Consider the following 144,179-nt stretch of genomic DNA (forward strand, 5'->3'; position numbering starts at 1 on the left):
AGCCATGGCCGCTGAGCCTGCACGTCTGGAGCCTGTGCTCCGCAACGGGAGAGGCCACAACAGTGAGAGGCCTGTGTACCGCAAAACAAAACAAAACAAAACAAAAAAACACACAAGGTGGTGTGCAGTCACAGAATGAATATATCTAAGTTTAAGGCAGCAAAAATCAAAATATCCCCTAGGCTATCTCTGGAAGTAGATGCCAGAAAGGCTGTGGGCTACGAATGGAGGAAAGCTGAATTCAAACCCCAAATCCACCATGTTCAAGCGCTGTGATCGTGAGCAATTTATCAGAACTGTTCAAGTCTCGGTTTCCACAAAGGACTGTTAATACTGACAAGCTGAGCGTAGGTAAGTATCCTGACAAGACGGCCCCACCTCTTTAACTTTTCTACGTGACTAGCATCTTCTGGAAGCAGCACCATCTCCACCCGCAGACATGCTCACTGGGCGCCAGCCCCTCCCTACGTGGTCCTGGGACCAGCAGCACCTGGGAGCTGGGAGCAGATGAAGAACCCGAGACCCAGACCCACTGAATCAGAATCTGCGTTTCAGTAAGAACCCCAAGTGATTCACGTGTTATTAAGGTTTAAAAAGCACTGCTCCAGCTGTCTCCGAAAAGGGGGTGAGGGGAGCACAGAAGGAAACCCAGAACTTAACACAGTGTATTTAACCAAGACGGACAAAATAAGCAATAAAGTACTAAAAATAAGTAGTTACGAATTCTTCTCTCTTTTTAAGAGATATTAACTTACAGAGACGAAACACCAGATGGTAAGAGGAAAAAGAAGCTACATGTTGATGTGTACCTTCTTACAAACAAGTCTGGCTATATCACACGCAGGCATTCAAGTCAGATTTGTTCCGCTTATGCTTTACTCCATCTTTTCAGGCTGCAGAAATGAAAACGGATGATTCTTGGATTTCAGAGCTTCACTGCTCATGGTTAGCTACTTTTTACATCCTGCTAAGTAGAGAGCAGGGTGACCCAGCATTCCACCAGTGTAGCTAAATGTGAAGTCCAAACATCTTCATAAATAACACGAGCTCCACTTTTCCTATCAAAATGAAAACAGAGAAATAAATATAACACATTCCAATGTAACTAAAATAAATAGCAGAAACATCACTTCGCTGTGAAAACAAAGTAGAAATTATTATGACCATCCCTGACAATAAACCAAATATTATGGCTACTAACAGCAATCTCTGTTGTTTGTTCTTTATGTGAATTTGAGTTATAAAGATTTTTTTCTTAAATGAGCATCAGGTCATCTTATCTTCATGAATTTTAATGAGAAACACATGAACTACATGGACACTTCTGTAATTTATAATGATGTATAGTATTTTTAAATGACATTTTTAGCTCATCAGAGGCAAGAATAAATTCCAAGATATTTAGAAGAAATAACACTATGTTTAGTCATCTACTCACACATTGATTCAACTAGAAAGTGCTATGTTCCACGTCCCATCCTGAGTCCTGGGCCACATAAGTAAAGACAGGCACAGCCTCTGCCCTCAAAGAGCTTCTAATCACTAAATAAATAACCAGTGTCTGCTAAAAAGGGGCTGCTTTAATGTTTCAAACCGTCTCTGTTTCACCCTCGTCCCTTGTGCTAAGGAGGGTATGGCTGTCTCTACGCAAGGTTTTCTTTTTGTTTTGTTTTTGGGGTTTTTTTGTTTTTTGTTCTACGTGAGTTTTACTACCAAAAAATACTGTCCACAGTTTAACAGTTGAAATAAGTGTTCTACTTCGATAGACATCCACAAATATTAGAAATGCCTAAAAGGAAAAAAGTCCTGTGCATAATATTAATGCTTGTATACTGGTCTTTCTTGTTTTGCTATCATCCAACAAAACCAAAATAAAAAAGAGTTATAGGGAACAAAGTTCAGTGGAGATGTGCTTCTCTATTCACTGAAGGACCCTCTCCAATGGTGTGCGATATGGCACATAGCAGGCAGCCTACAAGGAAGGCAGGATGGACCACGTGAAGGACGGAAGCACTTCATTCTGCCCCAGCGTCACGAGAGCCCACGACCAGAGATCACACAACTGCATTTATGTGTCAAGGCTGATGTCTCAAGTCTGTGAACTCCCTGAGAACCACCAGTGTTTGATAAATTATTAGGTTATGCAGAACTTTATTATTCAAGCACAGGATATTTGTTCTTGCAAAAGATCAAGGACCAATTTAAAAGAACTAAGAAGTAGATCTATCAGGCATCTAAGGCAAGCTGCTATTTCAGTTGACAAAATCACTTTTTTTCTTTTTTTAAAAAATAACTTTATTTTATTTATTTATTTTTTTGGCTGCACTGGGTGTTCGTTGCTGTGCACGGGCTTTCTCCAGTTGTGGTGAGCAGGGGCTACTCTTCGTTGAGGTGCGCGGGCTTCTCATCATGGTGGCTTCTCTTGTTGCGGAGCACGGGCTCTAGGAGTGCAGGCTTCAGTAGTTGTGGCTCACGGGCTCAGCAGTTGTGGCTCACGGACTCTAGAGCTCAGGCTCAGTAGTTGTGACTCACGGGCTTAGTTGCTCCACAGCATGTGGGATCTTCCCGGACCAGGGCTCGAACCCGTGTCCCCTGCATTCGCAGGCGGATTCTTAACCACTGCGCCACCAGGGAAGCCTGACAAAATCACTTTCAGTTACGTATTTCTTATTCTCCAGTTAAAAAAAAAGAGCCTAAAAGGTTTTCTGTAGAGAACCTTCCAGGGCAATGAATTTTAGGAGAAACACATCGTGTGGATCATACATAAAAAGTATCAGGTAGGGGCTTCCCTGGTGGCGCAGTGGTTGGGGGTCGGCCTGCCGATGCAGGGGACCGAGGTTTGTGCCCCGGTCCAGGAGGATCCCACATGCCGCGGAGCGGCTGGGCCTGCGAGTCCGAAGCCTGTGCTCCGCGACGGGAGAGGCCACGGCGGTGGGGGGTCCGCGTACAGCAAAAAAAAAAAAAAAAAAAAGTATCAGGTAGCAAAATGTTGTCAATTACAGTTTTGAAAAACATACAATAGTTTTTTAAAATCCAGTATTTCTTGCATCCTCTCTCTTCAAAAACCTAATATTTCCACTAAAGCCCAATTCACAGAGGGTACTTGTGCAGGGATGAACAGAGCTCAAGTATGATGTTCTGTGGCAATCTATTGTAACTCAGGAATAGAGCTTAGAAACCTAAAAGAATGCACAGTTAACAATGTCCCCAAGGTCACCGACAGATAATCTCAATGATGGAGAGCTGAACCTAATTTTCGAAAAGTTCCAGAGAATGAAATCATGGTTGCATTTTCTGATGTAAGATACTCTGTGCTGCTGTTTAAGGAGAGCACTGCTTCACTGGGATGCCAGAAACACAGGAGAAAGTTTAGGAATCCAACACAAAGTTGCAAATGTTAAATAATAAATATGTACCTTTAGGTATAACTGAAGTTTTTTTCTAAAAATGAACTTTGAATTTGCAATTCAATTCCACATGGACTAAGTTGAGGTCCTAGAATTCTCAAGCATAAAGCGAGGAAGAGATAATTTGAAGTTAAGAAAAGTTAAGAACTGGCATTTCTACTTAGCTGCCCCTAGTTAAACAAAACAAACCAGAAACAGTGAGACCCCTGAAGGTCGTAGTTTGAAAAGGATGGGCAGCAACAAGGCCCGCACGAAGGGAATCACTGGGTTTTCTCATGTGTAGCCTCGTGCATTTACACTGTTTGCCAAATACGGAAACTTCGGCTTTAACATACACAACCTTAATCTAGTATTTTTTTTCCCCTGCTAAAGCCAATAGATTCAGGTGCTTCACCAGACCAATTCCAATTCATCATAACAAAACCAAACTGTCAGGCCCCAGGAATGCTGTCTTTCAATGTGCCATGCTACGAGGCTTGAGTCACATTTCATGCTGCCCCGTCCAGACGCCAGGAGGTGCAGAGACAGTTCTACACTCACTGTTCCCACTGCTTTTCTCACTATTAACTCTTCAACCCTCCTTATCATTAAGCCTGATGCTTCTAAGGTCTCTGACCACATCCATCTGGTCAAACCTAATAATGGTCATTTCTCTGTCCTTGCCCTCTTCGCCTTTCAGTGGAATTCAGCACCGCTGAACGCGCTCTGCTTCCTGAGACGGTTCCTATTTTGCTGAGAATCAGTCCTCCTGGTGGTCCCCCTCTGCCACCACCTGATCCTTCTTGGTTTCACTTGCTGGCTCTTCTTCCTTCTCCCCAGCGGTTGGCACCGCCCAGGGCCCAGTCCTAAGCTCACTGCCCTCCTCACTCCGCAGGTGCCGCAGCTTAAATACCACCTATGTGCTAATGGTTCCCAACTGGATATTTACAGCCCTAACCTTTGCCCTGAATAAACAAACAAATAAATACTGAATTACAGAAAATATAATTTGATATTTATATTTTATACAATTTGATGTGATATCTCTATGTGGTTGTTTAATAGAAATCGCAAACCTAATACGTATAACCCAGAATTTTTTTATCGTACCCCAAGCCCTGCAAACATTTTTCTTCCCCAGTATTCCCCATCTCAGTAACTGGTACCACTGCCTACCCTACAGAATTCTCAATCATTTACAGCTGCTCAAGTCAAATATTTAGGCAGAAGGCACCCTGACTTCTCTGTTTCCACACACCTATGTTGTCCAACCCTGTCAGATCTTCCTAGAAAGTGCACCAAACTGATCCCGGTCACGGCCATCGTGCTTTCTCACCTGGACGATCGTTAACTGCCTGCTTCAGGTCCCTCTGCTCTTGCCTCCCTGCAATCCATTCTTTACACGAAGCCAGAGACAGAAAAGCCCGCCGTCCTCTCGTTAAAATACCCCGGTGGCTTCCCAAGCTCCTGGCCATGACCTATGAAGCCAAAGGCCTGTCCTCTGCATCCTAACTAAGCGCCCAGGGCTTTGTCTCCTGCAGTCTCAGCTGTGGGACCTATCCAGCACCTTCATACAGCGGAAGAACCAATTATCGATGTGAAGCTACGAATTCCAAAATGATGGTGGAACTTCACTCATAACACAGTCAATGGCTGCGTTCCAGGACTTCAGAGCCTCCTCCCCCTAAAGATGACTTTCACCCCTTAAACTCCAGCACGGGTCACTCCAAGGTGACACTCACAGTCCTGTCCACACAACTTTCCAAGTGTTCTCAAGAAGGGCAACACGCAAGCCCCGGACTTTCTAGGCAAATCACTTTTTCCTATCTGTCCTCAGTGCTGAGCCTATGGAGCTGGGAAAGCACAGCACCTCCCGGGTGGAAAGAGTACCCCAGGTCTGGCTGGGATGACAGGATGGCAGAGCAGGTGCAGGATCCCTACAGATCCACTACTTCCTGTGGCCCCAGGGTGCACAGAGAAGGGTCTTGGGCACCTTCCAGGAACCACCGCAAGTGAAAGGAGCAGAGGACGGCAGGCTCTGTGTCTGTCCACAAACAGAATCCGTCATTTTAATAATGAAAAATTTTAAATGAGGTGCACTTTGAGATGACTGTTATAGCCAGTGCCTAGGGCAATACCTTTATCAAGACTTTCAAAGATTCACATCCAAGTCAGGTGAGCTATTCTTCCCAGTGTCTCCACCACTAAACAGAACAATGTTTACTATCTCACAGGGTCCTGGAGACAGTGGATGTGAAAACGTTTTTTAAAGTATAAGTACTTCATCGAGGTATAATCTGCGGGAGAGTGAAAATAACTTGAATTAAGGCAATGAAGATACAAAGGCCCAGGCTGGAGATCTTATGTCATCAACGCCCAGCATGTGGTTGCAGCCAATAAATGTTTGCTGGAGAACTTAAGAAAACAGCTCACAAACCCTGGTGACAAGTGTGGTGTATAAAGTACATTCTGTCTCAAAATTATTCAAAGTTAATATGCCAACTTAAGGTTTTAAAAAAAAAAAAGAGAGAAAATAGTTTCAAGACGATTCCTTCTGAACAGTCCCAGGAGGGCAGGGATGTACCAGAACACCAGTGAAAACCCCAGATTCCAGTCTGGTTCTACCACTGGCTGTAATTTTAGGAGGGTGACTAAGCATTCTTCAGAGCAACACGACAGGCATGGGCTGCAGGAACTGTTTCATTCTAATTCGGTTGTTTTATTCCGTGCTCACACCAATAACATACAATACGTCTTATCAAACTCACTGCTTACTGAGTTCAGTGTGAGAAAGCCAAAACCGAATCACATTATTTCAAGACAATTGACCCACTATGACATCATGTTTTGATTTATGAAACACTTGATTATAAAGTGTTTTTCTGTTCTTCTGTTGAGTTCACTGCCTTGAAACGTGGCTGCAGAACTGAGTTAGCTTCTAAGCCCTGGACTTGCATTTACAGGTGATTTAGCTTTTAAGACCCTCTACCAAGCCTTCTTCAAAAGCGGTCAGAATCAACACTTTTAGACCTGAACACAGAGGCTGAGTCACTCCTCTGCGGGTCTCTGACAGGGGGACAGAGCTACATGTACTGGGAGCAGAGGGGAGAAGAGGTGACAGGGCCCCTCCCCTCCCTGCAGAGAGGTGGCAAGTAGGCAGAGCGGAATCACAGGTGAGTCAGCAGGAGTGTGGCAGACACCAAACAAGTGAAAGTGAGACAATTCTGCTAAAGAATTCGAAGAGCCCACGCTTGAACAAAAAATAACAAACACACTTCAGTCTAAAGGGACACTTTGGTCAAACCGATTTCTCTGTTTTTCTTCCTGTCTCCTGTGAACAGGACACAGGCCTAATTTCTGTTTCTGATAGACAACTCAGTCACGAAGCAGGAAGAGCACAAGTTATTCTCTTTGCTGAAAACAGCAGAGTTAACAATGGAAGTGGGAACTGTAAACAAGTAGAAATCGCCAACAGAGTCTTCACTCACACACACACACACACACACACACACACACACACACACACACACACACCCCAGATTAACTAAAAATTCAAACCGAATTGTGTTATAAAATCATCATGATTTTTTGGCTATGACTAACTGGACCACATACAACTAATTTTGAAGAGCTGCTAGAATTCTCCTTCACAAAATATTTCCAGAGAATACCACACAAACCCTGGAATAAAAGCATTCCCAGCAATGCTTTTCTTGGAGGCAAGTCCATGGCGCTCGCCAAGAGGAGTATTTTAAGAACCCCCCAAACTGCGCTGGGGACAAGGAAAAAGGAGGCAGACCACAGGGCGAGAGTCACTCCTTTTGCACAAAGGCAACATGACCCTTCAAGTAAGTGTGTGGAGTCTTCAAACCTTGACCCTAAAAGAAGCTGCCGCCTGTGAAGCTCCTGTCCAAAGTCGTGAACAAGCTGCAGATGAGTCCTAAACTGTGCACTAAGCTTTAGAAGCTAGCTGGTGTGGCTTTGTAAGCGGCAGGGGCAACTTCTGTCTCTCAAAATAGTTTATCATGTTTGTCCGATTGATTTTGTTTAGAAAACTAATGGAGGAGGCCATTCAAGAAGAGCGAGGATGTCTGTCTTATTTAAGATGGAGCTGAACAGGGAAAGGGATTCAGTTCATTTCTACAGGTTTTTTAAGGCAATAACCTATATTAGTATCAATGGACACGTCATGCCCACAAGAGGAAACCTTTGAGTCATCACAGTTACATGACCAGGCATTCTTCTTTAAGCCACAGTGCATCCTGTGCTTCTTGATTTCCCAGGGATCGGTGCTTTTCACGAATAGTGAGCGTTTGGGCATCATTGGTAAGCTGTTTTCATTGAGAGACACAAATCCCAAAAGTATCCTTAAACTCTGAGAGCTCTCACTTGGAGTACTAGGATCTATGGTTCTGGAGAAGCTTAAAATAACAATATATGAAAATCAGTACCACGGTGGCCGTAGGAGAAGCGGCAACTCAAATACACCGAAATCCTCAGGATCAGGAAAGAGTCTGTTCTTGGGTCCCCAAAGGCCAGACGCAGATGCTCCTCCCTTTGTCCACCCAGACCACCCCTGTTCCAGCCTTCTCTCACAACCCCTTCCTCAATAAAGGGGCCCCGGAGCCCCTTCTCCTATGAGCACCAACAGCGTTTACAAGCTTTTGTGGGTGTTCCCCAGGACCAGCCGTGCAATGAATGGACGGGTCCACGGCCAAGGGTTCACCGGTCCAGAGCAAGTGTCTTTTGTCAATTTTAGGGTTAATACGTTCTTTCCGTACCTAAGACCACGGGGACAGGATGTAAGAAGTGGTATTTACAGCTCTTGCAGGGGATTAGTAAGTTATTTCTGTTGTAAGGCTAACACACGTTAGGTTCTTACTTTTGCCCATCACCGGGAAGAGCACCACACACCCTTAACTCCTAGCTTTCACACAATCCTGTGAAGGACATCCTGTCTCTAGGTCCATTGCCCAGATGAGGAGCTGCGGCTCAGTGAGACGGAGCTTCTCACCTAAGGCTGCCCTGCGGGAAGGTGCCCGCCACCCGGGCAGCTCAGCGGAGTTTCTTCCCGTTTTACGTGGGGATGGATTAACTTTAAATCCCCCAATCCCGGGGCAGCCAGGTGGCTCACCATTTAACTGTCCCGTACTGAATTATTATTTTTTTTTATTGTAACCGATAAAACACTGGAGGCCTGGACATTGTGTTACAGTTCTATGCGTCTTCCTCTATTTCAAAATAAGGTAAACGCGCTGCCGATTTATACGTGGAAAATGATGACATAATGGGAATATACGGGAACCTCCACACAGAGCAAGCACGTATGCATTTACACGTGTGCGGATGTGTGCTTTCAGTGCGGTCATGTAAGGGCCTTGTCATCCCATTCTTTCTCTCTGAACAGCTACCTGCTGATTCCTGTCTTCTTAGTAGAAGGCATTGGATGTACAAGATACTAGACAGACAGAACATAGGACCTGTCAGAAGTCAGATCTTACAGAAGAGCCCGTGGCTTAATTAGTGCCCTAGCAAAGGGCACACCATTCTTAAGATCTTGAGGCAGCTGCTTTGCCACCGTCTGAAATCACTATACTGGGAAGGAGAACGCGGTGTTTAAAATCACCACTTGAATGCTTTCCGGCACTAGTGTTAAAACCCCCAGGAAGGCTCCTGGCTCAGCACTATGATAGCCCCGCCCCAGTCCTGCCCTTGCTCCTGTCCTGGGGGGTCCACACCCTCCCCTGCCACCCCCCCACCCCCCACCCCAACGGGTCAGCATCGCTCCGGGCCAGCACCGCCGGTGAGCACCGCGTCAGGAAGGATGTGAACAGACTGGGGACGGTTGGAGGCCCAGGGCAACCTACTCTATTCTTTTTTTTTTTTACATCTTTATTGGAGTATAATTGCTTTACAATGGTGTGTTATTTTCTGCTTTATAACAAAGTGAACAAGCTATACATATACATATATCCCCATATCGCCTCCCTGTTGCATCTCCCTGTCCCTCCCTATCCCATCCCTCTAGGTGGTCACGTGCTATGCGGCTGCTTCCCACTAGCTATCTACTTTACGTTTGGTAGTGTATGTATGTCCATGCCACTCTCTCACTTCGTCCCAGCTTACCCTTCCCCCTCCCCGTGTCCTCAAGTCCATTCTCTAGTAGGTCTGTGTCTTTATTCCTGTCTTACCCCTAGGTTCTGTAAACGTTTCCTTTTCAATTTTTCTCAACGTGCTCTGTTTCTGAACGGTCTGTCTCCTTACTTACAAGGACCTAAGCCCATTCTGAGGACTAGGAATTTTATGTGAAGGCATGGGCAGGGTCCCTGCTGGGGCGGGGGGTGCTCTGAGGGATAAGGTGGTGCAGGCCTCCTTCCTGGAGCTGCCAGGAATCTCAGGCTCCTTGGCTTGCAGACACGTCACACCAAGCTCTACTCTTCACACACCTTCCTCCTTCTGTGTCTTCCTAAACTTTTAGAAAGCCTGTCCTTACAGAACTCAAATCAATTAAAAGTCATCAGCCGGGGACACAATAAACAGTGTTACATGGCCTTTATAGAATTAATGCATTTGTGCATGGGGGAGAAGGCAGGATAACGGCGCCCACAGCTGTCCACAGGCGGGTCCCTAGGATCTGTGAATGTGTTTCCTTCCGCGGTGACAGGCACTTTACAGATGCGATGAAGTTAACGACCTTGAGATGGGAGATGCTCTGGGTTATCCAGGTGGGCTCCATGAGACCACGAGGGTCCCAATAAGTGGAAGACGAAAGCGGGAAATCACAGATTTGGCTACGGAAGCAGAGGTCATGACCTAATCGCTGGAAGGGGACACGAGCCCAGGGACATGGGTGGCCTCCAGAAGCTGGAAAGGGCAGGAAACAACTGTTCTCCTAGAGCCTCCAGAAACCTATTTCAGATTACTGACCTCTGAAACTGTAAGAAAATAGATTTGTGGGGTGTTTTCTTTTTTAGCCTCTGAAAAATTTGTTATAGCAGCCACAGAAAACTAATACAGTCCCATGGATTCTGAAGTAGAAGAAATTGTTCAAGGTGCTGCTACCTTGTGTTATTTAGGAAAACTGGCCAAGTGGGCGACTATCTGGCAAGGGTCCCATGGGTGACACGGTGGCTCCTGGGGCTACCGTCACTTGTACTCAGCTGCAGGGAGTCAGGGGGGAACAGGGGCAGCCGCCATGTCAAACTGCAGGGCCACTCATGCCAGATTTGCGGATCCGGTGATGCCTGGTGCTGGGTGGATGGCTCGTCCCTGCGCTGGTGCCTCTCACAGCTCCGTGACGTCTGCCTGGGTGCGTAGGAGGAACGAGAAGCCTCCACACGCACCCCTCTAAATCATTATGGATGTTTGCTAAGTCATCTTCTTACCAACTGTTATGTGGTCGTCCAAGTCAACAACCCCGGGATTATCTCACTCCTCTGCCCTTACAACCTGCAGCCCACCCATGAGAAAGCCTTTGACCTCGACCGTCACGAGAGCATCCAAATCAGAGCACGTCTTGCCACCGCTACCCCTCCTGCCACCCACTCCGAGCTGCAGTCTCTCCCACTGGAATACTGACTGCAGCAGCTGCCAGCGGGTTCCCTGATGCCATCCTGCTCCCCTGCAGGGAGCTCTCCACACAGCAGCCACGTCCGCTGAGAAACACAAGTCAGATCACGTCACTCCCAGGATAGAAACCTTCCCATGTCTTATCACGACACAAGGAATAGGACACAAGCACTTTACCACCGTTCCCGTCACGATCTGGCGGTCCCACCTCATCTTCTGCTACTTTTTCTCTTGGTGTGCCCCAATCCGACCTTCTTGCTATTCCTCAAAGACACCATTCCTCCTTAGGGATTCTGTCCTGGTATAACGTCTGGGGGCTCTAAGTCGGGGTCTGCAGTGCCAACCTTACAGGACCCGTCTGGGAACGCCAACAGCCCAACACCTGGAGGCCCAGGGTGCTGTGGAAATATACAGGAGTCCCTAAACAGAACCACCCTTTGTCTGGGTAGTTTGTGTTCTTATTTTTGAGTTGTGAGAGCTTATATATTCTGGATGTAAGTGCTTTGTCAGATGAGATTTGCGAGTATTTTCTCCTGGTCCTTTCATAATATTCTTCACAGAGTAACAATTTTTAATTCTGATGAAGTATAACATTAATCTTTTCTCTTACACATCATGCTTTTGGTGTTGTATCTAAGGACTTTTCGTGTAAACCAAGGTCATGAAGATTTTTATCCTATGGTTTACTTCTAAGAGTTTGATCATTTTACATTTTAGCCTGTGATCCAGTTTGACGTAAGTTCTGTGCAGAGCATAAGGTTATAGGTTAATTTTTTTGTATATAGATGTCCAGTTGCTCCAGCGCCATTTGTTGAAAAGACTGTCCCTTCTCCACTGAATGGCCTTTGCATGTTCATCAAAACCAGTGGCCGTTTGCCTGGGTGTATTTCTGGACTCTCCGTCTGTTCCATTATGTCTGTCCTTTTGCTGAGACCACATCGTCTTGATTACTGAAGTGTCAAAGGATACCTTAAGATCAGGTAGTGTTATACCTCCAACTACTTTTTTGTTTTCTTTTAAATTTTATTTATTATTCGAAAGCCATACACAAGTAATATAGAAAATTTGGAACTTACAGGAAAACCAAAGAGAAGAATTACAATTACTTTACTCCACCATCCACAGATAACCATTATTATTAACATTTTGGAATATATCCTCAGTCTTTTTATCGTTTTATGTATGCAAGTACGCACCTATATTAAAAGAAAAAACCAAAATTGAGATTACATAATACTCACTACTTTTATAACCTTTTTTAATGTTCAAAGAGCATTTTTCTTTCTAGTCAAATGTTCTTCTACGTGACTTTTAAGGGCTGTGCAGTACTCCGCCATCTAGATGGATACACAATAATTTACTTCAGCAATTCCCTATTGAAAATTTTCATTACAGCAGAAAAGAAACGAACCTCCAATCAGACAGTCGCTTTCCTTTTTTCCTCTATTGCAATGCTGGGATGAACATCCTATAAGTAAATCTTTAATGATCTTGTTAAGATAAATGACCGAATGTAGACTTATGAAGTCAAAGGCCATGGAAACTTTTAGGATGTTTGCCACTATCTCCAAACTGACATCAGGAAGCCTGGACCACCTGGTACCCCATATGCAATGTGCGGGGTGTTATTTCAGTACTACTTTGCCGATAACTGCGTCTTATTTCCCTGTTGCCGTTTGCTGCGGGAAAAGTGCTCTCCTTCCGTTAGTTACTAATGAAGCACACATTCCTCCCCGTGGTTCTATCCGTCTGGACGTCGGTTATGAGGCGGCAGGTAGGTCCTCTCACCGCCGGCCCCTGTTCCTTGAGGCTGTGTGTATAAAAATCCCAGGGTGGGGAAGAGGAAGCAGGATGAAGCCAAGGACACCTTCACGTGGCCCCATCTCTGGGCCGAGTGGGAAGACTGGAGACAATCGGAGAGGCGAGTAGATGGCTGGATGCTGGCCCTGGATTGCAGTGGCTGTCACCCTCCTCCTGGGGTGCTCCTGGTCTCTGTGGGCCCCTCTGCAGGACGCCCAGGTGGGCCTGTGCTCTCCGGGCCTGGTCCTTCCCGGGCCTTCCGCTTGCCGCTGTGCCCCCAGGCTGCTACTCCTCATTTCTGCCCCAGGACGGGTGAGGATGGCAGAGCTGCAGGGAGACCCTGCGGCCAGTGAAGCCAGGAGGGGGAGAAAGGACAGAGCGAGGTCCAGGGACAGAACGACCTTTGCAGCCTGCGAGTGGACTCAGACCGCCCACCCTCTGGACCGCAGTCCCGCACACATCCAGCTTAGCCTGCAGAAGCGTGGGTTCAGTGACCTGCGGGCCCCTAAATCTCTCTGTTTCTCATAAATGGAGACTAGGACCCGGCTCCCTACACACCTGCTGCCCCCAAACAGAGCAAACAGCTTCCTGCAGCCCCTGAACTTAGTCACCATCTCAGGCCGGGAGCCTGGGCCAAGGTCCAAGCACACCAGAGCGCAGGAGTGAGACTGGGTCAGGAGCTGGGGGTGGCAGGTTTACACCGCCTGATGCCCCAGAGGGGGTCACGTCCCACAGCCCACCTCTCCTGGATGATGGACGGGAGCATTTCCTGCCTGCACAGGCCTGAGCTGAGTCTCACACACTGTTCTGCAAAGTAAATTGAGGGAAGAAAGAGCAGGGGCCGCCGGAACGCCACGGGGCCTGCGACCTGCTCTAGGGGGTGTGCGTGGGGAGCCCGGGACCACCTTTGCCTGGTGGGAGGTCAATGCAGAGGCTGCGCTGCCACCAGCCCCTCCCCAGCTCCCCGGGCCAAAGTCAGAGGTGGGGAGGGCAGCAGCTTCTGCGAAAGCTGCTTTGTTCCCACTGCAGCCGGAGGAGCGCCCGGGCTCTGAGTCTGCACAGGAGGCTCCGATTCCCTCGGGCAGGCCCAGCTCTGTGACTCCCCACCTCGCGTGGAGAAGTGGAGATGCGGGCGGGTCTGAGGGTTCCATGCAGAGGTGAGTATCCCTGAATCCAGAGTCTGGGCCAGGCTGAGGAAATAAATACCGGGAAAGACAAGAGCGGGGGATGACTGCTCAGATGGGAGCCTCCGTGTGACCTTCTCCCTGAAGAGGAGCTTACTTTAGGGTGTCGCCTGGAGAGGCCACTAGGAAAGGATGGGCACAAGGAACAAGGGTGGGGGGACACCTGGGTAGAGGGGTGGATGGGGTTTCCTGTGTTCCACACAAAGACCAGCCGACCCTGCTAGTCAGAGCCTCTCCCCAACCCCGTTCAGCTGGGCTCTCTAGTCTGAAACTCTTCTCTCTGGCTGGTCAGGCTGGCTGAAGGCTCTCCAAGGGGACAGGGTCCCCTTCCAGAAGGGGTCATCACTCCCAGCTCCGTCACCTTCCAGATGAGGGGAGGCAGCTCCTGTCCCTGGAAGCCAGGGGCAGGGGGCATATGCCTCCAGCTCTGTCCTTCTCTTTCAAAACTGTTTCATCTAGTCTGTTCCTTTTTCTCCATATACACATCTTAGAGTCAGCTTGTCTATATCATCAAAGAATTCTCCTGTGAGTGTGAGTGGGAATGTATTAAATCTGCAAATCATTTTGGGGAGGAATGGCATTTTAACCATACCGAGTCTTCCAATCCATGCGCACGGTATGTCTCTCTGTTGTTTAAAATCAGTGTTTTGTTGTTTCCAGCACACAGATCCTGCACATCTTTTGATGTTAGATTTGTGTATAAATACCTCATTGTTGACCTTGTATTACTGTATCCTTGTTTCCTGACAATTTGCTGAACTCACTTATTAGTTCTGAGAGCTTTTTGGTATAGATTTCTTGCAACTGTCTACATTAGCAATCATACTGTCTAAGAACAGAGGTAGTCTCACCTCTTCCCCTCTAACCTAAATGCCTTTTATTTCGTTTTCTTGCCTTATTGCACTTAATCCATTCACTTACGTCATGTGGGCAAGGCTCCTCCCTCAGGGCAGGAAGGCCCAGGCGGGGAGTCTTGTCTGAGCACTGGAATTTTATCAAATAACATGTTTTACTTCCTGCTTTGCTCACAGATAGTGGTTAATACCACAGAGAGTGGTTAATTCCACATATGGTTACCAGAAGTTAAATGTGCACCTGGCTCCATTTCTATGTGTGATTAGTGGGAGAACATTGGCAGGACACGGAGCAGAAACACAGGGGGCACCCAGGCAGCGGCCTCCACGCCTGGCAGCAGTAAACGCTGGCCCTCGTGTCTGACCTCCCTGCTGGCTCTACATTCCAGGAGAACAGGCTGGGCACAGAATCAAGTACAGCTGCCTGGCCTCATAAAATATAAAGAACATCTCTCCCTCTGAGACACCAGGGAAGGAAGAGGTGACTGATAAACAGACAGAGACACTGTGAACTGGAGAGAAAGCAAACAGGATACTTATTCACGGAAGCTGGAGTTATTAATGACAGTTCATACAAATAAATGTGGATCGGTACTCAGACTCAATTAGGTAAGGTAATTCCAATTGCCGCCAATGCAAATAGGACTTCTGGGGGGAACTGCAGCCTTCTCCACTTCATGACTCTAAGCACTAATGTCCTAAACCTCTTGTACTGACCGATGCAGGGTTAAATCATGATAAGGGAAAAAGACCACCGCTGTTCTTGAAAATATATCTACAGTTTGTTTGTGTATTATAATTCTACCAGTTTAAATTAACACAGTATTAATATAACACCATGCTTAGGGGAAGGAGAAGGGAGGGTGGGTACTTAGCAGATGCAAAATGGAAACACAAGTAACAAATGATGCTACCCTCAGACAGCAATGCTTTGGAGTGACCACAGGTTGGGTATCAAAGTAAAAACAGAAAGAGTAACAATTTCAAGAATAATGAAAACAATGATTACCCCCCCACCCCCCACAGGGCTTCCCTGGTGGCACAGTGGTTGAGAGTCTGCCTGCCGATGCAGGGGACACGGGTTCGTGCCCCGGTCCGGGAGGATCCCACATGCCGCGGAGCGGCTGGGCCCGTGAGCCATGGCCGCTGAGCCTGCGCGTCCGGAGCCTGTGCTCCGCAACGGGAGAGGCTGCAGCGGTGAGAGGCCCACGTACCACAAAAAAAAAAAAAAAAAAAAACCCAAAACCCCAAAACCCTACATTTAATGCAGAGAAATAAGGGCAAGTAATGTTAAAGATAGATATGCATAAGATAAAACATATCCAAACAGGATTAAATGAACATGTTTCACCCTAAGTAAATCCATCTGTGAAAACAATCATTGAATTCTTTTGGCTTTTTAAACCATCATTAACATAGGTCACATTATTTCTTGGTCAAAAACGGAAGAAAGTGCATTTGACTGTGAGAACACGCACTGGGCGTTTTCAGGCCAAGTCTGCCCTATCTTATTTCTGCCCGTGGCTGCCAGGTCTATATCTGGAAGGCTACCTGCCCGTCCTCCTGGGGACCAGCAGTGGCTGGAGGTGAGGAGAGCCAGAGGGGCCAGAGCAGGAGGACAGAAGGCGTGATAACACAGATGCAGGGCCACCACTCGGCCTGACCAAAGCCATGGGACGCCCTGTTTCAGGACACTAACCCAAAAGCGTACTTCGCTGACGCAGCGGCTTACCCGTTCGAAGGAGAGAATCCAGCAGCCGCTTGCGATGCCCCGCAGCACGTTCTGGGTGCGGCGGGGCTTCCTGGCGAGCACGTGCGTGGGGCAGCCACACGCCTCCCCGGCCAAGGAGAAGCCCTTCAGTTTATCCACAACCTGGTTGACCACGTTCTGCTTTCTGCCAAATAGGAAGAAAAACCAACGCAATGGATGTGCTTCCTGAGCAGAAACATCGAGGTGATGGCAATGAATTAAAATGTAAAAAACCGGAAGAATTCTACATTGATGTCGGCTATGGTGCTCATGTCAATTTCTTTGCCGTCGATGACTTGAAATGTGGGGGAATAAAAAATTTCAGATCTCAACTCCAACCACCTATTCTAATGGCTGAGGAAACGGTGGCCCCAAGGCTACCAGGGGTTTCCCCAAGTGCCTGGGGTGGGGCAGGCCAGTATCCCACACCAGACCTCCTGACACCTGCCCAGACACCACAGCAATTATTTACTTCTGTGTCCCGTTTGAACCAATTTGTGCATGGTCAGGACCAAGCTTCCCACTCATTTTATTTCGAAAATATAACATTTGCCGAGAGTCAAACACATCGCTTTTCTACTAAGAGGGGGAAAAAGGGGTCCTTTTTATTAAGTCATCGGATCAAATCTCAGGGCAAATTTCACAAAGCTCACCCGTGTTTATCTTCTGGTCTTTCATTCCACTAATGCCTTAAGAACGCTTTTTTTCTCTTTAAATATTCTTCCTCTCTAACTTCCTTCCCAAATAACCCTCTACTTTTCCTCTCCCTCGGTCTCCAGGCAAGTTTTGGAAATCCCCGATGAAACACAAACAATATGTAGGCTTTCTGAGCCACACTATGACGTGCACAGCGAGTTAAGAAATAAACTTCTCTCTTCTCCAAAAATTATACTCCAAAGGGAAGGAGGCAGGTTTGTCCATGCTTGTGCAGACCGTCTCTGACAATCCCCCATCCCCCCGCATTTCTTATTTTTAACACCAATGAACTTGGGTTTGCCAATCACAAGGACCCGTTTCTCCACTTGTGAAATGAAAGGCTTGACCTCTACTCTGGTGAGAAGTTCTCAGGGATCCCCAGGGTACAGAAGATGGATGGGTCAAGGCTGGGTCCCATCACCACTCCAACCAGAGGATCTGTGCTTCTTGGGGTTGTGGAAAATATTAAACTGGGGGGACAAAAGGCAAAGAAAAAAACAAAAAGAAGTGAAAACCTCTAACCCAGATGCTCTTCAGAAGCCTCGCTCGTTGCTGCACATCTATGATTTTCTCATTCCAAGTCTGGGAGCTGCTGGCTGTTTGTGGATGTGCTAATCAATAACAAGGATCTTTTCAAGACACGGCTGATCAATATGGCCTCAGAACGTGTCTAGGTCTTGTTCTTACCTTCAGACAAGAAGTATATGTGGGGCAAGAAAGAATAAAAAAGAGGAGATGGCCTAAATGAAGAGTTTGATTTTCAAACCTTCAACTGGGAAAATAACTAGTTATCACTGTTTTTAATTTGGGGCAAAAATATAGACTTTTAAAAATGCTAGACCCAGGGCTTCCCTGGTGGTGCAGTGGTTGAGAGTCTGCCTGCCGATGCAGGGGACACCGGGGTTCATGCCCCGGTCCGGGAAGATCCCACATGCCGCGGAGCGGCTGGGCCCGTGAGCCATGGCCGCTGAGCCTGCGCATCCGGAGCCTGTGCTCCGCAACGGGAGAGGCCACAGCAGTGAGAGGCCCGCGTACTGCAAAAAAAAAAAAAAAAAAAAAAAAAGCTAGACCTGTATTCAATATTCATTTCTGTACTGGACTAGTTAGGATGACCAATATATTTCACAAGACATTAACAGAAATTGTGAGTGTGCTCCTTTTTCACCAGATAATGTGGTTTGAACAACCAGCCCTTTTAACTTCATGCCACAGGTGGAAAGGGATCCCACTACAGAAAGTGTTGGAAGCATGCACTCTTTTTGCAGCCTGTTTTTCACTGAGATGCCCCAATGTTTTGATAAATGTCTTAAAGCCCTAAAACCTCAGATAGATATAAAAAACACAGTTTTCCCATTTGAACAAGAATTCAAAAATCTGTTGCAAAGAATATGGCACTGTATTTTTGTTGGATGTGCTATATCGTGCTAAAAGTTTAAGGATGGTGATAAGAGCACGCCAGCAAGCTGTGAACGCTCCCACAAGATGTGCACACAGCTGCTTTAACGCAGCGGCAGAAAGCTTACCACCAAAGCGTTTCTTTAAGACCTTTAAGGGAAATGCTTCCACCAGTGAGGCTCCACTTACGGGGCCTTCATGGGGTGGGGATGGTGGACAGGCAGAGCCAATAGGTACGAGACAACAAGAGGAACAGCAAATACTATAACGCCTCTAAATGCTGTCCAAACCACTCAAGAGGTCTTCAGTGCTGAACTGTTCACAGTCATTTAACTCTTTTATTTCCAGTGATCTTCTAACTCCAATACTAATTATATAGAGTAACAGCAATACAGCACAGAGGTATGAGCTGCCCAAGAGCACAGCAGCACAGTATATGAACAAAAACTCTAAAATTTTATATTGAGTAGAAAGTTATCAAAACAATGAGTACTTACTCAGATGGCATGCTTGTCATGACTAATGTTCTTGTTGGCTAGAGATGTCAAAAGAGAAGGAACAAAAAACAGTCAAAAATATAAAAAATATTTTTCCCACAGAAATAAACTTTAATATGTTTTCTGAAAAGTTACATCACTTAAAAGTAAACATTTAAGCATATATCAAAAGAAAAAAACTTTATATTCCTGGAAAAAAAATAGCCCAAGAGATAGAAACTCAGACACTATCCCCAAACCAACCCAAAATAATCCAGGATGTGAGGTGGAAGAGAAAAAAAGTTTCCCTCCTGAAGTTCGTTCTACCAGTTGGCTAGCAGACCTCCAAAAGTGCCCAACTGTGAATAAACTTCCAAGGAAGGAGAGGGTAAGAAAGGCATTTTTCTTGCAGGCTTAGAAACCATTTTTCCTGAGGCTTCTAGGCAACCATTTTCTTGTCTTGGACATAGGTACACAGTAATGTGTGTACCTGAGTCAAGGAAATTCTTTAACTCCTTCCACACAAAAGCACAGATAATGGGACTGCTTATTTATGTGTTGGCATCTCCTATTAACTGGAAATGTAAATTTTTAAAAATAAAAGTTTAAACGTACTTTTTACTTATATAAGAAATGCATGCTGATGGCAAAGAATTAAATGCTTTAAAAATATGTAATTAGATATATAAATTCCCCCCTAGTTCCACCAGCCAGAAATGACAATCATTTAATAGCAATAATTTGGTATATATTAAGCCAAATGTTGTTTATTTAAAAAACAAATGTGAACACACATTATTCATACACTCTTTCAGCTCATACAATGTACTTCGAATGCATCCAGCTGCTTGGTATAACCACGAACCCACCACGGCACACGCGTCGGTGCCCTGAATGGTCCTGTGCATGAATGAAGAGGAACCAAAGAGACCCAGAGGACCTGGGGACACGTGGGACTGAAGGGCCTGTGAGCCCCATGGGTGTATTGAGGGAGCGTGGAGGAAGAGGTAAGACGAATGAAAAAGATACTCAGAGGAAGCCCTCTCACAAGTGGCACACGAGCCACCCAACAATGGATGACGCTGCCCTATCCCTAGGTAACCCTCTGGATCATCCTGTGTCCGCGCTCCTCTGTTTCGGGGCCGAGCGGAACATGAGCACAGCTCCCTGGGTTGAGTCTGGAGACAAAACCTTCACGGAGGAGTCTCATCACTGAGTACGAGTCTGGCTTCAGTGTCACCCTGGAACAATGACTACACAGGCCCAGTGGTGTGGCCACATCCAAGTAAAACCCAGAAGGAGGCCATTCCAGGGCACTTACTTTCTTCTGGGGAACCATCCAAGGACACCTGTAAGGTTTCATCCGTGGGGAACACTCATTTCTAGAGCGAAGGGATGAAGGGGAATGGGAAGAGGAAGTTCTCCTGACTTGGGCATCACTAGGCTTCGTCTCTGTGACTGACCCTCAGGCTGCTTCTCTTCTTTACCTACACTCACTCCCCACGTGGCCTCTCACACAACCTCTGGGCTTTATACAGCAGCAACACGCCGAGCAGTCCCAGTTCCACATCTCCAGCTCAGAGTTACTCCTTGGTGCCCTGACTCAAAAAGACTCTACTGTCTATCTGACTCCTCTGTCAGGAGGGCCAATAAGGATCTCAAATGGGACGTGTCCAAACCCAAGCCACTGCTCTAGTCAGGCAATCAAGCAAGAAAAAGAAAGAAAAGCCATGCAAATGGGAAAGGAAGAAATAAAACTACCTCTGGTCACAGATGAGAAGATCTTACATGCAGAAAACTCTAAAGAATCCAGAAAAACTGTTAGAACGAATGAATTTAGGAAAGTTGCAGGAAACCAAAAAAAGGCACAAAACTTAGTTGTATTTCTATAATTAGTCATGACAAATCTGAAAAGGAAACTAAGAAACCAATTCCATTTGTATAGCATCAAAAAGAATAAAATACTTAGGAATAATTTAATAAAGAAGATGCAAGCCTTGTACACTGAAAATTTTTTTGAAAATTGCTGAAAAAATTAAAGATGACCTAAATAAATGGAAAGACAGCCTGTGTTCATGAATTGGAAGACTTAATATTATTTAGATGACAATACTTGCCAAAGCAGATTCAATATAATCTCTATAAAAATTCCAATGGTAATTTTTGTAGAAATGGAAAAATCCATCCTAAAATTCACATGGAATTCCAAGGAAACCCAAGTAGTCAAAACAATCTTGAAAGGGAACCACAAAGATGGAGGTCTCACACTTTCTAATTTCAAAACTTACTTACAGGGACTTCCCTGGTGGCATAGTGCTTAAGAATCCTCCTGCCAGTGCAGGGGACGCGAGTTCCAGCCCTGGTGGGGAAAGATCCCACATGCCGCAGAGCAACTAAGCCTGTGTGCCACAACCACTGAGCCTGCGCTCTAGAGCCCACGAGCCACAACTACTGAGCCCACACGCCTACAGCCCGTGCTCCGCAACAAGAGGAGCCACCGCGATAAGAAGCCCACATACCGCAACGAAGAGTAGCCCCCACTCGCCGCAAATAGAGAGAGCCTGCACGCAGCAACGAAGACCCAACGCAGCCAAAAATAAATAAAAATAAATCAATCCATACAAACAAAACTTACGACAAAACTACAGTATATTCAAAGTGTATGGTACTGTCATAAGGATAGAAATGAAAACAGAATTGAAACTCTGGAAATAAACCCTCACATCCATGGTCAACTGATTTTTTACAAGGTTGCCAAGACTATTAATGGATAAAGAATAGTCTCTTTGACAAATGATGCTGAGAGAACTAGATATCCACATACAAAAGAATAAAACTGGATCTTTGCCTTACACTATATACAAATTTAACTTGAATAGACATTTCTCCAAAGAAGATAAGCAAATGGCCCACAGCACATGAAAACCAGTAGTCATTAGGGAAATTCAAACCTAAACCTAATGGGATACCACTTTCTAGCTACCAGGATGGTTCCAACAACAAAAACAACAACCAAAAAAGAAAGCCTCCCAAAACAACAAGTGTTGATGATGGTGTGAAGCTGGAAGCCTCATAAGCTGCAGGCTGGAATATAAAATGCTGCAGCCACTGTAGAAAACATTTGGTGCTTCCTCAAAAAGTTAAACACAGAATTACGATACGACCAGCAAATTTACTCCTGGAATACATCAAAAAGAATTGAAAACAAGGACTCGTATACTTGTATGTGAATTTTCACAAGAGCATTACTCACAGGAGCTAAAAGGTGAAAACAACCCAAGTGTCCATCAAGAGGTAAATGGATAAACTAAATTTGGCACATACATACAATGAAATATTACTCAGCCATAAAAACGAATGAAGTTCTGATATATACAACATGGATGACGCTTGAAAACATTACGCCTAAGAGAAAAAAGCCAGACATAAAAGGACAAATATTGTGTAATTCTACTTCTAAAATATCTAGAATAAGTAAGTTCATGGAGACAGGAAGTAGATCAGAAGCGACCAGGGTCTGGGGGTGGGGTGGGAACCCGGAGTTATTGCTTAATGAGTACAGAGTTTTAGTTTGGATTGAGGAAACTGTTTTGGAAATAGCAGCGATAGTTGTACAACACTGAACACTGCCACAAAACTGAACACTTGAACATGGTTAAAATGGCAAATTTTTCTTACATATATTTTACCATGATAAAAGAAAACAACTAAACTACTGATCTTCTCTCCCAAACCTATTTCTTCCACAGCTTCATTTGTTAATGGCAATTCTGTACTTGCTCAGGTCAAAAGCATTTTCATCATTTTTGACTCTCTAATTTTTTCTCATGCCCCACACATCCAACTGTGACCTGAAACAAGAAGGCTGCCAGATACTTCTCCAGCAAAGAGGGGTTTATTCAGGATCAGCAGAAAATTGCAATTCCACGTGGGCAACCACAGCGGGTCACGTGCAAGTCCCCTCGGGGCAAACAAGGGAGAATGGCTTTTACAGAGGGAAAGCGGAATTGGGAGGGCTCTCTCAACAGAGTCCATGGCTTGTCCCTGGCTGAGTCCCTGCCAGGAAAGAAAAGGAGTCCCTCTTCTTCCTGTTGGGCTCTGCTATCACTGCAGGGCGTCATGGGGTTTCTGTTTATTAATTTCGTGTACAATCCATTGACACATCCTATCAACTCAACCTTCCACATGTATCCAAAGTCTGACCCCTTCTCATCACCTCCACCCCTAACATCCCACGTCTCACACGGATGAAGTGATGTTACTGTCAAAGCCCCTTAGATCATCTCCTTGCTGAAATCCTGAGCCTGCAATTTCAATACTCAACATAGAAGCCAGAGTCGTACTATTTAGACTTAAATTAGATCATTTCACTCCAATGGCGTCACATCTCACTCTGAGTACAAGGCCCTTTACAAGAGTAAATGTATCTGCTTATCTGATCTTATTTTTTTAATTTATTTATTTTATTTATTTATTTTTGGCTGCATTGGGTCTTTGGTGCTGCACAGCACCTGGGCTTTCTCTAGTTGTGACGAGCGGGGGCTACTCTTCGTTGCGGTGCGTCGGCTTCTCATCGCGGTGGCTTCTCTTCTCGCGGAGCACGGGCTCTAGGCACGCAGGCTTCAGTAGTTGTGGCACACGGGCTCAGTAGTTGTGTCTCGCGGGCTCTAGAGTGCAGGCTCAGTAGTTGTGACGCACGGACTTAGTTGCTCTGCGGCATGTGGGATCTTCCCGGACCAGGGCTCAAGCCCATGTCCCCTGCATTGGCAGGCGGATTCTTAACCACTATGCCACCAGGGAAGCCCCTTATCTGATCTTATAAATTAGAAACTGGAAAGTATATCCAGTATAATTCTCTTGATTAATCAAGGAAGCTCCTTAAAAAGTGACATGTACTGACTGATATTAGAAATGAACAATAAAATAAGATGGTTGATGGAGAAATGGATAGATATATGATAAAGTCAATATAAGAAAGAGCTGGGAATTCCCTGGCAGTCTAGTGGTTGGCTCTCCACACACTCACTGCCAAGGGCCCGGGTTTGATCCCTGGTTGGGGAACTGGAATCCCACAAGCCTAGTGGCACGGTCAGAAAAAAAAAAAGAAAAAGAACGAAAAAAAAAAGAAAGAGAGTTGGTTGTAGAAGCAAGGCTGGAGGAAAAAAATGAGAAATACTTTTAAATGGAACAAAAGATTGTCGGGTGTCTTCAGTGGAAAACTGCACTGTTTGTCACACTTACCCTTCAGGGTCACCCGATTGTATGGGGTTTGTGCCTTTCGTTGTTTTTGAGCCACTTTACAACTCTGTTTATTGTAGAAAACTGAAAGTAATGCAAGTAATTCTTATCTATAGAAATGCAAAGTCTGTCCCAAGGAAGTTTAACTGACTTTTGGGGAAAAAAGCCAGCTCTGGATGTGTTAACAAGGCTATTTCAGAACTCCTGTGGTCCATCAATGCGTCTGCTCTGTGGATTCTCCTCTGAACAGGACAAAACAGCTTTCTGGTTCCATCACCAATCAATGAGTTAAGTAATGCATTCACTTTGTTATTAAGAGAGTTAGGATGTGTCTTTAGAAAAACTTATCTTTTAACGGCCTTGAAGGTCTCCCACTGAGACGCCCAGCAGATTCATCTGAAGAGGTCGATAAACGTCATCACCAGTGAAGGACACTCCATGGGCAGCTTACATCCAGGCACACCTTTCACTGGCTCCAGAGGTGAATTCAGTGGCAACAGAACATTGCTGACTCTCTGTTTTTCTATTTTAATTGTCCTCTCTAATAGTTTTTTGTTTGTTTTGTTTCATTAATAGCTAAATTATTCTCTATCAGTGGAAACAACGGAAACTGAGCAGGACCCTGCAGGGCCCTCCTGCATACAAAATCCCTTCTGTGTGTCCCCTGTTTCCTGTTTGTAGAAAAAGGCTTTAGTCTCCTAGGCCTTCCCTGAGCTCCAAAGAGCAGACTCCAGCAGTTATTCATTACAGAAGTGAGGGAATGCAGAAACAAAGTTAAATCAGTCAAGAAACAATAAAACTGGGTCCTAGTTCCTCCTCGAGGGATACACACAATAACCTGACACGTATCTTTGAGCTGTTCTGCAAGAACTAAGACCCCTCCCACCTCCACCCAGGTGGAGGATGGTGACCACTTGCTGAGCACAAGCACTTAGACCCCAGACTGGCTGGAACCAGAAGGCTGGTGATTAAGACTCCTAAACTACCACCCTGTTACCTCACTACCAACCAATCAAAAGAAGGTCATGCATCCTGCAGCCCTCCTCCCAAATGCTGCCTTTAAAAGCCCTTCTCTGAAAGCCATCGGGGAGCTCGGGTTCTCCGAGCATGTTCTCTTTGCTGGGCCCTGCAACAGGTGCTGGACTTTCCCTCACCACAGCCTAGTGTCAGTAAATTGGCTTTGCTACGTGGTGGGTGAGTGGACCCAAGTTTGGTTCGATAACAAGTGTACAATCTATCCCTTTATTTCTGTTTGAAAATTTTTATAAGAAAAAAGTTTAAACTATTATTCAGGTGAATATTTTGTTAACTGGCAAGGCATGACAACTATTGCAAAAACAACTCAAAAGGTCAAGTATCACATTATCCCTTATAGTACTTGAAGTGTAGCAAGCATTCAGCATGCTCTGTTGAGTGGAATAAAATTTCTATACACAAAAGTCAAGGTATTTTTCCTCCTCTTAGAATGCTATCACTACTGGAAAATACCTTATAACAGTCAATTATACAAAAAGAATATATGAAGCATAAGAAATACAATCAGATGCTAGTAGACCCAGAATAAGACTGTAATTCAGGACAACTTTTTGCAGCTCACTTGTTAGCAATTTCGTATTTGACAGGCCACTTGGCCTTTCCTTACCTCACATGTCTCATCTAAGAAACGAGACAATGAATTACCCCTAGGGTGCTACGTGATTAATAATTGTGTTGAGAGCAAATATTAATCCTAGCAGTTTTGCAAATTATAACCTTCACAGTGTGTAATTTCATGAGAATACAAGCCATTTCGTTTTTTAAATAATAAATTTATTTATTTTATTTATTTATTTTTGGCTGCATTGGGTCTTCGTTGCGATGCGTGGGCTTCTCATTGAGGTGGCTTCTCTTGTTGCAGAGCACAGGCTCTAGGCGCGCAGGCTTCAGTAGTTATGGCTCGTGGGCTCTAGAGCGCAGGCTCAGTAGTTGTGGCGCACGGGCTTAGTTGATCCACGGCATGTGGGATCTTCCCGGACCCATGTCCCCTGCATTGGCAGGCGGATTCTTAACCGCTGTGCCACAGCGGAAATCCCAAGCCACTTCTTAAGTTAGTCCTTGATCTATGTAACCTTTGCTACATGTCACATTTCAATGAAGGTAATAAAAATGGGGAGAAAGTTCAGCCACTTTTTTCTCTGTTAATGATGATAACCTGACCCTCCTCCACCCCAGCCATGAAATCTGTATGTAAGGTGATATTCATAGCATACAAATCTAATAAAAGTATATCTTATTTAAAATTATTGGAAAAGACCAAGAAAGACCAGCTAACATTTATTAGAACCAACCATATTCAGTGTTGAAAAATTAAATAGTTCTTTAAGACTGAGATCTGGATCTACCTGTCCTATAAGATGCATTCCCAGTCTGTTCAAAGTTGATTCTCCATAACAAACTTGAACTTTATCTGATCCCTGTGCCCCAGAACCTAGAACACTGGTAAAGAGCTCTTCCCACCCTGTTATGTTCTTAGAAAAGCATAATTGAAAGGACCACACTGCACTCTCCTTACTCCGAGACAGGACCCACCAACACTCTTCCTCAGTGACTCAGAAAAGCCCTCCTCCATCCTCCCCATTATTCCCATGAGACTTGCTGATGACCCCCTGGTTTACCTGTCTCTGTAGAGCCCCAGGCCCCCTGCCTTTTCTTTGCAATGTTCTTCATTAGTGAACATGCTCCCTATTACATGAGTCTGAATAGAATGATCTTCATCGTCTTGTGCATTCCCATTTTCATGGCTCTGGTGCTGTGACTTGGAAGGGACTGGCCCCATCTCCCCACCCAGGTAACCAGGGCTGAAGGTGTCCTTGTGCACCTTTCCTGAGTGTTTACCCAGGGTCCCAGTGTTAAGTCCAGATCCTGTCCTGAAGTCCAGATTCTTGTCCATTGATACCGTGGTAAGAATTTGATTTTTATTCTTTCTGAGTGTTCACTCTGGTGCCAGCTTCTTTTGGTTTCATGGTCTGATCACCATAAACTGGTTGATGGTTCACAGAGATCTTGTCTTTGTTGCCTGATAGATGACAGAGAATCTGCCTTCTTAGTTTTTTCTGTTTATTTTTCTACTTTCAGCTCAAAACTATTAAGAATTTCATGCCACGAGGAAGGAGATATCTGGACTGAATTTTGTATTTCTGTGTTTATGCCATGAGAGAAATTTTGAGCTATGAGTGAAATTTTAAAATTGAAATTACAAGCTCTGTGTGTGTGTGTGTGTGTGTGTGTGCGCGCGCACGCACGTGCCTATAATTCAGAAAGGCCATTCTCCCTCATCCTGAGAAAAGCATCCTGAGATGTTACCAACTGAGATTATAAAATCTCTTAAAGAAGCTCTTGACTTAGAAATAAGTTGCCTATAAACTGAATATTCCTAAAGTTCTCAAATGTTAAGGAAATTGAACTCTCAGTATTTTAAACAGTGCTAAAAAAAAGTATTCTTTAAAAAAATTTGTTTTGATTTCCTTATTTTTTTTTAAATTGGGGTATAGTTGATCTACAATATTATATTAGTTTCAGGTTACAAAATAGTGATTCAAAATTTTTATAGATTATACTCCACTTAAAGTTATTATAAAACATTGGCCATATTCCCTGTGCTGTACAATATATCCTTGTAGCTTATTTATGACGAGCCTGGTCCCTGGCTTACTGGGATCTCAGAGTAAGGGAGTAACTTTGCAGCAGGCCCAAGAACGATAGGCCACAGTGGGGACCTCAGAAGAAAGCAATTCACCCAAATTTACAGGCACTGCAGGTGAAATCTGACAAGCAGCCCTTGGCTTGGCTTCCTTGCCCCAAGAGGCTTTTAAATGTTACAATCTAAGATTCCTTAGGAAAACATCCTGCAAATCAAACCTAAAGTCTAGATGGTAAATTCCCATTCTTGCTGCACCTACGTAAACACAGCTAATGAGACCAGCCTTATTCTGTGATCATAAATAATCTTTCTTTGATTATTGGGGGAGGGACTATAGGAAAAAATGTTGTTTCTATGGGAAACTCTGCGCTGTTTACAGCACCCCATTCCAGGACTTCAGATTCTAGCCGTGTTCGCTGAGTTATTCTGTACCTCTCTGTAGACTGCAGGGACCTGACGCAGGTGAAAACTGTTTCGTCTGGTAGAGATTTACTTGACTTCCTCTTCCTCTGGCCCTATCTGCATACTGGCCCAGATCTTGTTCCCCTGCCCAAATAGCCAGTTCTGCGGGTTTCCTTCACTATCTCGCTACAGGCCCTCCAACTAATGTCTCGGCACCAGCAGGAGCTGGCACCAGTCTGCCCAGACCCCCGACCTGGACTCCAGTTATCCTGCAGCTGGCGCTTCTCCCCAGGACCTGAAGGAGCCCTGGGCACTGCAGCCCAGCAACATGACCTCAGGTGGGCAGGGTCCTCTCTGGACAGGCCACAGGATGGTCTGGCACATGCCTTTGTGCGAGAGGTAACCACGTCTGTGGGCAGCCTCGCTCGAGACCCTCAGGACACTTGACAAGCTGTCCTGCAAAACCAACAGATGCTCCTCCAGTAACCCTGAGACCCCCTAGAGCAGGCCCCTCGGGGCTCAGCTCCTGAGTCTTCACTATAATACAACCTTCTACATCAATTTGTTTTGCTCCTTTTCACTTTAGGAATCCCTCTTTTACAACGTCTGCTATCCAGGACCCTAAAGCAACCAACATTTGCCATCAACAGAGGGAACCAACACCAGCAGGAATCCCCTGGAGACCATGAGACCCAGCTTTGCCTCACTCAGAAGGTTTACGATCACTTCCAAGTTCTTTGCTGAGGAACCACATCCTTTGCTCTGGGACTGAGAACGTGGAACCCGAGCCCTGAGCTCCTGGGAAATAGTGCTGGCTAGAAACACACCACCCTCGTGTCTGAAAAGGCTAACCCCAAAGGACCACTCTGCTCTCCACGACCTGCACCACCTCTCTTCCTCCACTGACTCAGATGAGACCATCTTCATTCTTGTCTTTGTTCCCAAAGACCCCTAGCGACGCCCTTGTTTACCCAGCTCTGTGAGACCCCAGCCCTCTCCTTCCCTTGAGTGTTCCCCATTAAAGAATGGCAGTCTGAATACAACCAGCTCCCTAATTTCCGGTGCATTTTGTCTCTCACAACTGCTACACTTTCGTTTTAACTGCCTGGGAACAGAGTTCTGAGAAAGGCTGTGAATACCCAAGACGCAATTGTCTCATTAGCTCTTCTACTGAAGTGTTTTAATTTCAAATGTCAAGTTTGTCCTCTTTGGTCAGTTTTGAATATAAACCCATGAAAACATGAGGAAATCCTTGAATAATTAATGGAAACAGAATGATCCTATCCTTAAGAAGGAATATAGTCAGATACCAAATATTCATTTAGTCAATAAATACTAAATAAGCCAGAATAATCTATCAAGCACAAAACCAGACACCAGAGATACAAAGAACAATGATTCCCGCCCTTAAGAGGGTGACAAGCTTTTTGATATAAATTATAATCCAGTCAAATTACAGGTATCATCAGATACACGTATAGTTGAGAGTACAAAGGGAAGAAAACTGTCTGCCTGAAGGGGGAAAGGAGTCAGGAAATCCTGAAGGAAAATGTGACCACGGTAAGGCTTGGAGGCGGAGAAGGAGTTTGGCAGGTGGGGTAGGACAGGATGGCCTAGACAGGAGGATAAGTACGCAAGGAAATGGATGGGACAGAAAATGGCTCCTTTGGGAATCTGAGAGTAGTCTGTACGGATGCACCAGATGTCACTTGGGAGACCAACATTCAGAATAAGACAAATCACTTGGAAATGGTATGAGTTCACAGAGGGAAGACTTTTCCTAGTTCTTAATAGGACGGTGGAAATGATACCCCTCAGTTTATATGTCTTGTGGGAGGTACCACCGATTTTCTCCTTATTTTTGAGACGATATAAGAACTCTTTCATCATCTGCTATAGCTTATGATGGTAAGTTAACAAAACAACCAGACAATTCAAGGTGCAACCTCTGATGTCTTCCAGCACTGCCACTAGCGGGACATGGCTTGGATGTCCAGGAATTTTACTTGTATTCATGGGTTATCCATGGGTTTAGCTGCATTCATCAGACATGAGAAGAAACAGAAGCATAATGCATGTATCTTAACATTTTGGTTATAAGCATGAAGACCTCACCAATGAAAAAAATACAATGAAACTGTATTATATGGACGACCTCAAGAAAAGTGGAAAACTTTATCTTATCATTTGCAGTATATTAATATAAAATGTAACCTTCCCACTCTTACTCTGCTCACATCTACTCACGGTTAAGCACGGCTAAGCATTTCAGGGTTTCTATTATAGAATGCCCATTACAAAGAAGAAAAACAACCCTTTTATGTTTTTAACATTGTTGTTTGTTCGTGAAAAAAGAAAACATAGCACCCTGTCCCTTAAAAGGAAAACACTTGTCCAAATACAGCTATGCAGTAACAAAAGGTAATCAAAGCAAACACTGAGAGGTAATCATGTGAAATAATCCACTAACCAGTGAGGAACAACTCACAAATATGAAACGCTGTACTTAATTTTAGCAAAAGCATTTTCTGGAAGTTCTAAAGTGGTGAGTGGAGGGGGGGGTGTTGAAGATGAATATTTGGGAAATAACCTAGTTGATTCTGTTTTAATAAGATCAAAGGGAGGTCAAATTAAACAAACGTACTTGTTTTATTAGTGATAAAAAAGAAACTTTAAAAATAAAACATTCTTTGAAATATTTTGGCTTTAGGTACCATTTCATAAGTAAACAGTAGACATGCTTCTCCTAAAAAAAGAAATGAAGAGATAATCCACACATTTGCCGAAATTACTGATGTCGTTCACTACTAATATAAGCCCATCTAGATACAGGGGCGCTGCCAGAATAACATGTTTGCATAAATTTTGACTATAGAGAAAAGTAAAAATGAGCAAATCAAATAGAACAAAACAAATTCTAGAAAGTCTTCGAATCACATCCTGAGGATATTCTATTATCTAGATCCCTGGCAGCTACATCATTTAAGTGTCTTCAGAAAGACTCAATCCATGGATACAAGAGATCCCAGCTTTGGGCCTCTCACTGTTGTGGCCTCTCCCGTCGCGGAGCACAGGCTCCGGACGCGCAGGCTCAGCGGCCATGGCTCATGGGCCCAGCCGCTCCACGGCATGTGGTAATTTCCCGGACCGGCGCACGAACCCGTGTCCCCTGCATCGGCAGGCAGACTCTCAACCACTGCACCACCAGGGAAGCCCGAGATCTCAGCTTTTTAAAATAAGCAGCTCACTAGATGTGTCGTTCATATTGTTGATATCCCTCCCCCCCCTTTTTAATTTGATGATAAAGTCTACGCTCTGAAGCTGGGTTCACTGCAGGATGTTGGGGCAGAAATCTTTAACGTTCTTATGTGAATCTATTTGTAACTTAATTGTCCCTTCCTTATATCTTTTTTTCCAGAGAATTATAGAGACTTTTAATATCCAGGGTATTTTTCTAAAAAATGTAATACCTCTCTAAATGTTCTCGAACAATGCAATAATACAACTGATCGGTAAAGCGTCAGTATCAGTTTTGAATACTCGTATGTTGGATAAAGATGAATGTTTATAGTACAAAAAACAAGCATAGAGAAAATGTATATGTGAGCTATGCATCAATACCCAATCTGTTAAAAAATACACATATATCACCTCACTTATTAAGATCTTTATCTAACAAACTTAACATCTAACACTGAAACTCCCAGGGGTCTACACGTCTACCCATCTCCTGGCCCTGAACGTATGGGGGACTAGAGGCAATGAAGCCCTAATATCAAGGAGCACACTGTTATGGACGGAATGTCTGTGCCCCCCAAGTTCCTATGTTGGAATCCTAACCCCAAGGTGATGGTGTTTGGAGGTGGGGCCTTTGGGAGGTGATTAGTTTCTGAGGGTGAAGCCCTCATGAGTGGGATTAATGCTCTCATTAAAGGGACCCCTGAGAGCTCCCTCGTCCTTTCTGTTGTATGAGGACCCAAGCCTGGGCCTTGATCTTGGACTTCAGCCTCCAGAAGTGTTGTTTATAAACCATCCAGTCTGTGGAATTCCATTACAGCAGCCTGAGCAGACCAAGACACCGAGAGTGCCCCGTCTTGTTTTCATGCAATCCATTTTCCACTCAAGGGAACCAGTTTCATGGAGAAACGGTGCCAGAGCAAAGAAAGGAAGCAGGAGCCCAGGTCATCTTAGTGTTCTAGAAGGGAAGGAAGAGCATGAAGGGGAAAGGGGCTGGGGAGAGGGCAGCTCCAAGGGGCTCACACAGGCTCAACCTGGGACCACCTACCTGAACAAATGACAACCCGCCGAATGACGTGCGAATCTGAGTCCATGGGGCGCGTGGAGGGAGAAGGGACATACAGAGTGTCCAGGAGGGCAGGGGCAGATGGCTGGCCTGAGCCTGGCTCTCATCCCCTGCCCGTCACCAGTAGGCAGACAAGGACTGGCTTCAGGGATCGACCCCTGCCATGTGGCCTTTGAAAGAAACTTGCTCTAATTGCTCAGGTCCGGTGAAGGGCAGAAGTTCCTTCACCATATACTCTCAATATACCCTAAACTCACCAAGTCTGGCCCTTAGGAAACAAGAGGGGTAGATTTGGGGGAAAATATGCAACTTCATGGGATGTCCAGGCTAGACCTTTTACTTTGAGACAAAGACACACTTTGCTGTACACCTGAAACTAACACAACATTGCTAATCAACGATGCTCCAATATAAAAATAGAAAGAAAGAAAGAAAGAAAGAAAGAAAGAAAGAAAGAAAGAAAGAAAGAAAGAAAGAAAGAGAGAGAGAGAGAAAGGAAAGAAAGAAAGAAAAGAAGAGGAAAGAAGAGGAAAAAAAGAAAGGAAAGAAGGAAAGAAAAAGAAAGAAAGAAAAGACAAAAAGACACACCCCTCTCCCCTCCGGCCCTGGTGCTTTGGGCTCCCACCACAGCCGCACCCTCCTCCGCAGTTTTTGATTCCTAGTTTCCCATCTTTTGCCCCACCTTTGTGTTCAAACTTCACCCGAGGAGCTGGAGGGACATGGTAAAAAATACCAGAAACAAAGAAAAAAGCTGCAATGTGATCAACGCTGAGAAAGATTTCAGAGCCTTTTTTAAAATGAACAGAATTGGATTTTAACTCGTGAATTTATTCAGAAGTGAAGAGCAGAAGACGTTTCTGCAGAAAAATAAGATAGCATAAGTTCAAAAGGGGCAGTTTTTGAGACTAAAGTCACTGATGATGAAGACCAGAGTAAGGACCCCTCCAGGCCAGGCTGCCCCGTTTCACAGCCATTGTACGCTACACCGACTCACCATTGACAGATGAACTAAATCTGAACTCATATCCAAAAGCCACAAAAGCATATGACAAAATCTATTTGAAATGCGTCCTATTTTATTTTCTAACAGTCTATAATAATGCCTCATTGATTTTGAGTTGTGGTTTCATCTGTCATTCTTCCATTTAACTCCTTTCCATCTGAATAATGCTGTTTTTATTTCTTTTTTTAACTGCTAATATCCAATAATTCATATTCTTAAGTATTATTTGGAAAGCAATAACTTTGAACCCGAGTCGAGAGAGTTGAAGAGACTTAAGGAAAGAAGTAATAAATATCTTGTGATTGGAGAGGCCAGCGCCGCTCCTCCAGAGCAGACATGAAAAGCCTGCTTGGGAAAACCATCCACGTTTAAAGTGAGCTCCAGCTCTGTGGACACATGGGTGCAGCACTGCGTCTCCGTATGTGTGCGTCCTGGCGTAGCCTAGCAACATCACAGACGCAGGGCTGGGTCCCTTGTCGCAACATCCCTCTGACGTCAGTGGGAAGAAGCCGTGAGATCGGAGGGCCCCCTCCTGCCTCCTCCCCGGGGCCCGCTCTTTGGCCCGGTCCTCGGGCTGCGCGGTTCCTTCCCCCGGGCGCGTCCAGCCATAACAAAGCTCGGAGGGCTTTCTTCCCAGGGCTGGCTCAAGTGAGAGGAGGCTTTTTTCCAGAAACCTCCCAGCAAGACTTCCCTTCGCATCTCATTGGGCCGAAGTGAGTCATATTCCCAAACCAGCTGCTGCTAAGAGAAGCAGAGCGACCACGGTTAGCGTGGACGGGCGGTCTGAGAAGGGAGCCGGTGTGAGCCGGGGAGCCGGGCGGGGCCGGGGACCTGGAATCGACTCGCAGGCAGGAACGGCCCGCGCCGCGGCTGTCGGTGAAGAATGAGTATTTACACCGGGAGGGCGGCAGGGGCCGAGGTGGACCCGGGGCTGCACCCGTGTCTTTCTCTTCCTTCTCTTTAGTTCCTTTACTCCCAAAGAAGCCGTTCTGATGGGTTTTTTAAAGTTTCACGCTTGCTACTTCGGCAAGTTACTGTTTTGCTTATGTTTTTTAAAGATTATTTTGGACGTGGACCCTTTTTGAAGTCTTTATTGACTTTGTTACAATGTCGCTCCTGTTGTATGTTTTCGGGTTTTTGGCCGCCAGGCAGGTGGGATCTCAGCTCCCCGACCGGGAATGGGACCGGCATCCCCTGCATTGGAAGGCGAAGTCTTAACCGCTGGACCTCCAGGGAAGTCCCCATAGGTTTTGCATATTTTACAGAGATGAATTTGATATTTCTAAGCTAGGTTACTTACTATCGCTTGGCTAACATCCCCCAAAGGTCCTACTTAGCAAGCTAGACCTTAGGAACCGGCAGCTGTGACTGTTCACACTTGGAAGGTGCATCTCAAATTGGCCCAGCCTGCCCAGTGCCCACCGGCAGATGGTAACAGGATTTCTGGCAGTTTCCTCTCTCGGCCTCGTGACCTCCGCAGGGGGTGGGGGGCTCTACCCTGGCCCCTACCTTGACGTGGCCCAAGATGACTGCGGGCGCTCAGGAGAATGGCCTCAGCGCCAGCCCAGCGGCTCTCACACCAAGCACCTCCCGTACGGGACACACCTGAGGGTTTCTGAAGCACACACCTTAGAACACGCACAACGGCAGCCACGGGGCGCGGAAAATACAGTAAAGAAAAGGTGCTGCCGCTTGAAGATGCTCTTTGAATGTTTTCTCTATAAATATTTTCTTCTCATACACAACAAGAAAAAAAACAACACGCTAACAAAGCCAAAAGCAGTTGCTACACCACCGAGAGGCCGCGGGTTTCCGGGGCTTCGGAGTCACATCTGGGGGCGGGCGCGACACCTGGCATAACCAACACACTCCCGCGCCCCCAGTGCCAGCTTTGGGCGCGCTCTGCCAGAAACGGTTCATCGAAGGGATGGCGGATCCTTGAAACACCCGTGCTCGAAATCTAGGGTGCCTGCAGTCTCTGCCAGCTCATCTCTCTAATTATCTGTCTTCAAAGGCCCCCCCCCCAGGAGACAGGCCCCATCGGTGGAGGGCAGGAGGTGTCTGAACAATGGAGTTATTTACGTGGAATTTACAGAGGGTGTCATCCTCCAGGAAGTGTGCCAATTCCCCTGAGTAGTAACAACATGCTCGTGCGGAACTGTCAAGAAACAAAATAAATATCACCTGTCATGTGGATGAGTCACTGCTATTTCAACTTGAAAAGTTAAACTTAAAAACAAAGCGGCCCACCAGATTATACGCTTGCAGCCAAGCACACTATCTCATGGCAAAGAGCCAAGTCCTGGAATTACTGCAAACTGTAAAAGCACACTCATGAAACAGCGGAGTCTCCAGCAGGGCTGTGAAGGGCTCATTCAGGGACCTTTCCGAGGAGAGGAGACGCCAGGGAAAGGAACACGAAACGTGGCTCAGACACCCGACTTCTTTATTCCGGAGGCTTCCGTCTCCCCAGCCCTCCTGGCCCCTGCCCCGGACAGCCCACCCACCCAGGCTGGACCTGCGCTTGAGCCCCCATGGCCGCCCCACGGCCCAGCGTATCTTCTCATGCCCCTGTGGCCTCCCTTCTACCTTCTCTCGGCTGCAAGCTTCCTTCTTCGGAGAAGCCCGACCCGGACAAGCTGTGATTCCAAACCTACTGCCCTCCGAACAAGGGCTCGCTGTGAGTTCTCTGCAGCACCTCCGCGTGATGGCGAGATGGAAAGCTCTTTCTGGAAGAGGTCTCGGTGCTTGAGGAATGGCCACGATGAGCAGCGACAGTGAGCACGTTACGTACACCTCACGCAGGTCTCCTAGGAGAGCCCAGGTATTTTCAGGCAGTTGTAATGGTATGAGAAGAGAGAGGGAAGCAAATCACCAGAGCAGGGATCCGGGACTGGGAAACACACACCACCTGCCTCCGGGTAAGGCGACGGGGGTTGATTTCACGCTAGAGACCTGAAGAGACGAGGCTCCATCTAACCCTGCAACACAGGCTCTCACCTGGGGGGATGATCGTCACGTCTGAACCATGTGGGGGCTTCTCAAAAATGCACCCCAGCTCTCCCTCCCCCCCATGCCCTGAGGTGCCGTTCTGGCCCAGGCATGACTGTGGTCAATGAATCCAGGAAGAGACATAGTTTGGGCCATACTGGAACCTTGAGGGCCATTTTCATTACAGACACGTGCCAGTCTCTGGGGGGGGCGAGGGAAGCGGGTGGCAGAGTGACCCCCCCAGTCTGCTTTGAGTCCATATGTGGATGTCATCTGCACCCACATTTGTGCTGGAAAACAGAGCTAACTTTTGTTGAGTGCCCATGAATATCAGGGATCTATCATCCTCAACTCTTTGCAGGTTTCGACTCATTTAATTAGCACAAACCCTTTGAGATTGGCGCTATTATTATGCCTGTTTAATATAAAAGGAAGCAGAGGCACAGAAATACTAATTTACTTGTTCAGTGTGACAGAACCACCACACAGTGGAGTCTGGCTCAGGAATCAACGCTTGTGGCAACAATGTCCTGCAATGGAAACCTTCCTTCTTTCACTAATACGAGGCCATTTCACAAGTTTAGGAAGAATATTCAAAAAGAAATGAGGTATACTATGATGATTACAACATCACTGTGTGATGGTTAGAAGCACCAGAAATGGTGTAAGATATAAACTCAAAAAGCAGAAGGGAAATTCGTGCAGCCTTTATTCACTCAGCAAAAATTTACTAAACACCAATTTTGTGTGTCATACTGTATTACGATGAGTATTAAAAGATTAAAGCTCGTGTCCTAGAGGGCTCATATCCTAGTAAAAATGTGAGAACAAGCAATTTTTGGAACATATGTAAACCGTTATTCATTTGCTTTCTGCTCTGTTTAAGAAACTTGGACATTTAAGCACTTGATCTAGTGTGTAGTGTCTTTTTTTTTTTAAACCACAGTCAAAATAAGTGTACTTGTACAATTTGAAGTATTTGGCCCTTCGTGTCTGTCTAAGCCTCCAAGCTTGTGAGAGCTACCTGGACACTTCCTGTGCTCTGACCCAGAGTTCACCCTCCGACGGGCAATCCTGCTAGGCAGAGAGGGCCCCAAAGCAAGATTTAAAACCACAGCCACTAAGGAAAGCTGGGTTTTCTTGTCCAGTGGATGACTTACCTTAAAAGAAAAACTGGGGGGCTTCCCTGGTGGCGCAGTGGTTAAGAACCTGCCTGCCAATGCAGGGGACATGGGTTCGAGCCCTGGTCCGGGAAGATCCCACATGCCGCGGAGCAACTAAGCCCGTGCGCCACACTACTGAGCCTGCGCTCTAGAGCCCACAAGCCACAACTACTGAGCTCATGTGCCACAACTACTGAGCCCGCGAGCCACAACTGCTGAAGCCTGCGCGCCTAGAGCCCGCGCTCCACAGCAAGAGAAGCCACTGCAGTGAGAAGCCCGCGCACCGCAATGAAGAGCAGCCCCCGCTCGCCGCAACTAGAGAAAGCCCGCGCACAGCAACAAGACCCAATGCAGCCAAAAATTAATTAATTAATTTTTTTAAAAAAGAAAAATTTTGTTAAGGATAATAATATTTGAACAAAAATAACAAGAATAACAGAAGTAGTAGAATAAACACTTTGGAGGAAAAACCCCACATTTTCATATGCGTTCACCATATCACTAGCATTAACGTTATATTTACCTTCTTCAGGTTCTATGTCTGACAATATTAAACAAGCAACTAACAAGACAGGCTACGATCTGTCAACATTTTATATTTCTCCCTGTGAAAAGATGGCAGAAATAGATTTCCTTGTCAATGACCCATGTATTGTAAGCTAAGATTATGGAGGTGATGATATTGCTTAACTGGAGTCTCAAAATATAAAAGGTTCAATGAATTTATAAGCATATGTTAAAAGTAATAAGTCTTGGGCTTCCCTGGTGGCGCAGTGGTTGAGAGTCCGCCTGCCGATGCAGGGGACGCGGGTTTGTGCCCCGGTCCGGGAGGATCCCACATGCCGCGGAGCGGCTGGGCCCGTGAGCCATGGCCGCTGAGCCTGCGCGTCCGGAGCCTGTGCTCCGCAACGGGAGAGGGCACGGCAGTGAGAGGCCCGCGTACCGGAAAAAAAAAAAAAAAAGTAATAAGTCTAAAAAAGATAGTTTCCCACTGATGTACAAAATGACTCTTCCCACTAAAAGAGGGTACTAAACCAAATAATCACTAATGGAAATTATAGCTCTGAGATTTTGTAATTCTTTACTGAATTATATGTTTTCCCTCTTTAAGAGATGGTTAGTGTGTCTTTTGCAACCAATGACTTGCACGTTCATCTGAAAAATTCTGCTGACTTGGTCTCTCATTGTTCTTTTCTCAGAGAAGGATTTTTCCCATCTCTAATTAGAGAAAAAAAAACTGTTTTAATGGCCATTAAAATTCACCCATTATTTCCAGGAAGGATCATCTAAGTAGTTCGGAACAACCTCCCCATCGTGAACAGTTAGTAAAGCTGGACGGACACAAACCCACGATTCGGAGACACTGCTGAGCTGATAAGACAGTGAATCACAGGAGGAAGAGAAACCCTCAGGTGAGCAAGGGGAGAGCTGGCCTCACAGAGAGAGAGGCTCAGCCTCAGATCATCTCAACTCCTGGTAGGAAGACATGCCCAAAATAATAAAGCATATCAGAGGAACGTACGACAGAAAACTAAGAGAAACAACAGATAATAAAGACAGAAACTAAGGGAGCCAGAAAACGGAGTCACCCGGTTTAGATTTCAAAATAAATATGCTAATTATGCATAAAGAAATAAAAGACAAAATTAATAATTTTGGCAGAAAGCTGGAAATTTTTAAAAATCCAAATAGAATAACAAAAACTGAAAAATACAATAATGAAGTTTTCAAATGCAATATATAGGTTTATCATAAGAGTACACCTATAATATAAAGAGGGAGAGGTGAAAGGGAAATCAGTAGAAAATACCCAGAATGAAATAAGGAGATAAAAAAGAAGAGAAATATAGAAATATAGAAAAATCACGAGGCATGGGATACACAAGGCTCAGGTAACACATGTGAGTGAATTTCCAGAAGTGGAAGAAAGAGAAATGAGACTTCTCCAAAGCAGATGGAAGACCCGAAGACCTGCGACCCTGCAGCAGGCTGGTGACAAAAAGCAACACTCGGGCAGAGTTGCAGCAAAACTACAGAAAACCAAGAATGAGAAGAGTTCACCCAGAACCTGCTGGGGCTGATTTCAGCATCTTTTTTGGATGCACCAGCATCCTTCCCAGGCCATACCTCCTACCCAGGCTGTGGTCCCTACCCACAGGCTGCCCACTTTCCACACTGCACTGTCACACAGCACAGAACTTAGGATTCACAGCTTCACAGGCCTGCTCTGCAGGGCTGCCCAGAAGGGACATTACCCGTAGGTGCTACGTCAAGTTTAAGATTAAAAAGATCACTAGGGTCCTGGGACACATCCGCTTCAAACCGTTTTCATATTGACGGAAACAGCATGGACGCTAGCTCCCATGTGAAAATGTAAAAATGCAATCCTATACTCTAGACCCAACAGTTCTCCATTTCAGTAGAGGCACGTGCTTTAATTATTAGCTGATGAAAGATATTTCCTGTAAAGTTGCTTTACTCAACATTAAAATCCAATTACAAGATATTTTTTAGGAAATGTCAACAATTGTTGTGCTCGATGGAATCTAATCCCTTATATATACTTATACATAAAAACGTGACTATGTTAAAAAGTCTGAAATTTCAGTTTAACACAGGTTGTCTTGAAATCTAATAAGGAACAAAAGCAAGCAGGTAAGACCTCAGTTTTGGTAGGGAAAAAAGGGAATGACTGGATACTATCATAACCCTCAAGACTAACATTATATTTGTAAGTTACAGATCAGAGACCTGTATTTAATTCACCAATTCACAATCCTTGTGCAGCTCCATGGTAGACTTTTAATACCAGTCAACTAAACTTAGTGTTTTTGCTGACTTGCTATAACATAACAATATAAACTCCACTCCCCACACCCATACTCCAAGATCTCAAACTGCCAGGAAGCTGTATCTTTAAACTTTTAAATTGCATTTTAAGAAATTTCTATTGTCCTTTGTTTTAACCTGTGCAATGATAGACCATGACCATTCATCTCTATATTGGTATCTAAATTTAAAAACGCTTATCCCATAAGCAAACAAATCAGGATTTTAAGTTTTTGTCTTTGTTTTTTACAAGTCTAAACAATAAAATCAGTTTATATGAGACGTGTTTAGAAACAAACAGAACTTCTTCCAGGATAAATTACTTGTTTGAACTATGCTAGACAAAGTCCCTAAGGCACAAAAGTGGTTTCCAAACTTTGCTTCATGTTAGAATTAGCTCAGGAGTTTTAAAAAATCCTAGTGCCCAAGAGGCACCCCATAGTAATGACATCAGGCTGTCTGGGGGTGTGAGCCAGGAATCTTAACAAAATTCAGATCCCCAGGTGATTGCAATGTGGGGCAACGCTGGGGGCCACTGCCCTCAGGCGTGGCGAGTTCTCGATACATCAGAGAAAAGGCTGTGCAGTGAATGGGGATAAGAAATGGATTAGGAAGAAGGCCACATGGAAGACAGTAGATCCAGGTTCTGTTCCTTCTGCCCTGAGGGAGACGTGGTACCCACGGTGAATTTTCTGCCCTGAGTACCGGTTTCTTTCTTGTGAAGAAGGAGATTCTACTCCATGTGGGGCTTTCACAGCTCATTGCTGTGATGTAAACATCACCTGGGAAATGCCAACTCAGAGGGTCTCAAGTAGGACCAGAGAATCTGCACATTTAAAAAGTCCTCCAGGGGCAGAAGACCTAAATACACATTTCTCCAAAGAAGACACACAGACGGCCAACAGGCACATGAAAAGATGCGCAACATCGCTAGTTATTAGAGAAATGCAGATCAAAACTACAATGAGGTATCGCCTCATACTGGTCAGAATGGCCATTATCAAAAAGTCCACAAGTAATAAATGCCGGAGAGGGTGTGGAGTAAAGGGAACCCTCCTATACCGTTGGTAGGAATGTAAACTGGTGCAGTTATTATGGAAAACAGTATGGAGGTTCCTCAAAAACTAAAAATAGAGTTACCATTCCTGGGCATATATCCAGAGAAAACTCTAATTCGAAAAGATGCATGCACCCCAATGTTCATAGCAGCACTATTTACAATAGCCAAGACGTGGAAGCAACCTGAATGTCCATCAATAGATGAATGGATAAAGAAGATGCGGTGCATATATATAATGGAATATTACTCAGCCATAAAAAAGAATGAAATAATGCCATTTGCAGCAACACAGATGGACCTAGAGATTGTCATACTAAATGAAGTCAGACAGAGACAGACAAATATCATACGATACCGCTTATATGTGGAATCTAAAACATGACACAAATGAATTTATTTACAAAATGCAGACTCACAGACGTAGAAAACACACTTATGTTTACCGAAGGGGAAGAGGGGGTGGTGAGAAGCACATTAGGAGTTTGGGGAAAAAAAGTCCTCCAGGCGATTCTTTCACACCGAACCAGCAGTGATCACTCCCTTCAGCACTGACGGAACGCATCCGGAGGAGCAGGACATAGATAGCACCGCACACTTCATAAGTATCAGTGGAATGAATGCCAAACAGGTTTTTTTCTTAATTTTTCCAAAGGAAAAACATTAAGTGGCCATGCTGCAACTAGGAAGAAGACTGGAACACAGGGCAACAAAACCTAAATGCAGCCGCAGGGCACCAGCTCTCTACCGGGGTCACCCACGGGGCAGGTACAAAAGCTGTACCAAGATAATGAGTGGCTAATTCAAAAGTTCAGCAATGAGAGTAGATGCTGAAGCATCAACAAATGTAAAGCCCTCCCCACATTATCCGAGTAAGCCTCCAGTGCAATGAGAGCGCCACACAGCCTCAGAGAAAGAGCCGGGTTCCGAGGCTGCAGCCACGGAGAAGTGGGTGCCCGGGCCTCAGTACAAAAACCTTTCCCTCCGATGGCTTCGGGTCAAACCATGATTAGCTCACAAATGGAAGATGGTTGGGTTCTTCACCTCCTACCTAGTGACTGTTTATTCAGATTACAGAACAACAGCAGTTGCTGGCACGACCAACCTTCCCTGCTCGAGGGAAGCTGGCGGCATTTTTACAAGCGAGAAATGCGCTGGCAAAGGGGCAAGAGGAGGCCTGCTCCACCAACAGTAACTCTCTGCCCTGAATGTGACCAACGTTCTTGGTTTTATTGTCAGAGTTTCCCAACATCCACCCATAATTAATTTTTAAAAATCAAATACAAGCTGGGCAAAGGAGTTTATGTTTCATTAGCCCAGAGCAGAACATCATGATGCCTCAGCATCGGAAAATTTCAAACAATATTTTCACACACCAACCTTCTGGCCTTTCTCTTCCTTGATTCCTCATGAGGTCTGACGAGATCCGTGAAGCCGTCCCATGAGCCATCCAAAACATCATGCCTTGCTGGTCCTCTTTTAACACCTAAAACCCAAGTGGGTTGAAGATTAGTTAGAACTCTACATGGACTGAATACTAACGCAACTTAAGCGGAAGAAAAAACTTTTAATTAATTTACTTATGCATTGTGGTAATAAGAAAGTATAGCCTTTTAAAATAAACATTGCATACTCCTTGCTTGTTGAGATCTAGTTAGAACATTCAGTTTATTCCACTCCAATATCCCAAGCAATTCACTATCTCAAGGGTCAGAAACAACTGTGCCTGTCACATGAAAATGTACTAGTTCGAAGGAATCCCATGCATCCCGTGATGATGCAAAATGATGCCTATACCTTATGCACTATTCAAACTCCAATTCTTAGGTTTTTACATACTGACCAAAACCCAGCTTCTCAGAGAAGGCAGTTCTGTATTAGAGGAAATAAGTAACCTTAGCTTTGGGGTGAGTCTGAGTTACTCCAGCCAACAGTCTTCAGTACAAAGTTTCAGGTTACAATCTACAAATGACAGGTGGTGATTTTACTCCCCACAGACTTCCACCTGAGACCAACCTCATGTCATGAAGACACACAAACCAAAAAGAAGATATTCATCACGTGAAATCCAGTCTCGTCAGATGCTAAACGGTGTAGAAACCCTAAGTAGCCAACAATGGAGTGTGAAATGTTTGATTCATCACTGCTACGACTTTACGTTGTGCTCCCTACGCTCATTCTTTCCTCCCCAAATAGTCTGCCTGATGTCTGACTTTGTTGATACTTTGAAGAAGGACTAAGCGTACCAGCCACCACTTACACGGTCTCAGTAGGAGAATTCTCACCTTGACACGAAGGGCACACAGCGGCCTCAGGGATGCTCAGGTCCCGGCCACTGCCGTGCCACACACCCACCTTCCATGTCATCCCCCTCTGTCACTGACGGGCTTATCAACAAATATCTAGTGCTCAGGGGCCGCCCACCAGAGATGCGAAGATACACAAATACTGTCTCTGCCCTTAGGGAGCTCACAACCCAACACAAAATGTAGACATAGAGAAATGAACATGATACAAGGCTAAAATGATTTAAGAGCCATCGGGAATTAAAAATCATATAACATAAGAGTGACTGTTGCGCAGATATTTCCATAAAATAGGATGCTCTGATAAAACAGATCTAATTAAGTTTGGAGGATCTGATTTGAAACTTTTAACTCTTCTTTCAAAAATGGGGTTTTAGCTCAGTGAAAACAAAATGCAGAACAACAATGCTTAAGTATTTCACTGAATTCAAACTAGTTATCTTCAACTTGGGCCCCCAAAATCTTTTAAGGTCAGGTCCTGACCCACCTATACACCCCAATACTGGATTCCTTCGGAGGCTCGAACCAGTCACATGCTGATCCCACCATCTCCCCAGCAAGCTTATATTTCTCCCTGTGTTTCACTTCTCTCCCAGTCCTATTTCAGTCCCAGGTGACTGCCCAGCCCCGGCGATGGCTGCAGCTAGCTAAATAGAGACCTTACTTGGAGTGGATGGGTTAGTAGGGCACGTGAAAGGACATTCTGCATACAACAGTTCGTGCTAAGATCTAGCTATGCTACGTTTCCCACTTGTACTCATTTTGCCTCAGTTCTAGCTGAGAACAACGAAACAGGCTTTAAAGCACCTTGTAGACATAAAGATCCAGGTTACGTATTACAGCCATTTAAAACTTAAGACAGACTGACATTGCTAATGACATGTTTTCACAATCATGCAGTCACAAAATGATACAAGCAAATGATTTCTTATGTGGTTACATTAAAAGAGCATTTCACAACAGCTACAGTCATTGACTAATATGTTCTCTTTAAGGGTGTCATCAGTAAACCCAAAGCAGCCGAGAGTGCCAAGGAAGGTGAGAACAGGCAGATCAGTGAGCAAACATTGGCCCCATCTTCCTGGCTCTCTACCTCTTGGAGACTCTTTGCTACGGTTGCTCCTTAAGTGGGCTGTCATTGCCTCAAAGGTGATTTCACCATAGCCCATGAAGTCAGCCTTTACTGAAGGGTCCTAGCTCAATGTCCCTTGCTAAGACCTCCCACCTGAGGTGCAACTTGATACACCCAACCCCCTAACGGACACCTATCATGAACGCCCCCGAGACATTTCGGCTGACGTGCCACGGTCCACCCTGTAGCTGTTCTTCCTTCGACATATCCCAGGGTGATGGGTGTTATCAATCGTCCAGGACCAGTCATAGATCCTAGACTCTTTTCTCTCCCCTCATTTTCATTCTTCATTATATAAGTGATTCACTGCCTCGATTTTCAAAAAAGGATCAAATACAGAGAAAAAGAACTTCACAACCCCAGGCTGTTTATTATTGTTATGTTGCCTGAATTTTCCCCATTCAGAAATTTGTCTGGGTCATCAATATCATCAAATACTGATACATCAAGGTGAGAAAGTGAACTCACTCGCCTCTCAGAGTCAATTAGTTAAATCACTACCTTCCCTCACCCCATGGAAATGAGCAGGATTAAGAGATACTTTTGATACTAAGGGAAGATCTCTCTGGAGGCAGAACCAGGCGAAGGCAGCATGAGAACATACAGTTCAGAAAACCATTAAATTTATTAAGAGAAACTTGGTCCATGAAGACTAGGGGACATGGCTTCCAGATGGCGGAGGAGTAAGACGTGGAGATCATCTTCCTCCCCATAAATACATCAAAAATACATCTACACAAGGAAAAGCTCCTGAAAAACACCTACTGAATTCTGGCAGAAGACCTCAGACTTCCCAAAAGCCATGTGGCTGACAGGGTCTTCATGCTCCAGCGGGGTGTCAGGCCTGAGCCTCTGAGGTGGGAGAGCCGAGTTCAGGACATAGGTCCACCAAAGATCTCCCAGCCCCACATAATATCAATCGGCGAGAGCTCGCCCAGAGATCTCCATCTCAACGCTAAGACCCAGCTCCACTCAACGACCAGCAAGCCCCAGTGCTAGACACCCTATGCCAAACAACTAGCAAGCCAGGAACACAACCCCATCCATTAGCAGAGAGGCCACGTAAAATCAAAATAAGTTCCAAGACACCCCAAAACACGTCACCAGACACAGTCCTGCCCACCAGAAAGACAAGATCCAGCCTCATCCACCAGAACACAGGCACTAGTCCCCTCCACCAGGAAGCCTACACAACCCACTGAACCAACCTTAGCCACTGGGGAAAGACACCAAAAACAACAAGAACTACGAACTTGCAGCCTGTGAAAAGGAGACCCCAAACACAGTAAGGTAAGCAAAATGAGAAGACAGAGAAACACACAACAGATGAAGGAGCAAGGTAAAAACGCACCAGACCTAACAAATGAAGAGGAAACAGGCAGTCTACCTGAAAAAGAATTCAGAATAATGATAGTAAAGATGATCCAAAATCTTGGAAATAAAATTGAGAAAATACAAGAAACTTTTAACAAGGACCTAGAAGAACTACAGAGCAAACAAACAATGATGAACAACACAATAAGTGAAATTTAAAATTCTCTAGAAGGAATCAAAAGCAGAATAACTGAGGGAGAAGAATGGATAAGTGACCTGGAAGATAAAATAGTGGAAACAGGGCTTCCCTGGTGGCGCAGTGGTTGACAGTCCGCCTGCCTATGCAGGGGACACGGGTTCGTGCCCCGGTCTGGGAAGATCCCACATGCCGTGGAGCAGCTGGGCCCGTGAGCCATGGCCGCTGAGCCTGCACGTCCAGAGCCTGTGCTCTGCAACGGGAGAGGCCACAACAGTGAGAGGCCCGCGTACCGCTAAAAAAAAAAAAAAAATAGTGGAAATAACTACCACAGAGCAGAATAAAGAAAAAAGAATGAAAGGAATTGAGGACAGTCTCAGAGACTTCTGGGACTACATTAAATGCACCAACATTAGAATTATAGGGGTCTCACAACAAGAAGAGGAAAAAAAAGGGACTGAGAAAATATTTGGAGAGATTATAGTTGAAAACTTCCCTAAAATGGGAAAGGAAATAGTCAAGTCCAGGAAACACAGAGAGTCCCATACAGGATAAATCCAAGGAGAAACACTCCGAGACACATATTAATCAAACTGTCAAAAATTAAATACAAAGAAAATATATTAAAAGCAGTAAGGGAAAAACAACAAATAACACACAAGGGAATCCCCATAAGGTTAAGAGCTGATCTTTCAGCAGAAACTCTGCAAGCCAGAAGGCACTGGCAGGACATATTTAAAGTGATGAAGGAGAAAAACCTGCAACCAACATTACTCTACCCAGCAAGGATCTCATTCAGATTTGATGGAGAAATTAAAACCTTTACAGACAAGCAAAAGCTGAGAGAGTTCAGCACCACCAAACCAGCTCTACAACAACTGCTAAAGGAACTTCTCTAGGCAAGAAACACGAGGGAAGGAAAAGACCTACAATAACGAACCCAAAACAATTAAGAAAATGGGAATAGGAACATACATATCGATAATCACCTTAAATGTAAATGGACTAAATGCTCCCACCAAAAGACACAGATTGGCTGAATGGATACAAAAACAAGACCCATATATTTGCTGTCTACAAGAGACCCACTTCAGACCTAGAGACACGTACAGACTGAAATTAAGGGGATGGAAAAAGATATTTCATGCAAATGGAAACCAAAAGAAAGCTCGAGTAGCAATTCTCATATCAGACAAAATAGACTTTAAAATAAAGACTATTACAAGAGACAAAGAAGGACACTACATAATGATCAAGGGATCAATCCAAGAAGAAGACATAACAATTGTAAATATTTATGCACCCAACATAGGAGCACCTCAATACATAAGGCAAATACTAACAGCCATAAAAGGGGAAATCGACAGTAACACAATCATAGTAGGGGACTTTAACACCCCACTTTCACCAATGGACAGATCATCCAAAATGAAAATAAATAAGGAAACACAAGCTTTAAATGATACATTAAACAAGATGGACTTAATTGATATTTATAGGACATTCCATCCAAAAACAACAGAACACACATTTTTCTCTAGTGCTAATGGAACATTCTCCAGGATAGATCATATCTTGGGTCACAAATCAAGCCTTGGTAAATTTAAGAAAATTGAAATTGTATCAAGTATCTTTTCCGACCACAACGCTATGAGACTAGATATCAATTACAGGAAAAGATCTGTAAAAAATACAAACACATGGAAGCTAAACAATACACTACTTAATAACGAAGTGATCACTGAAGAAATCAAAGAGGAAATAAAAAAATACCTAGAAACAAATGACAATGGAGACACGAGGACCCAAAACCTATGGGATGCAGCAAAAGCAGTTCTAAGAGGGAAGTTTATAGCAATACAATCCTACCTTAAGAAACAGGAAACATCTCAAATAAACAACCTAACCTTGCACCTAAAGCAATTAGAGAAAGAAGAACAAAAACACCCCAAAGTTAGCAGAAGGAAAGAAATCATAAAAATCAGATCAGAAATAAATGAAAAAGAAATGAAGGAAACGATAGCAAAGATCAATAAAACTAAAAGCTGGTTCTTTGAGAAGATAAACAAAACTGATAAACCATTAGCCAGACTCATCAAGAAAAAAAGGGAGAAAACTCAAATCAATAGAATTAGAAATGAAAAAGAAGAAGTAACAACTGACACTGCAGAAATACAAAGGATCATGAGAGATTACTACAAGCTACTCTATGCCAATAAAATGGACAACCTGGAAGAAATGGACAAATTCTTAGAAAGGCACAACCTGAAAAGACTGAACCAGGAAGAAATAGAAAATATGAACAGACCAATCACAAGCACTGAAATTGAAACTGTGATTAAAAATCTTCCAACAAACAAAAGCCCAGGACCAGACTGCTTCACAGGCGAATTCTATCAAACATTTAGAGAAGAGCTAACACCTATCCTTCTCAAACTCTTCCAAAATATAGCAGAGGGAGGAACACTCCCAAACTCATTCTACGAGGCCACCATCACCCTGATACCAAAACCAGACAAAGATGTCACAAAGAAAGAAAACTACAGGCCAATATCACTGATGAACATAGATGCAAAAATCCTCAACAAAATACTAGCAAACAGAATCCAACAGCACATTAAACGGATCATACACCATGATCAAGTGGGGTTTATTCCAGGAATGCAAGGATTCTTCAATATACGCAAATCAATCAACGTGATACATCATATTAACAAACTGAAGGAGAAAAACGATATGATCATCTCAATAGATGCAGAGAAAGCTTTCGACAAAATTCAACGCCCATGTATGATAAAAACCCTGCAGAAAGTAGGCATAGAGGGCACTTTCCTCAACATAATAAAGGCCATATATGACAAACCCACAGCCAACATCGTCCTCAATGGTGAAAAACTGAAAGCATTTCCACTAAGATCAGGAACAAGACAAGGTTGCCCACTCTCACCACTCTTATTCAACATAGTTTTGGAAGTTTTACCCACAGCAATCAGAGAAGAAAAGGAAATAAAAGGAATCCAAATCGGAAAAGAAGAAGTAAAGCTGTCACTATTTGCAGATGACATGATACTATACATAGAGAATCCTAAAGATGCTACCAGAAAACTACTAGAGCTAATCAATGAATTTGGTAAAGTAGCAGGATATAAAATTAATGCACAGAAACCTCTTACATTCCTATACACTAATGATGAAAAATCTGAAAGAGAAATTAAGGAAACACTCCCATTTACCACTGCAACAAAAAGAAAAACACACCTAGGAATAAACCTACCTAAGGAGACAGAAGACCTGTATGCAGAAAACTAGAAGACACTGATGAAAGAAATTGAAGATGATACAAACAGATGGAGAGATATACCACATTCTTGGATTGGAAGAATCAACATTGTGAAAATGACTATACTACCCAAAGCAACCTACAGATTCAGTGCAATCCCTATCAAACTACCAATAGCATTTTTCACAGAACTAGAACAAAAAAGTTCACAATTTGTATGGAAACACAAAAGACCCCGAATAGCCAAAGCAATCCTAGAAAGAAAAACAGAGCTGGAGGAATCAGGCTCCCGGACTTCAGACTATACTACAAAGCTACAGTAATCAAGACAGTGTGGTACTGGCACAAAAACAGAAATACAGATCAATGGAACAGGATAGAAAGCCCAGAGATAAACCCACACACATATGGTCAACTTATTTTTGATAAAGGAGGCAAGAATATACAATGGAGATAAGACAGCCTCTTCAATAAGTGGTGCTGGGAAAACTGGACAGCTACATGTCAAAGAATGAAATTAGAACACTCCCTAACACCATACACAAATATAAAATCAAAAGAGATTAAAGACCTAAATATAAGGCCAGACACTATAAAACTTAGAGGAAAATATAGGCAGAACACTCTATGACATACACCACAGCAAGATCTTTCTGACCCACTTCCTAGAGAAATGGAAATAAAAACAAAAATAAACAGATGGGACCTAATGAAACTTAAAACCTTTTGCACAGCAAAGGAACCCATAAATAAGATGAAAAGACAACCCTCAGAATGGGAGAAAATACTTGCAAACGAAGCAACGGACAAAGGATTAATCTCCAAAATATACATGCAGTTCATACAGCTCAATATCAGAAAAACATACAATGCAATCCAAAAATGGGCAGAAGACCTAAATAGACATTTCTCCAAAGAAGACATACAGATTGTCAACAAACACATGAAAGGATGCTCAACATCACTAATCACTAGAGAAATGCAAATCAAAACTACAATGAGGTATCACCTCACACCAGTCAGAATGGCCATCATCACAAAATTCAGAAACAGTAAATGCTGGAGAGGGTGTGGAGAAAAGGGAACCCTCTTGCACTGCTGGTGGGAATGTAAATTGATACCAGCTACTATGGAGAACAGTATGGAGGTTACTCAAAAAACTAAAAAAAGAACTACCATATGACCCTGAAATCCCACTACTGGGCATATACCCCGAGAAAACCATAATTCAAAAAGAAGCACGTACCACAATGTTCATTGCAGCTCTATTTACAATAGCCAGGACATGGAAGCAACCTAAGTGTCCATCAACAGATGAATGGATAAAGAAGATGTGGCACATATTACATACAAAAGAATATTACTCCGCCATTAAAAGAAATGAAATTGAATTATTTGTAGTGAGGTGGATGGACCTAGAGACTATCATACAGAGTGAAGTAAGTCAGAAAGAAAAACAAATACCGTATGCTAACACATATATATGGAATCTAAAAAAAAAAAGGTTCTGAAGAACCCAGGGGCAGGACAGGAATAAAGATGCAGATGTAGAGAATGAACCTGAGGCACGGGGAAGGGGAAGGGGAAGCTGGGACGAAGTGAGAAAGTGGCATGGACTTATATACACTACCAAATGTAAAATAGCTAGCTAGTGGGAAGCAGCCGCATAGCACAGGGAGATCAGCTTGGTGCTTTGTGACCACCTAGAGGGGTGGGATAGGGAGGGTGGGAGGGAGATGCAAGAGGGAGGAGATATGGGGATACATGTTTATGTATAGCTGATTTACTATGTTGTACAGCAGAAACTAACACACCATTGTAAAGCAATTATACTCCAATGAAGATGTTACAAATAAAAAAGAAAAGAAACCTGGTCCATGTTTTGTCCAGGGCAGAGAAATACAAAATAAACTTATTCCCGACAATCTATCCTCCTGCACAGCCTACTTTCCTACTTCCAAGACACAGAATTAAGACTAATAATATTGTTACTAATAATATATTAAAGCAATTAATATTTACAGGTACAAGACACTCTAAGATCAACTATATCGAAGAAAAAAAGGCTTCTGAAGGCTGATTTTTAAGAATCTATAATTTTAACAATAAAGGCGTATACTAATCAATAGAAAATGTTAACGCGGTCCCAGTGGGAAATTTCTTCTGAGCTCCTAAAATCTGAATAATGAATTATTTAAGAACAATGTAGAATGCAGAATATTAAAACTGTGGAAAGAGCCTTAAAAGACTCCCAGGAAAAATCCTTTCCATATATACTTTTGGGATTTGGATACGTGCCAGTTCACAAGTTCTATACAAGCAATACTCAGGTGACAATACACACACACACACACACACACACACACACATTCATTTGCTAAAATATCAAGTTCACTTTGTTAACCAAGAAAACAAAAATAAAATCTAATGATGATCTTCAAAAGATGATGTGGAATCTTTTCCTTTATAATCATTGTAGAGATAATTAAAATCTGGATTTTAAATACGTATATCAGTTTTAATACCATATAACCTCTCCCATTGGGGGTCATCTCTCCATCTTTTGAATTGCCTGATCCTCATATATGGATTAACTTGACTCCGTCTTCCCTGCATGTCTAAGCTCCTGAAGGGAAATGGACAGAGCTTTACATCATTAACTCTCCTTGTGCTTATGTGCTGGACATAGGTGATTAGTGAATAAATGAATAAATACACAAATAAACAAATCAAGCAGTCAAATAATCAGTGGGTTCTAATATCCTCCTTGTAGCCACATAGGTTGAGTAACTTACGTCAAGCTGTTAGGATTTCTTACCTCCAGTGAGTGGTCTGGCAGGTTCTGGAGAAGAGGGTGTGGAGAAACACTCTTCTGAATATATTTGTATTTTACTTGAATTACCCAGAAGTACAATAATTAATCTTCAATTTTAAATACTTAAGGGATACATGTACATGTATGCCTACCTACTTGGTACAATAGTAAATCATACTTTCTCTTAAATGAAGAAATATTCAGAATATACAAAATGTTCTACACTGAATAAGAATACGTAAGTGCCTATAATTTGCTGGGCTTTGCTTTCGTAAAACATGTATGAAATATTTTTAATTAATTCAATTGAAAATGGTATATCTGCTGATGACTTCAGTGAGATGTATCAACTACATCAAAATAAGATTATCACTTTCTCAAAAGGCTGCAAAACAAATCTGAAATTATAAAAGCAATTCTTCCCTGCCTGGGGTTACAAATGAAGAAATATACAAAATACCTTCTACAGACAATTACTATAGCATTTTTGCCTGTAATTCTCCAGCAATTAAAGTGATAATCCAGATAAACCCGCTACTGAAGCATGTTAATCACTTCTCTAAGCAGACACTACTATTCATGTCACCTTGTCCTTCAAAGCCAAGACCAAGCCTCATAATCCTTCCCAACTCAGAGACACAGGCAGTGACCACCAACAAACCCACCAAAGCCAGCAGACCCCTCCTGCCATTTCTGTCCCAAGGATTAGTGCACCAAGACAGAGCAGCACAGTGTCGTGAAGGCTGTAAGTTAGCACATTTCATCAGACTGTGTGACATGAAGTACGTGAGCTACTGCTTCCCTATCAAGACACCCCCGCCAGTAGTGGTGAGCTCACAGAAACATCACACTTTAGAGACAACTCCTATAAACCCTCCCGCCCAATACCAGATGCTTTGTTGACTGGCAAAATGGATGAAAGAAATGAGTGGTAACTGGTGATATCATCGGCTTGTTAATCACAGTAATGGATGCCAGGAATGTTTCTCAGTTAAATTCATGGATTGGCTAGAATATCACAGGGCCCTCCTACCCACATATGAGTAGGGCACGTGCCATAGCTGGTACCCAGGGGTCATATCCAAGACTTGGTCCCTAAATGGTCCTGTAAGAAACTGCAGGGCTGAGGGTTATCTAGTGGCCTGATGCTGCCCAGTTTCCAGAAATGAGCCCCGAGAATCCCGTCTGCCTCTACTAAACCTTTCAGATCAGGTACAGACAGTTAACTTAAAGGACAAGACCGGGGACTTCAGCTTATAGGTCTGATCTGTGGACAGTTCCCCATCTGCATGCCAATCATGTTTTATAATATCTGCGTGTCTGGAGACAGAGCTGGTAGACAGAGCTTGCAGAAGACGGCAAACTAGCCTTCATCAACCTCTACTGGCGACTATGATTCATCCAAAAGAACCTAATAATTGGACATGGCCAATCTGTTTAGATAAGGCACGTGTCTGTGCTGACATGCAATTCCATCATCCACAGCAAAGCCTCTCTCAGACCAAGGGACCACAGTGAGGGCATGGGTGTGGAAAGGATTTCCTTCTGCTCCTGCCGGTGGCCACGCGGCACCCGTGGGACCACTCCAGCCACCTTTGTTACTGAGAAACGAGCATCGGCCAAGCTGTGCGCTAATTCAGGATGATGAATCGGCTTTACCTAGTTGACAGTGAAAACGGACCTCAGGTGGGCATCCGAAGAGCTGTGGTCAGCAATGCCACAGGGGGTGGAAAGCCATTTCCACACGTAAGTGACATCTAGCAGCTTTACATACTTCCTGTCCTGCGGTGCCAGAAGTTAAAACAAGAAGATCTCCATTGTCGTGGTAATTTGATGTGGATGTGTCTCCCACAAGCAAGCTCCAGTTCCAGCAACGTTTTGCAGACCTTGAGGCAAGAGCAAAGGGGATTTACTCAAACCCCACACGACTGCACAGCGGAGGAGCTTCACCTGCTCCAGGAGGACGTGCTACAGGGCACACGCAGCGGACACTAATAAAAGCCTGTAGATCCTTCCGAGGCAACATGTGCTCGATGAAAACCGCCTGCTTCGGGAGTGGTAGGCTATCTGTGTGAAACGGCATTTTCAAAGGTGAAATACGTAAAATCTTATTACACGTCAGCCTTAATAAACATCAGCGATCAATTTTGATGAGATCACTCAATCTGAACCCCAATTAAGTTATTCTTCCCCCAAAGTAGAATTCTACTCTCATTAGACTTGTATTACAAAAAAGTTATACTCAACTTTCAGTTCAGCCGATAAAAATTTTGTAAAAATGTCTTTTTCTCATTGTATAACTACCTATGTACTTTGATTTTGCCTCCTCGCCCACAAAGTCTAAAATATTTACTATCTGACTCATTACAGAAAAATTTCATTGACTCCTGAAACGTATTTTAAAATGAGGTAGACCTATTGCTCTGTTGATACTGATACGGAAACAACGTATTTTTCAAAAAAACAGATTTTAAGGCAATGGGATAATGTAATCCTACGTATGCGATAAAATCCCCCTAAAACATCTTCTTGCACTTGTGTGTTTGTACACACACACACACACATACACACACGCACACACACAATGTCTGGAAGGAAACACAACTGCTGGCTGACTGCCTCTAGCAGACACTCCCAGGGTTACATCTAAAACAAAAATCACAACTGGTTACTCCCTGCTTGAAGCCCGCCAGTGGCTCATCACACTTGAAAACAAAACAAAGCCACCCCAGGCTTGTCGGGGCCTCTCTGACTGTACTTCCTGCCCGTCTCCCTCAGCCCAGAGAGCTGTCGCTATGGTGGCTTCCTTGCGGCGCTTGTGGGCATTTTCTACCTCAGGACATTTGCACTTGCTGCTTCCTCAGGCTGAAACATGATCCCCAGCCACGAGGTACCTGTTCTCCCACGCCCAGGCCTGTGAGCCAAGGTCACCTCCTCCGAGAGGCCTTGCGCCCTTGTCTCACACGGCACGCTACCTGGCATGATGCTGACGTACACCTGCTGTCCCCTCCTCCTCACTAGGATGTAACCTCTGGGGGGCGGGGGCGCTGCCTCCTTCTCTGCCGTCTCCCTGGGAACTAGAAGGGAACCCGGGACACGACAGGTGCACAAAACCCCTGTTAAATGAACTAACAGAAAGGGGTAGATGAGGAGAGTAGGACAGGATGATTTTACCCTTTTTAGCAGTTTCTCTTACACTGAGCATGTATTTGTGTATTTTTATGAAACTAGAGAATGAAAAGCTTAGAAAGAAAACAATTATTGGTTAATATGATTCCAAAGGTTATTCTAAAAATCAGAAGTTTCTCCCTCCATTCTTGTTCTGTTAACGTTTATCACTGAGTGTCTTTGTAACCTCTTCTCACAACCTTTGCTGCACACTATCTATCTTAGACACTGACAAGGGTGATGAGTAAAAGTGAACGGAAACAGAAATTGAAAAAAGACTTTTATTGCAACATAAAAGATTTGCAGAGGTACAGCTTGGAGTACAGAGTGGGCTTCACCGCTTCGCAATTTCGGCATCTACGAATGTCTAAGGTAGCCCGCAGGCCATGTGCTTTTACCTGGGCGGGGGCGGGGGGGGGCTCCCAGAGAGAGGTGGGATGCCAGGTGGACTGACCGTGGACCACCTAAGACATCAGTGGGTCTTCATTTTACCACCATAAAACAAAGACCTAGGTTTAGGCTAGACAATAGGTAAGTCTTTTCCTGTCCTATATTCAATGATTTTCTCTCTCTTGGGATGACGTAAAACAAGACCAATCTACATGTCCTTACGTTAGGGAACACAGAATATCTGATTCCGTCTCTGAGATTCAGTTACGCCAGGGCCCTGCCTACAGCCCGTGAGCCCCAGAACCCTCGGGGCCCTGGACATGGCGGTGAGCCCCAGAGCAGGACCATCACACTGTGCACAGCACTGGGGCTGCAGGGTGCTCACACCGCCTGGAAGCAGATTTTTTTTTTTTTTTTTTACTTGACTTATATTTGCATGTCATTAAGCATTATTCAAAAGCTGAAAGAATACACAAGATGAAAACTGAGAACGAGAATGTAAGCTTCAAGAACGGGATAGTCTTAGCTACCAAAATAATTCCGTACACTCACTGTTTTATATTAATTTTAGGCTTGACATGATTTTAAAATAAATATTTTGAAAACACATACTAACCCTAATGGAACGTAAAATATAGTTTTATGTCAAATTTTATATATTTTATAAATACATAAAAAAGTTTTATATATATCAGAAAGCTCAGACATAAAAAGAAGGTTAATGATATACAAATTAAATTCTTTTACTGAGATGATTTTGGGGAGTTCATACCCAAGGAAAAGATATGCAATGCATCTGTGATTATATTTCAGTCCATATAACTTCTCCAACTTGAAAAGGGTGGTTAAAATGATTCAAGGAGTAGAGAAATAATGAAGAATAAACTTGGCCTTATCAAAATTTTAACCCAATCTTTAGGTGAAGGTGGTTTAAGTTCAAGATTTCTTCACTTTTGCTTGCTGAAACCTGTCTGTGCTTATCATCAGAAAGTGCAAAACTGTTGCTACTTTTGCTATGACATAGTTCATTACTATGGTTACAACTAAATTACAGATAGGAATATATCTATTTAAATGACGTGCTTAAAGCAAATAAATAGAAATCTAATAAGGCCTGTTACAATGAGCTATTTACTTAAAAATACTTAAAAAATTTCTTCATAGCTAAATTGCCCAGTTTCTTCAAAAATAAATATTAACTTGTTTCCACATTTATTTATCTTTTCTTAACAGAATGAATGGCTTACACTCCTCAATTTCCCTTCTAAAATAAACGGCCTCACCATTACAAACTGAGAGTTTTAAAAGACCTCCACTCACGTGCCTCTTTGCACAGTGATGCTGCAGTGACAGGCTGCACTGAAACAAGGAAAAGCGCTCACTCGAGTCCATTGCTCACACAACACATCCAGACATCACCTTTTCTTTTCACCTATAAGACTTAGAGAAATGTATTCCTAATAACAGGTTTGACCAAGGAACCTAGAAATTCCATGGGGCAGTAAGCTGTCTATTCCTCAAGAAGTTAAAGAATTTATCGCTGTAAATATCAAACATACATTCTTTAAAGTTTAATAAAAGGGAAAAAAGGAAATTTTGATTATGAAAAAGTTGTGATAAACGTGGAAGATGGACACACTACTACATATTCTTATAGTGGAGAGACCAGTAAAGGAGGTTCACATACTTTCACTACATCCTCGGGGTAACTCTTCCATTGCCTCTGCAGACTTTTCCACATCCCAGTCGCCTACAAAGTTTAGCTTATCATCACTTTGTGCTTCACTTTCAGGGGAATTCACCATTTTAGAAGGAGTATCTTCTTTCTGTGTGCTTTTTATGTCAATCCATCCTTTCACTTCTTTATTGCTTCCTTTTAAAGACGTAAAATCACCTCGAAGTCCCTTCTGAGGAGTGAGTCCGTTGAGGGTATGGGGAGAGTCACTCCCGCCCGGGCGGGCGTCTCCCCCTCCCCGAGCCTCGGCCCGGGGACAGTCCCCTGGGGTTTCTTCAGCAGCAGGCGTTTCCTTAGAAGTCACGCTGCTCAAGCCCGGATCAGATCCGTAGTTTGCAGGCTTCTGGAGACGGAAGCCAGCCTTCACCGTTGAGTCGGTACCACCGGCTGACCTGGGGCTTCTGCCGATGCAGGAGAAGTCAGCCCTTTCCAGGAGGCTGGTCCTCTCTCTCCTGGAAAGGCTCCTCATGCAGTGGAGCAGGGCAGGGCCGGCGGGCGGCTGCACCCCGGGAAAGAGGCTCCCCGAGTCCCTCTCCTTGAGGTTATCGGGAGAAAAGTAATCATCGTACGAGGACTCCCCGCGGCCCAGAGTCTCCACGGCAGAGCTGCTCGCACACTTCGGGCTGTTCTCCAGCTGTAGCCGGGGCGCGGGGGGCCGCCCGAGGCACCGCCTCTTGCTCAGTCTCTCCTCCGGGGGTGGACTGGAGTTCACCGACACCCTTCTTCTCGTGGCTGAGGGGCTCTGGGGACATGAAGGGCCCCCGGCGGGCTCATTTGTTACAGATGGCGTAGGAGACAGGTCCCTCTTCTCATCAAACACCCCCTCAGCCGGCTCCCGTGCTGGCTTCACGTCGGGGGTGATGACTTGGCCCGCAGCAACCCTCTGCCGGTGGGTGTCTCCCTTGGAAAGGCTGCCGGGGGGCTGGTGAAGGGTTAACTGACCAAGGGGCCCGGGAGATGCTGGCGGACGGACACTTCTCGTTTTCAACACAGCTGAGGAAGCACACGCAGCGCTTTTACTTTCGTCAAGGAATCCTCCCAGTCTCCTCTGCTGAGTCCCACATCCAGAGCTCCCACAAAGATCGTCAAAAGACAAGCGCAGAACACCAGCAAAGGAGTCCTCTGGAAAACATTAATAAAGAACCAACTTTTTAATGGTTTACATTATTACAAGACTAATTCTCAGTCCGCCCATAACGTGATAAAGCGACCCTCCCTAAGCACGGCTCCTGCTTCAGAAGGGCGTCACCCACACCCGCTTCTCACGGCAGGTGAGGACACTCTCCTGGCCGGCGTTTCTAACCAGGGGACCCGGGCTTCCCCGTGCGCGGGGAACAAGGTGGGGTCGGAGAGGGCGTGGTGCTCTGCATGTTCACACGCCCGGGCGCCTCGCTCCACGAACAGCGTCCGCACCCCGTCACTGAGGCCTCGAGGAGGCCAGGAGTCCGAGAATGAAGGACCACTGCGTTCAGGCTCTAGTCAACCACCATGAACTCGGCTGCCCAGGCTCCCTGCTGCCTGCCAAAGTCCTCACTCTGTATTCAAATTCCAGGAACCGCCTGGCACATCTCAGGGCTCTGGCTCTCCACGCACCTTCCTACACGTTTCTTGAGGGTAACGCGAAGCTCTGCCCAGCTCCCAAAAGCTGCCTTTACACTCCCCCTGCTCCACGCTCTAACCTGGATAAACACTACCCTTCCTTCGAAACCCACCTCGGACGTCAGACCTCTGCAAATCCTCCCAGACTTCACCAGCTCTGGTCTTGCACGTCCTCCTCTGCTACACAGAATTCCACCCAAACCTTTAAGAGCATGTGTGTCACCGCCCTGTGCTTATACTCCTATCTGCCCCCCTCCCTAGCCTAGAGGCCCCCAGCACAGACACTGCTTTCTGGAATCCGGAGCCGTTGGCCCAGCACTGGCTCCTCTGATAGGGGCTCGGCGCTTGCTGAACAGATGGAGGACCCCCAGTTTATAGAAACTCCACACCAGAGGCAACAGAGATGTCTTAACTTACTGACTGACACCACTAAGGCTCTACTTTTAAAGAGAGAGGAGAGGGGCAGCCCCCAGGGAGCAGAGAGAAGCCCAGCGGGCGGGTGGTGCTGCGTGTCTCTAAGTCAGCAGCTGGAAACATAGGACGTGTTTAATTTTAGCAGCTGAATAAGCTTAGCTCACTTTTCAAAAGGCTGGCAAGCAGCATGACACGGCATAAGAGAGTAAACTCTGAAGTCAGACTGCCTACTTCGAAGCCCAGCTCGGCCGCTCACAAATGGTGTGACCTCTTACGAGCTGTCTGACTTCTCGCTGGCCGGACTTTCTCACCGGCAGGAGGGGGACAACGACGGGGCCTGCGTCACGGGGCTAACAGGACAATCAGACAAGATACAGACACGCGAGCAGCGCCCATGGCACAGCCAACGATGAAACTGAGCTAGTTATTGTTGTCACTTGTTTCACACATGCATCAAGTATGAAATAAAAAGATGGTGATTACTTAAGATACGTGGGCAAATAATTTCAGTACACGCCAAAGAGATTAAAGAATAAACCATGCACAGAACGAAGCTTTTGTGAAAATAATTTTACCTGAACACAAAGTATCATGCGAAAGGTTCAAAGATGCTTCACACAGAGCGTTAACGGTGTTATCGTCAGACTTTTCAACGATCTGGGAAGCTGAAAACATAATCAAAACTCCTCATTAAATAACAACTCTGATCTCTGGTAGTAGATGAAGCCAATACTAGGTCCACTCATTCCACTCATGTGGCACTGACACACACACCCACACCCACGACTTATTCCTAATACGTGCTATTCTAGATATCTTACTCAAATCTATTACAGATGATGAGAATCATTAAAATATAATTTATACAAATCATATCATAAAAAAGGCACAGAATCCTAGGATAATAAAAGTTGGAAGGGCTCTTGGAAAGTCGGCCGGCCTAGATCTAAGCAGAAGCTCGATACGGGTAGAGAACCTTTCAGTCAGTCTCACTTCTCAACGATCAAGGCTTTTCTCACGATGATCACCGACAGCTGCCTCTATGACCAGAGCAGTGGTTCTCAACCAGGGGCGGCCTGGCCCCTGCAGATGCTGCTGGACGTCGCGGGTGGGGCTGCGGTGGACAGGAGCCATGCTGCCGGCATCTAGGGGGCAGGGGCCGGGGATGCTGCGGATCACTCTGCCGGGCACAGGATGGTCCCAGCAACAAAGAACTACGCAGCCCCAAGTGTCCGGAGGGCGGGGGCTTCAGAGAAAAACATCCCAGAGATCAGCGATTCAACAGCTAAGGCCACAGGCGTCACCTTCAAAGGCTGTGCATGCAACAGAGCACAGACAAGAGAGAGATCTCGGTTTCACGGCCAGAGATTTTTTTTTAAATTAATAATTAATTAATTTATTTATTTAGTTTTGGCTCATTGGGTCTTTGTTGCTGCACGCGGGCTTTCTCTAGTTGCAGCCAGCGGGGGCTACTCTTTGTTGCAGTGTGCGGGCTTCTCATTGCGGTGGCTTCTCTTGTTGTGGAGCACGGGCTCTAGGCGCACGGGCTTCAGTATTTATGGCACGCGGGCTCAGTAGTTGTGGCTTGCGGGCTCTAGGGCACAGGCTCAATAGTTGTGGCACATGGGCTTAGTTGCTCCGCGGCATGTGGGATCTTCCCAGACCAGGGCTCGAACCCATGTCCCCTGCGTTGGCAGGAGGATTCTTAATCACTGCGCCACCAGGGAAGTCCCCAGAGATTTTTTTTTTTTTTTTTGCGGTACGCGGGCCTCTCACTGCTGTGGCCTCTCCCATTGCGGAGCACGGGCTCTGGACGCGCAGGCTCAGCGGCCATAGCTCACGGGCCCAGCCACTCTGCGGCATGTGGGATCCTCCCGGACCGGGGCACGAACCCATGTCCCCTGCATCGGCAGGCGGACTCTCAACCGCTGCGCCATCAGGGAAGCCCCCCCAGAGATGTTTTTTGAGGAGACTTAAAAGAATACACTTCTGAGAAAACTTGGGCGAACGATTAGAAAATGAGAATAAACCGAGATAAGAAAGGTAAGCACACAGGTAACATTTTCAACTGCTGAATTTAAACTTAACTGCGGGAGGCAGTTACGTAGCAGAATTAACACTGTAAAGTAGTGGAATAAAGTTCAAGGCAAATTAGTTTGCACACATATATAATGATTTGTCGAAACAATCTGGACAGTCCCCTGGAACACTGCTAGTTACCTAGCTCAATGGCCATTCCCACCTGCCTCTTGCAACAGACCCTGATTTTATGAGTGCAGACACACACCCTAGTTAAGACTACTCTTCAGTCTTGCTTGCAGTGCCCTGCAGGTGACTTGTATTTGGTTTCCTACTTCCTAGGCTAAAACTACAGCAGTCCCCTTAGCTATGCCATCCTGAATGCCACTGCCCATTTTAAATTAAACTGGCAGATTAAATTAGATGTACAAACACAAAGAACTGTATTGTATTTCTTGGCTCATCCAGAGTGGTGTTTTGCCTTTGTAGCTCCTGGGCCACACACAGTCGCACTTAGCTTGCAAGCAGGAAGAGCCACAGGACTGCGCTCTGGCCAGCAGAGCTCGGCAGCGGCAGCGGCAGGAGCTGGTGAGGCTGCTCACAGGGAGCTGGCTCCAGGGAAGCCAGGCAGGAGGTCGGGAGCCCGCTCTCCAAGACACCACAGAACAGCCTCCCCGAACCCTGCCTGCCTCTTTCTTTGGCAGGACGGAGAAACACAACTCTATCTAAGTGCAGCCATTGGTTTTTGCATTTGTCCGTTATCGGCGGCCACAACTAACCTTAACTGATACACATGCCCATTGCATAAATATAGATATAAATTCAGGACAGATGAAACAACTAACCTTAAAAATAAACCATACAAGTAATAGCAGAAAATACAATTTTGAAAGCTTGTGGTGGAGGAGTTCTAAGCATCACAGGAATCCTAGAGGCCAGAAGGAAAAGACAAACAGAACAGATTTGTCTACCTTAAACGTAGTATTTCTGTTTCGCAAAAGTCACCGCATTATGACAAACAGCAGAGTTCGTGTATCTTAACCTAGTTTCCCAAGGGTGTGAAACTGCAGTTCTTATAAACAGCTGGCAAAGGGTAAAATGACACAAACTTTTTGAAGGACAATGTGACAATATCTACCAAAATTTTTAAATTCTGCCTTTATGAATTATTATTGCGATACATGAAATACAGAGGAACATAAAGATTCATATAGAAGCATGTCCACTGGCGTGTGGGTTATAACAGTAAACAGTGGGGGGAAAAGCCTTATGTCCAGAGAGGAAAACGGTCACAAAAGAACAAGAACCACCATACCATGTAGTTAAAAAGAATAAAAACTGCAGCACTGTTTCTAATAAAGAAAAACTGGGGGAATTCGCTGGCTGGTCCAGTGGCTAGGACTCCTGGGGCCTGCAGTTCAATCCCCTCCCTCATCGGGGAACTAAGATCCCGCAAGCTGCGCAGCGAGGCCAAAAATTAAAAAAAAAAAGAAAGACAAAATGGACAAATATCCAGCAACAGACGGATGCTTCAATATCAAAAGTCTAGACTACTATGCGACATCTTTAAAAATTAAAATAAAGATGGAGGTCCACACCAATACACTCTTCAGTAAAACAAGAAAGCTGAAAATGAGAGGTATGCCATGATCCAATTTAGGTAAAGAAAAGTTACACCACCACAGAGGAAAATACAGAAGCCTTATCTTGTTCATGTGTACACAGACATGTGACCCACTGAAAAAGATCTGGAGAAACACATCAACATAAAACATGGGTTACCCAGCGGCAGAGGAGAATGAGGTGGGAATCAAGATGGATGTTTACTACAAATGATGTACTACTGGTCAACGTTCTGTATATTACTTAAAAACTTTCAAGATAAAAGAAATAAAGGAAAACATAAACTGAAGCATTACTTAATCTAAAGCAAACTCCTTCAAAAGAGGGGCCCAATTAATTAAAAAAAAAAATCCCGAATATATGAAAAATTACAAAGGAACAACAGGATCTTAAACCTGGAGAATACTACATACCCAATATACTCTTTAAAAATCTTAATAAAGCATAAGATTTTCTGGAAGAAAATATCAACAAAGTCTACGCTGATACAGGTAAAAAAATGATTATAAGCTAAATTAACTAAAATATCTATGTAAAGGAAAAAAAAAAAACCCTTTCCACAATTTATTCACCTACTTTGTAATTTCCATCGTATGAAGTGTCACTTACAGGTGGGGGAAAGATTCTCCCGTTTCTCCTTCATCTCCTGCAGCCTCTTCTCCACTGCACTGTGGTGGCCACTGCAGATTTTAACTGTGGGACTGTACACCAAGGAGCCATTAGATTCAAACAAGAGAACAGGAACATCATTATCTGAAAAGAAACAAAAATCCAGTTTTAATCTCAAAAAAATGCCTTCCTCCTTCAACAATATGATTCCTCTTAAGGACACCCCTGTCCCCTACTCCACGGGTTCCTCTTCCCTTTTTTTTCTCTTTTTTTTTTTTTTTTTTTTGCGGTACGCGGGCCTCCCATCACTGCGGCCTCCCCCGCCGCGGAACACAGGCCCCGGACACACAGGCCCAGCGGCCACGGCTCACGGGCCCAGCCTCTCTGCAGCACATGGGATCCTCCCAGACCGGGGCACGAACCCGCATCCCCTGCATCGGCAGGCGGACTCCCAACCACTGCGCCACCAGGGAAGTCCTCCTCTTCCCTTTTGACAGACACACACACAGACCCGCACGTGCACTCGGCGGCAGGAAGGAGGTCAGGGGATCCTTGGGCCATGAAGTAAGGGGCTCAGTGGTGGGGTGAACAGTGGTGTGCTTCCTGGAATCCACACCTTGCAGGTAATGAAAGAACTTTAGGACCCTGACCACCTGTCCCCCCCCTTAAAAAACAGACCACAAATCATTCAATAGCCTCTCCTTTGCAACTCTTAGGCCTGCACAACTTTTACTGCACTTCTGGCAATATGCAGACATACGTTAGTTGAATCTTTAATACCTTATAGTTGTAGTTTTTAAAAGACAATTCAGACATAAATTTGGTCTAAAAAGAGAACTTTTTAAAATCTATCATTACCATTTTGCTGAATTCTTTCCAAATACACTATCACTGGTGCAGGAAAGATGGCCAAATGGCAGAGGTATGAAGGCTGACAGCAGAGAGGGGCAGAGCTGAGGTGAGGCTGCAGGACAGGCAGATCAGATAGGATGTGGTCGGCTGCAGGACACGTGAAATACAGGATTTTACCCTAAGTAACTTTTCCTTAGGACGACACTGAGGACCGTTAAAGCCCGGGTGGGGCGGCCACGTGAGCTCGGACGTACACCCTTCTGACTGAAGCAGGGAGGTGGAGGCTAAGGACACAGCGGCTGGAAGGCCAGCCAAGGAGCTGCTGGACGCCCACATGGGGTGCTGCAGGCTTGGGAGAAGAGGGCAGAGGAGGAGTTGGGAGACCACTTCAGAGCAGGTCTGGGGTCCAGGGGGGTGACAGGCACCAGGGCGGACAGATGCCAAGGAGAACTCCACGTCTGTCTGGGGCAGCAGACCAGACGGTCATGTGGGATTTGTCAGGGAGGCACCAGCACAGCACCGAGAGACTCGATTCATCAAGCAGTGGGATGACCGAGCGCAAGAACAAAGGATTCAGCCAATGTTCTGCAAAGGCATCGGGCGGCACTGTGCAGGCTAAAGGTTCTGCTCAGTTCTGCTGCTTCGGAAGTACAGACACAGGCACCGGGGGCCGGCCTGCATTTCTCAGCTTACCCACAGTGGTTTTCTGCTGCTGCAGCTCTTTAGCCATTTTCTCAAACTTCTTTTGCAGTCTTTTATCATTTTCTGGTGTTTTAGGCATAAAATCTTTGGGCTGCATACACTTGCGCTGTACAAAAAGGACAGAAAAATAATACTGTATTGCGATTGTGTAAGACAGGAAAAGAACCCTTCCGTACACATTCCTGATATCTTTTGTAACATCCATAATACAACCTACTTAAAGAGATATTTCTTCACTATATGTGAATTTGTAATGTTTATTCTTCCTATAACTGTAAGAATATGGACAGAATTTTCAGACTGAATAAAGAGCTACACACTAAGTAGCTATGTTTTCTGAGGCATTTTCAGGACCCCAGCATTCTTAGTTTCCATGAAGATTCTTAAACAAAATTAGTCTCCTTTTCCTTATTTTTTGCTACTTTTATGTCTATCTCCCCCCTCCCTAAAAAGTCATGACACAGTAATAAAACACGAAAGTAATTATTTTATAACCACCAAAGAAGAGAACCATAATTTAATCTTGTCTTACTGTCTTTACATCACACCAACTCCATTCAGCCAGTAAAAAACAAAACCTGTGACCACACGTCCGAAGGGTAGGGAATGAGGAAACCTCGGACACGTGACGTCCGGGTCACCATCTCACCTCACCTCACCTCATGTCTCCTAGCACTTTTTACACCGCAGGCCCCCAGGTCCCCTGTGGAAGAGCCCATTTGGGCAGGTCGCCACCGTAAATACAAAAGCTGAGCTTGACACCGACTTCACCTACAGTTACTCCTACACCCGAGGGTCTCTGAAGGATGCTAGGGAAGCGTGTCTTCTGTCCAGGCCTCTTTAGGCGTCCAGCCCAAGTGTGTTCACATGCGTCCCGGTCTAAAGGAAGAACTTCTTAGCCATTCAAGGCTGCTGCTACACTGTGCTCTTGTTCAGCACCCTGCTCTATCTGTTAGTAATGCACTCATTCATCATTTAACAAAAATGTTACTGTGTGTCAGTCACTGGTCTTGAAACAAAGAAAGATCCCTGCATCAGGGAGCTTATACTCTATGAAGGAGTGACAGAAAATACACATGACAAATAAGTAAACTACATCGTGTGTGTGTGTCAGGAGGATTAGTTCCAGCAGGCCTGGAGCTGGCCTGAACTGTTTTTGCCAAAGTACCTGGACAGCATGCAAGGCACTAATTTAACAGTGTTGCTTTGTAACTATGGGCCCCTGGTGCTTGGGGCGTTTCTACCCCCAAAGCTCGTCAACACTGCCCATTACCAGTGAGAGGGCCCCGTCGCTGGCAGAGGTAATGCAGTTAGAACAGGGGCAGGGGACCAGCATGCACTCTGTGGACTCGGGAGCACTGCCACGCGGGGTTCTGGGGTCTTCGCGAGAGTCTGGCTGCCCGCACTTCTGCAATATGTTACCAAGGGGCAAGTACTATAGTAAGGAAAAAGCAGGCCGGGGGCTCAGGATGGCTGGCATGGTGGGAAGGACCTGCCACTGTAGACAGGGGAGTGAACCGCCGCTTAGTGAGAAAGGACCAGCAGTACAAAGCCCTGTGGACGTCAGAAAACCGTCTATGGATGGATGGGGGGAAGTGTGTTCCAGACAGAGGGACAGGCAATGCAATGGCCCTAAAACACAAACAAACGTGGTATGTTTGAAGAACAGCAAGCAAGAGGGTCAGGCTGGCAGCAGAGTGAGGGGAGCGAAGACCCTCCCCAAAGACCAAAAGAATAAGGTCTGGAGTCAGGTTTAATCTGCAACTGCATTTGGAGAAAGGAAGGAAGGGGAATGCTTGTAGGGACTAATAAAACCTTAAGTGGTGAAGGGTACGAGCAGACATTATTAACACTTCAGATTAGGAAAAATTTAAAAGATGACTAACATCCAGCATTGGTCAGTGTTAAGAAAAAGTACCCTTGTACACTGCTGGTGGAACTGTAAGTCCCTTTCTAGATATTCCGCTTGGAGAAATAAACTCAAATACATCACACAAACAACATACTTAGTAAAAATCGTCCATGATCTAAGGGTGCATGAATCCAAGACACATTCACGCTGTTTAACACAAAGCAGAAGGAAGTGGAGCCACGTACACACACTGACATGAAAACACACGGTTAAGTGAAGAAGAAAAAGCAACCCCCCAAATAGTACACGTAACGTAGTAGAACCTCGTTCACTCAAAGCACATGTACTGAAGACCATCTGATCAGCAAGGACCCAAGTCAAACTGAAGAGTGCTTATTTTGAGGGAAGGGAAATTAGGAGCGATATGTCTGATCTGTGTTCACTCAACGTACTACCAGCTGCTGCTGGTCTATCACAGAGTCATGAGACGCTCCATTTCACTACCGTCCGACACAATCTGGATGGAGACAAGTGAGTTTCCATCACTGCACGGGTGCGTTCCAGCTTGTCTGAGATGAAATGTGATGGAGACACAGGATTTACTATTTCAGAAAACTTGGAGACATCCATGGGAATGTCTTCCCTAGTCTACAGCTCTCCTCTGCCTCACTCAGTGTGGAGAAAGTCTGTAAATCTTCTCTCCAACGGGGATTCTCACATGACAACAAAGTGATTGATGTCACAGCGAACAGTTTACCCTCAGATACAGAAATCAATTAAAACTTTTAAATAATAAAAAACCAAAACGGTTGGGGTTCAAACGTGAACCAGACCTCAGAGAAAAGCAGCATCTCTGTATTTGCACAGATCTTCTGTAATAAATAACTGTGTACACTTAGCTATTTCTGCCTCAGACTTTTGAGATTTTCCAGCCAAACAGATCAAATGTATTTTACTACAGATGTTGAGAACCTGAATCCTGAAGTAGTTACCAGAGCACCTGAAAGGGTGCTAGTTTCTTGGCAACTTTTAGTTCTCCTTTGGGCAAACAGTCTCTTCCATTTATCACAAACTACATCAAAGCATTCATGGGATAAAGTAAGCTCTATAACTCATTAAAAAATGCTGTGTGAGAAGAATAATACAATCAATAGCAATATTAAGACCACTCTTGAATATATTTCTAAAAGTTTTATTTTCTAGGAAGAAAAAAATGAATAAATTGATGACTGCCAGAGTCCACACTGAAGTCCCGTACTTACTTTTTTTTTCATTAGGCTTGGTAGGTGCTCATTGGGATTAGCTGCAGGGAACAGCGATTCATCGATGTGCACTCCAGCTGTCCTGCATCTGTGTGATCAAAGCGAAGGGTAATGAGCATGTTCTATGAGGGTCACACAACATTAAATCTGCACACGTGTCAGTTAGCAATGAAAGAAATCCCTACACAGGTCATTCTAATAGACACGTCCTTTAACAAGTACATTTATTACCAAACACAAAAGGCAATACAAATTCAATTTACCAAAACCTTCTCTATTTGGTGTTTTTAAGTGTAAGAGCAGAAGAGAAGTGAGAGGCAGGTACAGGAAGTACAATTTTTATGCAATAACTTGAGACCTGCAACACTCCAAAATGATCACTGTGTGGCACTCATAAAGCACATGCTATTAAATGCACAATTTAAGAGTAAACAGGCCATAAAATGAATAAGCTAGAGCTAGAAGGGTCCTAAAGAAATTGAAGCCAGAAAGCTTATCTATCCTCCAAAACCAAGTTCTCCTTCCTGTGTGTTTGTCAAGGCACCACCATCACCTGGAGACCTAGCTCTGCGGTCCCAGCTACGCTGAGCTGTACCTCCTGCTTCCACAGCCCGTCTGTCCTCACATCTGCCATTTCCCCTCCTGCATCACCCTTCACCTCCATACCTGCCTTGGGAATCCCTCGGCCATTACCCACTCCTAAGCATTCAGCTGCTCAAATCTAAACAATTACAATGATTTTCTAAATGATCTCCTTCGCTATGGTTTCTCCTCTTCTGATTCATTCATATAATACTGAAACATTAATCTTAAAACATTTTATTCATCTCTCCATAACCCAGATCAATCACTCGCGTGTTTACAAAATCATGTCACCAATCTAAGTCTTTTTAAAATAAGGCCACTAACCCCATCTCCAACTATATTTCATTAGACTATTACTGTTCAACATTTAGTACACAAATAATAGCTGAAAATATAATAAAACACAGTGCAATAAAAAAAGAATGAGGCAAATCTATCCCTAATGATACAGAAAGGTCTCTAAAATAAGAATGAAATGTGCATGTGTATGGTATTGTACAGTGAAGTATTTCTCACTTTAAGTCTGGAAGATGACACACCAAAATGTCAACAGCACTCATCAGCCGTGACTCTCAAAGTGTGAACAGAGAAGACGCCTGATGTGAGTCAGAACTACTGCCATCATGACAAGGATACATTCCCAGCCCGCTCACTCCTCACCCTCAAGAGCACACGGTGGAGGGGAAGCGAAATGACATGAGTCATCCCCACACACCAGATGCAGAAGCAGGTATCAGAAGATATTAGAATGCAACTGTCTTCTATTAAGCCAGACGTGAAAGAAATTTTCAAAAATGTAAAAAAAAAAAAAAAAAAAAAAGGCAGCACAATTATTAGGACAAGAGAAGAACAGCAAGGTGGAGCAGAAGCCAGACGGCACAAGTGACACGACAGGGTCAGGAAAGGCTGCAGGTCAGAGGCCACCACCAGACTGAACCGGATGAGGATGCAGACTTGGGAGGACGCAGGTCTTCTGTCTGGAGGAAGAGCAGAGACAAAAGCACAGCGAAGTGAAGAGGGTGATAATTTCGGGAAAACATCCAGCATTCGGCGTGAGTGAAGTGAATGAACAGGAGTCAGGAGACCAGTGACAAAGATGACACCCTCGTCCTGAGGGCTCCAGGGCCTGAGAAGGTGTCAGGGGCCCTGGACAGGTCCCTCTGAGGGACAAGTTCCAGGACAGGGACACCAAGACCAGCCAGGGCTAGTGGGGTAGGAGATGCCAAAGATTTCAGCAAGGCTGTGGGGCTGGGCTGGGGACCCGTAACCGAGCAACGCTTAGGAGTAAGAACAGCGCACGCCTGGCCTCTGGTTAGAGCTGATGGGCTGAGCACATGTCTCTCTCCTCCCCCCACCAAACCCCAATCAAATGACAGTAAAGGAAAACAGAAGGACACAAACCAACAGAAGTAAAGAGCAGGTAAGAGAGAATCTGGGGGATTGAAGAACAAACAGGAAACCCCAGCCTTGCAGCTGGGGCAGTGGGTCTACCAGAAGGGTCCGGATTCCTCTCCTCACACCTCAAGGGAGGCCAGGGTGGGTCTGAAGAGCAGCAGCTCTACTCCTAACTGCTGCACCCCACTCGCTCCTCCAGCAGAGCAGAGGTGATGGGTTCTGTCCTCAGACACCGTGGACCGAAGACACACTGGACTAAGGACACCAGGCCCAGCTCCGGTGGGACAAAGACGTGCAGGAAACAAAATGTATTTGTGGTGCATCCTCAGATTCAGCTAAAAACCACTTTCACAGTCATAATAACGTCAATAAAACTACTGATTTAATTGAATGCGTACACTGGAATAATGAGAGGATTAAGAATCACGGAGGGGTGGTGGAGAGTATGTGCACGCGGTAAATGCATGTACGTGGGGACATCGAGGTGTGTCCCCCAAAGGCAGCTAGTTGGAAAGCTAGCCTCACCTCCACACCAAAAAGTCATTAGACAACATCAAAATGAACATCAGGACAGCAGTGGAGCCACAGTAATGAGGAATCCAGAGGTAAGTCAGAGCTCTAGAAAGAGCTGCAGGAGTGGAAAGGTGATGCCTCCAGAGAACAGGAGCTGGGGATCAAAAGGGACTAGTGTTCTTGCTGTAAGCCTCGTAAGACGAGCTGGTTTTCCTCTCTGCGGTGTGTGTGGGACCCAGCTCTCCCTTCCTAACAGGACAGCAATGGGAAACGAAGCATCCTGACTCAAAGGCAGGACAACGGCACCACAGACCAAGACGGAAGATGGAGTTTAGAAGCGGTTAGGAATGAGTTCAGTTCTGGACGTATTTAAACCCAGATGACTCATCCAAGCAAATCCATCTAGCAGGCAACCCCTTACGTAGCTCTGACGCTTAGGGGATGTACTAGGATAAAGACAGATGTGGGTAAAATTCTAATCCCTCACCCAGGTCCTGAAGGAGCAGGTCTCTGTCCCAAAGCTTCCTTTTCTCACTAGACTCCAGCCACTGACCCTCCGGCATTGTCCTGCCTCGGGCTGGACCTTCTGCTCCCAGGACACAGTCCCCCAGTTCAGGGAAAGACTAGCTCCTTTGCTGTCTTTTTTGCCTCAGCTCAAAGCTCCCCACTGACTCCAAAAGCCCCCCGGCCCCCCAAAAAGCACTCTGCCCAAGCAGGGGAACCCACTCCAGGGGGCCTCCTGTGCCCTCCAGGGCCTTAAAAAACCTTTCTAGCACTTACAAAACTTGTCTTCCTCATTAAAAGTATGTTCCGGGGAGGCAGTAAATATGCCCGTCTAGTTAGAGCTGTAACCCCAACGTCTGGCAGAGAGTAAGCACTCAAAAGTATTTTCTGAATAATGAGTAATTTGTAGAAAGACAAACACTGCTGAGCTCTTTATCTTACACCATACGTGTACACAAACACCAAAAAGAAAAAGAACAAGAAAAAAAAAAAAGCTCAAAACAGATCACAGAACTAAACGCAAAAGCGAAACCTAAAGCTCCTAAAAGAAAATGCCCGAAAAAATTCATGCTTCTGAAGCAGGCAAAGATATTCAGAGAGGATGTTAAACATAAAGCACAAAAGAAGAAAACGAAAAACTGGACTTCAACAAAACAGAACATTTGTGTAGTTTGAAAGACACAATAAAGAAAACAAAAGTCTCAGACTGAGAGAAAATAATTACAATATGTGAATCTGACCAAAGAAATTAGTATGTACAATGTATACAAAAATCACATACAACTCAATATTAAGAAGACAAAAACTAATTTAAAAAAAATGGGCAAAGGATTTAAACCAAAGACAATACACGAAGATTCACTAAGCACATTATCTTATGCTCAGCACTCGACATCAGGAAAATATAATCAAAACCAGATGAGGTCCTCACATTTATGGTTGACTGATTCTTGACAAGAGAGTCAAGACAAGTCCCTGGGGAAAGAACGACGGAAGTCTTTTCAACAAATGGGGCTGGGACAACTGTGGGACAACCACACGAGAGAGAAGACATGAGACCCCGACCTCACACCGTACACAAAACTAACTCAAGATGGACAAAACCCTCAATGTAAGAGCCGAAACTATACAATTCTTCGAAAAGAGATAGTAAATCTTTGTGATCTTGGACCTGGTAATAGTTTCTTAAATGACACCAAAGCACAAGAAACAAACAAAAATAAATCAACTGGACTTCATCAAAATTAAAATCTTTTTGCTTCAAAGGAAACTGTAAAGGAAGTGTAAAGACAACCCACAGAATAGAAGAAAATATTTGCATATCGTATACAATATGGATATATGTGAGACAGCCGTACAACGGAATACTATTCGATCATAAGCAATGAAACTCTGACACAGGCTACAGTGTGGATGCATCTTGAAAACATTAGGTCATGAGAAAAAAGCCAGGCCCAAAGCTCACATACTGTATGATTCTGTTTACATGAAACATCAGAACAGGCAAATCCACGGCGACAGAAAGTAGACCAGGGCTACTCTGGGCTGGGCAGCATAGAGGGATCAGTGATGCAAAGGTTTTGTTCTGAGGTGATGAGAATGCTTTCAGCTGATTGTGGTCGTAGCTGCACAGCTCTGTGACTATATTAAAAACCACTCAACTGTACACTGGCTGAATTTTATCCCAAAAAACTGCTACAAAAAATAAAAAAACCACATGAATACCACTACACAGCCACTAGAAAAGCTAAAATTAAAGACTGACAAACTGCAAGTGCTGGTGAAGACTCGTGCCCTGATCGTAGGAACGTAAAGTGACACAACCGCCTTGGAAAACAGTGTGGGTAACGACCCAGGAGCATGAAGATATACAAGGTCACACACACGACTGTTCATGGAACTTTACTGGTAACAACCAAACATTGAAAACTACCCAAACGTCCATTAACAGGTGAATGGGTAAACAAACTGGTATATCCATGCACTAGAATACTATTCTGCTATAAAAGAAATGAAATTATTGACGGGGGGACGATGGATAAATCATGGATAAATCTCAACATGGATAAATCTCAAAAACATCACGTTAAACGAAAGAAGCCAGGCACAACCTAACACATGCCGGATGAGTGCGCTTACAGGAGACGCTGGAACAGGCAAAGCTGATCAATACTGACGGACCAGGTGATCGGCGAGTGTGCTGGCGGGGGCGGCGGGCAGGGGGGAAGCCGACAACAAAGGGACACAAAGGAACCCCTGGGGTGATGAAAATGCTCAGTGTTTTGACTGTGATGGTGGTAGCATGGGTATGTACCTTTGTCAAAGTTCAGTGAACTATATACTTAAAATGGAAATATTTCATCTCATGAAAATCATTTTTATAAAGTTGATTTTTAAAAAACCAACTAATCACCGAAGCCTGTAGGAAGCCTACAATTAAGAGCTGGGCAGAATTATGGATCTAATGAAAAGAGATGAGAAACGGGCAGCAAGGATGGAGAAGACCAGGAGAGAGGTTTCTTAAGGATGCCTCTTTTTAAAAAAAAACCCCTTTGATTTTACCAATTTCTGCCTCAAGCAGTGTTTACCAGCTCCCCCCGCTCGGGAGAAATGTCACCCATTTTCCACTGTTATAAGCAACAAAGTAGCCAAAAAGGGGTGGCTGGAAGCACCCGGATAGAAGACTCGGATGGGAAGACCTGGGATCATCCCATCATCACCGAGACGACGGTAAAGTTACAACCGGCAGCGTCATGAGGCTCAGTCAGCTCCCGAGAAGCCTCACTCCAGCCTGGTGGGGAAGCAGTGCCTTTCCCCCCACTGAACGACCGAGGAAACTGAGGCTCACACAAGACCATCTGCCCGAGTTTACAGAACCACCGGTCTCCTCTACTAGTCAGTAACCTGGAAAGGCTCGCCCCATCGGGCTGGAGGTGTGCCTGACCCCAGACTCCCGACCACCCGCCCCCATGGGGGAGGATGGAGCCTGGCGTGGACATACTCCCTGAACCCACTCGGTTGAACGTCGGTCCTTCCATGATACAAACGTAACGTGCGCCCACACGCAGAGGAAAATATTGAAGCCTCTACCTCGAAACCACGTTTATCAGGCACTCAATCAAAATCTACTGAATAAACAGAAAAAGCTCACCAGCTGCATTTCTGCTTTTCTTCAGAAATGTACAGTGATGACATCATCCCCCCATCTAGTGGTTAAGAAGAGAAGAGTTTCAAGAGATGCCCCTAAAAGCAGGACGAGCCTTCCGCCTCTGTTTTCTGGCTGCCACTCTCAGAGCCCTGGGCTCAGCCCAGCACGTGGGCCCTGCCCTGGGAAGCCCTGCCTGGGATCCGGGGCCGAGCGGTGGGACCTGCGGCACTGCCCGCCCTGCCTGCTCGGGACCCCGACGCCCGTCCCACCCTCAGGACCAGCCACCTCAAGCCCGGTCAGTAAGTCATTCAGCACAAGGGTCTTAGGGCCCAGCAGAAGGGCAGGGCGCTAAGGGGAGACGAAACACCGGGACTACGGGGATGGCAACTTTGAGGGGGCGCCAGGCTCCAAGCACACAGTCCTGACAGAGGGTTCAGGTCTCGTCCCCACCCCTACCAGCGGCGCAGGGGAGAAGGCGAGGGGTCACAGAAGTTCGGGGAGCAGCGCTGCGGGCAGAGCACCGACCGCCGACGGCGCACGCGGGGAGCAGCCGGCCCGGTGGGCGCCAGAGCCCATGGCCTGGATCCGCGCTCCAGGCTGCTTGCTGAAAAGCGATCAGAGGAGAGGCAGGATTTGACAAGGCCGTAAGGGGAGAAAAGAAGTTTAAGACCTGGATTCGAGGGAGGGGCACTGGAGGGGAAACGCTGGAGCAGAGCACGGAGCAGCGCCGGCGGCGCCCAGGAGCTAGCGAAGGGTCCAGGTGCGCGTCCCTGGGGCGCCTGCGCGACGCGCACTGCAGCAGCAGCTCGGCCCCCGGCCCGCCCCGCTGCGCCCGCCCGGCCAGGTCCCGGTCCTCTCCCAGGAGGGGGCACGTCACTATGCCCACCGCTGCTCACCGATCTTCAAATGAGAGCGTGTGCATGCCGGGGAGACATGAACGCCTTCTGAACAGGAACCAGACGGACGGGGAGAGCTTGCGGCTAGAAACTTTCCCAGCCCCAACCCCGCTAGGTTCCTCCTGAGGACTGCCTTGAGGCCTCGGTTCCCGAAGGCCCGCTGCTCTCCACGCGCAGCCCCGACTGCCCAGGCCACGCTGACCCCCGCGGCCCCTCCGCCAGGAGCCCCCGGACGCCCACCCCGGGGCCTTCGGATTTGCCGGTAAAAGGCCGATCACCTCCATCCTGAACCGTATCAGAGAACATGCTGGGGAAATAAAAACCCCTGGCACAAAGTAGGGACAATTTATGTGACTGGTGTGATGACCCGCCTTAATTTGTCAAATCCCAGTACACGTGCCTTGGTCTATCACAAATACTTCTGTCAACAGTGAAATAAGGCTTTAAAGCAAAGCATCCTGGCCAGGGCTGAAGTGCAGACCCCTGTCGAGTGGGGTGGGCACGACTGCCTTCTCCGCCTGCCAAGTGCTGCGTCAAATGCGGCGCAGACCAGGGGGCACCCAGGACAGCAGAGCACGTGTCTCGTGCTCAAGTGGCCTTTCCCCCGCATGTGTCAAACAGCAAAACCGCTTCGCAGTGCCATGTCATGAGCTGGCGGGAAAGGCGTCTTTGGGCTGGAATCGCAGGTATCCGTGGGAACTCACTGACTCGCTATACGTGGATGGCTGCAGAAACAAATGCGTGGCCCAGATACAGGTGCATCTCACCAACTCTGCCCCCAAGAAGGCGTGGGGCCAGCACCCCTTGGCAACGAGCATGCCTACCACCCAGACTTTGGACTCAAGTACTATTTTTCCACTAAAAGGAACCAGGGCTCCTTGGAGAAAAGGCTGCATGCAGGGCCGGGAGAGAGAAAGTACAAGCTGAGCCTGGACTGAATTGTGCCAGAAGAGAAAAGAAGTGTTCAGGGAAGGATGGAGAAATGATAAAATAATGACAATGACAAAAGTCAACTTGAACGGGCTACCACTGGCCAATGGAGGACAATTCAAACCTTAAAAGGAACAATGATAGTAATGGATTATAACCCACTGGATCAAGTACAGACACACACAGTGTGATGAGGGAGAGTTATTTACAGAGTGTGAAAGTCCCTCCGTCAAAAGCCACACTGACTAATTGCCAAGGGGGCATATTCACCCCAGTGGAGCGGCCTGGAAGGCACCACCATCACAGAGAGGAAACACCCAGCACCAGTCCCAGGTCATCCCTGCAAGACACAGAACGTGGATCATCTCACCAGGAAACACCGGACACTCCCCGACTCAGTCCCATTCGTAGCCTTCAACAGCATCAAAGGCAGGAAAGCCGAAGACAGGCCAAGGAAGGGCTCACGGGGAGAAAGACGGGGAGATGCAACAACCAGACACAACGTGGGCTTCTGGGGTGGAGTCGACGGCTGTCAGGTGTGTGACTGGAACAGCCGGTGAGATCAGCGTGGACGGCCGCGTTGTGGTTGTGCAAGGAAACATGCTTGTGTGTAGGAAGCACTAAAGGCAGGTGTGAGGGGCGGACTCTCAAACACGTAGGGATGTCGCCTGAGAACTGTGTCCCCAGTTATCTGTTTCTCTGTGACTGTTTAAAAAATGTAACTTCAACAACCTTCTCCAACTGAACTCAGAGGTGATGGTCAAGCTGACCTTCATGCCTTTCACCTTTATTTCTTCTCCCTTCAATATGGAAATGTGTGTCCAAAGGAAACATCAGAATTTTATCAACTGCAGTTACAGCTGTCTGCTCTTAGAAAGAACACACCCAGAAATAACCCAACAAAACGGGATTCTAGTGACACCTAGTGACCTTATGTATTTCATGAAAGTTCACATCCTCAGTGGAAAACACGAGCAATAGTCTGCACAGGCAGTTAACGAAAGAAGAACAGATACATGACACAAAAAATAAAGGTCAGCTTGGCTGTTACCTCCAAGTTCTGTCAAAGGAAGTTCAAGCTCACTAAAAATCAAGGCAATGCAAATGAAATCAACTTTATCATTTCACCTGCCAAGTAGGAAAGATTAAAAAGTCTGATAACTCACACTGCTAGAAAGAAAGGAACTTGGCACATTCTTTCCAGAATGTAACTTGACAGCATCTATCAAAAGCTTAACTATGTAAGCCGTCTGAACCCAAAAGTCCATTTTTGGAATTTAAACCTATGGAAAGACTTATACCTCTGCAAGAAAGTAATGTACACAAAGGTTCAATGTTGCTCTATTTCTGATTGGAAAGAAAAAGAAGAAAGAAATGGAAAACTTCATACTCATTAATAGGAGATAGGTTACATAAATTACTGGGTATCTATTACAAAAGACCAATATGTGTTTTAAAAATCAAGATACACCTCTACGTAAAAACATGGAAAAATGTTCTCTCTGATACTGTTAACTAAAAAAGCATATGTGCATTCCATGAAAAAAAAAAAACCTACTTATTTACTTGGATGTATATATATAAATGTGAGTGTATACACGCACGATTACACATTTTTTATATGCTCAGTAAAAAACAATCTGAAACTATATACTCCAAATTCTCAACGGTAGGTTTCCCCCAACTGAGGGGAGTGCTGGAAGATAAGGCATAAGGTAGATTAAGCAGGGATTTTTCACTTTAAAAATAGCACACATTTAAATATATTTAATTCAAAAGAAAGTTTGTTTTCAAGATAGCAGAAGGAAATCTAAAAATCAGTAATTAATTTTATATAATAGTTAAAATCTGATTGTGTTACAACAAACTAATAATAAACAAGAAAGAAATGAATTTGTATTAAAAATGTGATTAAATTCACTTTTAAAGAGACCTTAGGAGATTGCCTTCGGGTACAGTTACAGTTATTTTGTAGTTTCTACGAGCCCCTTGAGCTAAGCAGTGGCAGAGATGAGAAAGGGGGTAAAGAGGAAGGAAATTAGGGAACAGACCAGCAAAGGAACAGGATAGCAGGAGAAAAACTGTTGGTGAGAGGTCCCATGTCAGGACTGGCTGGAGGCCTCACTTCAGGACAGGAGTGCCCAGCTGTCAGGTTACATGTTCGCCCAAGCTTCTCCATTAACTTCAAGCTTTCAGTAAAGGTCTATTTTTCTGTACCCACGTATCCATACAACCTTTTACTTGTAGCTCTGATATCTCCTCTGTTCATCAGTTGTTGGGACAAATACTTCCTGAGCACCTACTATGTGTTAGGTGCTTAGTGGAAACACAACTACAGAAGACGACAAACACGGAGGTCGTGCGTACAGTTTACTTCATAATGGAAAGACCAAAATGCATGATTTGGTAGGTAGACAGACACACAAATGAACGAATAAGTTATACCAGCACAAAAGAGAGTAACAAAGGGGGCTCTACTATAGATGGGAGGACACAGAGAGCACTTCAGGGAAGGTGACCCTGAAATGGGACACATATGAAGGAGCTGAGGCCAAAACAGGGTGAAGCAGGAGGAGAAGGAAGCAGAGTCAAAATGGTTGAAATAAAAAGCAGGTAAAGGAGGACCAACATACATATAATTTAAGCCCTTGAAGAAGAAAAGCAAAGCAATGGAACAGAGTAATACTTAAATCATCCAAGAAAAATTTTCAGAAATAAAGACCTGAATCTCTTGAAAAGGCCAATCTAGAATTAGAATGATCAACTGGATCAATTAGAGACACAGTAAGAAAAGACCATTAAACTTTAAAAGAAAAAAAACAAATCCTTACAGCCCCCAAGCAGAAAGAATAATTTACAAGGAGAAAAAAATTAGACTGGCACCAGGTGCTTCAAAAAGAACATACTAAGTTCCACTGTATTTATTCCTAACAAACCAAATCTCCCACAAATAAATACACCATAAACTATAAGCCACACATTCTGGAAATACCAAAAAAACCCTCCAACTACCAGAAGACTTTGGAGGCTAGGGAAAAACAAAAACAAGCAAATTTTGAAAGGAAGCAAAACAAAAAATCTGGGGCTTTACCACAGTTTCTGGGGCTTTACCCTGAAGTAAAACATGACAGTTTCTATGGCAGTGGTAGTGATGGGCAGCTGCTGTCTTGGCCAAAGGAACTGGGGATAAAGAGCCCGGGCAGCTAAGGCCACCAGGAAATGATGCAAGGATCCAGGAAGCAAAAAACCAGAGAAGGGGCACCTCAGATTCTGAGCATGAAGTCCAAGTCCCTGGCTGACCCCTGATCTAGTGTCCATGGGGCAAACAAATACGCCTGCAGCTAAGGCTTGAACGGAACAAATCCACGCAATGCCCAGCACAGGCTGTAAAATGACAGTGCACAGGTTACAGCTAAACAATTCAACTGCTTTTGCTAAAACAAAGTCAATACCCTTTGGCGTAACAGAAGAGAAACCAGACTCTATATAACATTTACAATGCCCAAAATACAACCCAAAGTTGTTTTACGGAAGAGTCAGGAAAATGTGACACATTCTCAAGGAAAAAACAATCAACAGCCACCAACCTCAAGATGCTGAAACGACCAGACAAGGAATGGCTATAACTATCCTCCACCAGGGAATGGAAGATACGCTTTTAATGAAAGACAGAGAAAGCAAAGACAGGAAATCTCAGCTGAAAAACAAAACATATAAACACAAAAAAGAACCAAGTGGAAATGTCAGAACTGAAAAATATCTGAAATATATTTAATTAATGGACTTAATAACAGAATGGAATTGATGGAAAAAAGAGTCAATGAAATTGAAGAAAGATCAACTTGGAGAGAAAAAAGATGACTGAAAAACAATAAACAAAAACCAGGGCATTAGGGACAAGTGGGAAAATGTCAAAAACTTTATCACACAGGAGGGACTGGCAAACCATGGCCTGCAGGGCACCCGGCCCACCACAACGTTTTATAATAAAGTTTTACTGCAACACAGCCACACCCATTTGTTTGTTCTTCTCCAGGGTTCTTTCCACACCAGGGCCTGCAGGGAGCAGCTGAATAAAGACTATGCGGCCCACAAAGCCTAAAATATTTACTATCTGCCCCTTTACAGAAAAACTTGGCCAATTCCTGATATGCAGCTAGAGTAGTACCAGAAAAACAGGCAGGAAAGATATTTGAAGAAACAACGGCCCAAACTAATCATGTTTTTAGAAAAAAAATGTATAACCTCATACATTAAAAAACCTAGCAACATCTTAACAGAATAAGTTAAAAAGCACCACACTTAGACACTGAAACTTCTGAAAACCAAAGATAAGGAGAAAAACTTGAAAGATGCCAGAGATAAAGGACACATTACTTACAACGCAGAAATTATTTAAAAGACCACAGGCTTCTCATGAGCTACCAGAGGACAGAAGACTCTGGGAAAACACCTTTAAGCAGTTGGGGAAAAAAAAACCAAAAACAACTGTCACCCTGGAATTCTATATCCATTGAGAATACTATTCACTAAATGATGATGGAATAAGGACATTTTCAGATGGAGAAAACCATGGAAATCTACTGTCATCTGATTAAAAGAAATGCTAGACTGCCAGAACTGAAGGGAGAAATAAACAATTTAACATTAACATTTGGAGACTTCAATACCCCAATTAGTAACGGATAGAAACGGGACTTCCCTGGTGGCGCAGTGGTTAAGAATCCGCCTGCCAAGGCAGGGGACACGGGCCTGAGCCCTGGTCAGGGAAGATCACACAGGCGCGGAGCAACTAAGCCCGTGCGTCACAACTACTGAGCCTGCGCTCTAGAGCCCACGAGCCACAACTACTGAAGCCCACGCGCCTAGAGCCCATGCTCTGCAACAAGAGAAGCCACCACAATGAGAAGCCTGTGCACCGCAATGAAGAGTAGCCCCCGCTCGCTGCAACTAGAGAAAGGCCACGTGCAGCAACGAAGACCTAATGAAGCCAAAAATAAATAAATAAATAAATTTTAAAAAATAGAACTAAACAGATCAAGAAACAAACAAGAAACTTAGAGAAAGCCCGCGTGCAGCAACGAAGACCTAATGAAGCCAAAAATAAATAAATAAATAAATAAATATACTTTTTAAAAAAATAGCACTAAACAGATCAAGAAACAAACAAGAAACTTAGAAAACAGTATAAACCAACTAGATCTAACAGACATCTATATATGGAACATTCCATCCACAACAACAGAATGAATACACATTCTTATCAAGTACACATACAACATTCTCTGGGCCAGATCAAATGTTAGGGCATAAAAACAAGTCTCAACTACTTTAAAAAAAAGAACTGAAATAATATAAAATATGTTTTCTACCCATAACAGAATGAAATTAGATACCAAAAACAGAATGAACTTTGGAAGGCTCACAAATATGTAGAAATTAAACAAGAAGCTACAAAATAACGAATGGGTCAAAGAAGAAATCACAAGAAAAAATGGTAAATACTGTGAAATAATTGAAAACAAAAATATAATATACCAAATTTCAAGAGATGCAGCTAGAGCAGTGCTTCGAAGGAAATTTATAACTATAAACACATATTAAAAAAGACTAAAGATTTCAAATGAATAATCTAATGCTCTACCTAAAGAACTAAGAGCAAACTGAACCCAAAACAAGCAGAAAGAAAGAAATAATAATTATAGTGGAAATTAAAAACGTACAGAAAAACAATGGAGAAACATCAACAAACCAAAAGTTGGTTCTTTGACATGATCAGTGAAATTGACAAGCCTTTAGCTTAGACTGATCAAGACAAAAAGAAGTGATTACTAAAATCAAGAATCACTTTGGTTTTTTTTTTAAGGTCACTACTGACCTTATCAAAATAAAAAGGATTATTACAGAATACTACAAACGAGTACATGCCAACAAATTAGACAACCTAGATGAAGTGAACACATCCTAGAAAGACACAAACTACTCAAACTGACTCAAGAAATAGAAAATGTGAATAAACCTATAACAAGAGATTGAATTAGTAATCAATAACCTTCCCACAAAAACAAGCCCAGGCCCTGATGGCTTCACTGAAGTTCTACCAAATGCTTGAAGAATTAACATCAATTCTTACAAACTTCAAAAGACAGAAGAACACATCCCAACTCATTCTTTGATGCCAATACTGCCTGACACCAAAACCAGAAAAAGTCATCACAAGTACTGACCAATATCCCTTATGAATACAGATGCAAAAATAAAAGTACTAGCAAATTGATCCAGCAATTAAAAACAAATGTATACAACATAACCAAGCAGGATTTATCCAAGGAATGCAAGATTGGTTCACCATATAAAATCAATCAATCTAATACACCACATTAATGGAATGAATGAAAAAAACCCCACATGAATATTTCAATAATTGCAGAAAAAGAATTTGACAAAATCCAACATCCTTTAATGATAAACAAACAAACCGAAACAAACAAAAAAAAACTAAGAATAGAAGGAAACTTCCTCAACCTGACAAAGGGCATCTAAAAAAAAAAAAATCCAAAGTTAACATCTCACTTAATAAAGAAACACAGAAAGCTTTTCTCCGAAGACTGGGAGCAAGACAAGGATGGTTACTCTCACCACTTCTATCCAACATCGTGCTGGAGATTAGGGTCAGGGCAATTAGAAAAGAAAAGGAAATACACAGCATCCAGATTGGAAAGGAAGAAGTAAAGCTATCTCTATATACAGATTACACAACACTGTATACAGAAAATCCCAAGGAAATCACAAAAACATTTTGAGCTAATAAACAAGTTCAGAAAACTTGCAGAATACAAGATCAACATACAAAAGTCAGTTACATGTCTATATTTTAACAACTAAACAGTGAAACAATTCCATTTATAATAGCATCAAAAAGAAAAAAAAATGAATAAATTTAACCTAAGAGGTGTAAGGTTTGCACCCTGAAAACTACAAGGCATCACTGAAAGATATTAGACAGCCAAAAAAATGAAAACACATCCAATGGCCATGGATTGCAAGATTAAATACTGTTAAGATGGCAATACCTACCTAATTAAAGACTCAATGCAATCTTTATCAAATATTAGTTGCCCTTTGCTTCTCCCTGAAGTTGAAGCTAATCCTAAAATTCATACAGAAATGCAAGGGAATTGGAAGAGGCAACCAATCTTGAAAAATCAAAATTGGAGGAGTCACACTTCCCAACTTCAAAGCTTACGGTAACAGGAATCAAGACTGTGGTGCTGGCCTAAAGATACACACAGATCAATGAAACAGAATTGAGAATCCAGATATAAACCCATGTATCTATGGTCAATTAATTTTCAGCAAGGGTACCAAGACAATTGAATGGGGAAAGAACAGTCTATTCAACAAACAGTGCTGGGAAAACTGGACAACCACATGCAAAACAGTGAAGGTGAAGCCTTACCTCACACCATGTGCAAAAATTAACTCAAGTATAACTGCAGACCTAAATGTAAGGATAAAACTATAAAACTGAGAAGAAAGCATAGGTGTACATCTTTACATCCTGGGATTAGGCAATGATTTCTAGGCTGTGACATTTAAAACACAAGCAACAAAAGAAAAAAATAGACACAATGGACTTAAGAAAAATTTTAAAACTTCTGTGCTTCAAAGGATATCAACAAGAAAGTGAAAAAATAACCCACAGAAAGGGAGAAAATGTTTGTAAATATTGTATCTGATAAGGGTATTATATCCAGGATAAAGAGCTCTTACAACTCAACAAGAAAAATAACCCAATTTAAAAAAGATGGACGAAGTATTTGAATAGACATTTCTCCAGATATACAAAAAGCCAGTAAAACCACGAGAAGCGGCTCAACATCTCTGCTCATTAAGGAAATACAATTCAAAACTACAGTGAGATACCACTTCACATTCACGACAACGCCTGTAAACATGAAAGAGGGATAAAAACCCTCATACGTTACTGGTGGGAATGTAAAATGATGCATCCGATCCAAAAAGTAGTCTGGCAGCTCCTCAAAAAGCTAAACAAGCAGTGTCCATGCGACTCATCAATTTCATTCCTAGGTGCATATATACCCAAGAAGATTGAAAGTATATATTCACACAAAAACGTGTACACAAATGTTCATAGCAGCATTGCTCTCAATAGCTAAAAAGTGCAAATAACCCAAAGGTCCACCTGCTGAAGATAAGCAAAACATGGTCCATCCTTATAATGCAGCCACTCAAAGGAATAAAGTACTGACACAGGCTACAATACGAATGAACCTCTAAAACATATGCCAAGTGAAAGAAGCTGAACATAAAAAGCCACATATCGTACGATTACACTTACATGAAATGTCCAGAACAAGCAAATTCAGAGAGACAAAGCGCAGATTAGTGGTTGCCAGGGGGTGGGGCTCAGGGGACAGTGGGGAGTGACTGCTAATGGCTATGGAGCTTATTTTGGAGTGACACAAATGTTCCTGAACTAGGCAGTGGTAACTGCTACAAATCTTTGTGAACAGAATATATTAAAAACCACTGAACTATACACTCAAAGGGTGAGTTTTATGGTATGTGGACTTTATCTTAATTAAAAAAAAGAAGAAATACCAAACATAATTCACACTGAAAGGAAATAAGACCAGAGGACACTCAGATCCTCAGAAATGAAGAGCAAGCATAAATACACAGATAAATACGAGAGAATTTTTTCTCTTAGTTTACTTAAAATACAGACAACTGCTGAAAGCACAGTGACAACACTGTCCTGTGAGCTTGTAATGCATATAGATGTGATACATATGACACAAAGGATGGCAGGGCAGAATTACCAGGTTTCTATATTTTATATGAAGTGGTACAATATTAAATCTAAGTAGACTCAGAAGTTAAGGATCCATTTTGTAATCCCTAAAGCAATCACTAAAAATAAAAAAGAGAATGGAAAGAGTTTTAGTTCAAAAACTAACAGATCAAATAATCCAAAGTAGGGAAGGAAAAGGGAAGAAAGGAACAAATATATTTCCCGCCTTTGCTCGAAAGGCCAAGAAGCCGTGATACTCCCTGGCCGCGAGCCCACCAGCACCACATCTTAGTCTCTGATACTATTCCCCACTCAAAGGAATCACGGTCTTTGCAGAAATGGCTGGCGCCAAGGCTGGGGTAGAGCAGGTACAAGGTGTCAGATGGGACACGTCACAGTGACACAAGAATCAGCTGAAGGGGCTCCCTCTACCCAAATCTGAACCATCTGAGCACCAAACAGACAGGAATGAACTACAAGCCACTGAAGACTACAGGAACCCGGCAGTTGACACTAATCGGTTAACCAATCAGCGTGGGAGAAGAGCACGCTCTTTACTATGGTACACAGCTGGGCACAGCCGGGGGAAACAGGAGGAAGTGCTGAACTTGGAAAAGAGTCATCTTGTAAGATTCAGAGTTAAGGTTGGTTCAGGCAAGAGTCATCACCGACGCTACACCTGGGGGGTAGGGGGAGCAGAATGTCTGCATGATCTTAAATTGCCTTCCCACAGGTAGCTTATCAGTCTCAAGGGAAACAACAGCCAGTACACAGTGGAAAAAGCAGCAAACACCTTGCCAGGTGACCAAAATTAAGATGCGGATGAACACTGCAGGTCTCTGGGTAGGCACACCTCACTCATGGAGCCTTCTGGGTGGGAAACCATAACCTGGGTCTAAACACGGGGCACAGGTCACATCCAAAATGAAGAACATCTCATTTTAAACAAAAGGGTGAGGCTGGAGTTTTCAAAACTGCCCAGGCCACAGAAGATAAAGAAACGGAATCAATGGCCATGCCTTACTGTTAAAGTTTTTTAAATTAATAGCCTTTATTCTTCTGGAGCAGCTTCACACATCAACAGCCAAAGTCTATGCCTTCCTTATATTTTACATCACTGCTTTCATGTAAACTCACTCTAGTTTTCTAGAAAAGCAGCAGTATGCCTCCTTTACATCTGGATTTCAGGGAACTCGATTTATATCATCTGAAACCCCACTACCTCTGACCTCAACCTCCTCCTAAGCTTCCTCTTGACCACTCCTGTATGGGCTCAATTGTGTCCCTCAAGTTCACATGAAGTCCTAACCCCCCAGTACCATAGGACGTGACTGTAGTTGGAAATGGGGCCTTTAAAGAGACAGTGAAGGTTAAATGAGTCACTGGGGTGGGCCCTAACCCAGTGGGACTCGTGTCCTTATAAGAAGAGATGAGGGCAAAGAAACACGCAAACCAGGTGAAGACACAAATAAGATGGCCATCAGCAAGCCAAGGGGAGGCCTCATAAGAAACCAACCCTGTGGACACCTTCATCTTGGACTCCTAGCCTCCAGAACGGTGAGAAATAAATTTCTGCTGTTTAAGTCTGCAGTCTGTGGTATTCTGTTACAGCTGCCCTAGCAGACTAACACAATCTGCTTCCTTATTTTTTCCTGAATACACCACACATACCCCGTTCTCAGGGCCTCTGGGCAGGCTAGGAGTTATACCACACCCATCTTGCGACTCAGGAAACTGAGGATGTTAAAAGACCCTAGTAAGAGGCAGAGAAAAGATGGCAATCAAACTTTATCTGGTTCTGTGATTCATGCAAAATACCTCCACACTCTACCAATACTAGATAACTTAAGGGTAAAAAAACAAAAGAAACGACTTACTTTTCAACCCAGAGCACTGAGACGAGCTTCACCCCTCTCTTCTGCGCTTTGGCCCAGGTGCTCTGGTACCCGTCTTTGAACACAACGTGAGTTACTTGTTTGTTGAAAGTTTTTGAAACCTGCAGACAAAATGCAGAAAACGAAAGTTAAAGTACTGTTATACTATTTGCACAGTTTCTTAAGTACAAGCCAGTGTCACTCCTGTGACACTGCATTTGCAAAAAAATAAGCAACAAAATAATTAGCAAAGAGTATCAAAGTATAAAAAGGATAATACATTCCTACCACTTGAGTTTATTCCAGGACTGCAAAGTTGGTTAACAACAAAAAGTCAATCATTATTATTTACTACATTAACAAAGTAAAAGAGAAAAATCACAACCACCTCAATATATGCCAAAAACGCATTAAAGTTAAAAAGTTTATTCATGAGGAAAATTCATAGTAAATTAGGATCTGAAAGTTGGTACAAAACTGCATGATGGAAAATGCTAAAAGCTTTCCATTGAGAAGAGGATCCAGATGAGGATGCCTGGTATCTCCATTCTATTCAACTGGCCCCAGCCAGTGCAGGATGGTAAGAAAAGGAAATAAAAAGTGTTAGGATTAGAAAGAACAAAAATAAAACAGTCCTTTGCACGTAAGGTTCAATTGTGCACACTGTTAACACCCCCAAAACGCCACAGAATTCATAAATGAGTTTGTGAGAAACTCACTGAGAAAACTTACCGTTTTCTGGACACAAGGTGATTATGAAAAAATGAACTATTTCTATATAACAGTGGCAGTTAGAAAAAAGAATTCAAAAGATACCATTTATGACAGCATCAAAAACAACCGGAGAAAATTATAAAGCATTACTGAAAAAAAAGAAACCCAAATCAACAAAGGCATACATCATGTTCATGGGTTAGAAGATTCCATTTTATAAAAATGTCAGTTCTCTCCGTACTAGTCTGTTGTTATCAATCCAATACCAATCAAAATCCCAAAAAAGCTTTATGTTGTAAACGGATAAACTGACTCTAAAATGTATTTGGAAAGGCAAAAGTCTAAGAATAGCCAGGACACCTTGAAGAACAAGGGGAAGACTTATGAAGAGTTATGATAAAGAGTAATTAAGACAGGGTGGTTTGTCGTGAGAACAGACTATATGGACACAGAAACATGGTTACCTGACTGATGACAAAGGTGTTACTGTGTAGCCTGGCTAAAAGACAGTCTTTTCAATCAGGAGTGTTGAGATGAATGACCACCCACATGGTCAAAATGAAAATGGGAAAAAATGAAACTACTTCACACCATACGCAAAAATTTAAATCTAAATGTGAAAGGCAAAATGATAAAGCTTCTGGAAAATAACAGAGGAGAAAAATCCTCATAACCTCGGTGGAGAAACAAATTTTTTAAAACAAGATACACACACAAAAGCTCACCATAGAGAATAAACTACTTTACAATTATCATCAAAAGACACCGTTAAGAAGGTGAAAAGGCAAGCCACAGAGTGACAGAAAATATTGCAATTCACACGGCTGACAAAAGGGTCAACGGAGAAATACAGAGAATGCTTACAAATCAAGAAGAAAAAGAAAAACCCAATGGAAATATGAGCTGGAGACTTGAACAGGGTTTTCAAAGTAAATATGTGAAGATGTGCAGGAAAATGCAAATTTAAACCAGCATGCTATGCCCAGAAATGCACCGGGATGACTGAAGGTAAAGACAGACCTAACCAAGCAGATACAGCAGCGGAGCTTTTATATGCTGGCAGAATGATAAACTGATTCAACCACTGCAGAAAAATGCTAGGAAATCACTGATAGTTTTCTCAGATGTGACAACAGTCTTCCATCACACAGAAGTGTCCTTGCTCTTAAAGATGCAGACGAAATGTACTTAGGGGCAAATTATGCTACCTGCAACCTACTTCCAAATAGCTGAGGAAAAAATACACATATAAATATACTGTTTAGAAAGACAAGAGTCAAAGCAAGTATGTAAAGATGTTAATTGCTGGATCTATGTTCACTGCACTATTCTTTCAATTTTTCTATTTGAAAATTTTCTAAATAAAGGCGAAAAAAAAAAGATTCAAGAGATCTAAGACCTTAATACTACGCTCAAAAGCCATTTTGCCAATTCCTGTGTTCCACGGCTTTTTTTCTCAGCCACAATAACACATGTAGCCCAAGTCTGCAGTCGGTATCATCAGGTGGAAACTCTCCCGGATTCCTACCTTCCAGTGTCAGAAAAAAGGTGTCTTCTCAGGTTCACAAGCAAGCCCCGCCCTGCATTCTGGCTGTCCTCCACCCTAATCTGCTCTTGGCCTTTACATCCAGTCTCGTCAGGGCAGGGACCAGGGTGAGTCAAAGGCAATTCGGGAGCACACACGCTCTGCCTGACGGTGAACGCCGCCTTGCAGTTTCCCTGATGTCCTTGCTTCACCCTAATCCCTGCCCTGCTACCATATTAATCTCCCCCTTCGCCAGCCTATCGGCCACCCTCCCCCAAATCCCAACGTCCACACACACACACACACAAATAAACTCTGTTCACAGCTGAACTCACTCAGAGAGCGTCTGCCTTCACCATCTCCATTCCTCGGGTCTCCATGATTCCCGGGCTAATTTCCACCCGCTTCACCCAGTTCCCTGAAAACTGCGATACGCCCAACACTGACCTTAACAGTTCTCAAGCCTGAATACTTCCCAATCTTAACTTTTCTTAAGATTCTATAGTGTTTTAAAATTCCATCTTTGAAGCCCGTCCCTCCTCCAACTTCCAGGCTTGTCTTCTGGATTCTCCTGGCATCCTTCTCCGCCTGGTTCCACGGCTCCCACCGCCAGCCCTTGAAATACTAAACAGGCTCCATCTGCAGCACTTTTCATGCTAACCACCTGGGTCGTCACCACACCAGTGGCTTCACCTGACCCTTAAGGCCTTGACGCCTAAACCACTATCTCTAGCCCTGAAAATCTCAAGCTCCGGATCTGTACATCCAAATGTCTATCAGATACTTCCAGTATACCCCAAATCCACAACGTTTCCGTTAAAGAGCAGTTCCTTTTCCTGTATCCCGCACTTTCACCAACAGCATCAGGCAGCCAATGGCAGGACCAATATTTTTATCCTCAAGCTCTCCTCTCCCATCACGTACAAGCCCAACTGTTCTCAATTCTTCATACCATGGCTTTCTTCCTCCTCCTGCCATTTGCCCACTGTCTTCTTTGTCCTTCATGTTCTAAGTCAAAACTCTCAAAATAAGAAAATGCAAGTAGATCTCCGTATGTTTCAGAGGGCTGTCAGATGCGGCACTAGTAAAATGAATTTCCTACCTTTGCCCCCATGTCCGCAAGTTGATTTGTAAATGTCTTTGAATAATTTTCTGTTCCACTGGCTGACCACACCTCTACATACGCCACAACATCTGAAAATAAACAGATACTAGTGTGAAATATATCTGATATTCCAGCATACCTCGCCCAAGGATTTCGATATTTTTCTCTTGTTCTATTTACATTCAAATGTAAGTTTTACATTTCTTCTGTTAAAAGCCTATTCAAAATAATATTAGTGCTATTAGAGTTTTTAAAATTTCAAGGGGAAAACAACTTTACCCATACACACGTCACCGTTTACATTCTCAACTGGATGGTCTTCCCAAAATTCCTAAAACCAAAGCCTAACTTCTTCTAGTGCAAGAGCCTGTTTTCTGTAAAGAACCAGAGAGCAAACACCTGAGGCTCTGAGGGCCGTATAGCCACTCAACTTCATGGCTGTCGCACAAAAGCAGCCAAAGACAACACATTAATGGGCAAGCATAGCTGTGTTCCAACAAAACTTTATGAACAAGGCAGTCTGGGTTTGATATAATTTTCATCTGTCCTCCCGTCTTCTGCTCCCCCGCCCCCAGCCATGTAAAAAAGGCAAAAAGCCGCCTTCACTCGCAAGCCCCACATAAAACAAGCAGCAGGCAGGATCCAAGGGGCAGGGAGCGTAGTTGACTCGCGCCGCTCCGACCCTGACGCTCTCCAGGTGTGCCTGGAGGCGGTGATCGCTCACTCAGCGGCCGAGACGCCAACACTGACAAATGCACGCGAGGGGCGCTACCCTTTCTCCCCCCGATATCACTACTGCTCTCCCCCCAAACCCACCTGGCCAAAGACGCCAGAACCCAGAAAACGGTGAAAATCAAATCCACCCACGTCTCCCACCCCGCCGCGCGTCCGCACCGCCGGCCCCACCGGACCGAACCCACGTGGGGCGACTCCGGCACTAGGCTCGGAGACACACCCCACCCCACACGGGTGGTCCCGGCGCCGAGGCCGGGGACAGCCCCCAGCCCCCGGGCCGACTTCCGGGAGGGCCGGGTTGCGGGCCCCGCGCGTCCCGCGAGCCCGGTCCCAGCGCCTCCCCACCCCGGTACCCGTCCTTAAGCCGGCTCGACCCCCACCCGCTCACCTTTCAGGACGGGGCCCCCGAGGGTTTCGGGGGCCGCCATGAGGGGCGGCGGGGAGCTTGCCGCTGCTGAGCCGCGAGCCTGACGGAGCGGCGGCACTGAGCATGCGCAGCGCGGGCGCGCGCCGCTCAGCTCCTGCTGCGCGGAAATCCGTTGCTCCGCGTTTTCTAAACCGCCGATGGAAGGCCGCGGTGGGGGAAATAAGGCCCACCCTCGCGAGAAGTGGAGACAGGCTCTTCTCGCCCAGACTCACATCCCCCGCAGGTCTACACTGCGGGTCAGGTCACGCGCGGGGACCCCGGGCCTCCGATATCCGCACGGGGCCCCGGATCTTCGATTCCCGCCGCGGGAGGGGGGGGGGTCCCTGTTGCCTGGCCGCCTCCTCGAGCTCTGCGGCCCGCAAATCCCGGAGCGGATAAATCCTGGCGGGAGTGGGCGAGCCCGACTCTCAGGAGCAGCCCAGCCGCCTGCCGCTCTGCCTCCGGGTTTCAAACCTCCCGCCCGCTCCCCTGCAAGCCCCGCCCCCCCGAGGGCTGCGCGCATGCGCCCCGCGGGGAGACTGTCCCAGCCCCCAGCTTCCTGGCGGTGACGTTTAGGAAGGGGAAGATCTTGCCCACCTGTTGATAAGTTCTCTGTTTAATCTGCCTGAAACACCGAACTAGTTAAAGGACTCATGCCGTACGTAGTGTAAAAAGTTTCATTTTCAATGACCTGAGTACCATCTTTGTGTTCTATCATGTAGGATATAATCTATTCCCAAGCTTAAAGAAAATAGTAATCTTAAAGGGATTCCCTTATAACCAAATGGTTAGAAGAACGGGCTTCATTCTGAAATCAGACTGGACTTGGAGTTTGGAGGCTAATATCAGCCACTAACTAGCTATGAGATGTTGATGAGTTACTAACACTCTCCAAGCTTCATTTTCTCATAAAAAAGCAGTAATAATAGTAGAGATAACTAATGTTTAGCGAGCACTTATCATGTAAGTGATGTATGATCCAAGTTTAGACGTATTATCAAAGTTAATCCTCCCTATGAGGTGAGTGTTATTATATAGCACTTATATGTATTTCCTCCTGGCTTCTCACTAAAACTGTTATTTTTATAGGCATTTATTATTGTAACCTGGAGACTAACAGTGGACTCCTCCTTTGCCCACCCCCCTTTACAATTAAAAAAGCTTTCTCTTTATACTTTGTGTCATTTGATGCTTACAATGGGCCCTGTTAGGTAGAAAGTAAGCAATATTATACAATTTATACCATAAGTAATCAGGTTCAAGAGAGGTTACCTGACTAGTCCAAGGCAACAAACAGCTAGTAACAGATGATGTTGGTTGGAACTGGAAACTATACAAGTTTAGTTCTTTCTACTACATCCAGTGGCAGGGTATGTGTACAAGAATATCGACTGCTCATCTTTCACTCTTTCATTCATTCATTCATCCCTAGTTGTTATACCAGCTGTTAACAGGATCCAACGAGCCCACTGTGGTTCTAAAGAATCGCCTTGAGTATATACAGCTGCCAAACCCCACTTCCCGGACTCAAATCTCTGGTCAATAACTATACCACTATCACAAATTGTTGACCTAATAAACTCTACTCTGAGGAAATGGGGGACACAGTCTACTTGGGAGTGTGAACTCAGCTCAAGAAGGAATAACAAATAACAAAAAGTGTTAAAATATGGGTAAATCTAAATGCACTTTGTCTAAATGACAATAACAAAAATAGATTGTATAAAACAATAATAATAGTCTCATGAGGTTAAAATACAGTGTACAGAAGTCCCCCCTTATCCGTAGTTTCAAGTTCCAAGGTTTTAGTTACCCTCTTCTGATTTGATTGACTACCTCTTCACATCAGGAGACTCTATCGCCTAAGCTAAGTTGATGTACACCTCATCATTAAGAACAAAGTTAATTAAACTACTGGGTTCAAAGAAACGTGACCTTGGCACTAATATAGTGTAGTTTTATTTTTTGTCATTGCAGTTCTATTTGGGGTTTTTAATAAAATAACCTAAAGAAAGGATCTAGTGAAGTCTAAAATAAGTTATCCATGCTTCTACATTTTTGCTCTCTGCAAAAGGATCAAAGATGAAAGCCATTTTTCTCTGCCAATACTCACAATAAAAGGGATAAATACTTGAAAGCCCTTTATACACATTCAGGACAAAGGGAAGCTGAAAATATTGACTTTCGTGAGATGCACACTTCAGGTCAGCAGGTGGTAGGTTTTCAGAGGTTCCTTTCTGACAACTGACCACCTTTGGACAGGAATTGGGATGAGCCCATCTCTGAGAAATCCTGCAGACAAGTCAGATACAGGGCCCAGGTCTTCAGAAGGAAACCCTGGTGCCCCGGAGTCTGAAGTTCCCTCTGGAATCTTCCATTCTTTTTTTTTTTTTTTTAATTTATTTATTTATTTTTGGCTGTGTTGGGTCTTCGTTGCTGTGCACAGTCTTTCTCTAGTTGTGGCGAGTGGAGGCTACTCTTCGTTGCGGTACGTGGGCTTCTCACTGCAGTGGCTTGTCTTGTTGCAGAGCGTGGGCTCTAGGTGTCAGGGCTTCAGTAATTGTGGCACGTGGGCTCAGTAGTTGTGGCTCACGGGCTTAGTTGCTTCACGGCACATCGGATCTTCTCGGACCAGGGCTCGAACTGTGTGTGTCGTGTTCCCTGCATTGGCAGGAGGATTCTTAACCACTGCACCACCAGGGAAGCCCTGGAATCTTCCATTCTTAACAGTACTGCATCAACATTTAGGGCAGAAGTGGATCTGTTTTCCTAGGAGTTCATGAATTTCAAAGGTGAGGCACAGATCGCTGAGTTACATTTTCCTTTATGGTGTTTCTACAAAAAAAAAAAAAAAAAAGAAAGAAAAAAAAGAAAAAAGACAGTGGAGAGAGACTTGACTGGAACACATTAAATGTAGTAGAAAACTTTAAAACTTTATAATCTCCTAGTGAAAATATAAATCTCTAATTATTAGTATTAAAAGGGAATTTAGCATTTTCTTTAATAATAGCAAAATATGCTTTTCTCAAACTTAAAATTCTTAAAAATAAAGGTTTGATGTGTTCTAAAATGAAAATATTATTTGATGGTACAGAATAACTAACATGCTTGTCCTCAAAAACTTGAAAAAATTGTGAAAACCATGAATACATGAATTAAGTGAATGACTGAAAAAGGAAGAAAGGGGAAAAAATGCAATGAAAAATTGAAGAACTGAAATGATTTGCAAGAACAATAATGAATTATTTTAGTTTTGTGTCTTGGTCATGTTTTACAGCAATAAAAATAGTACTTTATAGCTGACTGAATAAGTAATGTTCTTATCCTAATAAACTCAAATATGAGTTCAAATAAGAAGGATTTCTTACGAGCGGAGGGGCGTTTTTACCTAGACCAGCCACTTCGCTTAATTGCCAGGAAATATGTCGTTCATTATCTTTAATCCTCCCAGGATCTATGTAAAATTCAATCCGAAAAACCGAACGATACTGCCCTTCTGTGAGTAGAACAGATGAAACACAGTGAGACAGATCTCCAGGGAGCTGCTTCTCTGCCAGTGCTGGCTTTTTTTTTTTTTTTTAATGTTGTTTTCAGTTACCCCAGTAACTGCAATTTTAAAACGTAAGTTAGCGTCTCTCCCCACCCTTGGTGTTTTGACTGCACTTAGTATCTACCTCTTCCTTCATTTATTGACAGTTGTTTACCATGTCCAATGACCAGCGACTTATAAAGGGGACTAGACGCACCATTAGGAAGGAGGTCGTTCAAAAGAATTTTCTGTGGCCTGAAGTAAGTGCCCCTCAACACTCTGATTCAAAATGAAATTGCCTGAAATCCTTTTTGGAAGCAAAGGGCTGAACCCAAAAAGTGTCCACCATGGAAAACTGCACACAATATACCGTTAAACTGAAAAAAGTAGGGCACCAAGTTATATATGGTATGAACTCAAATTTGTTAAAAAGCCTCTATTCAGGGGACATAGTCACACCAAGGCACATCAGTACAGCGACACTGGTTCCTGAAATACTGGATACTTCTGGATCATTCGGAAAACAGCCGTGGTCTCAAACCTCCCTAGGCTTTGCTTGTCTCTCTCCCGGCACTACCTCTGCCCCTCTCCATCTTGCTTCCCCATTATGGGTTAACACTGGGCCCAGTGCGGGGACCTTGAGATCTGCTCTAAACCTCTACTAATGTCCATTTTCATTGGTTGCCGCCTCGGCAAATATTTTTATAAATTTTTAATATATTTTATATATTATTTTAAAATATATATTTAATATATTATGCCTGTTTATATGCAGAAATAATTGGGTTTTTTTCCAATACCCAACCTAACAGCAATGACTCTTGCCTCCTAAGATTTTAATTTTTCTCTAGAATACAAATGCTTTTGTTCACTCACTCACTCATTCTCTCCGTCTCATTTCCTCACTCTTCCCTTCCTTTCTCCTTCCCTGTCCCCCTCCTTAGTTCCCTCCTTCCCTCTCTCTCTCTCTCACTCTCTCTCTCCCCCTCCGTCCCTCACTGTGACTCACGTCACTCCCCCAGCCCGCATGCAAGGACAGCTGGCGAACAAATTCTGCAGGAAGAGCCACAGTTGTGCAGAGGCTCTGAGCCGACGCAGCGGCTGGGGAGTCAGAGCCCCGGGAAGGCCTCTGGGGAAGGCGGTGCAGGTTGGAGTGAAGGTCTGGGCGGGGCCAGGCCACTGGGCTCCTTGTAGGGCGGGGCGAGGAGTTCGGGCTTCTATCGAAGCACAATGGGAGAACTGCGGAAGGTTCCCCGCCCAGTGCCCAGATTAAACTCAAGGCAAGAGATGGTTCTGGATGTTGCGTGGAGAATGGAGAACCATGAGGGTAGAATTGGGAAGAGAAGTTAGATGCTACCTCCGGGACCCAGGCGGGAGGTGTTTGGAAGAGGGTGCTGTCAGAGGGAGAGTGGCAGACACTGCTGGTGTGTCCTGGTCCCCTTTCTCTGTTCCGTTGCTGTGCCCCTCCCCTGACAGCACAGGTGCGCTGGCTGAGGGCTCCCACCTGCCCCACTCCAGGGGATGCCTCACACCCCTGACGCCCTGGCCGCTGGGAGGTGCATCACCTTCCAGCCCCACCCCTTGGCCAATGACCGTCTCTCCGGTGAGGGAGGCTGAGTTCAAAAGCCCTGGACAGTGTATATATGTCCATGCCACTCTCACTTTGTCACAGCTTACCCTTCCCCCTCCCCCTATCCTCAAGTCCATTCTCTAGTAGGTCTGTGTCTTTATTCCCGTCATATATACACTACCAAACGTAAAATAGATAGCTAGTGGGAAGCAGCCGCATAGCACGGGGGAGATGAGCTCAGTGCTTTGTGACCTCCTAGAGGGGTGGGATAGGGAGGGTGGGAGGGAGGGAGACGCAAGAGGGAGGAGATATGGGGATATATGTATATGCATAGCTGATTCACTTTGTTATACAGCAGTAACTAACACACCATTGTAAAGCAATTATACTCCAATAAAGATGTTTTAAAAAAGAAAAAAGCCCTGGACAACAGCCGGGATAGAGATGCACTAAATGATTTTCACTCAGGAGCTCCCTGTGGAGCTAGGCTGAAGCTGCACTTCACCTGCTCACCCATGGTCAGCTCCTCTGCTGACCCTGCCCCCTCATTCCCTGCTCCTGGCCTCTCCTGCTATGCAACAAGCCACCCCCCACCTCTGTGACTTAAAACAACCATTTATGACAGTGTCTGATGGTCTGTGAGTTGACTGGGCTCAGCTGCTCGGTCCTCACTTGCATTCTCCGATGCAGTTACCCTTAGATGGCAGGTGGGGCTGAGCTCCTGAAAACCCTCTCCAGGATCCTCCCAGCATCTCAGCTGGGCTGGCTGAAGTCCCTGGGCTCTTGTGTGGCATCTCCTTCCCACTCTATGTGGCTGGCTTGGGGTTTCCTCAAACCTGGTGGTCCCAGGAGAGTTGGATTTCTTTCTTTTTTTTTTTTTTTTTTGAATTTTTATTGGAGTAGAGTTGGTTTACAATGTTGTGTTAGTTTCAGGCATACAGCAAAGTGAATCAGTTATATATATATATATATATATCTCCATTCTTTTTCAGATTCTTTTCCCGTATAGGTCATTACAGAGTATTGAGTAGAGTTCCCTGAGCCCTACAGCAGGTTCTTATTAGTTATCTATTTCATATATAGTAGCGTGTGCATGTTAATCCCAATCTCATAATTTGTCACATCCCCCCACGTTTCCCCTTTGGTAACCATAAGTTTGATTTCGAGATCTGTGATTTGGTTTCTGTTTTATAAATAGTTCATTTGTATCATTTTTTATTAGATTCCACATATAAGTGATATCATATGGTATTTGTCTTTCTCTGACTTACTTCACTTAGTATGATAATCTCTAGGTCCATCCATGTTGCTGCACATGGCATTATTTCATTCTTTTTTATGGCTGAGTAAAATTCCGTTGTATATATGTACCACATCTTCTTTATCTACTTGGACTTCTTAAAGCAAAGCTGGCTTCCCCCCGAGCAAGTGTTCTTAGAAATCCGGGCAGAAGCTGCAAGGTTTCTTGTGACCTAGTCTCAGAAGACACACAGTGCCCCTTGCACCATATTTAATTGGTAGGCAATGGCTCACAGGGCCAGGCCAGACTCGAGAGAAGGGGCTACACAGGGGTGTAAATGCCTGACAGGGAAGGAATGGGATCTGAAACTCGAGATGGCCAAGTGTGAGTAGATGAACCCTCTGGGCCTGTGTGAAGAAATGGGCAGGGTCTGGGATTTTATTTCTTTGCAAGCCGACAAATTAGCCTGCACTGCTTCATGGATGCTGGCAGAAAACACAGGACTCCGGAGTCAGAGACACAGGACTTTATTACTCACAGTAAAAGCGTTAACCAAAGCTCCGAGCTGGTTGGTTCCCATGCCCTTTGATTCCCACGGGAGGTTGCAAAGGGCCCATGATGGGTGTCTGTACTCACAGGGGTCGAGTGTAAGAGTGGAGCACTGAATGATTGTGATAGTTTCCTACAATCTTCTGTTCTGCTTGTTCTATCCGGTTCTGAGTGGGGTGTGTGCAAATCTCCAACTAGGGTTGCTAATGACTTCTCCTTCGTAGTTTCATGAGTTGTTGCTTTGAACATCTTGAAGCATAAATGCTCATGAAAAATTATCCATCCTATTTTAAGTCTTCAGTTGGTTATCCGTCATTGACTTCCAACCTATGCTTCTTTTCCCTACCAATATCCTGTTAGTCTTTGGGCACAAGTCGTCAAAATTTGTTTAATGTGAGTCTTACAGTTTAAAGTTTGTGTGACTCTTACTGTGCCCTGGTTAGAGACATCCTCCCTCTGGGAGCAGGACCTCCAGACCCACAGAGCTTAGGCCTGTGGGGGGATGGGACGCACGAATTCCCTGATCGAGTCACTGGGAGCCATAGGGAGCAAGACCACTCCTGCTTTTACCCCTTGGTTCTCAGATCCATGTATTTATCAAAAGATAGCATAGAAGGGGACATAGCACCGTACAAGAGCCCCTGGATCCAGGTTTACACTGCACCCTAAAAATGGTACACTTCACAGGCCTCCAGCTGCAGGGAGCGTCATTGATCCAGCGCCCCGGCTCCTTTGTTTTCCTCCTTATCTACCACCCTGGGCCGCGTTCACAGCTCAGGCAAAGGGTGGCCGTGGTAATAAGGCCGGGCGGTCCCTTGAAGAGATGGGGCGCTGCATTGACACTTTCTGCTGCTTGCAGAGACTTGCAGAGACTATATGGCAGCAACAAAGCCCCCAGCACTCAGCAAACCACTAGTGAAGGAGAAAAATCACAGCGCTGCGATGAACACTCAGTGTATTTTTGTGCCCATGTTGGAGAATTTTTTCACAGAATATAGGTCTATCTTGGGTATAGACAGTGGGATTGGCTGATTTCTAATGTAATTGCAAGGGTCAAGACCTAAGAAAATCACTGGAAACAATCTAAATGACTGTAAATGGTAGATGTGCTACAACAACAGTAGCTCGAGGGGCTGGGACTGAAAACTCCAACCTCTAATCACGAGTTTGGCTCACCTGCAACCAGTTCCCATTCTCAGAGCCAAAAGTCACCTCGTTAACACAACAAAAGACAACTTTGTCACTCTCATCACAGGAAATTCCAAGGTTTTAGGAGCTTTGCCCTAGAAATGGGGACAAAGACCAGATTGATTATTCTTATTCCAAATCGCAGGTAAACAGTTCAGTAGTGTCAAGTGTAAGTTGCGCTCTGCGCGACAGTTTGCTGTGCGAGATGTACTGTTAAAGGTATTCGCATTTTTCAACTCGCAACCCTGAAACTCCAAACCCATCAAACCCTAACTCCCTCTTCCTTCTTCTCCCCCATCTCCTGGCAATTATTCTACTTTCGGTCTCTACGAATTTGACTCCTCTAGGGACCTCGGATAAGTAGCATCGTGTTCTATGTCTTTCTGTGACTGGTTTATTTCACTTAGCAGAATGTTCTTAGGGTTCAGACATGTTGTAGCACGTGTCAGAATTTCCTTCCTTTTTTTTTTAAACATCTTTATTGGAGTATAATTGCTTTACAATGGTGTGTTAGTTTCTGCTGTATAACAAAGTGAATCAGCTATACATATACATATATCCCCATATCCCCTCCCTCTTGCGTCTCCCTCCCACCCTCCTTATCCCACCCCTCTAGGTGGTCACAAAGCACCGAGCTGATCTCCCTGTGCTATGCGTCTGCTTCTCACTAGCCATCTATTTTACATTTGGTAGTGAATATATGTCCATGCCACTCTCTCACTTCGTCCCAGCTTACCCTTCCCCCGCCCCGTGTCCTCAAGTCCATTCTCTATGTCTGCGTCTTTATTCCTGTCCTGCCCCTAGGTTCATCAGAACCATTTTTTTTTTAGATGCCATATATATGTGTTAGCATACAGTATTTGTTTTTCTCTTTCTGACTTACTTCACTCTGTATGACAGACTCTAGGACCATCCACCTCATTACAAATAACTGAATTTCATTTCTTTTTATGGCTAATATTCCATTGTATATATGTACCACATCTTCTTTATCCATTCACCTGTCGATGGACACTTAGGTTGCTTCCATGCCCTGGCTATTGTAAATAGTGCTGTAATGAGCTTTGTGGTACATGTCTCTTTTCTTTAAAAAAAAAAATTGTTTATTTACTTATTTATTTACTTGGTTGTACCTCATCTTAGTTACGGCAGGCGGGCTCCTTAGTTGTGGCATGTGAACTCTTAGCTGTGGCATGCATGTGGGACCTAGTTCCCCAACCAGGGATTGAACCCGGGGCCCCTGCACTGGGAGCTCGGAGCCCCATACACTGAACCACCAGGGAGGTCCCCATGTCTCTTTTTGAATTATGGTTTTCTCAGGGCGTATGCCCAGTAGTGGGATTGCTGGGTCATATGGTAGTTCTATTTTTAGTTTTTTAAGGAACCTCCATACTGTTCTCCATAGTGGCTGTATCAATTTACATTCCCACCAATAGTGCAAGGGGGGTTTCCTTTTCTCCACACCCTCTCCAGCATTTATTGCTTGTAGATTTTTTGATGATGGCCATCCTGACTGGTGTGAGGTGATATACCTCACTGTGGTTTTGATTTGCATTTCTCTAATGATTGGTGATGTTGAGCATCCTTTCATCTGTTTGTTGGCCATCTGTATGTCTTCTCTGGAGAAATGTCTATTTAGGTCTTCTGCCCATTTTTGGATTGGGCTGTTTGTTTTTTTGATATTGAGCTGAATGAGCTGCTTGTATATTTTGGAGGTTAAGCCTTTGTCCATTGATTCGTTTGCAAATATTTTCTCCCATTCTGAGAGTTGTCTTTTCGTCTTGTTTACGGTTTCCTTGCTGTGCAAAAGCTTTAAGTTTCATTAGGTCCCATTTGTTTATCTATTTATTTATTTTGTGTGGTATGCCAGCCTCTCACCGCCGCGGCCCCTTCTGCCGCGGAGCACAGGCTCCGGACGCGCAGGCTTAGCGGCCATGGCTCACGGGCCCATCCGCTCCGCAGCATGTGGGATCCTCCCGGACCGGGGCATTAACCCGCATCCCCTGCATCGGTAGGCGGACTCTCAACCACCATGCCACCAGAGAAGACCCCATTTGTTTATTTTTGTTTTTATTTCCATTTCTCTAGGAGATGGGTCAAAAAGGATCTTGCTGTGATTTATGTCAAAGAGTGCTCTGCCTATGTTTTCCTCTAAGAGTTTTATAGTGTCTGGCCCTACATTTAGATCTCTAATCCATTTTGAGTTTATTTTTGTGTATGGTGTTTAGGAAGTGTTCTAATTTCATTCTTTTACATGTAGCTGTCCAGTTTTCCCGGTACAACTTATTGAAGAGACTGTCTTTTCTCCATTGTATAATCTTACCTCCTTCATCGAAGATGAGGTGACCATATGGGTGTAGGTTTACCTCTGGGTTTTCTATTCTGTTCCATTGATCTATATTTTTGTTTTTGTGCCAGTACCATACTCTCTTGATTACTGTAGCTTTGTAGTATAGTCTGAAGTCAGGGAGCCTGATTCCTCCAGCTCCATTTTTCTTTCTCAGGATTGCTTTGGCTATTTGGGGTCTTTTGTGTTTCCATACAAATTGTGAATTTTTTTGTTCTAGTTCTGTGAAAAATGCCAGTGGTAGTTTGATAGGGATTGCATTGAATCTGTAGATTGCTTTGGGTAGTATAGTTATTTTCACAATGTTGATTCTTCCAATCCAAGAACATGGTATATCTCTCCATCTGTTTGTATCGTCTTTAATTTCTTTCATCAGTGTCTTATAGTTTTCTGAATACAGGTGTTTTGTCTCCTTAGGTAGGTTTATTCCCAGGTATTTTATTCTTTTTTTTACAATGGTGAATGGGAGTGTTTCCTTAATTTCTCTCAGATTTTTCATCATTAGTTTATAGGAATGCAAGAGATTTCTGTGCATTAACTTTGTATCCTGCTACTTTACAAAATTCATTGATTAGCTCTAGTAGTTTTCTGGTGGCATCTTTAGGATTCTCTTTGTATAGTGTCATGTCATCTGCAAGCAGCGACAGTTTTACTTCTTCTTTTCAGATTTGGATTCCTTTTATTTCTGTTTCTTCTCTGATTGGCTAAAACTTCCAAAACTATGTTGAATAATAGTGGTGAGAGTGGACAACCTTGTCTTTTTCCTGATCTTAGAGGAAACGGTTTCAGCTTTTCACCATTGAGTACGAGGTTGGCTGTGGTTTTGTCATGTATGGCCTTTATTATGTTGAGGTAGATTCCCTCTATGCCTACTTTCTGGAGAGTTTTTATCATAAAAGGGTGTTGAATTTTGTTGAAAGCTTTTTCTGCATCTTTTGAGATGATCATATAGTTTTTGTCCTTCAGTTTGTTAATATGGTGTATCACATTGATTGATTTGCATATATTGAAGAATCCTTGCATTCCTGAGATAAACCCCGCTTGATCATGGTGTATGATCCTTTTAATGGGCTGTTAGATTCTCTTTTCTTTATTTTGTTGAGGATTTTTACATGTATGTTCATTAGTGACATGGGCCTGTAGTTTTCTCTTTTTGTGACATTTTGGTCTGATTTTGGTATCAGGGGCATGGTGGCCTCATAGAATGAGTTTGAGAGTGTTCCTCCCACTGCTATATTTTGGAAGAGTTTGAGAAGGATAGGTGTTAGCTCTTATATTTCCTTTCGTTCCTTTTTAAGGCTGAATAATATTCCATCGTAAGGAAATACCACATTTCGTTTGTCCATTCTTCCCTCAATGGGCACTTGGATCGCTACCTCTTGGCTGTCACTGCTATGAACAAACATCTCTATGAAATCCTGCTTTCAGTTCTTTTGGATGTATACCCAGAATTGGAATTGCTGGATCAGATGACAATTAGTTCTCTCATGTTTTCTTTCTTTTTTTTTTTTTTTTTTTTTGGCCATGCCTCAAGGCATGCAAGATCAAACTTAGTTCCCCAACCAGGGATTGAACCTGCAACCCCTGGAGTGGAAGCGTGGAATTTTAACCACTGGACCACCAAGGAAGTCCAGTCACCGAAACTTTTAAAAATATTTTTAAAAAGGGTATGTTCTCTACATGTTTTAATTGCTGATAAATAAATGATCACCTGGGCCAAACAAAGAAACCTGGACATTATTTCATACAATACAAATGTCAGGATTATATTTTGACATTCTTTTTTTCTCCAGTCGCTATCCCTTAGCCTTTTTACTACTTAACTCTGTAGTAAAGAGGAGGTACAATAAGTCAGGCAGGTAAGAGTAGTATAAGTACGACACCTCAGGGAGCAGTATTCAGTTTCAACAGCCCTGAAGAACTGAAAACGACCAAATAAAAAGTGGGTAGAAAATGGAAAGATCTGAAGTCAAAAAATTGAGAGAAAATGAAAAGACTACTTTTAAATTGCGTGGGAGAGTGTTATCTATGTTCCCATTTAAAATTTTAGGTGACTTTTCATATAAGATCTGGGTTAAAAAGTTATATAAAAGTGCTTCTACAAAACACGTTAGCTAGAGCTCTTCCCTGAAGCACTGCTGGAAATGCCTTTGGGAACAATGATGGTCATCATTTTTTCTTTCTGGCAGAAACACTGAACAGTATCACTTATGTTTTGTATCAATATTTTTTTTATTCTTTCAATATCATTTGCTAATATTTTCTAGAAGAAAAATTACCTAGAGGGCTCATACTTTCCTAGCAATCCTTTAAAATATTCTGATTGAATTAGGGCAGCAAAAATTTCAATGGTTTTAATAGATAGTATATTTCAAAATTGTTCATAAAATTATAAAATTAATAAGGGATGTATCAGAATAGACTTTGAAAACTCAAGCTAATCAGTTCCTGAGAGGATCAGATGTGTGGCCAGCTCCATGGGATCAACTGGGACCCTGCTTTCTGCACTCTGATACCTCCCTGGGGAAGGGGATGAGATTGCTGACAGAAAATGCATGATTTGAGCACTGATCAAAGTAACTTTATTAGAACTATTGATACCTCCTTCAGTTCTGTTGAGTACTCTACAGAAGTGAATGTCAAGGTTTTCTGCAATGTGGGATCAGAGCATGACATGGGGATCCCAGAACTACTTGTTATGATGGACACCTTCTCTCAGCCTGCAGAGCTACACAGCTCAAGTGTGGAGAGACGTACAGATTGCAGGATCAGCTGGACTCAGCAGAATGGCTGATGTGGGACTCAAGGTCTGTGTTCAGTAAAGAAGTGAGTTCAGTTTTTAATATCCTACTGGCTGCCAACACACTGTCTCCCCAGGTGAGTTTTTTGTGTTAAGGTGCAGCAAAGGCATTAAATATTTCACACCCTAGTCTTGTGGTAGGAGAAATATATCTGCCAAGGTCATGGACTAAACGAAGTCACATGTTGAAGTCCTAACTCCCAAAGTGACTGTTTTTGGCCTTTAAGGAGGTAATTAAGGGTAAATGCACTCCTACAGGTGGGGCCCTAATCCTACAGGACTGGTGTCTTTATAAGAAGAGACATCAGAAATCTCTCTCTGCGCCTGCACAGAGGCCATGCGAGGACGCAGCGAGGAGACGGCCTCACCAAAAACTGAACCAGGTGGCACCTTGATCTTGACTTCTGGCCTTGAGAGCTGTGAGACAATAAATTCCTGTTATTAAGCCCCCCAGTCTGTGCTATTTTGTTATGTCAGCCTGGATAGATGAATACAGTAATTTACCTAATCACTATCAGCTCCTTTCACGACATCCACAGTACATTTGAAGGAGAAGGTTCTTTTTCTTTTCCAAAAGAAAGATTTCTTATTACTTGCAGCAAGTAAGGAAAACCCCGGGGATCTTTCCCAAAGCAGTGTCTCCCCAGATAGCAAAATTGGGGAAGTTTTAAGCTAAGGGAACGTGCATGTTCATGAAGGGACTTGAGCTGTGGAGAATTCAGCATAGAATTGGGGAAAGGTCAACAGAGTCCAAGCTTTAGTTCAAGTCCAGCAGGAAGTTCTTTAAATACTTTGGACTCCAAAACAAAAAATTCTTGTGATAGTTCCAGTAAGACTCTATGTTGTAAGCATAGCTACAACAGTCCTTGGTAATGATGGGTTTATAGTTACAACAACAACTTCATGTGGAAACGGATGGTCCAAAACATTCTGCTGATGGTATGTTCATTTCTTCACCTTCACATGGAAGCTCACAGAAAAGGATCCAAACTGGACATCCCTTCTGGGGAGAGGAATGGCTTTATGGTGGAGTCAAGGTAGGTGCTCACTTTTCCCCTATGTGCTTAAAACCATTTTTGACAGTGAGCACATATTCATGTATTACTCTTGCATTTTATTTTATTTTTTTAAATTTTTATTCATTTATTTATTTATTGGCTGTGTTGGGTCTTCATTGCTGCATGCAGGCTTTCTCTAGTTGCGGCGAGTGGGGGCTATTCTTCGTTGTGTTGCGCGGGCTTCTCATTGCTGTGGCTTCTCTTGCTGCGGAGCGCAGGCTCTAGGCATGCGGGCTTCAGTAGTTGTGGCACCCAGGCTCAGCAGTTGTGGCTCGCGGGCTCTAGAGTGTAGGTTCAGTTGTTGTGGCGCACGGGCTTAGTTGCTCCGCGGCATGTGGGCTCTTCCCCGACCAGGGGTAGAACCTGTGTCCCCTGCATTGGCAGGCATATTCTTAACCACTGCACCACCAGGGAAGTCTTACTCTTGCATTTTAAAAGAAAGCAATAACAATAATGAGGGGGATAAAAAGATCACATTAGCGGCTGAATTGGAGAAGAGCGATGATGTATGTGAAGAAAGTATTTTGAGAGCTATAGAGGTGAACCAGACCAAAAATGATGGTGGATTTCCCCACTCCCATCAGCATAGTGATAACTCTTGCATGTATCAGTAATTTGTAAAATGACATGAACAAGTGAATTATAGGCAAAAGTCACTGTGATGTAATTCTATAAGAGAAACAATCCTTTCATCATTACAACATGTTTATCTTTAGGCAAAATGTGTCTGACTTTGCCAACATAATCCAACAATTTGTAAAAAGGTTTGAAAAGTTATTGCGGCCGTTTACAGGAAATACTGGATACGTGCAGCCACCACTAAGAAGAGTTTGGGGCTTTTGACATTTTGGTGATCGTTTGTAAGACTTGCATCACTAACAGGAACACAAATTCGGCTATAATTTTCTTCTCAACGAAAGGGACGCAGGACCGAGGACCTGCCCTGGAGTCACGGCAGGTATTGCCTGCAGCTCTGGATTGTACCACCAGATGGCACTGCTCCGCTTTGAAAATTTTAAGGACTGAAACGCACAGCAAGAGTTCATCAAGAAACAGGCGTATAACCAGCGCCTTTTACCTGTAAATATGTATTTGACTTTCGCTTAGCAACACTGTGCATGTTACGATTAAGGTTTGTGGAAAAGTGTGTCACAAGCACGTATTTCAACCTCCAGCATTCTGTACGCAGATGCCCTTGTGCCATATATATGCACACACACACTATATAATATATATGTATATGTAAATATGTATGTTATATATTTGAAACTATATATATGTTTTATATAGATTAGGACATATACAAGAACTAGTGAAATTAATCGGGATGAAACAAGAAAACACTGAATCACTTAATATTGCTTTAAAAATATTACACAAATAATCTAGGTTCAGTTTAGGAAAATTAGAAAATTCAGATTATCAAAATAACAGTAAATTTATTTACAATCTTTCAACACAGCTTTTACAAAAGCAAGGCTGGCTGCTTCTGGAATATTGCAAGTCCAGGAAAGCAAAAGAGCCCTCAATGTTGCCCGTTTTTAACACTGTTGGTCCTTCCTATTGTTCTGGGGCAGTGCTTGTCTTCCTAATTTCCCCCCTTACTCCTGCTGTAAATACTGGATTTCATCAGTTCTGCGTTGCAGACATGTTTTACCTTTTGCATCTCTGAAATTGCGATACAGTCTACTACCGGTTTTTGCTTTACCGCCTCTGAGGGCCAGGGGGCAGTGCTGGCGTGGCCATCAGTGAGCAGGCGGTGACAGCCTTTGCTGAAATAACCTGGAAGCCAAGGTCTCCACCTGTAGCTTCTAGAGAAAAAAACAGTCATGGGAGAAAGTGGGAAAGATGGGGAAAGAGGTGTATTTGTCAACGTTCCTGAGTCAGGATCAAAAGTAGACCAGTACTCCATAATTGCAAAGCAGGCTTCAAAGTTCAGACATAATAGCTTTCAGCTGAGTTATGGATTCTTTTAAGAAGTGCTACAACACCAGCACTTCAAATGGTACAAAGGGTGATTTGGGGTAAAAAAAAAAATGTGTATCTCTGAGACAAAAAGTATTTCAGAAGAGTTGGGCTCAAACATGAAACAGTGTTAGAAAAGCCCTAATGATATATTTTGCTTTTATTTTCCCTTGTATTATAAAATTAGCATGAAACCAATCTCGATCTAATTAATTCTAAATGAGTTCTTTCAAGAACTATATATAAAAATTCCAGGTGGTAACTGTGCCACAGTTTAATAGGCAGAAATTTTTTTCTCTCTCCATGGAACATAAAACAATGATGCATTCTATGATCAATGACATTTTAGATTAGATGGAATTAAGATAGCAAACGTAAACTACTGATACTGATGGTAGTGCAGAGTCATGGTCAAATTTTGCCAACTTTAGACTCAGAAGTGACACTGTCTGTGGGAGACACATCACTTAACTTCTCTAGTGCTCAGTTGTCTTACACGTAAAAGAGGATAATGACAGTATCTATCTCCTTAGGAGATATTGTATAATTCACTTATTTTTTCAGGCATACAGTATACCTGACAATTGAGTCAGGTATACTGACAATTCACTAATAGTTAGACATTATAGGAAGTGAACATCACCAGAAATGGCTGTTGGTGGCCACAATTTATTCTATAATTTTTGAACTCTACTCCATAACACACCCATAGTTGTCTCTTATAAAAATCTTCTTTTTCTTCCCCAAATCTTCATGTGAGAAGATAAGTTCTCTACAACACTCTCATCTTAGGTGAGTTCATCTGTTCCCATGGCCTCGAATATTAGCTGATGCCCTCAAGTTTACATCTCTATGCTGGACTGTTCCCCTTAGCTCCCATGTTATATATCAAACTGCTTACTCAGAATCCATGTTTAAACATCTCAAGAATCTTAAACTTAATATAGTCCAAACAGAGCTTATTTGCTTTCATTTTCCTTCCCCAAATCCAGTTCCACCTAAACAGGCCCGTCTCAGCAAAAGGCAGCAGTATCCACACACTTAGGAGACACCCTGACTCCTCTCTTACCCTCTTCCCGACATTCCATCTGGAAGTACATCTTGATGGCTCTACCTTCTAAGTATATATGGACCCTGAACACTTAGCATCTCCACTGCTAAAGCCCCAGGCTACACCACCTTCATCTCTCATGGCCAGCTTCCGCAGTCTCCTTCACGGTCGGTCCTCCTGGCTTCAGCACACCTCCTTCTCTCATCCCACAACCCACAGGGCAGCCAGGAGTGGTAAATCCTGGCCTTCTTTCTGCATCTTCAACACACCATTCTGATTAGATGGACCTTTGCACTTTGTGTTCCCTTAGCTTTTCTTACTCCTGTTTACCATTTCAGTCTCCACTGAAATGTCTTCTTTTCATAAGGAGATGATGACACTTATCCAGCCATTCTCCTAACATATTACCAATAATACCTCATTTTATCTTTTTCAGAGAATTTGTCAGTGCCTGAATATTTAATCTATCTCTATTTTTTTTCTAGCTCCCTATATATCCACTGTGTGTTTATTTTCTGACTTCTTCTAGTAGAATGTATACTCCTTAAGGGCAAACGTCTCTGCTTTCTTCACGATTCCATCCTCAGCCCCTGGGATAATGTTGATATATGGTGGGGACTTATTCACGGACTGAGCCTGAGAAGTAGTAGTCTGTAGAGTATGGCAGTCAAGGAAAAAGAAAAGAAGCACAGAATTTAAAACGAAAACACCTGGGTTGAATCTTAGCTGTACTTAGTAGCCGTTGGTTTTTATGCTGTACGCATTTCGGTAAGCTGCTTCAGAACTTTCCAAAAGATTGGGGACTATAAACCAATTTACAAGTAAAAGAAATACAGTGTGACCCAGGGGAAGTCATTTTATTTCCAGATGGTTTCTTTGTTGTCAAGAAGAAAATGCCAACCTACAGATATGTGATCAATGAATTTTCAACAGAGGCCAAGATAACGTGACGGGAGAAAGGATAATCTTGAAAGCAAAAGGTGCCCGAGCAACTGGATATCCATTTGGGAAAATTAACCCCAAGCCCTACCTCACATCATACACAAAAATGAACTCAAAATATATCTTAGACTACATGTAAACATGAAAACTGTAAAACATTTAGAAGAAAAACATAGAAGAAAATCTTAGTGATCTTAGAGAAGGCAAAGTTTTCTTATAGAAGATACAAAAATCATGAACTACATAAACAATGGCATATTGTACTTCATTAAAATTTAAAACTTGTGCTCTTCAAAAGACTCTATTTAGAAAACAAAAAAGCAGTCGCAGGCTGAGAGAAAACCTTCATAATATGTATATCTGACACAGGATGTATATAAAAATATTTAAATAACTTAAAGTTCTTTAGTAAGATAACATAATAAAGTGATATGAGCAACAGATTTGAATACAGATAAAGAAGTGGCCAATGGGCTTCCCTGGTGGCGCAGTGGTTGGGAGTCCGCCTGCCGATGCAGGGGACACGGGTTCGTGCCCCGGTCCGGGAAGATCCCACATGCCGCGGAGCAGCTGGGCCCGTGAGCCATGGCCGCTGAGCCTGCGCGTCCGGAGCCTGTGCTCCGCAACGGGAGAGGCCACAACAGTGAGAGGCCCCCGTACCGCAAAAAAAAAAAAAAAAAAAAAAGAAGTGGCCAATGAAAAGATGCTTAACATCATTAGTCATCAGGGAAATGAAAACTAGAACCACAATGGGATCCCACAGTGCCGGCCAAGATGAAAGACTAACGATACGAAATGTCGATGAGGCTGTAGACCAATTAGAACTCTCATCCACGTCTGGTAGGAGGGCAAAACGGCACAGCTACTGTGGAAAATAGTTTCTTATAAAATTAATCAGACACATACCATAAAACTCAGAAATTTTACTCCTAGGTGTTTACCTAAGAGATAGCAAAACTTGTGTCAATCCAAGGGCTCGTTCATGAATGTTTGTAGTATGTTACTTCATTAGAGCCTCAAACTGGAAATAACCCAAATGTTTATCAACAGATGGATGTATAAATAAACTACAGCATATCCATATGTGTGCAGTGAAATACGACTCAGCAATAAAAAGAGATGAAGTACTGATAAATGTAATGCCACGGGTGAACCTTGAAAACATTATTATATACAGTTTCATTTATATGAAAGTCTAGAAAAGGTAACAATAAGTTACAGTGACATAAAGCATCTCTGTGGTCACCTGGGGCTGGCATGGGGCAACTTTATGGGTTGATGGACATATTCTGTGTCTTCCTGTGCTGGTAGTTACGTTTATCAAAACACATCAAACTGTACACTTAAAATGGATGTATTTTATTGGATATTCATTATACCTCAATATAGATGATTTAAAAAGAAAATAGGGAGTACTCATCACTCAGAATTACCATCAGAACATCTGTAAGAATCTGGCTCTTAAAAGTGCTCAATAAATATGGCCGATTCTGAATCTAATTGGGTTAATATTTTCTACCCTTCTCATGATTTCTTTCATGAGGTATCAGGAAGCGCCTTGGGATCTGGAAGATTGGGTTCCTTGGGCAAAGAGCTCATTATTCTGAGTGAAGGATTCAGAGCTTGGCTTCTCGAGCTCAGGAAGGAGATATGGGAGTAGGGGGCTCACTGAAGTCTCACTACAAAGGGACCCTTACTCTCTATTTTCCCTTTTCATACGATAGAATCATAGGTTGTTGAGTGGGAAGAAACCTTGGAAATTATCTAGTTCGACCTCCAGTTGCTTCATCTTTGTCATGATCTCTGACTGGCTTTCTCATTTTCACCTCTCTAGGAGCCAGAGAATTCTTGCTCTTTCTTTTTCAAATCTTCCAGGAGTCTGGCAAGGGCTGATTTTTTTGTTTTCCCCTTTCCTTAAGACGTGCTTTACTCCACTGCTTTGACTTTTGTATCTAAATTTCATGTGCCCAAAGTTGAAGGTTAAAATTCATTACGCAAAGTCAAGTGCAACTCATATTGAAGATATAATGTAAATCAAGTGTGTTTATCACCATTTCCGTAAAGACACACATTAGGAGATGTGTAAAATGTTGATCTCTCTTCCGTGGCCTTGATGACATTCCTGGACTAATTTACTTTTCAGTAGTGTCTTTTCACTTAATGATGCATGGGGAAGGGCAAACCTGTGATGCCTTTGTTCACGGCAGGGACGGTGAGGTGGGCAGGTAGCTTTGTTGGGTCTGATTCTTTTCTGTAGTTTACTGTTAGTGAGATTGTGTCGGTCTCAGCTAAGTTACCCAACTTTCCCGAGTGGGAGTGATATTATCAATGTATCAATAGAAAGATTTTTTCTTTATTGGGAATTATAGAATGCATATGGAAACAGTTTGGGCCATAGAAGACATTCAACAAATGTTAATTTCTTTGTCTCTCCTGCATCTCCCCCTGATTCACCTGGCTTCCCAGGGAATCCAACTCTGGTAGAAGAGTTGTACAAAGCAGAAAATTTCTGGGGTGTTCCAGAGCAGGACTGATGTAAAATTTGTAAAACTGTTTGTAAATTTTGTTAAGTATTTGTAAAACCTTTAGTTTAGCTTGCCTGAGCCTTGGCCCAGCCACTGGCTACTAATTAATAATTTCTTTCCCAGCTTTTATGTCAGGGGTTCATAGGTAGGGACAATGAAAGTATATCTCTCCCTCTTTACTCAAAGTTGCTGACACAGGAGAATTCTGTTTTTCCTCCTGGACATACAGGGTGAGTCCCTCTAGCTTACGGCTGCTCACATGTCACCTTGGTATAACTAGAAAGATTCATGTTGACCGCATCTGTTACCCTTAAATCATTGAGTTTCCAGCCTTTGCAAAGGGATCTAAAGTTATTTTTAATTTCACTTAAATCGTGAATGTATTTAGGCCAAGCTATCTCATATACAGAGTTACTGCCTTTTTCTAACTAAGATTTCCATTTCTTCAGTATTTTGATTACAGTGTAGTAGGTAACCCACTTCTGCAAGGAAGGAAAAGTAAGCAGACCATTGGGTGTGAAATTGTGAGCTGCAGTGTCTCCTACAAGTTACATGTGATGCAGGGTGAAGCAAAAAGTCCTCAATGAATGTTTCTCAAAATAAGGATGGTGGCCGATTAAGAGAGAGGGTGGACAGGAGCGTTTTGTCCTCCTTTGCTGTCAATCAGTAAGTGGCCATATAGAGTTCAAACTCAGGCATCATATTTATTGTTTAAAAATTCATATATTAATGAGAAGGTATTATTATTATCAATCTGTATTCTTTATCGTGAATAAAAGGATAAAACTACTTGTCTCTGGATTATAAATTCTGTTTTCAAATTTTTAATCAGAATAAATCCCTAAGAAAGCACTCTCTTTTCTTAAAAATATTGTTTGGGAGGATACAAAACGACCACATGGTATTACTTTTTTTTGTTTTTATGTTTTGGCTGTGCCGCGAGGCATGTAGGATCTTAGTTCCCCGACCAGGGATGGAACCCGTGCCACCTGCATTGGGGGCGCAGAGTCCTAACCTCTGGACTACCAGGGAAGTCCCCACTTCGTATTACTTAAAACATTTTCTATGCACTGACTATTTTACTCCTATTGTAATTTTATTATCATTTGATTTACACGTAAGTATTATTTTTCCTTCTCTCCATCCCATCTCAGTTTATTTTTTTCCCTGTACAACAATGGATTTTAGCTTTTCTTTCATCTGATAATGGTTATCAAGGGCTTTCTCTACTGAGCACAAAGTAGCCTGACTAGGACATATTTTGGAGAGAAGAATAAAATACGGGAATATTAATACTTTGCCTGTAGAACAATGTTTATACAGTTTTCATCTTTGATAACGTTTTGGTCTTTTCATCTTACCCCACACACAGGCTCCCATTTCACTCTGGGCTCTGGGCTCAGGAGTATGGACCCCCCCTGTTTATGAAATTCAGACTTTTTCAGTGCCAGTGACCTTCATTTCTTCTCCAACCCAGAATCTCAGCAAGAAGGTGTCTCAATGTTCATTCTCTTTACTTTGTTTTTCCCTCAGCTTTAATGAGGTATAATGGATATACAAAAACCCAGCACATCATTAATGTGTATAATTTGGTAAGTGTGGATATACGGATACACATGTGTTACCATCATCACAATCAGAGAAAGTAAACACATCCATCACCTCCAAAAGTGTCCTTGTGTCCGTTTGTGGTTTTGTGTGTGTGTGTGTGTGGTAAGAACTCTGACCATGAGATCTGCCCTCTTAACAAATTTTAAGCGCACAGTACAGTAGAGTTAACTGCAGACACTATGATGTAGAGCAGATCTCTGGAAATTACTCATCTGTGTAACTGTAACTCGATACACATTGACTACCCCCACCCCCACCCCCTGCATCCCCTGGTAACCACCAGTGTACCTTCTACCTCTGCACCTTGCAGGGGACACTAGTGTCTTTTTGTTCCTCTGCAGCCTGGTGAGGACAGTGTTGATATATTCCTTTGCATAAATGCAGGAGAGGCAGCCCGGGTGAGAGCCACATGTGTATCTTGGAGTCTGACTCTCCTGAGTTTGAACTCCATCCCCAGAGCTATGGTAAGAAAACCTCACTTTTCAAATGAGGGGATAATAGCACACCCATGTTTGTAGAAGCATTATTCACAATAACCAAGAGGTGGAAGCAATGCAAATGTTCATAGATGGATGAAGGGCTAAGCTAAATGTGGTCCATCTATACAAGGGAATATTGTTTCACATTAAAAAGGAAGGAAATCTGACACATGCTATACCATGGATGAACTTTAGAGACATTATGCTGAGTGGAATAAGAAACTCATGAAAGAACACATATTCTATGATGCCACTCACCCGAGGGAGCCAGAGAGGTCAATTCACAGAGACAGAAGGTAGAATCATGGTCACCAGGGGCTGCGGAAGGAGGATGGGAAGTTATTGTTTAATTGGTACTAAATTGAAGTTCGGGAAGGCGAAAAGCTCTGGAGATGGACGGTGGTGATGGGCGCCCAACAATGTGAATGGACTTGATGCCACTGCACTTAAAAATGGTGAAAATGGTAAATTTTGTGTTATGTGTGTTTTACCACAATAAAAATAAAAGTAAAAAATGGAGATAATGGTAGCTATTAGGATTGCTGAAAGGATTAAATGAGATATGTACTTAAAGGGTCTCAAGAAATGTTAATCCCCTTATCCTGTCCCAGGGATAAAACTTGGTGATCCTGTTTGTCCAGAAAGGGGACAGTCTTAGAGTTTGGGGTTTGGACTTCCACTCTACCACCTGCTGTAGGACATAAACTCTCCTCCTAAAATAACCCTTGAGCTGGAGGGTCGGGAGTGGAGGTGTGATGAGGGGTAGGGGTGGTACACACGCGATACCCCTTGACAGCATCATAAGAATGTGTGTGTGTTTGTGGGCAGTTTCAGCTCCTTTATGCATGAAAATAATACAGGATATCAAAGCGAGTTTTGCATGGAAGGAATAGAACTTCTGGGGAAGGGCGGCATTTGGGCAGGCGTGGAGAACATTCCAGAATAAATGAGTGCAAGGCACGCAGTTCCAGGGTTGAATTTTATTATATTTATCTCCTCCACTTCAGCTGATACATGACATAGAGAAAATGCTTTGTTTATATTTGCAAAAAAGTGACCTTAAGCAAATGTGGGTGAATGACGGTGGCCTGTGGATGGTGCCTAGTGGGCCCAGGGACTGATGGACTGGCTCACTGGATTCTTAGGCTTCCTGTCGATCAGGCAGGCTGGTCGTGAGGCTGCATTAGGAAAGGTGGCAAAGAATCAGAAAAGGTGTTTGAATTTGCAAGCCAATCAGAAGCCATGACAGATTTTTCTGTTTGTTTGCTAACTTTAGCTAGAGGGTAGGAGTGGAGAGCTTTTCTTTTTGGATCCTCTTCTCACAGCTGTAAGACTCAAAATTAGACCCATTGCTCTTGTTAAGGTTTCACAAGAGATGAAAAGACCTCAAACATAACCTGCCTGTTTCTCTTTGGCTGGCATCTGCCTGCCCGCAACGGCTCACGTTCACGTCACTTCCTACATTGTACGGTGGATGCCTTCAAGTTCAGTGGGAAGGAAGGCAGGAGGAGGCTTGGGCTTCTCCAGCAATAAGCACGTTCCCGAGGTTCTGCACATTGTCAAAATATAATAACAAAGACATCATAACTCAGGAGCTTACGGAAAATGAACCAGGATGGGCAATTTTCAGTGGTCGTGCGGAAGACACATAGAAAAAATCTGAAGACGCTGAGGAATAAAGAGTAAATCCAGGTTTTCTGTTCAGTTTCTGATTTTTTACATTTTCTCATTCATGAGAATGTTTTGTTTTACTTTATCATGTTTGTGAGGATTTAGCATTGACTTCTACTACAAAGGCAGTCTTTTTAGCAGTATATCCGAATGTGCTTTAATTTCATGTCACAGCTGTTATTTGATGTATTTACAAAGACGTTGACTCTCCAAACAGACTTTGGTAGTAACTGCTTTTCTGTTTTCACTGCATACAGGTGAGCAAGTGTATTTTTTATCTAGCTGGCGCTGCGTTGATTCTTGTAAGCCAGTGGCCATTGCAAAATCAAACTTTGTGGGTTGAAAGGAGATTTACAATGTAAAGATGTACATGTAATATAAAGAAGATAATCTCTAAGGTTACTTTCAAAACGAGACATCCGTGGTGGGAAGTGATTACTTCGGCAGGGAAATTACTTAAAATAACACTTGGATTTGCACATTGAAGAACATTAATGGGGTAATTCCTAAGTGTGCTCATTTCCTCCTTGCTGGTTATTAGCCAGGAATATAGGACGGCATATGGCTTATCATTGTGGTAGTTGGCGAGAACAGAAGTAAATGCTGAGATGAATGGTTGTTTTCTCATCCAATTCCCAGCCCTTCCACCTTGCCAAGAACTGGGTCCTTCTGGTATGTGGTTAGGCCGTGAGACCGAGGGTCCAGATAGGAGTAGGGGAGGGAAATACCCATGGGGTAGCCCTATCCCTCAGGGGAGACATCATTTTGACACAACCTTCAACCCTGGCCCAGCAGAGTCGCCGTGGGGCAGGCTGGCTTCCGGATTGACACATGGGGTACAGGAGGTGGAATAGCAGTACTTTCTTCTATTCTTCCTGCTGAGTCGACTAAAAACACTGGATATTATCTATAAAATGAACCTGAGGAGACTTTGAAAGGTGGGGAGAAGGCAGACTGGCTAGGACCTGGGACCTCGGGACATCATGGTGCCAGGGTGTTATCAGCACAGGCTCACAGAGGGAGCTGGACCCCAACTCCCACCCAGTGGTAATGAGGGGTTCCTCCCACCTTGGGGTGTCAACAGAGGCTGCGTGGGGAGCCCAGACTTCCACCTCCACCTGGAAGGAAGAGAGTGGCGTCCCCCTTCCCCTGACACTGGGTTTTACGCTGGCTGACTGTGGCAGCCTTGGGTTACGTTGGAGCTACTGAACTGGATGTCCCTCTACTCTGTTCTAAAGCACAGCTGACCTCCCTGGATTCCTTCAGATGACTTGTGATCTTCTGATGAGGAGTTATGAGCTCCTCTACTAGAGTGGATTCCAAGAGTGAATCTCTTTGAATTAGAGTCTAAATAGCCCTTTGTATTTAGGATGATGTCTGGGCCCACAGATGCTCGAAAAATATTAGTTGACTTCTTTATGGAACTGTTGCAAGTGTAAGTGTTGCTTAAGCATTAGGAGATCTGACTTTACACTAACCAACGAAGCCTCATGTCCTGTAGAGACGGACCTAGACAGAGAGGCTGAATTTCCCTGTTACCACCATTGAAATTGGCAGCAGTGATGACAAGGCGGCCATAGAGAAGCTCTCACAGGCCCGGAAACTCCATTACTGGGGGGTAGGGGGGGAACTGTTGACAAAAATTCAATTAATTAACAAGTTAAGAAGAAAAAAGGGAATTTTATTCTAGCCAAACTGAGGATTATAACTCTGGAAGCAGATTCTCATAAAGCTTTGAGAACTGCTCCGCCTGCTGGCAGTCGAAGGCACAGTCATACACATTTTTGAGACAAAGGATCACACATCAAAATGACACGCTATGGGCTTCCCTGGTGGCGCAGTGGTTGAGAGTCCGCCTGCCGATGCGGGGGACACGGGTTCGTGCCCCGGTCCGGGAAGATCCCACATGCCGCGGAGAAGCTGGGCCCGTGAGCCATGGCCGCTGAGCCTGCGCGTCCGGAGCCTGTGCTCCGCAACGGGAGAAACCACAACAGTGAAGAGGCCCGCGTACCGAAAAAAAAAAATAAATAAATAAATAAAATTAAACAAAATGACATGCGGCTATTTTACGTAAAGTTCACCAAGGATCCATACATGCAAAGTGAACAGCAAGTCACCATGACCCCCTACAGAGCTGGGAAAGAACGCTATTCTAAGAAGTGACACTGCCAGCATCAGAAGAAAGACAAAAATTGATCTGTACGGTTGAGCAGGGCTTCCCATCTTTGAGGAACTCTGGTTAAGGTGTAATGCAGGTGCACACGGCACAAACAAACAAAGAGAGAGAATTTTATGTTTAATTTTTTTCTTGTCCTGCCTTAAAATGTAAATTTTATTTCATCAGGACTCACAGAGTCTGGAGAATGCCTCTCGGTGATCAAGCTAGCACGACGGTGGTGGATACATCGGAATGACCGTTTACTAATTAACCATGAAAGTGAAAGTGCTAAGGGGATCGGTGTCTTCCCCTCTGGAAAAGCACGTGGAGCGTCTATGTGAAACAGATGTTTGCTTGGTGCTTGGGGAATCTGAGCAATTGACGGCCCCGCTGGTTAGTGACCTCCAAGCAATGAGAGCTTGAAAACTCCAATTCTGCTGCAGAGAATTACCTCCTTTAGGAACCAGAATCCACCACTGAGACTGTACTTTTCTCTGGACAGTTTTGGAGACATTCAAATTCTTACTTTTCTATTAAAAGGTTATGGAATTTGGAGTCAGACCTTGATTTAAATTTCAGCTCTGTGCTCTTGGGCAAATTACGTAGCTTTCTCGCACTTCCATTTTCTCACCTGTGCAGTAGAGGTCTTCCCAAATTGTTGTGGAAATTTAATGAAAAAGAATATAGGAAAATTCTAGCATGGCAACTGGTACCTAGATTATCCTAACTTTTCATCCTCTAAGACAGCACTATTCTTCAAACAGGGTACAATGTAAGTTTTTTTCAATTATAAGCAATATCTTCTAGTTGACTTCCAGTGGTACCAATGATCACTTGGGACAGGTAATTCCTTCTACACATGACTGGGCTTATTTGTTATAAGTGCTTCCCTCTAATTTTATTAGGGAAAGTAGCTTTGAACCTCAAGTTCACATTTGAGGGTACCTTGCTCTTTACCATGTGACCTGTCTCACAGATATACGTATTTGAAATAAATAACTCATGATAATATGAACAAGTTTAACATAGACCTGCCTTTATTTCAGTTAATGTGTAAAAACAATAATAGGTAGAAAGCCCTATTTGGAAGATTCTAGGCAGAAGAGCCCTTACTTCTCATGGCACACTCATATCACTTTTATTAAGATGCTGGGCTCTGTGAGAGGTCAACCAATTCCTGGCCTCATGTGTTTATGTCCGTGGCTAGAGTATTCTTTGTCTCCCATCCGGCTTCTTATTGCAAAGACCTGGAGTTAAGATAGATGACTTCGTAAGGCATAAGTAACCACCCTTAGGAGAAAAACAGGCAGCTGATAAATTAAGTGAATATGGGAGGTGAACGACCACCATCTATTAACCAACTTGTATCCAAAAGTAAAGGCAAGTAGAAAAGCTTTTCAGTATTTACAATGACAGGTGTCAAGTTTACTGACCTCAGCCGGTGATAAGCTGGAAAGAGCACAGACTTTGGACTCGTACCTGCCTTAGGACCTCGGCTTCGACATTTACAAGCTATGCTACCTGGGGCAAATTACTTATTCTCATGGGGACTCAATTTCCTTGTGAAAATTTTTAAAAATGGCTAAGATTTGTTGATGTTTATTACACACTAAGAGCTGCGCTTTGTAATTTACAGATGATATCGCATTCAGTTCCCACAAAGTCCAAATAAACTTGTGATTAGTATAACCCATTTTTCAAATGAGGCGACAAAGAGCTAGAAAGATTAGGCAACTTACCTAAGGTCTTATAAATTGTAAATTTTAGAATCTGTAAGGGAATCTGTAAGCCAGGTCTGTCTGGCTCTGAAAACTGCTTTTAAAACTGCACTATACTGCTTCATTTGTAAAACTGGTAAAAATAAGATCAACCTTGAAGGGGTTTAAAATAATGAGATGATACTTGTAAAGTTTCCAGAGTAGAGTCTAGCCCGAGTATATTGCTCAATAAAGGTAATTATTATTATATTATCCAGAAACATCATAAGAAAAGTGGCACATAATATTTAAGAAAATGATGATTGCTGTTTAATAAGCCCAATACGTGCCAAGTTTTCAGTGAAGTGAATATATGCACCATCGCAATTACTGTTCATAAAACTCTATTATTTAGATTTAATATTTTTAAAAATTATCTTCCTTTTTTTTTGCGGTACGCGGGCCTCTCACTGCTGTGACCTCTTTCGTTGCGGAGCACAGGCTCCGGACGCGCAGGCTCAGCGGCCATGGCTCACGGGCCCAGCCGCTCCGCGGCATGTGGGATCTTCCCGGACACAAACCCGCGTCCCCTGCATCGGCAGGCGGACTCTCAACCACTGTGCCACCAGGGAAGCCCCCTATCTTCCTTTTATAAATGAAAATATTTTGGCTCAGGGAGATCAAATGTTTTGTATAAAATCACATCACATAGTAGCGAGAACCAGAACCAGGGATGCTGATTCCAAAGTTAGTTTTTGTTGTTGTTTGTTTTTAGTTTTAATCCATTTGTTACGTGGCCTTCCTAAAGAAAAGAAGCTTCTGGATTTTGGAGGAGGTATGTACGAATTTGTGTTAGAGGGCTCATTTTAGGTGGACAGTCTTAGTAACAGCAGACAAAGAACAAAAAACAGAATTTCAGAGATCAGAAAGCTGAGCAGGAAAGGAAATATTTTAAACCAGAAAGTGGTGAATTAATTCATCTGGGGGAAAAAATAATCCCAAACATCTATTTGATGAACAATAAAAGCTTGGAAAGCAGCATAGTGAATCTTGTTAGAAAGATTGATTTTGGCTTCCTCCTGTTCTGTTCATCACACCTGAATAATCACTACACTCTAATCTATAAAGGGTAAAATTCCTAAATCAGAGGGACTGAGATCTCCCCTTTGTAAACCCTGAATTAATTCTGTAAGACATTTCAGTGCCACGCAAAGTTATTGACGGCATAGCTAATTCTCTTTGGTCTTTCCACCAACCATAGCGTTTTCGTTCCTTCTGGAGATAAATGCCATTATAAAACATTCAAAATCCTATAATGTTTCATTTGGAGTTTTACTTGAGGGCTATTGTTTCACAACTTACCTTATGTAACACTCTGATGTGTCCTTACATCTTTCCTCGTCCTTGCACACCTCAGCCTGTCCTTCTTGGAGTGGTTCCTGAAATGCCCCCATCTGCCCCTGCTTCTGTCCGGTCACGGGAAGTTTTCTCTGCTACCTGCTCTCTGTGGCAACGCCCGCGACATAATTGTAACAATGTCCAAGGTCAGCTTTCCCTGCCGTAAGGGCAACCCGTAGTGCTGCTTTGCTCTCTGCTCTGCCTTCTGGATAGCTTTATTTAGGCTGCAACCCATGAAATTGCCAATAACTGGGCCTAACCCACGAAAAGGGCAATTTCTCATGGTGTAACCAAATTCCTGTTTATAATAGATGCTTTATGCATATTTTATGGATGTTGAAATATCTGCAGTAAGTCTTTTAAAATTAAGGCCCCCCCTGTTTCCAGTCCTACTTCCTATTTCATATAGGATGGCAGGGGTTGGGATGGGTCACACTTCAGAGGACAATACTCCTCCTTGTAAAACACCTTCCAGAGTCATTTCCAGTTCCTGTAACTAAACAACTGAGGGTAAGGGATCTGGGAAGTCCCAGGGCTATCAGTCAGCTTGAGCTGATCCTGCAGCCAGTGCAGGCGCTTCAGTAAACACAAAACCATTAAGTGACTGTAGGTTAAACTCTCAAGGGCTGTGTACTAACTGGAATAGTAAATAAAGGATCGCACGTCTTTCTTTTCTTCAGTATGTTGGAAAGAAAAAGAAATTGCTAATTATTGACTCTTCCCCCCCCCAAATTTCACTGATCAGTAGAAACTTGAGCAGTACCCACGTTGACTCATTTGCTGTAGCCAGTCTCCACAAAACACACTCCACAATAAGCCTTCAAGCAAAGAAAAACAAAATCCCCAATTAGAAATTATTGAAGGTCACAACCAGGTTACAGGTACATGAGACACAGAAACCTAAATCAAGGGGGGTCTGGGACTTCAGTGAATCCTGGGTATTGCAAAGCTAGGGCTGCCAGATGATTTCTGGGGAAAAAAAAGGAAGACACTTAATCTCCAAAGTATCTGGATATTCAGAAAACAAACTTGTCAAAGTCAAGTAAATTAAAACCAGAAAGTTTTACGTATTTGTAAAAAAGATATTATCCAATGAGGCAAGAGTTCTAGAGAAATAAACTGTCCATCAACTACACCATGTGATGTAAAGTAGACACTTCACAAAGAAAGAATTACTTCATCGTACTTCCACGGCGCAGCAGCCCCAATCTTCCACATCTTGACATTTCTTGGGTGAGTTGAGAGCATCGTTATTTAACTTTAATTTTTATTTTTTTAACCTGTACAATGGAATATTATTTAATAATAAAAAAGAGTGAAATACAGAGATACATGTTGCAAGAGGGATAAATCTTAGAAAGCGTAAATCTTATGCTTGCTAAAGGGAAGAATCCGGAAATAAAATGTCACAGAGTGTATGAGTCTACTTATAGGAAATGTCCAGAATGGGTAAATTCATTGAGAAAGAAAGTAAGTTGAGTGGTTGTTAAGGAAATTAGCTGAGGTTAGAGAGAAAATGCTAACGGATGTGGAGTTTCGTCTTAGAGTGATGAAAATGTCCCAGAATTAGGTAGTGGTGATGTTTTTAAACCTTTGTGAATATACTAAAAACCATTGAATTTTACACTTAAAAAAATATATATATATATATTCTTTTTCAGATTCTTTCCCCTTATAGGGGTATTGAGTATAGTTCCCTGTGCTATACAGTAGGTTCTTGTTGGTTACTATTTTATATATAGTAATGTGTGTATTTTAATCTTGTTGACTTTTAAATATAAATGATTATGTTGGTAATTATGACTATTATAGTTCCATCCAGGAAAAAAACATCAATACGTATTGTCCTTTCTCTTCTATGTAAAATGCCCCCAATAGTAACATGAAACTTGAGTGCTGTATTTATTTGTTCCTCTGCTTGTTGTCATCCGGCATTTTCCCCCCTTCTCAACCAACACAAATTCCCTCTGGGGAATCACCATCCCGCAGCCTGTGCAGTCAGGGGTGGCAGTGGGTCCAGGTGCCCTTCTCCCACTCCTGGAGCTGAAGTGTCCATGTCCCTTCTCTCCCCACCGTGAACAGCTAGAGAGAAGCAGTCGGTTGGCCAACTGGACCATTTCCCAAGACTTTAACTGTTTGAAAGAGTGGTTCAGGGATGAAAGAAAGTTGTGCTGGTCTCACCACCTTGGGTGTCTTTCAGGTGCTTTTGCTGTGAGATGCTGGCTGTGGTTCCTGCATCCTAGTTTCCCTGGGTGGATGCCTGTTCTTCAGCCTCTCATATATTTTGTGAAGCTCCAACATGCTTACAATAAATGGCCTTTGTTTAAGTTAATCGGAGTCAGTTGCTGTTACTTATAACCAAGGAGCCCTAACTGAAACACTGCTTTATGCTACTCGCACAAGGTAGGAGGATGATTTCATACAGCAAATGTTACCATTGAAGGAATAACTGTGTGTCCTTGGGTAGGTCTCATAATGTTTTTAAACTTCATTTTAGAAATTATGCTAAAATGGCCATAAGAGTGCTTCCTTTGTCTAGAGCTGTTATAAAAGCTAAATGGATACATGTGTACCAGAGTATTGTAGGCTCTACCTTTCTGTCAATAGCCCCGCATCATCATACCATGGGAGAGCTGACCATCTCTTAAGCTTCCCCCTACAGCACGGGGCTCTGGAAAGCTGCTGACGGCAATCAGTATTCACTTATTCAATCCACAGACGTTCATTGAGAGTCTCTTGTGTGCTGGTAACTGTTCTAGGCAACTAACTGTGAGACAAAGAGAAGAGACAAGAGGTTTGTCATCAAGAGGTCAAATCCAAAGAGAGGAGACAGAAACATAAGCAGAAGACTGCAGTTCCCTGCGACTTGCACCAGTTGAAGGTACCCAGTGTGAACACTGGCTGTGTCAGGAAAGAAGCCACCATCTATTTGGCTTACGGGGGTCAAGCAGCCCCTGTACTTGCTCTTGGAAGAAGACTAGATTTTCACCAGACGGACAGAGGAATGGTGTCCTAGGCAGAGAGCACTGCATGGCACGCTGCTGTCCGGGCTGCATGGCGATTGACACGGCAGAGGTGCGACATGCATGTCCATGGGCAGGACATGCGGGTGCCAGGGCTCTTTGACACTCCAGATGATACGTGGACCCAGGCCTCTGTGGATGAGGGGGCAAGGCATCCTAAAAAAACACAAGAGGGGTGAGTCCTCCCACGGCTCTGCCCCACTCCGCCCACACTCCTTGCTGCTCTGTCACTGTGGAAATATTCAGCCACCATGAACACCTCCAAGGGGAATGTGGGTGTCCCATCCAACATCTACGTCCAGTGACCCACCTACCGCAAAGGGATTAGGCTCGCTCATGAAAGCTGCTCATATCGCTTGTCTCGAAGGAAGAGACAGTTGTACTCACCATTTTGCTCTCAGTAAGGATTGTTTTCATGCTGAGAATTCAATAAAACCAAATTCCACTGTAATAGCCTAAGGAAATCAACAAACAAGCCTGAGATGAGAGGCGGTTGGGAAACACAAGGCAGGGGAGGCAGGGCATCTATGGAGATGGAAAAGAGGAAGCATGACAGCAGAGAGGTAACGGCTCCCCGTCTTCATTTTTCGATTTGCTTTCCTTTCTATTCTTATTTATTTTCTTTGGTTATTTTTCTTTCCCAATTCCTCCGCCCGCCCCCCCAGGGGCCAAGTTATTAGGAAAAGAAGAGTCCCAGGCACAAGGATGCTGCTTCCTTCTCTGGGGTTACGAATTGTGAGGGAGGATTCTGCACGTCTCCAGGAGGACCTGCCTCTCCTGGAAGGAGCTGGCTCTTACCTAAGTCACAGTCTAGACCAGAGGTTCCCAAACTTGGTAGATTTATGGATCCCTCAGTGTCTCAGTAACTTTTTCATGGAATTTCTAGGCTCAAAAATAGATCTAAAAAAATTAAACATGCTCTTACCTTATGACCCAGCAATCATACTCCTAGGTATTTACCCCAAAGAGTCAAAAACTTATGAGACAACTTGCACACAGACGTTTATAGCAGTTTTATTCATAATGGCCCAGACTTGGAAGCAACCAAGATGTCCTTCAGTCAGTGAATGGATAAACTGTGGTCCACCCAGACAATGAGTATTCTTCAACAATGAAAAGAAACGAGCCGTCAAGCCATGAAAAGATGTAGAGGAACCTTAAATGCGTATGACAAAACAAAAGAAGCCAGTCTGAAGAGGCTCTTCCAACTCTATGACATTCTGGAAAAGGTAAACTATGGAGACAGTAAAAAGGTCAGAGGTTGCCAGGGGTGGGCGTTTGTGGGGGAAGAGGGATGACAGGTGGAGCACAGAGGATTTGTAAGGCATTGAAACTATTCTGTATGATATTATAATGATGGATACGTGTTATTATATTTGTTCAAACCCATAGGGTGTATAACACCAAGAGTGCACTGTAAGGTGAACTATGGACTTTGTGTGATTATGATGCGCCGCTGCAGGTTCATCCTTAGTAAAAAATGTACCCTTCTGGTGAATGATGTTGATAATGGGGGAGATTGTGTGTATGGAGGGACAGGGGCTATATGGGAAATCTCTGTGTCTTCCTCTCAATTTTGTTGTAAATCTAAAACTTCTCTAAAAAAGAAAAGGTCTGAAAAAAAATCGAACGCTTCTGTTTTTTCCATAAAGTTCAAATAAATTAATTTTTACAACTTACCAATTTATCAGCCACTGGAAAAAACAAACAAGTTGAAAAATAATATATTTCATTCTTAAATAACAGCAATTACTTACAAATGGAATGTGTATGTCTATTGGGCACTGCTACCGCGCAATTTCTCAAATGTTGGAATCAGATTAGACACCATCACCCTTATTTTTTATTCTATATTGATTTAGTACGATGCTTGCTGTTTATCAGAGCAACTTTCAAAAACCCACTTTGGCAAAGATATAATGTCACCAGACGTGATATCCTTTTAAGTTTTGCTCACTCTTTGTTTTAATATGGGGGTCAGCAAATTACAGCTTATGGACCATATCCCACTCACCACTGTTGGTATATGGTCTATGAGCTAAGAATGGTTTTTATATTATTAAATGGTTGAAAAAAAAGAAGAATATTTTGTGACACATGAAAATTATATGAACTTCTAATTTCAATATCCTTGCATAATTTTTTTTTTTTTTCGGTACGTGGGCCTCTCACTGCTGTGGCCTCTCCCGTTGCAGAGCACAGGCTCAGTGGCCATGGCTCACGGGCTCAGCCACTCCGCGGCATGTGGGATCCTCCCGGACCGGGGCACAAACCCATGTCCCCTGCATCAGCAGGCGGACTCTCAACCACTGCGCCACCAGGGAAGCCCCTTGCATAACGTTTTATTGCAACATAACCATGGTCATTCATGTATGTTTGTCTATGGTTGCTTTTGGGTGCCAAGAGCAGAGTCTGGATATGTGGGCCTCTCATCAGCTCATGCTAAGCACACTACACATCACAGTGAACTCAGTTATAACCTCAGCATTTCAACCATGCCACAACATCTTATTTATTTTTTTTATTACCCAATGCATACATTTCATCTCAAAAAAAAAATGAAGGCAGACGTGGACTTTGAATGTCACACTTTCAAGCCACAGTAGAGTGCCAATTACTTTATTGATTTAGATGGTGAAGAATTCTATTTATTACAGAATGGCACTATAGATGAGCTAAGAAATATACTGTGTGCCATTGTTACCAGACTAAGCAATCATCCAATGTTCCTCACTCACAGGAAAGCAAAGGTCTAAAAAATTAGAAAATTTAAAACTGTATCTCATCACAGCAGAATTCCTTTGCAAGGATTAACACTGCAAGTGAGGGTGCAGGAAAAGTAAGTTTCTGAGTGGCTCATTTATTAGCTAAGCAAGGAAAGCTGTTTACCGATGGTGAGCGAATGACATCACGTTTTACTGGCAGTCAAAGGAATGTGTCCAGAGGAAAAAAACTTTTTTAAGACTATTAGCCTTTTAACAAGAATAGTTGCACGAAGTGTTGAGGAATTTGGTAGTAACATCAATAGTCAAAAAACAAAGCAAATGATTTTAAGTAGCTTTCCTTGCCTCTTGATGAGTTGACAAATGTTACCTATACTACTCAGTTGTTGTTTTCTGAGGAATCGACTCTGAGTTTAGAGTGAGAAAGAATTAGCCTCTGAATAGTCTTTGTGTTATGACTTCTTTTGTGTGTGTGTGTGTTGACTTCTAATGAGAATACATTAAAAGAAATTGAGAGAACACTAAGTACAACCTGAAGGGGAATCTATTAAGATGTGTTACAACGGAGGTTGGTAAAATATGTATGCAGCAAAAGTCGTAGTTGGAAAAACTTACAAGCTTGTGAAAATGTGAAGTGTTTAAAGCCTATGGTTATTTAGTTTCTTATTCTTCAGCAGGTACTATGCAGAAAATATTTGAACATATCATATCATATGTTACTGAACCAGTAGTATCAGTGATAAATTTCATTTGCTTTCATAGGCTTAACCAGTGTCAGCTCTGTAAAATGTTGTTAGAAATTAACGTGGAATATCCTGACTTGTGCTGCCTTATAGCGGTTTGATGGCTCAGCAGTGGTTAAGTTTTATTGTGATTTTATAGCTTAGGGTAAAAATTGAAATCTTTTTGAATAAGAAGATCTCTTCTCGACCACTACTGTGGAACACTGAATGGCTTTGAATATTAGTTTTTGCTGCAGACCTGATGACATTTTAAAATGAATTTAGTCTAAAATTACAAGGTAGAATGGGGCTTATATGCAAACCTTACATTGCTGTAAAGTAATTTTGACAACAACTAATATTTGAGTCACAAATACCATCAACCTACTTACAACACTTGCAGAGTTGTCAAAAGTTAAAGCAAGAAGTAAGATCTCTAGTCCTACACAATTTTGTAGTGGATATAACTTTTAAGCTCAAACTATACAGATCTTTCTCAACTTATGATGGGGTTACTCATTAAATATCGTTAAGCTGAAATGCATTTAATATAACTAACCTACCTAACATCATAGCTTAGCCTAGCCTAACTTACACGTTCTCAGAACACTTATATTGGCCCAAAGTTGGGCATCTAACACAAAGTCTATTTTCTAATAAAATGTTGAATATCTCATGTAATTTATTGAACATTATACTGACAGCGAAAAACAGAATGGTTGTCTGGGTACTGAATGTGTATGGGCTGATTACCCTCATGATCTCATGGCTGCTGGGAACTGTGCTCACTGCCACTGCCTGGAATCATGAGAGAGGATCACTAGCCCAGGAAAGATCAAAATCAGAACTTCTAAGTATGGTTTCTGCTGAATGTACATACCTTTCTTACAATTGTAAAGGAGAAAAATCGTAAGTCAGTCATTGTAAGTTGGGGACTGTCGGCAATTCCAGCAGCGTTGTTTGAACCCCGATGAAAGAGCAAAGGAAATTTCCATATGTCAAAATCCATTTAACTGTGCAATTAAGGAACTTCCACCTAAACTTTAACTGGGAGTGATTCACCTGTAAGGTAGTAACATGCTAAAGCTATTGGGAGAAGAATCTAACAGAATTCTAAAAAAATGATTTCAAGTGATATATATCCTCAATTAAAATTACATGTTCATGGATTTATACCAGTATTTAGTAGTTCCCATCTGTGTGAAAAGGCATTTTTTTGTTTTCTTCCAGTCCTTAAAATTATTTTATTTTATTTTTTATTAAGCTATAATTGACATTTAACATTATATTAGTTTCAGGTGTACAACATAATGATTTGATAAGAGTATATATTGCAAAATGCTACCAGAATCAGTCCAGTTAACATCCATCATCACACATAGTTACAAAGTTTTTTTTCTTGTGATGAGAACTTTTAAGATCTGCTCTCTTAGCAACTTTCAAATATACAATATGGTAATATTAACTATAGTCACCACGCTGTACATTACATCCCCAGGACTTACTTATTTTATAACTGGAAGTTTGTACCTTTTTCCTTTTTTTTTTTTTTTTTGCGGTACGTGGGCCTCTCACCATTATGACCCCTCCCGTTGCGGAGCACAGGCTCTGGAAGCGCAGGCTCAGCGGCCATGGCTCACGGGCCCAGCCGCCCGGCGGTATGTGGGATCTTCCCAGACCGGGGCACGAACCCGCGTCCCATGCATCGGCAGGCGGACTCTCAACCACTGCGCCACCAGGGAAGCCCGGAAGTTTGTACCTTTTGACCACCTTCATCCATTTGGTCCACTCCCCATGTCCTGCCTCTGGCCACCACCAATCTCTTCTCTGTATGCATGAGTTCAGGTTTTATTTCTTTTTATTCCACAAATAAATGAGATCATATGGTATTTGTCTTTCTCTGTCTGACTTATTTCACTTAACATAATGTGCTCAAAGCCCATGCATGTTGTTGCTAATGGCAGGATTTACTTTTTTTTTATGGCTGAATCATATTTCATATATATGTGTGTGTGTATATATATGTGCTACGTTTCTTTTCCTTTATCTATTCGTCCACCGACGAGCACTCAGGTTGTTTCCATGTCTTGGCTATTGCAAATAGTGCTTCAATAAACATGAGGTGCAGATATCTTGTTGAGCTGGTGTTTTCATCTCCCTTGGATAAATACCCAGAAGTGGAATTTCTGGGTACTATGGTAGTTATTTTAAAAATTTTTTTGAGGAAACTCCATACTATTTTCCATAGTGGCTGCACCAATTTACATGCCCACCAACACACAAGGATTTCCTTTTCTCCACACCTTCCCATCCTCCCAACACATGTTATTTTTCTGTGAAAAGACATTTTCAAAGATCAGATTAATGAAATCTCACTACAGATCAACGCTAACATTTATAATAAAGTTTTATGATAGGGAATATTAACTTTGATTCCTAATTAAGTGAACTGTTATGCATTCTTCAAAAAAGGATTATTATATTTTAAATTTCATCAATGAAAAATTTGTAGGAAGTTTTTTACTTCTTATTATATAATACCCACAAAACATCTTTGGTTTTGCTTTTTGGCCTGAAAAATCTACTATTTCCCATCTGGCCCTTTACAGAAGTTTGCCAACTCTCGTTTTAATGCATGAAGAGTATGAGAGAATGAGCCATAAGTTTTTGGTTTATTTTTCTCACAGTGGAAAACTACATTATGAGGTTAATCACTTGACCATGAGTTAGTCATTGCTAGGACACTCACAAACATTCCTATCAGAGCTGGCCAGCCAGGTTAGGAAAAAGTGTGTTCTGAATCGGAAGTCAGGCAGAGGGTGGGCAAACAGGAAGTTAGCAGGAGGACAGGACAGTACCTGGACAACAGAGGTCAGAGATCCAACTAGCAGGGACCAGGCTACAGTGAACCAGAGACCCTAGCACAGAAATGGGGTTTGGAGTTGGGCCAACAGTTTGCTTCATGACAGGAGCTAAACAGGGTTTGTGGTTGGAAGTTAGCTAGGATCACTAGCTTCATGGGGAGAAAACAGGTGGAAATTAAGGGGTGAAGAAGCGAGAAGAAGCTGTGGGTAGATGCCCTGATGCTGGAGGGGAAGGAGATGGACAACATGTATGTATCCAGTATGGGCAAGCCAAACTCTTGCCCTGGCCTACAGAGAGGTGGTCTAACAAGAGTTCTGAGTCTAGTTATACATGTAATTTAGTGCAAAAACCATAAAGTCTGTCTCTGTCTCTTCCTCTTTCTATATATCTTTTTTGGGTGGGAGGTCCTAATTTTTGTAGGATAAGTAGAAAATTTGGACCAAGTTTTTGAAAACTAGTGTCTTTCTATCATATCTTATTCTATGTCATTCACTTCATAATCTAGCAAGTACGTTTTGACCATATTTGCTGAGCTCAGCCCACTCTTGTTATCCTGGGTCAGTCTTTGGAAGCCACAGTCTGTCATGGAGACCATATCCTGGGATGAGAGAAAGAGCTATGCTATGGTCTAAATGTTTATGTTCCCCCCAAATTCATGTTGAAACTTTACCCTCAAGGTGATAGTATTAGGAGGTGGGGTCTTTGGGAGGAGGTTAGGTCATGAGGGTGGAGCCCTCAGAATGGGATTAGTGCCCATATAAAAATGGCTTGGGAAAGCTCCCTTGCCCCTTCCACCATGTGAGGACACAGGCAGAATCACCATCTACGAACCAGAAAGCTCTCACCAGACACGGGATCTGCCAGCACAATGATCCTGGCTTCCCAGCCTCCAGAACAGCTGAAGATTAGGTTGTTAGAGGGTGTGTTACCCAGGCACATGCTCTGTTATCCTGAGACTCAGACCATAGCTTCCCAGGATTCTTGACTTACCAAACTCTCTTATTATAGGAAAAGGCAATAAAAACAACAGCAGCAACAACCCACCCACAAGCATCATTCATCTCTCACATCAAAAGATCTAAGAGGGAACCATGGGAATTTCCTGGCGGTCCAGTGGTTAGGGCTCCACGCTTTCACTGCCAAGGGCGTGAGTTTGCTCCCTAAGATCCCACAAGCCACAAGGTGCAACCAAAAAAACAAAAGAAAAAACAAAAAAGAAGAAGGAATCATTTGTAGCTCCCGGTTTTCTTGAGGAGAAAATAGAAGTAGGTACACTTCTTCAAATAAATTCAGTGAATTTATCTTTTTAGAAACACCTAAGATTTCCAATCAATTGTCTCATAGTCTTCCCCAGTGAATCACTTTTCTAATGTCTAGTTATCATTTAGGAATGGGCCAACTTCTCTGAGGGGAACTTGGCAACATGTAACCAAAACATTAAAATGTGCATGTCAGGGAATGCCCTTTTAGTCGCTAGATGGGATGCTGCCTGACCCATGAATAACCTAATAGAGCTCCCTCTCCCAAAAGGAGTGTGTGTCATTTCACAGATTATTTTTTAGTTGTAAACAGGAAAAGGTACCCTTACAATTGGAAAAATAACCTGGCAGACAACACCTTAACCAAACAATCAAAAATTGAGTATCAACCATACAGGAACAAGTTGACATCACGTGATTCCTGATGTGTGTCTTGAAGGACACAACATCACCTATTAAATATTGGTGCCAAAAAAGGTTTAACCTGAAGCAAATTATAAACAATCAAACAAACCTAAATTGAGGGGACTTTTGAAAAACCATTGATCTGAAGAAGATCAATTTCATGAAAAAAAACCTGCTCTAGGTTAACGGAGTGACAGGTGCAATGAGGAATCTTTGTTTTGTGGATAGAAAAACCATAAAGGATAGTTTTGGAACGACTGAGGAAGTTTGCACATGGTGGGCAAGTTAGATAATAGTGTGGTATCAGCATTAAATTTCCTGAGCTTCATCATCTATTGTTGTTACGGAGGATATCTTTGTTCTTAAGGAAAAAATACTAAAGTATATTAGGTGTGAAATGTTGAGAGAGAGAGAGGGGGAGAGACAGAGAGAGAGAGAGAGAAAGAGAGAGAAGTAACAGATGAGAGAGAAGTACAGGTAAATGGAGAGAAATGTTAACAGTTGGTGAGTCTAGATGAATTGTGTAAGGATTCTTGTGCTGTTCTTACAACTTTTCTGTAGCTTGGTCATTTTTCTAAATAAAGCATTGAAAATGAGAGATATTTCAGTAATTCTACTTCGATGAATTTATCCTAAGGAAATAATTGTAAAGTTGTATAAAGATATATGTGTGAGTACATTTATCATAGCCTTATTTATAAAAGTGGAACACTTTTAAATAATTAAAATTTTTATCAGTAGAGGATTGGTTAAGTAAATTATGGTATTATTTTTCTAAATATATGGAAGAGAATATTATGCATTCATTTAAATTATTTTAAAGGGCACTGTTTCTTGACATGGAAAAATAGTAATAATATATTGCTAAGTAAAGAAAGCAACTGGCAAAAACATGGTCATATAGCTCTCTAAAAATATATATATATATACACATATATATATAGTCACACATTCACAAGCATTTAAATATTTAATATTTAAAATATTAAAAGAATATGGCTTCCCTGGTGGTGCAGTGGTTGAGAGTCCGCCTGCCGATGCAGGGGACATGGGTTCGTGCCCTGGTCTGGGAAGATCCCACATGCCGCGGAGCGGCTGGGCCCGTGAGCCATGGCCGCTGAGCCTGCGCGTCCGGAGCCTGTGCTCCGCAACGGGAGAGGCCACAACAGTGAGTAGGCCCGAGTACCGCAAAAAAAAAAAAAAAAAAAAAAAAAAAATTAAAAGGACATACACTGAGATTTTAATGACTTTTAGGCTGAGATTATAAGTGATTTATAGAGGGAGAGATTTATTATTATTATTTTTAACATCAAACATAAGGTATTCAATTTAGGAGAAAAAACTCTCTAACTATAATTAAAATCTTCTTTGTAGGTTATTTATAATATCTCTCGATTGTCGATAGTGTGGTTTTCTTTGGTATTTGGAAATATCATTGTTCTGTGTCAAACCTCCCAAGGTTTTTATGAAGCACTATTCAGTTTCCTTGTTTCCTCCCATGTCTGTGTACCTTTTTCTGGAAGCCTCTATTTGGTACCTCAGATAGGGAAGGTTTATGAGTGCTGGCACTCACGGAAATAGGAATATAAAGTGAGGCTTAACACTTGGCTATCTAACCCCTATCTGCCCTGGGAAGTTAGTACCAAGAAGGGAAGATGTGACATATCCAGGCAAAATGGTTTAAATAGCGAGACAGGCCCTACTCGCTAAAAAGAATGTGGTCCAGCATATAGGAGATTCCCGACCCTCGAGAAGGAACTTCCAGAGACCTTTCTGAATCCCCAAATTCACAAATACGATTAAAGCAAGAACTGTGCCTACGGTGCTCATGCCATGATGAGTAGATTGCAATGCTTTCCTATGACGTGCCAAGAGATGACGAGTATATCCGAATGAAAATCTAGAAAAGTATTCGTCTTCCTGGACCACATACGATATTACTGATGCTAATATTAACTCGAAGACGGGAACAAGAACTCTGTACTCATTTTCAACTTTGTTTCATCCCCTATGAAAGGAAAGCATAAATATCAAGGAAACTTGGCTCCGCGTGTACTCCCACTGCACCTGCATAGGGACACCAACAAAGGAAGGTCCCTATCATCTTTAAAAGATGTGAGGGAGGTGCCCTTTCTGGGTCACTAACATGTATTTTGCAAAAAGCCAGCTAACATTATTGTTAATGAGATTCCTTACCTGTAGCTTAAGGGAGAAAAGATTTTGCATATTTCTTTTGCAGGAAACACCAAGCTCAATATACCATGAAAGATCCGGATTTTAAGCAAGTGTCTCATCTACACGTGGACGCTTGAAAGTGTCACTTGGTTGGTTTCCTCCCCACCCCCGCCATGTAAGCGCTCTTCAGAAGGCAAGGGCTGCAGGCCGCTTTCACCGGGCCGCATGCACACAGCATCAAGGCCAGGTTCGTTGTGTCGCATACACGTGGCATGTACAGTTGTCGGTGGCTGGTGGGGGGCAGATCCTCTTAATCATCTTCAATGTGCGATTCCTCATTTTCCCCCCTGCCCCGTAGCACCTATCTCTCTTCATTATAATTGCTTTTGTCCTGGCTTGTCCTCCAAATGGAGTGTCAAGCACCCACCATAGCATGGGGTACAGACTGGGCATTTGAACACTACTTATGGAATGAATGAGACCGTGCTTTCCCCAGTCCTGCTACCTGTCTTGAGCTAAAAACATAGTCATTCATGACTGAAGTACTGATGTCTTATTTTTTTCAAATTTTGGTAAAATGCACATAACATACAACTTACCCTTTTAACCGTTTTTCAGTGTACAGTATAGTGGCATTAAGTACATCTCCATTGTTGGGCAACCGTCACCACCATCCATCTCCAGGACCTATCTTCCCCAGTTGAAATTCTATATCCATTAAACGCCAATTTCCCATTCTTCCCTCCTCCTGGAAACTACCATTCTACTTTATGTCTATGAATTTGACTATTCTAGGAATGAATCTACAACTTTGTGTAGTGACTGAATTTTATACATTTCCATTGGAGAGTCTACAGTTCTGCCACCAATTGTAGGAAAGTTCACCTTTAATGAGTTGATTATTGATAACATATAACAAGTCCTAACAGAGGGTCTCTTCTTGAGTTGATGGTTTATGGCATTTAAAAAGGAAAGTTATTTTCCATTATTGGGTATAGAATTTAAGATATATCAATAAGATATACCTTATTCATTATGTAATGGATTTTCTATACACATTATCATGATTACTTTAGTGTATTTGATTTGCTATGGACGGAAAAAGGTAAATTTAAAGGACTCCACACCGAGGGGAGGACTTCCATTCCCAGTCCAGCTGGTAAGGTGCTTAGAAGTCTCTGCTCCACCCTAGCAACGAGTAAAAAGCTGAACAAAATGAAATGCCAGCAACTCTTCTTAGATATGTGAGAGAAGTGAGGTCACAGAGCAAACCACTGCTCCCAGGTTTCGGAAGACCAACAGACAGATACAGAGAATCACAAGTTATTGGAGCAGGAACTCAGGAGCTGAAGTAGCTGTGGGAACCACGGCTGGGGCAGGAAAACCTGAACTGTTACTGATGAAGCGCTGGAGGCTGTGTGGGCACTGACAGGTAAACGCTCTGGGGAACCCAGTCATCGGGAGCCCCTACCCTTTCGTGAGTTTTCCCTTGTGGACCTTTCCCAGGTGCTCACGGCGAATATCAGGGAAAAACTCCCTCGTGCTTACAGCAAGAGCAGGGAAAAGGAGTGGTTTAAAATACGCCAGAGGGCTTCCCTGGTGGCGCAGCGGTTGAGAGTCCGCCTGCCGATGCAGCGGACGCAGGTTCTTGCCCCGGTCCGGGAAGATCCCACATGCCGCAGAGCGGCTAAGCCCGTGAGCCATGGCCGCTGAGCCTGCGTGCCCGGAGCCTGTGCTCTGCAACGGGAGAGGCCACAATACTGAGAGGCCCGCGTACCGCAAAATTAAAAAAAAAAAAAAAAAATTACGCCAGAGCACTGTGTTCTTAGCAATGTCTGCCCTCAGGAGAAATTAATTTTTAATTTTTATTTTTTGCAGTATGCGGGCCTCTCACTGTTGTGGCCTCTGCCATTGCGGAGCACAGGCTCCGGGCGCGCAGGCTCAGCGGCCATGGCTCACGGGCTTAGCCGCTCTGCGGCATGTGGGATCTTCCCGGACCGGGGCATGAACCCGCGTCCCCTGCATCGGCAGGCAGACTCTCAACCGCTGCGCCACCAGGGAAGCCCAGGAGAAATTATTTGACCAGAACCTGCTGGGCTTATATCAGAGCCTAACTGAGCCGGAGGAAGGGAAATACCCCACTGTAGTCCGTCCATGATTCCTACCAGCTGACATTCTGGAGACGGTGTAAGATCGAGGGTCCTCAGGGGCGGGGAGGAAGGTGGAATGACTAGGTGGAGCACAGAGGAGTTTTAGGGCAGTGAAAATACTCTGTATGACACGACAGTGAGGGATACACGTTGTCAGGCTGCAGGTCTACGGGGCACCTACAAGGCCTGCGCTTGCCCAGCTTCAAGACCGAAGAAAGAGCCCAGAGTCAGCATCCGTTACAGCAATGGTTTCACGGGTGGGAGAACGTAAGTTCCTGGAGTGACACCCACCGTGGGCAGCGGATGGTGGGCAGGACAAGGTGGCTGTCTTTGCTCCTGGGGGGCAGGGGCGTGGGGCAGACGGGGACAAGGAGATCACCAGTTACAGGGGAATGGACATCGGGTGGACGCATTAGTCAGCAGGGACACCGGCAGGGGTGGCCCACTGCTCACCGCCCCTTTGATAAGGACCAACAGCAGCTGGGACCTGGGGCAAGTAGGTAGGAAGGTCAGTCGTGTGGGGAGGTGTAGGTGAAGCAGGTCCTGGCCTGGCAGGGGATGGACAGAGGGCAAGAGAGCAGCCATTCTCAGTGGACTGACCACACACACGTCATGACGCATCTGTCAAAGCCCATAGAACGCAAACCCAGTGAACCCTAATGTAAACTGTGGACTTTGCTGGGTTCTCTGACTGTCACTGATGTTGACAGGAGGGGTGGCTGTGCACGTGGGGAGGGTGAGGGAACCCTCTGTACTTTCTGCTCCAATTTGCTGTAAACTCCAAATTGCACTAAAAGATAGTCCATTAAAAACGTATTTTTAACTATTAACTACGTGACCTCTTTGCTTCCTTTCTCTGCTTTATTATTTTGTTAATTAGTAACGCTGGTATTTTTATTCAAAGGTTACTTTTACACCATCCTATAATTACCTCAGGACTCCATTTCTTTAACTAACATGTATCAGTTCCCTTCAAAGAACAATGATACAATTGGGGTGTTTACTCTGCCTCCCCAATCTCACTCTGCAGCCACTTACCTTATATTTATTAATATGATTATTCCTAGTTTTGTCTTGTACAATTATATATGGGTTTTTTTGTTTGTTTGTTTGTGGTATGCGGGCCTCTCACTGTTGTGGCCTCTCCCGTTGCAGAGCACAGGCTCCGGACGCGCAGGCTCAGCGGCCATGGCTCACGGGCCCAGCCGCTCCGCGGCATGTGGGATCTTCCTGGACCGGGGCACGAACCCGCGTCCCCTGCATCAGCAGGCGGACTCTCAACCACTGCGCCACCAGGGAAGTCCTATTATATATGTTTATGCTTTAATTACCTTATCGGCTTTAAGCTATATTTGAACCCCTCCTCCCACCAGCTCTTGAGGGTTAAGCATTTAATGAACTTGTTCTCATTTCCCATCTTTTTTCCCTTTCCGGCCACACTTCTCCTAACTGGACGCTTTCCATGTTGTTTCAGGGCCTACAACATACGTATCACAGTCTCGCACCCTAGTCCCGGTATTTGTTTATGTCCTGGCTCTCTATTTAAACACCACAGGGGTTTTTGTTTTCGCTGTTATTTGCCTAAGTCATTTGGCTGAATTTCAGCCTTTATTAATTTCCTCAGGAAGTCTCATGGGAACAATGCTGTCTGGTGTAGTTTTCGTACTTAGGGACAAATTCTGGCTGCTGCGGAGACAGACAGCACACCTGCCTCACCTGAGTGCTTCCTGATGCTTTGGTTTACCTGCACCACCCTGGGGGTCTCCCCCGGCCAGCCGTGCTCTTCTCAGCTCCCACCCACGATGCAAAGAATGGATAGAAACTGGTGCCTTGTTCCTTCACCCTCGGAAGGTGCATTTGTGCTGCTGTTTTTTAACATTCACCTCTTGCTGCTGTGCCCTCTTCTTCTTTTTATTTTGTATTTATTTATTTTTGTTTTTGGCTGCGTTGGGTCCTCGCTGTGGCACGCGGGCTTGCTCTAGCTGTGGCGAGCGGGGGCTACTCTTTGTTGCGGTGTGTGTGCTTCTCATTGCAGTGGCTTCTCTTGTTGGGGAGCACGGGCTCTAGGCATGCGGGCTCAGTAGTTGTGGTGCACGGGCTCAGTAGTTGTGGCTCACGGGCTCTAGAGCGCAGGCTCAGTAGTTGTGGTGCACGGGCTTTGTTGCTCCGCGGCATGTGGGATCTTCCCGGACCAGGGCTCGAACCCACGTCCCCTGCATTGGCAGGCAGATTCTTAACCACTGCGCCACCAGGGAGTCCCTTTTGCAGTGTATACATAATTTGCAGTCTGTGGGTTGGATCTGTCTCCTAGTTTGACTGGAAAAAAAATGGAGTTTACAAGATGGCTTTGTTCTCCTTATTGCTTTTTTATGATTTCCAGGAGGAGAGGAGAAGAATGCTGACTCGCAAAGATTTGTTTGCATTGACGCTCAGAAGCTTTTAAGTTCCAAGTATATGGCTCTCTTTTTGTTGTACTTTTGGGATGTTTACTTCTAATTTTCTTGCTTTATGGTCAAAGAACATGGTCGATTCAATGACACTGGTGGAGAATTTCTGTGCTACTCAGCGCTTAAGCAGTTTTTTTTTTTTTTTGGCCTCACCATGCGGCATGAGGGATCTCCAACAAGGGATGGAAACCGTGCCCCCTTCATTTGGAGCATGGAGCCGTAATCACTGGACCACCAGGGAGATCCCTGCCTAATCAGTTTTTATAAATGTTCCATGTGTACTTGAAAAGAAAATGTATTTTCTGATCGGTGGGTGCAGGGTTCAATATATGCTCATGAGTTTGTTTATTGTTTTGTTTACATTTTTTCTATCCTTTAATTATTTTTTCTGCTTGTTCTATCATTTGTGAAGAGTGGTAAATTACAATCTCCACCATGACTGTAGATTTGACCATTTTCCTTGTAATTTTCTCATTTTTTTTGGTATAGGCTTTGTATTGTGTTTGTTATTTGTATAGGTTTTGAGGCTATGCTGTTGATGTCACAAAAGTACACAAGTTTTTGATACCTAAAATGGACTGACTTGGCTGGTAGAGTAGAAAGCCAGAGAGGGTGGGACCGGTGTCAGGATGGTCCTAGAGGGCCCACCTCCTGGATTGGTCTTTGTGGGTGTCCTCACTGGGACCCAGCAGGGAGGACTGCCCAGGGGTCAAGAGGTCAAAGTCGTGGTCCGCATCATGAGTCTAACAGACACTTGGAGGCATTTACTGGTCTCGTCTTTCCTCATGTTCTTACTTCCTTTCCAGCATCTTCATTTCTGCCCAGATTGGTCTGTTTTTCTCCATTTCCTTCGAATATAATTTTTCTGTCCCAATTCTTGCCTTTGTCAGATTGTATGTCTCCTCCGTGTTTCTTTCTGAGAACTTTGAAAGCTCCAAATAAAAGTGCATGTATTTATGTGGAGTGAATAATGCATGAACCCATTCTTTTCAGCGCATGAAATTGCTCTCTGTATAATGTCACTCATTAATCTCTATGGTGAAAGCGGTGGGAGAAGGTCGATAGGGTTCAAGGCAATTAGTAGTTGATTAGCACCTGAGAAGCTAAATAAAAGGACACGTTTTCCCCCATGGGCTTGAGTTGATAAAACCAGAATTCTTGCTGGAGGCAAGTCATAGTATTCAGGATGGTGATGGGGAAAAATCTTTATGTTAATATGAGCAGAAATCAAGGTAAATATGTATTTGGGAAAAGAGACAGGAACCATTCCGAAGTATTCATTATAAAATGTTTTGTTAAAGAATATCTGTCACCAGAAATCTAATATCTTTGTAAACAGTTAGTGGTAAAAATGTGTAATAGTGATATTGCAACACCAGTTAAGCCTCCTGTTTTCCCAGTATAGTCAGGATCTTAAAGGGGGCTACTTCTCTTCGGGATCTTTTCAGATAGACTCACAAAAGCCAACTTTCACTGGAAATAGTTTTGTGCAACTGAATGGTGACAGGGCTGAGATAGCTGAGAAGTGGGGACAACCCTCCCCCAGGAGGTAAGAGCATGGGGTGTCATTCACAGTTTTTTCTGGAGCCTTACACACAACTGAACACCAAAGATGCCCAATATATCCTCTTGAAAAGGAAGAGGGGCAGAGATTTCCAGTGGATGTAAACGGCTTCACCCTGGACTCAATTTTTTCTCTGCTTTCTGTTCTTCCACACTCTGAACCTCTTATTCGTCTCCTGTAACCGAGCAGGACCCTACGAGGCCTTCCCAGAACAGACCCCCACCTGTGTCCTCCACCTGCCTTTTGTCTGTAGAAAAACTTTGGTCAAAGAATAAATTTCATCAGAGAAGCGAGAAAACGCAGAAAGAAAGGAAAATAGTCAAGCAAGAAGAAATAATAATACTCTAGCCACTGAACAAAGTCAAGAACGTTTAGCTCTTCCTCAAGGACCGTAGATAACACTCTGAGCCATGTCCTTTGAGCTGTTTTGCAGATACTGAAACTCCCAGCAGGTGGAAGAAGTTAACCGCATGCTGCCCACCAGCACGTAGACCGCAGACCGGGTGGCGCCAGAAGGCCGATGATGCTGATTCCCCATTACCTCACCACCAACCAATCAGAAGAATGTCCACGAGCTGATCACGCCCTGCTCCTTGAACACTGTAAGACTCCTCACTACCCCCTCCGGGTAGGACACACAGTCTTGAGGGCAGTAGCCCGCTGTGGCCCCCTTCCCCTGGCAAAGCAATAGAGCTGTTTCTTTCCACTTCACCCCAAACTCTGTCTCCGAGATTTAGCCCGGCACCGGTGCACAGAGGCCTGATTTCAGCAACACTCCTTCAAATGGGGTGAAAAAAGGAGGGCTACAGGCTAGAACTGTTTTCAGTCTGAAACTGAACCAGAGGCCGGATCACAAATTGCAGTGCACAGACCACCAGCACCCCTCCGTGGGGCGGTCCCTGGGAGCGCACGACCTCTGGGTGACCCTAGGGCTGGATCCCAGCTCCAGGCTTCCAGCCCCTCCCTGCCCCGCCCGTCCTGGGGATGCAGCTCTGCCCACTGTCCCCTCAGCCCAGCCCCCAGTGGGCAGGTGATGCCGAGACCACGGAGATGGGGACGGGACTGACCCCCATAAAACCCCTACAGAAATTGCAGGCTCTGGCGGGCAGGCGTGCGTGGAGAGTTCCTGGTCTTACGGCGCCCAAGACAAGCCTCAAGCGTAAGTTCCTTCTGCCACCCGCCACCTCCCATTGCCGCCTCCCCCCACCCCTTCCTGCACCGTCTCTCTCCGCCCCCCACCGACGAGGGTCTCTGTGAACCAGCACTTCTGCATGTTCGATTCCAACCAACGTTACCAGAAGAGCTTTAGATGTTTTTACATTTCTATAAAGGCGATACTTAAAATGTGGGGTGGGAGTGGGGACTTTATGTAAAAAAATAGGCGTTCGCAAACAGGGGGCGAGGGAAGAAGTTACATCCTTCTTACAGAATCTCACAGAACTGGTGGTACCTCCGGGAAGCTGCCCCTCCGGTTAAAACCTCAGAGGTTTAGGAATTTCAACCGGAGTTTGATATGCAGGCCACGAGGAAAATATTTGAATTTCAGCTTCTTCCTTCCCCAAACCTCTTCCCTATTCTCTGCCAGCATCTGGGAGTCATTTCTTAAAGTGGGATATCATTAAATGACCAAACACTTACTACAGATTTTCTTTGTGGAATCTCTCATTCCACCTACAGAGTATTTTATTTATTACAGAGAATTTTATGATGATCTTCTGGAACTGGAATGTTTCTCTCCCTGTCCACCTAATATAAAGTCCAGTGATATCAAAAACCACCTAAGTTTCTTTTAAAAAATTTTTATTTTTAAAATTTATTTTATTTTTTAATTAATTATATTGGAGTATAGTTGATTTACAATGTTGTATTAGTTTCAGATGTACAGCATAGTGATTCAGTTATACATATACATATGTTCATTCTATTTCAGATTCTTTTCCCATATAGGTTATTACAGAATATTGAGTACAGTTCCCTGTGCTATATAGTACGTCCTTGTTGATTTTCTGTTTTATATATAGTAGTGTGTGTATGTTGATCCCAAGCTCCCAATTTATCCCTCCCCCTCCACGTTTCCCCTTTGGTAACCATAAGTTTGCAAAACCACCTAAGTTTCTAAGACTCAGAATCATCTTTGCTTTCTTCTTGGCTTCCCTCCAGGGGGTGCCTGGAGGACTGAGATATAAAACCTTGGTTCTTGTTACATAAACAGTTTTCATTCTGCTGCTGCCCTAATGGGACATCTTATTGGAATAGGAAAAATATACTTTGCTCAAATAACACCTAATGTCCTTTTTTTTAAAAAAAGATTATTTATTTATTTGGTTATGCTGGGTCTTAGTTGTGGCAGGAGGGCTCCTTAGTTGTGGCATGCGAACCCTAAGTTGCGGCATGCATGTGGGATCTAGTTGCCTGACCAGGGACTGAACCCAGGCCCCCTGCCTTGGGAGCGTGGAGTCTTAACCACTGTACCACCAGGGAAGTCCCAACACCTAATGTCCTTTAATGAAACTCCAAACTCCTAGTTTGGTCCTTCTGTGTATACTGCACATGGGTGAGTTTAATAAAATGCAACTAAGTAAAACCTGGCTAATGATGATAATGATAAAAAAGACTAGATATTCCATCACTGTGTATGTACTTTATGCCAACTCTTATGTATCATCCTGACAACAACTTTCCCATAGGAACGTATCACTACTCCTTTCCACATGGGAAGAGGTGAGGCGTAGGGTGACGACCCTGCCCATGTTCCATAGCTAGTGATCCGTGGAGCCAAGATTTACACTCAGGCACCCCCGACTCCAAATCCGCCTCTTAACTCATCCGTCACCAGTCATTTCTTATCCTTAGACCTTCAAGTTTAGGGACCTGGCT

The 144,179-nt window shown here is 43.7% G+C and overlaps 1 protein-coding gene across 3 annotated transcripts; it reads right to left on the reverse strand.

Annotated features, from left to right (window-relative positions):
* Positions 1-16,584: 16,584 nt before the first annotated feature.
* On the reverse strand, positions 16,585-92,317 carry MCPH1 (microcephalin 1). 3 transcript variants are annotated; one of them, XM_070044624.1, is made up of 11 exons: positions 92,174-92,317; positions 91,048-91,139; positions 87,710-87,828; positions 69,044-69,131; positions 65,921-66,035; positions 64,376-64,519; positions 60,700-60,789; positions 58,064-59,233; positions 43,156-43,261; positions 19,132-19,169; positions 16,585-16,688 (listed from the first exon to the last, which is right to left on the reverse strand). In XM_070044624.1, exons 1-10 carry the CDS (start codon positions 92,211-92,213, stop codon positions 19,154-19,156), a joined length of 1,980 nt encoding a protein of 659 aa, XP_069900725.1. In that variant the 5' UTR covers positions 92,214-92,317; the 3' UTR covers positions 16,585-16,688; positions 19,132-19,153. The 3 variants fall into 3 exon arrangements, with proteins under 3 accessions (XP_069900725.1, XP_069900726.1, XP_060147546.1); XM_060291563.1 differs by lacking the exon at positions 16,585-16,688 and adding an exon at positions 16,920-17,709; XM_070044625.1 differs by lacking the exon at positions 91,048-91,139 and having other exon boundaries at positions 92,174-92,291.
* Positions 92,318-144,179: the final 51,862 nt, after the last annotated feature.

Source organism: Globicephala melas, chromosome 21 (genome assembly GCF_963455315.2).
Source record: "Globicephala melas chromosome 21, mGloMel1.2, whole genome shotgun sequence".
NCBI classification, from domain to species: Eukaryota; Metazoa; Chordata; class Mammalia; order Artiodactyla; family Delphinidae; genus Globicephala; species Globicephala melas.

Bases quoted from the DNA above. Each gene is read 5' to 3' on its own strand.
- MCPH1 (XM_070044624.1), bottom strand. From the start codon at position 92,213: ATGGCGGCCCCCGAAACCCTCGGGGGCCCCGTCCTGAAAG. The intron at 91,140-92,173 runs GTGAGCGGGTGG...GTTTATTTTCAG, and splicing joins CGGGGGCCCCGTCCTGAAAG to ATGTTGTGGCGTATGTAGAG. The intron at 64,520-65,920 runs GTAAGCTGAGAA...GTTTCTTTTCAG, and splicing joins GCAGCAGAAAACCACTGTGG to ATAATGATGTTCCTGTTCTC.